Source organism: Nicrophorus vespilloides, unplaced genomic scaffold, assembly GCF_001412225.1.
Source record: "Nicrophorus vespilloides isolate i.1.1-1 unplaced genomic scaffold, Nicve_v1.0, whole genome shotgun sequence".
Taxonomy (NCBI): domain Eukaryota; kingdom Metazoa; phylum Arthropoda; class Insecta; order Coleoptera; family Silphidae; genus Nicrophorus; species Nicrophorus vespilloides.
The window spans coordinates 1-113,823 of record NW_017099615.1 but is presented as its reverse complement, the minus strand read 5'-3'; the positions used below and the strand labels follow the sequence as shown (position 1 = coordinate 113,823).

The 113,823-nt window shown below is 29.4% G+C and overlaps 2 protein-coding genes across 2 annotated transcripts; both read left to right on the top strand.

Annotated features, from left to right (window-relative positions):
- The first annotated feature begins 36,242 nt into the window (after positions 1 to 36,242).
- Positions 36,243 to 102,253, top strand: LOC108564888. Its single transcript, XM_017924087.1, has 9 exons — positions 36,243 to 36,275; positions 53,820 to 53,996; positions 97,222 to 97,545; positions 98,679 to 98,793; positions 98,864 to 99,101; positions 99,170 to 99,556; positions 99,619 to 99,870; positions 100,134 to 100,360; positions 100,427 to 102,253. The coding sequence occupies exons 2-9, from the start codon at positions 53,900 to 53,902 to the stop codon at positions 101,832 to 101,834; spliced, it is 3,048 nt and encodes a 1,015-aa protein (XP_017779576.1). The 5' UTR covers positions 36,243 to 36,275; positions 53,820 to 53,899; the 3' UTR covers positions 101,835 to 102,253.
- A 7,220-nt stretch (positions 102,254 to 109,473) lies between these two features.
- LOC108564887 (cytochrome P450 6k1-like) lies at positions 109,474 to 111,224 on the top strand. Its single transcript, XM_017924086.1, has 5 exons — positions 109,474 to 109,535; positions 109,587 to 110,428; positions 110,482 to 110,694; positions 110,749 to 111,000; positions 111,055 to 111,224. Exons 2-5 carry the CDS (start codon positions 109,588 to 109,590, stop codon positions 111,222 to 111,224), a joined length of 1,476 nt encoding a protein of 491 aa, XP_017779575.1. The 5' UTR covers positions 109,474 to 109,535; position 109,587.
- The last annotated feature ends 2,599 nt before the right edge of the window (positions 111,225 to 113,823 follow it).

Sequence of the window (113,823 nt, the reverse complement as noted above, 5' to 3'; positions counted from 1 at the left end):
AAAAAAATACAGAAATTTTTTATGAAAGTTAATCTTTCTTCACATTTTTTTCTTTTGAATTATCGTCGCTATATGAGAGTGTTCGGCATAATTTGTGATCTGGTTTGAAATCACTTTCATCACTAGAAGAGATAGTCAGCATATCAGATCTATGTCCCGAAGATAATGATTCTTCACAAGTAAAATTAGTCTCAACTTTGCATGTTGATTTTTTCCCTTTGACAATATAATCAGTGATTAAACTTTGCGATGGCTTAGCTATTTTTTTGTACAATTCCTGATATCCAGAAATGCAATTCTGAAGCTCGCGTTGAAAGTTGAATGCTCGTTCAGAATGATCATCTTTTTCGATGAAATGGTTTGCCAATTTGTGTCAAAACGTGTCAAAATGGCCTAAAATAGTTATTTAAAAAAATGCTTCTTGAAATAAAAACCGCATAACTTCAAAACCGCATAAAAAGAGGACCTAGTGTAATTGCATATTAATAATTTGCAACAAAAACAAACTTAAAATATTCTATAAAAAAAATATTTTACATTATTTATTTGTGATCAAACTTATTTTACGTTCAAAAGTAGACAAATACTAGACAATTCTATTTTGTTTATAATTTATTTTAACTTGAAAACTAATATCAATTTGGTAATTGATCATTGTTGAAAACGGTAAATAATTAGGTATTTTATTCTAGAATTTAATGAATTTGTAGAAAGTTTTCAAACATAAATATTATTTATTTGGGAATATTTGTAATGCAGTGGAAACGAGTAAACAGATATATAACTTTAACTGTGGTAATTTCGTATTGATTCAATTATTCATAACCATAATAAATTCATATTAAAACAAATAGTGATTTTGTTTACAGAATAGATATTGGGATTAATTAAACCACTGTTTGCAATTGTATTTACATGCGAATATACGTATTCCTATTGAATATAGATTAAAGTTCTATATTTACAAATATGTGAAAAATCCGTCTTTCTAATAGATTTTTTTTCAATTAATTATATTATCCTTAACATTTTCTTAATAATATTGCACATTTAAATCTTAATGATTTTAGTCTTTATTTCTTGCCAATTAATTTCATTTTCCTTAAATATTTCTGTTGCTAAATGAGTATTAACCATTTGCGGACGAGAGGCACAACGTTTCACGCGGCTTGACGAGTTGCGAGTGAGAGTTGACAGTCGGTGTTTATGTTAGATTTTGTTATCTCCAAATTATTACAATGCAGAAACGAGTAAAGTTGACCGAATACTCCGGCATGGTGTTCAAACCGTTGTTAGAAAACCCAATGCTGTTATAAATTATATCAAATTCATGGGCGGCAGATCAATATTGTTCGACGTACTGCTTTATGCGAAGTCCCTGAAGTGGTGGTGCAAATTATTTTTCTGGGGAATCTGTTAAATTAATTCGTATATTCTCTACAAACATGTAAAAAGGCAGAGAAACGAACAGCCAGATTTGAACTTTCGCAATATTTTGGTCACCAATTTGAGAGGAGATTTTCGTCAAGTACGAGGAAGATCTTCAACTTCGACGTCCAACTCTGAAGAAATTCGTCTAAACGGACAGCTTCATGTAATTGTTACTGACACAATTAAGGATTGCAAACTTTGTGCGAAACTACAGATCTTATTTTTTCTAAAATAAATATTTGCAAAAATCGCCTCGTCCTGCTATCTAACCATGCTTTTAGTATTAATTTTATTTGTCTATGTGATTCTTATTCGTGTGATATTATAAAGTTTATGAATGTATTAAAATCATAAATATAAAACATTTACATTATTTCTTAATAAATAAAGCAAATAGCAATCAAAAAGATATTAATTAACAATAACAAATAAGATATAAGTTTATTATATTAACAAAACTATAAACAATTTTTAATTTTGTTGAGATTAGACAAAATACTTTCTTTTTTGAATATTAAGATCCAGTTTTTTATGAGAATTACAATGTACACTAGACAAATCGAATCTTATAACTCCCGTTTGTTCGAATTCTCGTACATATTTCACCTGCCACGAGACTCGTATGTTTTACTATGAGAAGGTGATCATTTCATTTCATTTGATTTGTCTTTATTTTTATTTAAATTACAAATTAGGGCCGTTTATGAGCACTCTCGATGCTTGCATCAATAGGGCCATCGTTTATCATAAATGAACAGTCAAATGAATGAGCTTCAGCATATGGACTTTCAGCCAAGTCGATGTACAATGACAGTGTTAAGGATAGCAGCAGATTCACAGTGAATGGAAATAGTGGAATCTCAGAGCATCAATACTACTGAAGTATAATGGTAAAAACTTCAAATGGCATGTTTACAAAAAAAACAAGTGTCTACCACCATTAGATTTAATTGCAGGAATAAGATTGTAAACTAAATAGACTATATAATAAAAAAAATACAAATTATTTAAAATTCACCGGTAATGGATTTAGGACAGATTCATGTGATACAAACAATTATAATATTTATTTCATTATTTCAAGTAGTAAACAGTTTGATTACATAAGTATACATTTTCGAAGTTAGCTCAGATTATATTCAATTTGTTGATTTCATAATAAAATTGTTGGTAATACAGTTGAAATGGAAGCATACAAAATTTCAATGAAAAAAAAATTGTATTAAATATTTGCTGAAACCTAATCACGTCGTCATTAATCAGTGACGACATTGTATTGTATTACATGCATGACTAAATGTGAGTTATTGCTGTAATGCAATATTAATAATGCTACTTAAGTAACAAGAAAATAATGGTGAGCATGAAGCAAATCAATGAATAAATTACGTCCACTGTGAAAAAGGACTGCTTGGACAGAGAAGGTCGTCGACCTCCCATGAAACACTTATTAAACTACAAAAGACATTCTGATAATATTCGACATTCGTTATCAGCGGGAAAGGACATATCACTTTGCTTTAATTAATCAATTCCGATTATACATATTAAATATATTACATGTTAACATATTATTATTTCAAGAGTTGCGTCTTATCGTTTAGCTTTTATACACCTAATTACAATACGAACAAAAAAATAATTATAATCTGGATTAATTATAAATGTACGACAAATAAATAAGTAAGGTTTTTGCGGTTCATTAAAATTTACTTTTTGCTGCTACACTTTTGACATTTCGGTTTGCAATTGTTATCTGCGTACGCCGCAGAGTAAGATAAATAAATATGGTATTTCCAGTCGGTCGGACGTTTATTTATTGTAATTATTCTGTAGCTGCTAGTGTTGTTGTTATTATTATGACGATACGTGAGTCCAATATCGGATTTCCAGTAGCGCAGAAAACGGACTCGCAGTTTTATTCACGGTATGAAAATCGTCGATAATTTAATTATTGCCACGTCCATGCACATACATTTCAAAATATTGATACTTAATACGTTGCAATTTGATTCTGATTTGAAACCGTAATATTTCTAATATTTTTTATCAGCCATAAGAAAACTTTTTGTTTATTTTTATTTACAATTTATTTTATAATAAAAACATTCAGTAAATGGTCTGGCGATTGACAAAATGTTAATTGGACATCGCCTGTTGGCGATTATCCTTTACTTATTGACTAATTATTGAATCTCAATAGTAGATCCAGTGGTCATTGTCAAGAAAATTAACAGCTAATAAGTTTGGATGTCTGTCTATTTTGGATCCTGTTTTGAGGATCCTGATGAATTCTCCTGTTAGTAATATACCATGGAGCACCTTCTTGAATCTTTGTATGGTCGCAATATTAGATCTGCTGTTGACTCTCCCCTAATTCTATTTCGTAGATCCAGACAGGTTTTAACATTTCTTTACAAATCAGCAGCTTATTTTCTTCCGAAATTGGCGAGTCTTCACGCAATAGTCGGTAAGAGTTTCCTGAACTTAATTTCGAGTTGTTCTCTTTTTGCTTGGATGTGATCTTTCCAGGTCAATCTAGATGCTACCCAGATATTGAACTTTATTTGTTGCTGGTATTATTTTTCATTGGTGGACAGGAGTCCTTTCTCATTGTGAAGGTGACAAGCAGTGATTTCGATTCATTGACCTTCATTCCCCATTTTTGTATACATTTTCCTGTATTAATTCCAAGTTTGCTTGCAGGTGATGTGATGCACTTGCTGGATCTGCACCAGATAATATAATTGCAGTGTCATCGGCAAACGAATGAATTATTTTATAAATGTTGTATTATTCTACCATACATTTAATTGTCCCACACTTTGTGGACCGTCTTCTCTTCCAGCTGCTGGCTTATTATATCTACCATTTTATTTACTTGCTCGATGGTTCACCACGAAATCCAAATTGCTGATTTTGTATTAACTCGTTATTGTTTATGACTATTTTGAGTCTATTCATTTAATGTTTGAAACACTTTTAATATTATTGACATTATTGGAAGCAGTCTGTAAGACTCCAGAAGACTTTCCTGGTTTGGGTATAAGATAATTTGAGCTAATTTCCATTGAGAGGGAAAGTGTCCACTTCTTAGAATTTCATTAAAGATAATTGTTAAGAATATTATCCCTTTCCTTAGTAATTTAAAATCGCACAAAAAGAGAATGAAATGTCTGAAAATAAAAATATTAACACAATTTACTACAAGAAATGTTAGGTCGGTTGACGATGTTTTCTTAATTTTATAGTTGGCGTAGATTGTATAATTTTATCATAAAAACATCTGTATTTTATCTAAAATTGTATGTATTTTCCAACTTATAAAGAAAATTTAAAATATATTAATTAATTAAGATTTGGAAGACACTTAATTTATTTTAATGCTTAAGTAAATGATATAATTTCTACTCAAAGAAAAAAAAACGCGTTTGTTTAGTAAATATGTGCAATTTATGTAAAGAATGTGTAATTTCAAACATTTTTTTCCTCTTTCAATCCGAATAATTTTATTATTTTCTACTAAAGCAAAATCATTACAAAAATGTCTATATACAAAAAATTTAAAAAAGGAAACATTTAATTACTCAAACTAGAAAAATCTTAATTTCAAATTAATTGGTGTTTAATGGATCGAATGATTTTATTATATAGAAAATTCGATCAAATCTTTATAGGATTTCTTCGCAAAATCCAAGAATCGTGCAGCGTCAGTTAAATACAGCGAACTCGTTAGACTCATTAAAACTGTTTCAATTGCCGGAGACTGCGATTGCCGCTGTTATAGAATCGTGTTAACTGGTTGGAAAATGCTAACAAATTCAAAAAATATATATAATTATTTGATGATGCATAGATCTGCAAGTTTATATTTATTTTACATTAGTTAATGTAATTATTATCATTTTGATTATAATTTTAGCTATATTAGTATAATGATGCAATATATAAGGTAATTTTACTTGTTAGGCATATTTTTAAGATTTTGCTAGAGACAAACATATTAATCATTATTCGATTAGTATTGAGTAAAATCAAATTTCATATATAGATAGAGTTATGAATCATTTATTTTTCAGTTTAAAGGTAATGCTCAACTATATAATATATAATGTTGTTATTGTTAAAGTTATAATAATTTAGTTTTATTCAAGAAATAATTAAATGTGTTGGGTACTGATTATTTTATATCGTCTCGTCTTTATTGGAATATTAAATTAAATGTCATTCTAATAGTAAATCTACATGCATGTAATTATAAATATTAAAAATAACATAAACATTAAATTGTGTAAAGGTTAAACTAAACATAAATATAGAGACAACTATAATAAAAATTATAAATTGATAATGTGTGAAAAGTATATAGATATTTACGATAGAAAGGATATGCATATGCATAGAAAATTTGATTCATCCTCTACGGTTTTACAAAATAGTTATATTTAGGTTAATGTTAATGATAAAATAAAGTCCACAATTTCCAGCCTCATTTAACATAACAAAATATTCCATTTTACTGCCAACTCCCGACATTCATCCGACAAAATGTCTCCAGAGTACAACTTTTTCTTGAAGAAATAACATTTATCAATGAACTTATGACTTAATTAATAGGTGTCGAAAATAACGATGAAGAAGATATTGGAAATTTACGTTGAAAACAAAGAAAATTCAGAATAAATTCCGAAAAATGTTAACAACAAAAGAATTAAAAAGGATCCACTATTTATTTAATAAAACTTTTCATTGCTCGAAAAAGAGGTTTAAATTTTACATCTAAAATTGAAGTTTAGCATAACGAAGTAACTTTGTGGAATGTATCATATTCTTTAATTGTATGAGGTATGACTATGTACACTTGTAACATTATATTGTAAATTTAATTTACAATAAACAAGTTAAATCCAGTTGGATTTGTTAGTGAATTGCATTAGATGAACCCAAAATGTATGTGTGTAAGAATTGAGTGGAGTGAAGATTTCCGGTTTTATTGATCGAAGACGATTTGCGTCCGAAATGATCCACATCCAGATGGATACCCGAGAGTAGTGAGGATGTGTGCAAATGTATGTGAGTGCGAGTGTGTGTGTAAACATTGTGAAAATGGGATTGGACGGATTCGTTTTCAACGAGATTAGACACTTTCAATCAAATCGAACTTCGATTCCTTTTTCCCTTGAAAACAAACCATTGTTTTCCATGTAGCGCGTGTGGCCATCTGCACGCCATTTCCAGTGTAAATACGAAAGGAACCTATGTTTGATACCCTTTTATTTGATCATTAGCATTGAAAACGTAAAAACAAACTTAGAATCATTTTGTTTCTGCAGTCTGTAGTTCTTTTCATTTGAATGTGGACTATGTTTGAGAAAGTTTTCCTTTAAATACATGATAATAATTTTGTTACCCGTGAATTTAGATTGAAATACTGTAAGTTGATTGAATATTGAAGTATTTCTTATCAAATCTATCATTTATTCATTCAATCTTTGTAGCAATAAAATAAGGTAAATTTGAAAATATTACATGTAAAATAATATTATAAATGTAAAGAAAAATGCATAATTATAAAAGAAATGAAAATAGTTTTGTTTTAAACTGGTAAACTAACAAATAGTAGCAAAATAAATAAATAATATTGTGTGCTATGTTTGAGATAGTTTTGCTTTAAGTAAATGAAAATAATTGTAAAGTACGAGTGAATTTAGGTTGAATTGCTGCAAGTTGATTCAAAACTGATTAATTCTTTCATTTCAATTATAATAAATAGATATATTATAAGTTTCTTAGAAAATCTATCATTTTTACATTCGATCTTTGTAGCAATAAAATAAGGTAAATTTAAAAATATTACATGTAAAATAATATTATAAATGTAATGAAACGTGCATAATTATAAAAAAGTAGCAGATGAAAAAAATAATGTTGTAGTTTAATGATACCATAAGTAATGTAAATTTGGTTTAAATGCTACAGATTCATAAAAAAAAACTGATCGTTTCTTTCATTTTGATGAAATGCTAAATGAATGTTACATTTCTCTGCAATATCAAAGTTAACTTACATTAAAATAATCTTATTAAAAGAAGCAAAATCACAAATAGGATATGTAAAAAAAAAATGATATTGGTAGTAGATATGTTGTAGATTTGTTTGAAATTTAACAAATTGGTAGAAATTTTCCATTTGGACGTCGATGTCTGTACGATCCAACCTGCTAAGAAAGACGACACTGTTTACGTGTGTGTTAGTTGCACTCGTGTTGGTATATACTTACTTACATACTCTTAACTACACGTACACGTCCGATGCGAGTGTGTGAGTTATATACATAAGACGGCCTTTACCGTAGGAATGTTCAGGTCTCAAGGTAGTCTGGTGATAAGTCGTTGCCCTGACGACATTACTATTATTATATTACTACTACAAAATAACGATTAGACGACATAATTTGCGATTGCTTCAAACGTATTACGACGGACACCACCACCACGTCCATCCAATCCTTCCATCCATTACGCAGAAGAGCGCTCGTACTCTCTTCTTTTTTCTCCATCCGGAGAACTGGAAAATAATCGAAACCCAGTTCCATTATTGTTATTATGCGAACGAGCACATTGTAATACACACATTGATGCACGGACATGATTTATGGCATTAAGTAATACGCTTTTATGATAATCGTGTCGTAAAATTTATTTACGAACCGTAATTAGTCAAGAACACAGCTACAACAACAACAAAAGTGCATACAACCTGAATAACTATACGATTTACATTGTTTATAAATAATTGTATAAAGTAATACTGTTTTTCGTTCAGTTTCCTCCATTACATCGACGGTCTAAACAAAAGAAAATTAAGAGTTTAGTTTAGTAAAATACATAATTTATACCATAAATTATGTATTTTATGTAGTTGCACTGCGACCCAATTGTTTATAACAAATAATTCTTGACTTTTTTGACATAAGGTGACAGCTGTCAATTTGCAACCTATTGGAAATATAAGGTTGAGAACTGCTTACAAGCAAAATACATTTATCATTAAAATTATTTTAAGTTCTTTAAAGTACAAATAATGAAGAATACATTTTATTAGCAAATATCTGAATTAAATTTTATAAAATATTTATAATATATATATAAAGGACTCAAAGTTAATTAGAAAAAAATATTTACTTCTATGCGTCAATTAACTAAATAATATTAATTTGTAATAAAAAATATTCAAAAAGTATAAAATTATTCAAATTTTATATTATATAGATTAATAATAACTATTATTTTAAAAAAGTTTCAATGATGAAAAAAGGATTAAAATTAAAAATTGGAATGTCGAATTTGAAACTTAAGTTAATTGAAAATCACCAAATATTATAATTTAAAAAAATAATATGAAAGAAATAAATAAAGTTTTTGAGAAATTTTTTTAACATACAAATGAATAATAATAAATTATTAATGATCTAGAATGTAAAGTAATGATTTGACATTTCGACAAGTTACTGTCAAGTTGCTCATCGCGAATTACAATCAATAATCAGTGGAAAACTGGTTACAAGTTTGAGACAAGTTGCGAAAAGTCGACGTCTGCTGATGAAATTGAAAAATTTAACGAAACTGAGATGCGCGACAAATGAGAAATGCAGATAACATCCACGACGGGATATGCAGAAAAGGTAATTTCACCAAATTAAACTTTAAAGAAGTTATCTAAAGATATTTTTTATTCAAGTAGAATATTTGATATATTCATATGAGAAACATCATTATTAGTAATGCAATGAGAAATGCAATGAGAATGAGAAATGCAATGAACATGCACGTATGTAAAGTAATGATTTGACGTTTCGATGAACTACTGTCAAGTTGCTGTGTCGAAACATCTACGTTGTGTGTTGAACGAGTTCGTAAATTTTGTCCGTATCGCGAATTACAATCAATAATCAGTGGAAAAGTGGGTACAAGTTTGAGACAAGTTGCGAAAAGTCGACGTCTGTTGATGAAAGATGAAATTTAAAAATTTAGCGAAATTGAGATGCGCGACAAATGAGAAATGCAGATAACATCCACGACGGGATATGCAGAAAAGGTAATTTCACCAAATTAAACTTTAAAGAAGTTATCTAAAGATATTTTTTATTCAAGTAGAATATTTGATATATTCATATGAGAAACATCATTATTAGTAATATAGATTTTTCTAATATGCTATAAAATTAAAGATTAAATTAGTGTAAGAACTTTGCAGATTTAGGATAAATATAAGATGCAAAAGAAATTTATTAGATAAAAATATATAAGACATTACAATGATATTTTCTACGATCAAAAGTGTCGTAAGGTCCGAAATAATGTAGTTTATAAGTGGTTTTTGACAAAAGATTATTTTAAAAAATATGGTTTTTATAATAATTTATTGATAATTTTGTTTAAATATACAGTGGAACCTCGCTTAACGAGTTTAATCCGTTCCAAAATTTACGGATTTTTACTCGTATAGTGAAACATATTCAAAAATACACATAATATGTGTACACAAGTTTAAAAAAATATGTAGCAGGCGCGCAATTTGGGACTTCTCTTCTCATCGTCACTCGTTATGCGAAACGTCGCTCGTTAAGCGACTGTATATAAAAATTAAGAATTTAAAATACTGAGAATGTGAAATATGTAATGTTTATATTTAATCTTATGAAAGTTAAACAATCTATTGTGATGATAATATTTGGATTAATGATTTTTACTTTTTATACATCACTAATGATTATCATTTGTTAGTGTTTTTCTTAACAATAATTCATTAAGATATATTCGTGTAACAGCGGAAAACTAATTTTATTAAGAATCATGTTGTGTTCCGAAATAAAATTGTTGCGTATATTCAGATGTGTTATTGTGGAAATCTTTACAACGTTACGTTGCTCGCAGTACGTTGGATACAATGCACCATCTTTTAGCATTCATTGGAGATGGAGAATCGGCAACCTTACTTCCATCCGCGACATCATTACTTCAGCATTTTAATTTCCTCCGCTCCCTGCATATTCCCGTATCTTTGAAATTTAAATTAAAACTCGTCTTGCTCCATGCAAATACGCAATCTTATTTTGGATTGCATCGATCGAATCATTCTTTATAACTTTACTAATTTGATTACCAGGAATGATTTGTCATGTTTTTCATCTTTTTATATTTAATTTTTACTTTATATTCAGTCACATCTATATAACATTTATCATAAAGAAATTTAATTTTATAAAATATCTTTAAAAGTTGTGTTTAGAGATACAAAAATATTATAATTTTGTCATCATTAAACTTTACTATTTAATGAAAACTCATGAGTTATTTATGATTATACATATTTAATTTCACTTTATTTCATATTCGTTAATATCAAATCAATATTGAAAATGAATTACGATTTTTTAAGTCAACAATCAAATACGATCATTTAATTTATTTTACTAAAAAAATAGATATTTAAAATTGAATGTACCATTATGTATGAATGTATCATTATGTTGGATATATTCATAAAGATCATACATTCAAATACTATATTTTTCAAGCGTTTCTTTCTATTCTATAAAAAAAACATTCTCATGATAAATTGAAACATGTTCAAAAAACTACAAATTCACATTAAAACATAGAAATGTTTAATGAAATGAAATGTTTAAGAAAAATGACTTGCTTAAGAGAAGTTACATATTATGTGTATTTTTAAATGGTTCATTATATGCGTAAAAATCTGGAGTTTTTGGAACGGATTAAACTCGTTAAGCGAGGTTCCACTTGTTTCTAATATAATGATTTTGTACATTATATTAGAAACGTTTATTGAAATCTTAAAATTGTAATTAATTATTTTTTTCAAATAATAACATTATAGAAAATAACTAGTGGTATTTGATATTAAAGCAGTCATGCATTGCGATTTATATATGCGCTAATCAATCTCTCAGTGTTAGGTTTTACTATTAATTATTCGAATAGTGCTATCTTGGTCGTTCGGCAAATTGATCAATTAATTATGCATTAATTATTATTAATGTTCGTTTTGCAATTAAATTGATGCTGAATAATTACGTAACACTCGTGGGACGTTATTTATTTATTATTCCTCGTGCGGAGTGAATTAAATTTCCTGCTTAATTACATTTCGAGCTAATTGTTATGGATTGCTTTGGCTCTTAAGAAAATTGCAAAAGAAAAATGTAATTAAATATACATATTATTAGAGAAAAAATATTATATTTATTTGAATTTAGAGAATGCATTTAAAGAAGTTTTTGTTATTTGATTAATTACATTTACAAACATATTAATGTACTTTACAAATTTATGTTATTTCTTAGTAAGTTTTGGAGATTTTTACATTTCAAAATGTATTGTACAATAACGCCTCTCATAGTACGACTATATTTTACACTGTTTGAAAATGTACTAATTAAGGCGCTAATCTACTATATTTTTAGAATTTATATTTACTTAGCTTATTTTACATTGTTTTGAAAATTTCAATCTGGTCTGGTCTACAGTGAATCAGGACTGATCGATGTCGGACTATGCGAGGTATTGCTATACATACCGCTCAAGCGACTATATTGACTATGTAAATGAAAAAAAAAACTATCATTTATGTATAAAAAAAATGAAATTTGTAATTATCAAATCGAACTATAGTGAATCCGAACTGATTAAATTGCTGTAATTATTTATTTCAATAGACGTGTCTTTTTTTTTCTTTTTCTTTACAAATGCAATATAAATGCAAACATCCACAAAGAAAAAATACATTAAGTTTAAATGGACGTCTATTTATGAAAATATTAGCTTTTAGTATCGAAGAAATACATTAGTTTTTAATTAATTGCCGTTTTTTTTCTGAATGAAGTTAGTTGTAAATTATATTAATGCATCGAAATGTATATAAATTGCAATAACCTAGCAATAATTCCAAGTGCTTACTTCTTGGAAATTATCTGGTTGCGTGGAAAACGTGTTTTAAGGAATTAAATTTCATACATGACGTGCATCTTAGCAGCGTTTCTATATTTGGTATAATAATTAACTGAAAGTTATGTTAGAAAATTATATGGATATCAATTCCACTGTAATGCTATTTAATTTATAGACATATAAGAACTACGTATTTCATTAATGCGAGTTATTTTCAGATTTTAGTAATTATGAAAAGGTATTTTTATTAAATCCTTATTTAGTTGTCATTTGTCATTAAATTGACATTTACGGTTTGTTTTATTCAAATATATTATTTTATAGTTTTTTTATTGGGTGTGTCTTTAATGTTAATGTTTATAAAAGAGACTTGATTAGTATTTGTTTGCATCGCTTTTCAAATGTTGTTTTTTATTTATGTGGTAGTACATTTGTTTCTATAAGGTTTTGTCAAAATGTAGTAATTGGTACCTTTCAAGTTTGAAAATTTACTCTTAATTAATGTTTTATTTCTAAAATTTTCTTTTGGGTTTTCTGAAACTCTTAAATACAGATTTTGTGTTAATCTTTGGTAAAAGTAATGAGCTTAATTCTTTGCAAATGTAGTCATTTTTATGGCTTGTTTTTGGTGAATTTGACGGGTTTAAAAGTTAAGGAATGTGTCTATATTTTTTTGGAAATTTTTTGAAAATTGGGCTATTTTTTTGTGGGTATAAAATAAATTATAGTATTTATTGGATGAAGTAAAAAGTTCTGAGCGTTTTGTCTTGAGTTTCTTCTTGAGACCAACCTTATCTAAATGTTCCAAACGGTTTTCTGGCTAATCTTCAGTTTCTGGGCAATGGAATAAATGCTATCAACATTTTCAATGATTGACCTACCAGAGAGTGTCTCATCTTCGACGTCCATATTACCAGAACGGAACATTGGAACCAAAGCTTTGTTGTTTAATTCGATACTGTATTGGGTTTATAAATAACACACATTTTATTGGCCGCTTGCTCCGCTTTTCCCCTTGGTCGATGTGATACTAAAGAATGTATCGAATTTTCTCGTTTTTTTTTACTTCCATTTTGGAACGCTATAACACACAACTTCATTCACTAGACACAAAACTGTCAAAGAACTTTTTTTAAGCGTTATGTCGCCTTTAAGTCGCAGTATAGAATGATCAGATATAACGTATACATTGTGTGATATGGCTCATTAAAGCGATCTAACGAAAAACGCTCAAAACTTTTTATTTTGCTTAAATAACTTTGGACAAGAAGATTCGAGTATCAAAGTCTAAAAAGATAAATAACTTTAATTGGAAATAAAACATTGGCAGATGTAAATTTCTGTTGTGAAGTCGACGATTTCAATAAATTTCCCCGATAATTAGCGAACAGATTTATATTCACTCAGTTGAGAAATGTCGCGCGCTCAACGCGCCGCCACGTCACCTTAATTAATTGAGCAAAAAGTAAGTAATAACTTGGAAGGCGTTCCTTGAACTATAAATGCAATAAGCGTTTCGTTATTATTCCGTAATTGCATTTAAACGGTTCCTAATATATTCTCGCGATCGCGTTGCGTTTTGAACCAAAAAGAAAATAAGGAGAGTGAAAGAGAGAAAAAAAAGAGTAATCGTTAGATGAAAAAAAAAATAACAAATTCAACGCGATAGAGATAATAATCGCTTACGTAAGGAAAATTAATTTTAACCGGTTTCCTCCAATGCACGCTATTTACGAACAATAATTACTAACATTTCTGGGTCAGCACGGTGCAAATAACCTTTTATCATATTAAACGTTTTAATATTGGTACAAATTATTATAGTAATTTATTTTATATGAAGGATTTTTTTTTTATTTTAGCTTTATCGAAAGAACAAAAGTTGGAGATACATTTAAAAACAGTAGACAAAGTCTAATAAAAGTGAAAAGTTTTGATTTTGTAACAATATTTCTATTATTAATAAATTCGTTATGTAACTGTAAAGAAAAATGTATTGTGTAATTCTTCTACAAAGGGCTATTATTGATCATTGTCTTTCCGTCCTTTATAATGTATTTTATGAGAATTTCAATATAAATCTTAACCAAAGAAGTAATAAAACAAACGACTAATTAATAGAAATATTGAATAATTTCGAACTTTTAATTTAACAATATACTTATTATAAAATTATTCATTCTATAATCAATTAATTAAAAATATTACCTTTAAGTTTTGAATAAAATTTGAATATACTTAAATAAGGACTGGTAATGAATTGTGTTTTAACATTTTATTGCATAACAATAGTTAAGATCATATTATTCTTAGGTTTTCAGTTTGTTGTATTTGTTAATTTACTCTCAAGGAAATGAATAATTGAACAATTTGTTTTTATAATTTTCCAATAATTATACCAATTGTGTAAGTCTTTGTAATGTGTCTAGTCTAGACATATTAAATGTAGAATAATTAATAATACTTTAATTGTTTTTAGAATAACAAGTCTTCCATTTGCAACATTGTTGTTAATAGAAAATTGCAGTGCAAAATATGGTAAAGCATATGCAAAACATATTTCATTTACATATAGATAAATACACGCCGAAAGATGTAAACATTCATAATTTACAAATATTCTCTTTAGCTTTGAAAATGCTGGTTATAATTACATTTTTGTTAGTATAGAAATTGATATTTTCTTCTCAGAAAGTTTATTTTTTAAGGTCAAAAAGAAAAAAAATAATTACAAATATGTGAATGAGTTTCCTTAAATATGAATGGAATTTTGTAATAACATAGAAATTATTTCTTAGAATTGTAACAATATATATTTATTGAATTTATTATATAATATAATTTATTAATTATCTTATATGCTGGTAAAAATATAATTAAATTGATATTTTCTTCCTAGAAAGCTTATTTTTTTATATACATGAAACGTTTCTTTGAAACGAAATTAATTGCAAATTTATATATTCCTTGCTATCGCGAGTAAGTGGTTATTTAATAGAATTAGCAAGTGTATTACATAAATAATGAAATGATGTTGTATATAAGGATCACGTCTAAAAGACACTGTGTCTAGTGAAGATTCGTTTTTAATACAAAGCGATGATGAAAATTGGGTGGCCATGGACCATTAAGGTCCGAAGCAGCATTCCATCGATATAATATCCATTACCGTTTATTGTGCGGCTAGGGCCATCAGGTCGAGTGATGGAAGGGTGGATACTATGGCACCCCCTCAGAATAATATCTAATTAATATATTACATCATCATCCTGCATATGACGTGATCTGGAGAGCGAGCCGGGTTCGGGGCACTTTTGGGATGCTTTCAATTCTCGGTCGGTCGAGGGTTATTAGTTTGCTGTAACGAACTCCTCCGCTTCCAACGTTCAATACTAGATAATTATTGAAACGAATTTTGGCATTCCGGAGGGTTCGAACATCAAAAGATTCGTGAATGGTGTCTGGTTGCGTGTAGTGTATTTGATGAACGGCGTTTTCTATACAGCCTTAGGACCTTCTTCTTTGCACAGTGTCCATTCATACTTTGATGCGATAAATATTGCTATTCTCCCATCAAATGGGATATTAAAAGGAAGATGTTTGTGTGCGGTGATAGTTCAATAGTCTGTTCGAGAGTTGCGTCTCTCTCAAGCAGAGCGCTTCGTGAATGATGTATATTAAGTAAAAGCGTATAAAGAGTTTAACGAGATAATAAGGGTTTATGGATTAAAATGCAAAATTGCAATTTTGAATGCAAAGAGTCGTGTGTGAAAGACGTTTGTGAATATCGCTCAGCTCTTGTGAATCTAGAATTTTCGTTCTTTTTATTATCTTGATTGTTTCAAGAAGTATTCCCAATTATTTATTGAGGTATGAAAACAATACAAAGTTTTTCAAGAAAGTTAAGTCTGCGGATTAAACCACATTTTCGTACTCATAATTATAGCTTTGTTCGGTGATCATGCTAAAACAAGACTATTTTATATATTTGAAAATTACGATTATTAAGTTCTTATTACGATTATTGTTTATATAAAAAAAAGCATTTTATATATATAAAAATAAACTGTCTAAGAAGAAAATATTATATGATTTGTTGATATAAAATGTAATATCTATAGGTTTTGATATTTCAAGAACTTTAATCGATTTATTTCTTACGTTTTTGTGAATATCTCTTCATTATTACAATTTATCAGATTACCAATACATTTTCTAAAAAATGGCTTTAAAATATTTAAAAATTCATCTTTAAGAAATGCATTATTTACCACTAAAAATGTTTGTCCTAAATATTATTTTTTTCCCTTTTTATGTTGTTGGATTTATAAACATATGGATTTTATAATATTTTCTTTTAGAAAAGATCACAGAAGTAGGAATATTATAAGGATTATTTTTTTCTATACATACATATTTTACGTTTTCCTTTTATGTGAATGGTATTCTTTGACCCGGCAATATGTATAGATCACCTTTAGTACTTTTTATCAAACGATTTTGCGAGGTAAAAGAATTTTTTTTTTGTAATTATATATTTTAAAAGTTATGAATAAATAGAAATAAATGGGCAGAAAGACCTATGACCAATAGCCCTTTGCAGCAGTTTAATTTAATGTTTGTTATTATATTATTGTATTTAGTTTTTTTTAATTTTTGTAATTTATTGTTGAAATAATTATTATTAGAAGTAAACGAACAATCTCACGTTTCTTTTCAATTTTATATATCGATTATCTAATTCTAATTGTAATTTTTTTAGTAATTAATATAGCTGTTCCTCAAGGAAATGTACTTGTTTTTATGTTAAAATATTATAATTTCTAAACTATCACTTGCTAAACTATTTAAACTAAACTATCCTGGAACTCATTTTCTAAGAAGAACTGAAAATAGTAAGTACAGCAATGCTTCGCATAGTGCGGCTTCTATCAGTCCGGTTTGAAAATATGTCTAAATAGTAGAGAAAATTATGTTTTATATTGTATTTTTATATAGTTTTAGTCCTCAATTAGTCCGGGATATTAACAGAACCGCACTATGCCAGGTATTGCTGTAAATAAATGAAATGAATGAATATGTGCACTATTTATATTCAATTGTATATTATAAATTTATTTGTATTAGTATTTGCAATGATGTCTGCAAATATTCTATGAATCAATTTCGATTTGGTCAAGGACTTAACGGCAACAGCAGTATCTCTACATCAAAGCGAAACCTGTTGCCAGGATACGGTCCACCAAAATCCAATGCAATCAGTATCTATGGAAACAAAAAAGAAGCAAATGGATTATCATCATAACACTAGGGGGATAGAATTAAACAGAGATTTGTTCCCATAACCAGGATGTGTGAATTATCGTGCGCTCTCGTATATCGCGACGTCGTTTAATTATTTTTATTCAAATTTTCCCGCTTTAAACTCTAATGAAATGCAAATCCTGCCGTGACACGAACGTGAATAGAAATAGTGCAGACAAGAAGAAGAACCAAAAAAAAAATGAGCGTGCCTAGTGGGAATTCGCAATTCAACCCTTATCAATTCCCCTGTTTGTTCACGAAAATTGGCGGACAAAAAAAGAGTTTGCAAAAGCCCTGACGTTGGCGGAAAAATCTTCCCTTTCCACATCCGCATCCTGATGCGATCGGCATTCCGTACACAACTGCAAAGTTTTTCTGCTTATTTCCGATTCGATTCTGGTTGTCTACAGTTATTTTCGATGGAAGATTCGATGGAACTTTTTTCCCTATTGCAGTTTAAATTACTATAGAAATTGCATTTCTATTCCACAATAGAAGCAGTCCGGCATCAGTTTGTTTTGCTTCTTCTAGTACACTAGAAATGAATATTCAACCATTGGTGTATTTGTAATTAATGAATATATTTATTACCTAGTTTTCAGTTTTGAATTTATTTTGTAATATTGATATTTCGTACAGTTCTTTGACACTGAATAATTTATAGTAATTAGTTTCACTTCAAACTGGATTTGCCCTTTTGGAGTGCTGTAATTTTGCAGCGCATCGGATTGCGTGATGTTTTTGGGATCGATTAAAAGGCATTAACTGTGCAATAATGTTATGGTTTCATGGAATTGGGCATTTGCAAATTGCTTATCACTGGGCAATCGTTTAAAGCTTTGATGTGTCTAATTGTGCTATAAATCCGATCGTTAATCTATTAAGTTAAATAGTTGTCTGATTGATTACTAGTATAATTTTATGTAACAATATTTTACATATTTTTAGATTGATTGTTATGAATCTCAAGAAAAAAAAGGAAGATATATATTTTTTTAGGAATATATGTTAATATATTTTATGATTTTAATATTATATTTTACTGTAGAAATGATTGGAAATGCATATGATGCATGTAATTCGATGATTCATGTAGCAATTAATTTTCCGACTGAAAAAAATGTAATTTCAAACTGTTGTCATCGAAACATGGATATGGACAGCGGTGAAACTGAGATTCGAGTATAAGTTATATCTAAAAATGATTTATACATCCGGATGGTGAGGGAATGAACGAGCGAGAAGACAAGAAAATAGAAGCAGAAGCGGCGCCGAGGAAAAAATCCAATCCATTTTATGACCCAGTTACGTCCATTGTTTTAACTCAATACACTCGGAACGGACAAGCTGCTGCGTGGGTGGTGGAGTCGTCGACGGTGGTTGTGGTGGTATGTTACATCTTCTCTTCACTGCGTTCTCTTGAACACAGCGTGAAAAGCATCTCCTACTAGTCGTTGTCGTCTCTATCTATATCTAGTTTGGAATGGAAGCTCGAAACCACCCTTATTTTCCCCACTGTTATCCAGAACCAATTGTTCCACTTCCGCCGCAGAACGCACCGCGTTTCCGTTTAATTTCAGCTGGAAACAACGGTGGTGCAGGGCGAATGTAAAATTTACAAGCAGGTTAATTGCCAGGGTACTTTATTATTGAAGCTGCTGTACACTAGATTTGTTGCTGTAGTCGTGTTTTGTGGTAGTGGTGGTGGGATGGCGGCATAGTTGTTCTGGAAGAAAATGCCGGAGAGAATAGAAAAAGGAAAGTGGACGCGTGGAAGTACAATGAAAATGCGATTTAAGCGGATTGCATGCCGGGGGATTCCTACTTTGAACGGGATTTGGGTGAGCATGGAAACGTGACCTCATCGCCCCCAGGAATATTATTCGTCTTTATACATCTGAGATGTGAAATATGTTCTTTTCGTTTTGTTTGCGTAGCTTTTTAGTCGAAAAAGAAAATGATGAACTCTCTATTCGTAATGGATAATCTTATAGAATTGTTTATGTTTTTGTGCTTCAGCGAATTTGTTGCATCAACACATTTTGTGGAAAAATGTAAACGAAATACTTAAAATAATCTAAATTTTAAGAAAAAGAGTCATTTTTTGAATATTACTATAAATTTACAGAATGATAAATGAAAAATACACCAACCAAATATTTCATTGTTGTGCTGTAAATAATATACATATTTCTCGTTAATTTTAACAGAAACTGTTGTAGTGATATCTTTTCATTTTACATTTTTAGTACATCAAATATTATAAATAAGCGGCAGAAATAACTCGCACATTTCAAAGGGGGATTGCAAAAAAGAGGTTTGAGGTATTACCAAACACTTTTAATTCCTAAATGGGAAAAACATATATTGTTTTGTTCGTTATTTCAATATTGGACCTACATTTTTTTTTTATTGTTGCAGGGTAAGGACATTTTTCTTTCATTAACAAGTTGCAGTTGGGTTAAACAGGTATTTATTTTATCGATCAATTGGAAAATAAACTGTTAAAATAAATTAATAATAAAGAAAAGTATAACCAAGGAAAAAATATAGAAATGACTTTTGACTTTTAACTTATTTTGTTATATAAATAAAGTTTTGATATTTACCTGGAAATTAATTATTGATTATGATTAGTACAACTGTTTTAATAGTTAAACATATAAAATATATTTTACTATTACTTTTTTTTTTAATTTAAATAATTAATTTGAACAAACGTTTTTCTACATTACTTATTAATTTATTGCGTATTATGTAATGGAAATGAATTAATAAAATGTAATTTACCATCGATTAAAGGTGTTTTAGGTGTAAATGTGAAGAGACAATACGTGAAACTACAAGTTGTCTCAAGTTTATCCATTCTATTTGTTTCGAGTTTGCAAGTGATACTCTACTATCTAGCTATTTCCAGTAAAATTCAAAACAAATGTTGCTTCGTTGCTATACATCAAATAAACGTTTTCAATATTTATGCGTTTGTATATTCAAATGCAATTAGTTCCATACAATTATTGTTCTACCAAAATTAGATTTCTCGTTCGGATTGTGGGTGTGCGGTCATCCCTGTGATTCGATTCTGGCTTTCCACATTCCTTTGGTCCTGTAGGCTGAGGGAGGAAATGAAAGAGATAAAGCTTCTTTTTTTTCGGTGCGAACCCATCAAATAATACATTTGGGAGAAAATAGTGCGGACGATTCGGACGGTGACAGTCGAGATTAGAGTTTAGTGTCACTTGCGGATTTAAGTCCGTAGTGTATGGTTTTTGTCGCATTACACTTCTAAACATCGGCCGCAGCTTGGGACCATTGTGTGTTAAATTCCAATTTTTCTCTAAGTTAAAATAGATGAGCCAACACTTTTGAATCACTATGACCAATAAGATTCAATTAAGATATTCGTATTTAACAACAAGTACTATATTAGATTCTCTATATAATGATTTGCAGTATGTCTACAAAATAAATTTATGTTGGGATATGATTAGTTTTTACTATGCTTAGTTAGTTATCTATTATTAACCCGTAAATATTACGAATGGGTCAGACTGACCCACCTCATATTTGTTTTAATTCGTATTCTATTGCAATTTAATTGTGTAGATATTCTAGTATTTTCTAGTGCAGTTTTCAGTATAAATAAAAAAGACGCGACGACAAGTAATTATTTTATTGTAGAGTGTATTTTGGGTAAAAATTACCCGTCTCTAGCAAATACGTTCTATCATCAATATTTTGATTTCAAAATTGATTAACTTTGTAGTAATTATGATATCTAGTATACACTATTACTGTGAATGAAAATACAAAAGAAAACTGATTTCATACATTTATATAATGAGACAAGAGCAGGTGTGGGTGCACTCGATGAAAAATCTGTCAAAGTATATTGAATATTACTGACGTCAACAGTAGAGTTATATAAGAATTCTCACCATTAGGAAAGAATAATTCTAGGTATTTTTTTGTCCAATCAAGAGCGACACGAAAAGTCGGGATTTTGACATAATCTGGTTTTCTAACGTCGGGATTTCGATACACTCGGGATTTCTAACGTCGAGATTTCAATACACTCGGGATTTCGAACGTCGTTATTTTGAACATCGGGATTTCGATAGACGGGATTTCGGTTGTCGGGCTTGCAATTGCCACCAGATTAGATATATTTAGATTAACTCAATAACTAAAATATTGCTAAAGATAGCTGCTAGTTATATAAGAATTCTCACCATTAGGAAATAATAATTCTAGGTATTATTTTGTCCAATCAAGAGCGATACGAAAAGAACAACATTTGATATCCTTGTTTAAAAATAAATTAGACTGTTTTGAACAATAAAATCAGTCTTAAATCATGTTAAATTCAATAAATAATAGGAAACTGTGTTTGTTGTAAAATTTAATAATTTGTTCTACATTTTTAATTCGTATCCGGTTATTAGGTCATTTTGACCCATAGGTAGTACTTATGTAGTACTTAGTAGTAGTTGCGGATTATAATTGGTTAGGTTAAGTTAGTATGAAAGAAGTTAGATTGTATATTTATTGGTATGGAAAATTAAGTATTAGATTAGAATATTTAGATTAACTCAAAAACTAAAATATTGCTAAAGTTAGCTGCTTTAGTTGGTAGTTTTTCTCCATTATTTTAATTCCAAATTCAAACAATGAGATTTAAATACATAATTTTATATGTGTACATTTTAATTTGTTTTGTAAATTTAATTAACCATAAATAAACAGAAAATCCTGCTGTTAGGTAAATATGATATTAAGAAAAAAAAACAACTTTTTATACTGAAAACACGCTGCATATAAATCATAATTAACGTGAGCTAAATCCAACCTCTTTGCGTGTATATCTTTTTTTTTAACGTCGGTATCGTTAAAAATTGCATGCATATTTATGAACTTCAATTTACCCGGCGCATCAACTTTATTTTCGGTTTAATTGCGAACTTAAATAATTAAAAGAAGAGGAAAAAGTCGACGATTTGAAAACTATTTTTTTTTTCATTTTGTTCATATTTGCTTTAATTTCACGTCCAGTTCACTCCGGAGCTGGATCTAAATTATATTAATGTTTTTGCATGTTGCATAAATAATGGAATTTTTCATTGTTTAAACTGGATTCAAATTAACGTATCTCTCGAACGAGGAGAGTTTATTAAATGTTTCAAACGTGTTTGATAAATATGAATGATGTCAAGCATTACGCGTTTGTTATTTACCGTTGTGTTCAAATTACACTATATTCATTCGAGGATGCAAACAACTCGGATTCAAATTTTATATGAAAATTTATTAAGTTCTTATATATTTTTTTTTATTTGCTCTTCCAACTAATAAATAAATCTTTTTTACTTTAAATATTTATAAGATTTTCTACTATTCTACTATTAATTGAAGAATTCCTGTATTCCTCTCATAGTACGGTTACATAGAAACTGGACTAATCGAGGACTTTAGAACCGCAAAAATAGAAGCGTATACAATTAAGTATAATTATTTATTTTACTCATGTTAATTGAGGAACATAATTTAGTTTGCTTTGAAATTTCTGGATTGCGTATTATAAAATTAGTGATGTAAGTCTAAAGCTACACAGTATTCGTACCATGAAACAAAATGTTTATCAGAAGAACCAACTATGTTAACATGTGTACATAATAGTTTGTACATCTGATTTTATATAATTTCATTTATATTAACTATCTTCATACCAAATTAATGCGTATTATGTATTTTCATTATTTCTTGCTCAATTCAGGAAGTTATTACTGAAATAATACAGTTTTTTTCTGTTTTAATGGTTACATGTGAAATTGTAGATTTATCAATAGGGCAACTAATCTTCCGTGATATAATCGGTAGTAATTTCTTTTCATTTCGTGGAAAAAGATTCCACATTTCACATAAGAGCAGAAAAATTGTAGCATCTAACGATTCCCGTTTGAATCCCAAGGGTGGGTCATTTCGGCGCTTTCTCCGATTCGGTCCCATTGGTCATTAATACGCCCATAGACCAAGCCATTTATATTTGCTGACTCAATTCTATTACCTTATTCTTTTTTTTTTGTATAACTAAAGTTTACTGAAAGATTTTTCCTGGATACAACCATAATCACGTATTTTTTTGACTAACATAAAAATACTTTCATATAGTGATTTTATTTTAATATTAATTAATTTCTATTTTTTTTGTACAACTTGATTATAATCAAGTAAATCAACCAGTAAAATTAATGATTCATTAAACACAAACATTTAATTCTACAAATGTAAATAAATATAAAATATTTAAGTAATCAGATGCAAAGATTTTGAGAGTAAATTTAAAATTCTAAAAAAAATAATTATTTGATTATAATTTTGACTAATAAATATGTTAAATAATTAAAATTTGTTTAAAAAAACATCAAAATTTTGTAAAAAAATTGTTCTATTAAACGAAATAGATGTTCTTTACTTTTTAAGATCAAATTTTCCTAGGAAAAAAATAAGAAATCGAATAATATTTTATTATTTGTTTTTTTATGTTTTTTTTTCGCATTTTTAAGTGATTTTTATAAATATTAAATTGAAAAGAATATCCCATTTCATATTTTAGTATGTGTTAAAACCAATTTGAAAAGATTCGAAAACCGGTTTTTGTATAAACCCTAATAGTCTTGAAACAGGTCGACATTTCTGTTAACAGAGAGTGATTTATTTATTAGATTTTTGAGTTTTGTATTAGTTTATCAACCGTTTTTTTTTTATTGAATTAGTTTCAAAACAGAATTTTTGTTTTAGTTGCAAAATCGGATTTTTCTTAAATATTTGTTCGAGTTTCAATTTTGTCGAACACCAAATTGTTCAAAGTATGTGGACTTTTTTTTAACTTTAGTTATTGTAACATATTAAAATTAATTAAAAGACGCTTAGGAATTGGAAGAAACTAAAATTGGAAATGCGGTAGCAAATATCTCGTTTCAATTATAATGGAGGTGACGTAATTGGATGCGGTTTCGATGTACATCAGCGTGAATCCACGTCGTTAACCGTGTGGGGTGGAGGAAAACATGGGCACGCAATAAATTATTATTCAATTTAATTGTTTCGCCAATACAGCAATGATACCGTGCCGCACTAATTTGATGGCTAAATAAGTTTTAATTGCTGCACCAGACTAGAAACTAACATGCGCATGCATGCATGCATACGCGAATTTAATGGTTTACTAATTCATTACGTGAGTGACAAATTGCATAAAATGTATTCGTCCTTTAAGCTGAGAAAAGAGAGCCCAAGCAATGTGTACAAAGTGAAACCCTTTTTATTTTCCGAGGTAAAAGTTTCCTTGCACGAAAGGAGAGTTTTAGTGGAAGTCGTTCGAAAAGTCAGAAACAAACCGAGGAAGAAGCGCAAAGGAACAAGTTTGTATTGTTAATGTATTTACCTTCAGATGTGCACGAATCCTTTGAGTTCCAAAACAATGTTACAGCATTTGCGTAAGCCGTTTCTGAAAATTGTTCTGCCCCGCAGATTTCCTGCAAACGATGTTAATCATTCTGCTGTATTTTATTTGTCCGTTTCTTTACGGAAGCCAATTACAACTCGAATGCAATGTTGACTAACTAAAATAATTAGTTGAAGTTTCATTGTACTTGAAATTAATAATGTATTATCTTGAAAATACGCATAATAATATTTTATTATTAATGATTAAATTAATAATTATTACAAGAACCATAAGATTACATCAATTACAAAGAAAAATAAAGATGACAGACAAGAATTATTGCAATTCACTTTTTTTGTTTCATTTTTATTCATTGCTTAAGAATCTTCAATATAATGATGCTTTTTTATATAAATTTCTGTCAAAACTATTGATAAACTCAAAATTGTAAAATTTTAATAGTAAAAATTATATAGAATAGTATTACTACTTATTTAAAGTATTATAAAATTTTAATATAAAATAATACGAACCTCTTTGTATTAAATCAACTAATAAAATTCACTAAATTTAATAATTTAATTTATTAATTGTTCGTTGTTTTACACTTATCTTATTGTCTTATTTATTTTGTATTGTATTATAAAATTGTTATTAAATAATAAGTGAATATAAATTTCTACCGAATATACGAATGAATAGATAATTAATAAGCAAACAACGCAAATATTTTTTTGAATTATAGAAGAACCAATTAATACGACAGATTTTGTTTAATTTTATTGAAAATAATCCTAAGTATGAACGAAGAATTCATTCATCTTCAAATGTACATAAAATATGTTTTCCTTCGTTTAGTACAGATCCATCACTACAAAACCTTGCATTGTACCGACAATATCCTGGACTGTTTGAAACTGATGTCTTTACTTGACTGTATAAAGCAAAAAATGACTGATCATTTAAATACTTTTTGAAATTATTTTATAATAAATCAATTAGTAAAATTCACTAAATTTGAAAATTTACTTTATTAATTTTTCCTTGTTTTACACTGATTTATCCTATTTATTTTGTATTATATTTTGTTATTAGATAATAAGTTAATACACATTTCCTTCGGATATACGAATATTAAATGAATAGATAATTAACAAGCAAAGAACTGAAATTAATTATTGATTATTTAAGAACTAATTCATTTGGTACATCTTGTTTAATTTTGTTGATAAGTATTAACGAAGAATTCATACATATCTTGAAAAGTAATATAGAATATATTTTGCTGTATTGAGTATAGTTCTATCACTACAAATTTGAAATTAAATAACATTATAAATACGCAAAAGTGATTGCATTAATATAAAAATTATGATCATTATTTTTAGGAGATTCTTGTAGAATTCTGTAAAGCAAAAAAATGACAAAATTTGAATAAATATAAAATTATAATTGCAGATAGACTTTGGTCGATAAACCAATGAAAATTGTGTAAATAAAAAAAAATATATTAAAAAAATAGAATTATATTTTAAATCTATATTACTAGTAGTCGAATGGTTAAATCGCCCTACCCACGTTCTAGTGGACACAGATTCAAATCCTGGTCAAGCCATGCCCTTTGTGAGCCCTCTATGTGCTTGCAGTAATAGGGCCATCGTTTATTACAGATAGACAGTGAAATGAATGAGCATATGGACCTTCAGCCAAGTCGATGGACAATGACAGTGTTAAGGATAGCAGCAGATTCACAGTGAAAGGAATCACAGAGTATCAATATACTACTGAAGTTTACCTACAAGACGACAGCCAACTAACAAATTAAAAAATCATGGGAAAGATTATCCAATTAATGTCAACCGCAATCTTAAATTCACTCATTCTTCATATTGATGTATCAACTGTATTGACACAAGAAAAATATAGCAAAAAGAACCGATCATTTTCTATTTGTATTAACATTTAGTTTATTTGGAAATTTAATTCGCACTATAGTAAATCCACACTGATGGAATCAGGACTATGTGAGTATTCCTGTACATAAATAATGAAGTCGTATGTATTAATGTGGTTCTTCTATCATAATAGTATTTAATTAAGTACGAATAAAACATTTCATCAACCGCAATATTCTATATGGAATAATATATTTAATAAATATACTGAGTAGTTGTTAATATTATGTGTGGATTTGTAATTTGAAAAGCCTTTATTTGTTTCGATAATTAATAGCAGATGGAAATTCCCAATCAATGGTAAAAAGATATTTACGAAATAAATTCAGCACAAAATAGCGAAAAGCCAGGAAAATAAATATTAATGAATGAAACCATACAACAATAACGTATAATGGATTCATGAAGCGACAGTTCGATACTTTATTAACGTCGAGTTGTATCGATTCGAAAGCTCACATTGTAATAGCATACGCACACATACACAACTCGGCCAAAAAAAAATAATGCTGAAACTGAAAAGTTTTTTTACATTACGTTGACTAAAATGCAATGAACTTTAAATGATGGAAAACAAAAATGATGATATAAAAAGAACGTTGATCGGTGTTAATTGAATTTCGCTAATAATTCATGGGAGAAGCACGAGAGTGTCGGGCGCAATTTCAAATAACTAATTACGTAAATCGAGGTGTTCAAGTAGCTAATTTTGTTTTGACGTTGACTGAGAGCCGGGCCTAAATTGTATAATTATTTAATTATTGTAAGCCGTCTCCTATCTGAAATTGGCCGGGCGCATTTTCGCGCGGCCCCTTTTATAATGGCTTAAAACGAAGATTAAAATTGTAAATTGCGGGATATATACAACGTATAGATTTAAATGAGTATTTTCTGTTCATTTGATTAAGGAAATTTAACTTTGCTTTTAAAGGCTTAATCGTCACATTTTCCCCAATTCTCGGTGGGTTTGTATAAAGGGTGGATGACCCTACCTTCCATTTGCATGCTTGTTAAAATAAAATTATGGTCCTGTTGGAATAATTTCCCTCATCAAAATAAAGGTGTATCATGTTTACTTTATGTATTTTATTGCTGCGCATATTACAAACATGAAATTATTTCATAAACACTTTTGCTTTAAATTTTAGAGTTTAAATAATGCAATTCTTAATACGTACTAATTAATTGACAATGTTTTAAAAAATTTGTTATATAAAAAACTATTCGAAAATATGGAAAATTATGAGGAATGTAAATGATGAAAATACTGGAATATTTAATATAAATCTACATATACACCAATTGCTGAAATTAATGATAATATTTATTTAATAAAAGCCGTGCACGAAATTATGATATAAAATGTATGTAATATAAAGTCAATATAAAGAATAATTCGAAGCAGAGTAAGTTTGTTTTTCAATGTGAAATGATGTAAATTCATGTTATTAATAGACATTAATACAATATCGATTGGTATAATTTGAATTTTTTTATATGAAAATTTGTTTATATTACAGAAATCTGAAAATAAAATCTTTTTGTAATATAAACAAATTTTCATATAAAAAATTCAAATTATAATACATGAATTAAATGCCATATAAGTTTTAATGAACTAATTAACGTTGCCAAAAGTAAAACAGACTGTTTTGAAGTTTCTGAGAGCAAACACTAAACTAGTTATAAGAATATAGAACATTGGAAAAGTTTTGAAAAGCGATTGGTTACCATTTATAACAGCATGTTTAGTGACAGTTAAAAAAATAACTTTAACATCAGATATTATCGATTTGATGAAAATGCTACTAATAATTTTAACTATATAAATTTATTATTTTTCATAGATTCATGGAATCACGTAGATATGTAAATCTATTGTATTTGCATATCGAAAGTATTCAAATCTTTGCACGAGGCACCACTTGAAAAAATATATCTAATCATAACCAATTTGGTCTAGAATCGTGAGAATCACGTGAGCCGTCGTTCTTTATAATACAAAAAAAATGTGTATACTTATTTGGGTGTTTATTTATTTGTTTACTTATTTATCTACTTGTTTATTTATTTGCATTTATTTTGTATCTGTCCGTTCCAATATTAACATGTCTATTTATAAATTTTGTTGTTTATCTATTCTCTAGTTTATTTGGTTTTTAGCTTTACTTTACTTAATCGGAGATTCCCGAAATCGGCGATAATCAATTTGGAAATACTTCAAAATATACAAATTGTAGAAATTTTTATAAAAAAAAATATTATTTATAATGTTTATAGAAATATGTTTTCGTTCAATTCTAATGATGTATTTATGCTATCAAACATAACTTTGTCAAGTTTTATTTGTTTATTAATAATAATAATACATTGGATGTTCATTGGTACTAGTGTTAGAAAATGTCAATGAAACTAGAATTGTTGTCAGGTTTACCAACTTGAATAAGATTTTATCACTATATTAAGTTACTATTAAGTTTGGATCCTATATAAAGTTTGTTACTCTCTGCCAAGTAAGTTCATGTATGACAAATATACATATTTTGCAAACATTAAGTAAAACATGATAAATTAGTTGGAAAGTATCAAGTAATATAAAATACACTCAGTTTATGATAGATAATTTTTTTATTATAAAAAATATGTAATTACATAAGAATACAATAAATTTAACTTAAACAATTGTATTTCATGTACAAATTAATATTATATTTGTGTAGTATTTCCTTTTAGTAAAACCATATTTTCAAAACGCAAATAATTTATTGATATTATGAAAAGAGTAAACTGTGGTAGTCATATCCACTAAGTATAATGCTTTCAACAATACATTGAAATGAAATGTTATGTAATATGTGTAGTATTGAAATATAAAGTCTCTGAAATCTCTCGATTTCGACTTGTCGGAATTGGATTCAGTGGTTTGGAATCGTCATGTTGTTGTGCTGTTACCAAGGTGATTGATTACCGAGACGTTACCATAGAATTCATTCATTAAGTTAATTTTATAGCACCATTGTAACACGAATTGATCCATCTTACGTATGATTACTCCTCGCACAGTACTTGATCATTATTATGTAAATAAATAACATCTCGCTGTGCCTGGACATCTTTAAGTAACGATGCTAATATAAGTTTAGTCTAGGTGCAATAGACGAGAGCGATTTATGGTTGTTGGATATACTTCCCACCTCTGAAAATCGAAAACAACCCAAGTTTTTGTGTAGATGATTACCTCGATGATGCGTCGTCCTAATTACCTCGATTTGCGATAATATTTACAGAGGTATGCCGGACCGGCGCCAATATTATTTTTTCCGTATATTTATATGATTTAATAAACGCGCATGGACCATCTATAACAATGCGTGCAGGAATTCTTCAGTTTATTATTGTATTATATTATTCGTAAACCACGTCATGGAAATATTGCATACGAAAACATGCATCATTCTCAGGGCTCCAAACAAAACACACTCCCATACATGTGATCATTACTCTACGAAATATATATATTTTTTTATATGTACATATAATGTGTGGTTGTGTGTGTGCGCGCGATTTTTTTTATATCGTCGCTCTTCAATTACGAGCATATGTCCGTTATTATGCAGACACTGGCGACGCCGGCGTCACGATGCCCTGACGTCATTCTGCATCACCTAGGTTACCGAGCCCTGTAATCTCTAGCGTCGAAACAGATACTATCATTACTTTCGTGTGCGCCTGTCATTTTTCTTATTTGCTGTCCTTTAATTTCCTACGCAGGCTGCAGCCCCAATTTTAGGCTTTAACACGATTCAAATTATTGATTCGTCCCTCTGCTGTTTCACGTTGCCTTCACTGCCTTCGTAATTACATTTTTTTTACTTTAGTTACACGTAATTCTGTGTAATTCAATGCAATTTATCGTTGATAATGACAAACATTTCTAGCAACGTACCAGATTCTAAAAAAACTGTCATTTCAACTTTTATTACATTAATAATTCTTAAAAGCAAAATATTTAGTTAGCAAACTGTATTAATATCTATAATTAAGAGTAGTCTTAAATAAAATATTGAAAATCATTTTTAATAATATGATTTTGATGAAACCAAATGTATAGTAAGAAATAGAAAATGAATATTGAATACGATGCAAATAGAAATTGTGATTTATGTATATGAAAATGAGGATAGTTTGGAATGTTTCTAGAACAGAAGAGAAAACAATGTATGTTTTGAAACAAACTCAAACCTTACATTGAAATATATCGATTTCAAAGAAAACTTTTCAAGATATTTCATTCCTTAAGTAAATTAAGTTTTTTTGACTCTCTAAAAATAATATATTACCTATAAGAATTGAAATATATGAATGTGCAACATTTAATACGATTAAACGAAATTGTAAATAATAATATTTAGCCTATTTCAATCGAAAATGTTGCGAACATTATGATATTATTATTTACAATGAAAATGGTTTTGAAAAAGTTCCAACAAAACCCAATAAATAATCTGTATACGCTTCAGTTGTGACAAATTCTGCAATTTGGTCTTAATTATTATGGGATGTTATTACAAACTAATTTATTAAAACAAAAAAATTGTATTATAATTAATTTTTTTGCTTGTATATATTTATTAAAAATAAAATGTACTCAGATGAAATTTTCATTTAATTTCTAAAAGTTAATATAGATTATTGATACATTTTTTATTAATCTATACATTTTTACTTATTTTTTCCTATTTTTTTTTCATTTTTCTATGGAAGTTTCATCTGAGAACTGGAAACTTTGATAAAATTGTTTCGTAAACCAAAAAGGAGACAATTAAACTTATTAATTTTTAAAATAATATACTTCTTAATAAAATGTTAATATATGAAGATTTATCAAACAAATTTCGTTGCTATATGATAAATGTTTCTTCTGTATATGAAATATGGTTTTAAAAACTATGTCAAGATACAAGATTATTTATTCAAATTAATGAATCATTTATAGATATGAATATATTTTTTTATGTCTTATAATTTTATTCACAATCTATTCATCAATGTTCATATTGAGTAAATTTAAGTTTGCGGTTGACATTAGGTAGGTAATCCTTCCCGGTGGATAGTTATGTTAACTTCAGTAGTATATTAATGCTCTGCGATTCCACTATTTCCTTTGAATGTGAATCTGCTGCTATCCTTAACACTGTCATTGTCCATCGACTTGGCTGAAAGTCCATATGCTGAACCTCATTCATTTCACTGTTCAGCTGTGATGGACGATGGCCCTATTGCTGCAAGCACCGAGAGGGCTCACAATGAGTCTGGCTTGACCAGGATTCGAACCGGCGCCGGTCCGATCGTGGGTAGGGCGACTTAAACATTCGGCTATTAGTCGCCCTTATATGATTATATGAAGATTTTTATATCAATGATTTATTTCTTTATAAAATGATATATTCTTGGTTGATTCTTAATATTGTTTTTTTCTAAATGTGGCAGCTGAATTACCATACCTAGTTTTACCCTTTTTATTTTGGAACGTAATATATAATTTTAAATCTAGAAGTAAACGTAGCACGCTTTGGTTGTAACCAGACGAACATGACAACAAATAGAATATAATCGGACAGCCTGCAGTGCAGAGATGCTCGTTACATGACACACGTGTCACGCAATAAATATCCACGACACGCGATCTAATATCGATAACCGACAAACGGGGGTCGGCTTTCATGTTTCAGTTTCTCGATTTAAAAACATGGCGGTCTTCCAAAAATATTGACTTTTTTTATAATGGCCGAAGTTCTCAATCAGTTTCAGAATTGTCAATTAATATTGTGAAGCATTAATTAAAAAGTTTCACATAAAATATTTTGTATCCATTTCTCATTTTAAAAAGTAATGTTTTTTTTAATGGTTGAACTTTTCAATTGTAGATTAATATTATGATTACATCATAGAGATTTACTGTTTAATTCTAAAAAAATATTATCTAATTTGTGTCAGTTTTCTCACTTTTTAATTTTCCTTTACTCGCGCGGCGACTGTGAGACGTCAGTCTTTCTTAGGGAGCAAACCCTAATGCTGATGCTGAGATTTTACGAACATTAGTAATGGAATCAAAGACAAACAATCACAAACAAACGATACTAGTGATATGTTTAATTTTTTCCTCAATATAATCAATTATATATTTATATAAATTCATGACTAATGTTTTATTTAACTGATTTTTTCAGACGATGTTATGTAATCAGTTTTATTATGAAATGATAATGTTAATTATTGATTTATGTTTTTTTTTTTAGTTGAGAATAATTAATGATTTCTTTTTGGTGACGTAATTGGCATGCCCTTAGAACATTTGGATGCAAAATAGAAGCTTGACCTTTTTCTTTGGCTCCAACTGATTTGCCACCAATTTGCATACAAGTCATGAACGAAATCTGTATGCATGGAACGAACGTATTTACCAGCGATGAGAAAATAAATTTGACTGAAGAATTTCCATGTGGCAACAATAAACATTTCAATTTTATTGAATTTGGACACTAATTGTCGATTTGTTATATTTATTGTCAGTAAACATTATTATATGAAGTTAAATGTATACCTCATTTAGCGCTTAGAGTGTGGTAAACTAAATTAGATTAACATATAGAAAATCGGAAAATTTGAAGATTTTTAGAGTAGACCGCGTTACTTAAGTATTTAAGTACTAAATTCATTTATTTTACCAAATTCTATATACATCTACATCACATATATTCCAAAATTAGAAGGAAATTATAATAAAAACTTTTTAATAATGAGTATTTTATGAGTATTTTAATAACATGAAGTAACAATATATTTCACAAACTGCAAAAGAGTTTTATTTTGCATTTTGTGAAATATATTGTTGATACATTTACCAACTGTACTTTTTATGTATGTGTTTTAATAAGAACATGTTGATCTCAAATTCACTGAGATATAGTAAGCAGGTAAACAATTATTTCGCTGCGAATGAAACAAGCCTTGACTGTTGTTTTTTTTTTCGCATCATGATTTTGCTGTGTATGTGTTTGTGGATAATACTGATTTCAGATTTTATTGGATCCAGTTTAATAGTGAGATAATGCTGTTATCTAAATGAATTTATGCCGCCACTCGAGCATCGTATTCGATAAAGTTATTTACACACACAAAAAATAAATCTATTAATTATCTAATAATGTAGTGGCCCATATTTGTTCATTATCATCCACATAAACCTTATTAAAATTAATATGCAAACATAATCTTCAGATTGAAATTATATAGATTTACAGATTTTTTCTAAATATATAGATTTTTATACATTATTAAATTATTACATTTGTAGCTTAGATTTGTATTTATTAGTATATCATGATTAAACAATAGGATTCGTTCTACTAAATTACTTTGTTAAGCGAAACTTCGTTTTTCCATAAAGGAAATGAAAAGCTTTTTTTTAGTAATAAAGTTTATTTTATACAAAGTGAAATCACATTTTAAAATATAAATCTGAAGTTGATTGTTTCTACTTTTTTCAATGTATTTAACAATTACACTTTTTAAATTAATAAATTTTACTAAGTTTTCAATATAATTGAAGCATTTATAAATCTTAGATTCAATACATTTATAACATCTATTTCATCGATATTTTAGAAAATTGTTGATTAGTTCTAATTCCTTGGGTATTATATAATTCTTCTAATACAACTATTGGTCCTATTTTGAAGTATGATTGTCGTACATTGGCATTATATTGAAAATTGTGTAATTCGTTATATCGAAGCTTTATTAACAAGGGTAATGTTAACCAAGTTATGTCTATATCATATTTATTTTATTTAATTTGACTTCTTACTATTTTTTAGTGAATCTAATATATATTTTTGTTTAATCTTCAAAACTCTATGATTTTTATATAAATATTTACATTATATTGAATGCAAAATGGGGAAATAATAATAACAAGTCAAAAAGTTTCATTAACAATATTAAAGTTTACTTAAAAAGTTAAATAAGTAGAAACGCAACAGAAGATAAATATTACCTGGAAAGGCAATTTAACTTCGAGAAATGCAAATTATTAAAATAATCAGATTTTCTTTACATTTACGATTTGCATGAAATTTAAACCGAAGTATTTTTCTTATAAATATACATATATAATATACATATATATTTTCTATATATTATATATGTAACGATAAAAACGTATTTCAATATAAATAACGAAAAACACTCTCAAATGGTTGACGATGGTTGTCATCTGAATGGAAAGCAGCGATATTTACTTTTCATATTTCAAAGTGTCTTGAAATGAATGCAAACACCTACTTTTTTCCCGAGCATTATATGTTCCATCAGATCCAGGAATTGCGTCATCAAACACCTTGTCTCGCCGTGAACTGAAATTAATTGGAAAATAAAAAAATTGATCATTAAAATACGATGCTTACGAGGCAATTTGAAGCTTGTTAGCACGGACAATGTAACAGTAAAATTAATGATTAATTACAGAAACAATTATTTAATACGCAAGGTTCATTAAGCATAAATCAATTTACACAGCTTCATTACTTTACAATATGAATATTTTTTCATTATTAACTTAGCTTAAATTTGTTTAAAGATTCGTCTCTACAATGTAAAGTTAAACTCTTTTTAGAGGACAAATGATAACCAAATAGTAACCATACCAAGTAGACGAAAATTGCTAATTACTTTAATTATAATCAATCACAAATATGTGTGTTTGAAATATATTTAATTTTAGTCACTAAAATAACGAAGATTTTGATTAAAGTTATATCAAAGTCTGGATTGGAAGTGTACGGCAAAACCTATAATTGGATCGAAACAATGTTATTAAAAGTAGTGGTTTCGTAATTCCGTTTTTCTTATATGACATGGCGGAACCGAACGAGAGAGGAAAAAAAGCACAACTTTTTCTTCGCGTGGTTTCATGCCAACCCTCAAAGACCCATGGGAGGTTTCTATCCCTCCGTAGTTTTGGGAATTACTAAACTAAACGGAGGTTGCAGTCTAATTATACTAAAACAATTTTGTTCCCACATCAAATAAAGGTTTCGTTCATTTTATTTATTTATATATATTTTATTTTTCTTTTCCAGATCGTATGACCTTATAATGTTGGTAAGTTATATCTAAACCTATTGATTTTAACTGTTAATTCAGGCTTTTTCTGTTATTTGTTAGACCGGATTTAGTAATCTCATCATTAATTTATGTTATGTTTATAATTATTATTGCACACATCAATTGTATCAAAAATAATATTCATCGAATTATCTAATCTGTAATTTCCGATTTCTTTTATTCCAAAATGCTTTATCAATGGATCTTATTTTCTTTTATTTCGTCACACGAATTCCAAAATGCACGAGAAAATCAATAATAACGTGAAACATTGATTTTGAGACTAATCGGCTTTCGGTCGTTCAGCATCTACAAACGAGTGGGTACTCAAACTAGGAAAGGTTGTCAAGTGCCAAAAGATTTTCAAATCGATCAAACTTGAGCGATGAAACAATGCTCGTTGTCTGCAGCATTGTGTTATCTATTATTATGGAATTTCTCTATACGAGGCAGTAAAATTTCAGGGTCGCGTACGGAATTTATAGCATTTTAATGGTTCCTTGTTAAGTTTGGAAAGTAACAAAATAATTTTTTTCAAGAATGGTTGTTTTTTATTGCACTTTTAAGCAATAAATGTTAATGATAAATTGCTGTATAAATTAGACGTGTATATGAAAATCTTTTTCTAAAATAAAAAAAAGTTTTTTATTTTGTTATATGAAAATGTATAGCACTATAGCGGCCAGGTTACATCCCTGAGTTGTTTGTTACTTGAAGTTTTTTTTTTCGTAGCTCCGTTGGGAAATTGTTCATAGAAAATAATGTTTTTCCTAATAAAGTGCACGAAGGAAGCAACAAATCAAACAGTTTTTTGTTTGTTTTCCGAAACATTTATATGATTATTTTCTCATTTTAATTAATTGAAAGCGTTTTAATAACTCGTGCACATTTTGAAAATATCATTAATATATTCAGATAATGTAACCATTAGAAAAAGGGTTTTTTGTGTAAAATTTCATGTATAATAAATATGTATACGTAATTACGCAATAAAACTGCTCAACTGTTTACTTAAAAAAATAAAATAAATATATTTGAAACTAGTTATTATAATTCAATTAATAAAGTTCAGAATATTAGACTTCATAAATCTAAATAGCAACATTTGTCTAAATTTATTTGGAAATAATATTCCTATAAAGAAAATTATTGAAATGTATGAAGTTTCTTTATGTAATTTAATATTACTATTGAATTTATTTGAATGCAAAATATTTATTATTTAAAATAATTTAAACAATTATGAAAATTGAATGACATTTTTTGAGAGCGAGTTTAGAATACACAACTTTAAATGATTCAATTTTAATCAATTAAATCATTTATTCATATATTGTTTACACGAGCGTATTTTTCCTTTGTAATTTTTTATAGTTTAACTCTTGATAATTACTTTATTATGATTATAATGTTAATGTTTGGTATTAATAGGTATTTAAGTTAAGTTCAGTTGTACTTTCTGTGGGAAATTTGCCCAATTTTCATTTGAATGGAACTATTGTGTGTTAACTTTTGATTTAATTGGTAGTAATAATAGTTTATGTTTCAGAGTTTGTATACAAATAATTGAGATTATATTACTTCATCTAAAAATTATCTAAAATTGAAAAAGTTAAATTATATTTATTATCATTTCGATATAATTCGAAGCCTAAATTTTGTAGATATATATTTAACAATATACTAGATAAGTAATTAAGTTTAATTAGTAATTTTGTTTATGAAGAAGATAATGGAATATCTTTTATTATAAAATACATAAGTGACAAAGTCTGCTTTTAGACTTTATAATAGACCCATAATAATATCATAACATCACAGATAAGTGTATTTTACATAAAAGAGTGCAGCATTAAAGTCTTCAAAGAAACTAGCTGCGTTGGAGGAAAATAATAATCCGGGCGGTAGGCAAATTCCAACCGACGGTTAAGAGCAAACCGAACTAATACATAAATTGATTTAAACTGCAAAGTTATATTTAGATAATTGCGAACCGTAATTGAATTTGCATTCAATCGATGCACGAAGTTTTCGAAAGCTTGTAGGGTGGAGCATGCAATCGTGTATGGTATAGGGAAGATGTTGAGGGGCGAGGGTTTAGAGCAGAGAAAGTGGTTGACGGTTTGGCAAAGCGAACATTCGTGTCTAATGAGTTTAAGAGGTGACATTAGTCTTGTATGTTTGCGTACAAATTAATGAACAGAGGTTTCTCTTTGACGGTAGACACGCTCGCCGTTTACTTATCCTCCACCCCCTTTTTCTTCTTCTTAACTATGTGTTTTTCCCTCGAGGAAAGTCTCATCCTTCGCTTCCGAAACACGGAAGAAACTTTACCGAATAATTAAACGGGAAACTCTTAATTGGAACTATCTCATTTTTTTTTGTTGTATGATTATCCGTTCGTTGATGTTCGTCTTTCGTAGGTCCCACTTGACCAATAACTTTATGAGCTTAATTCAATTAAGAAAGCAACTACTTTATGGAACATTAAATTGCCCAATTACGGCCGTACCAATAAATTAACCGACGTTTTGTTTAGCTGCGATGAAAAAGCTCGCTTTTGCACACGAACGTGAAAATTTAATCGAATCGATGTTTTGCGTGCACTTGTTTACGAGTAATTTCGTTCATTGTAGAAACCAAAATTGAAACAATATTGGGATAATTAAATTTATTAAAAACTCACCTGTGTATTCATGCTTTTTTGTAGTTAGTATCGTTTTGTTCCATACAATGTTGTAATATCTTTGTTATACAACAGCTTTTTTAATAATCTTCATTATTTACTACATTGTAAAGTAAAAATTCCATTATTAACAAGATTTAGTTATGTTTTCAGAATGTATCCAATTCATATTCATAATAAATAATTGCATTTTTTCAATAATCATAAATTTTAGTTTTTTTATAAATCAAGTAAAAAAAAAACAATGAAAAGTAAAATTTACTTCATATTTCATTTTGTTTAGAAAGTTAATAAAAATTTTGAAAGGCAAATGAAATAATTTTTTCAAGTTAACATTTTTTACTCCTGGTAACATATAAGATCATAGTCAGTTTTTCGGATTATTGTTTTTTTTTTCTGTAATAAATTAAATTAATTAAATTTATTTATAAATAAAATCAGTTATGTTATGTAAAAATCCACAGTGTTATTATATTCTGACAATATTTCATCGTTGTAATTCAATAAAATATAAAAAAATAGTTTGCTGTTGAACATATAAAATATTTTGATACATTTATGAAATTTATATAATAACATCATTTTATAATACAAGGAAAACATAATCCGAATTTAAAACACATTACGCAACGTGCAAACACACACGTCAGTAATTCTTCGTTAAACAGTTCCGTTCGAGTGAGCAAACTGAAACGAGGTGCACAATTTCATATTTGCTTTTATTTTCTTCGTGTAAAATTCGTTATTTCGTGTTCATTTTTAGTTAATATTTCTGCTGCGATTTCTCCCCCTAAAAACAACGTGATGTTTGGATGTAATAATGGAAATAAAAAAAAAGTTGTGCATGTTTACAGGAAAATAAAGAGAATATAATGGTAAAATTGGAAAATAAATAGAGTTTTCGAGCGGAAAGCCCGACATGTTTTTCCTGCACTCGTAGGGGAAAATATGGCCAAGTCGAATATTGCTTTTCAAATTGCGATTATTTTGTTTCATGCGTGTGTTACCTTTTTTCCTATATCCGTGCTTCCTATACTTTCGAACAGCATGAGAACCCTCCTACTCGCATCTAAATTGAAGTAAATAGGATATACGCAGCATACTTTTTCCTAAATTTTATTTTCGGCACGATAAAAGCCAAGACACAAGGATTCGATATGTCAAATCAGGGCACACTTTCTTGGAGAACGAAATCGAATTTTCTGCGAATTTTACACATTTCCGCTTCCTATCAGAAGTTCATCAATCAAATCCAACATTTTCCTTCAGAAGAATATTAATCATATCTCGACTTATATCCTTTTATTAAGATTTAAAAAACAATTAACTAATCTATAAAAATCATTACTGTTCACAAAGAAATCAATATCTGGGTAAAAGCTCTAATTAATATTAGACATTATCGTCTTTACCCGATTTTCAACAGAAGAACCTCAAGTAATTACTCTAAGAAAATCGAATATCCAATTAATAATTTAGCAGTGATTCCATTAAGGTAAAGAAGTAAAGTACTGAGAAATGAAACAAAAGAATCTCGAATGTTAAGAACGATTGTTGAGATTCTTGGGAGAAAACTTTCGTGAAACCCGACAGATGGAGCGACGGTGTGCAAGACCAAGACGGCCGTCTTGGTTGTTTCCTCGTCGCGAAACTAGTTTCAGATAAAGAGAGATTCTAGACAATGGCGAAGAAAATTAATTTACTGCCGTACAACCAGTCAATCTGATTATTATGAAACGCAATTTGCAGACGCAAACACGACGGAAACGCACACAGCCGGAATAAGGATCTTTCATTATTGTGGATATGCTTCTGAAGAGGTTTGCGATGTAATGCAATTCCCTTATTGTATATAAATTGCAATCCACCAGGACATCGACTTTCAATTGTCAACTCTCAATCTCTGTAAAATAATTTACAGTGTAATTCATATTTCCTAGGAAATTATGTACAGATTGTCATAAAAGAAGTGTTACTTTTTACTTTTTATATATTGAAATAATAAATTCTCTAAATGTTCTGGAAATATATAATGGAAACTTATTTTCTCGATATTTTATATTTTTGGCTTAATATTTTTGTAAAATGTAATAGTGTTTCATTAAACAAATTAGTATATTTTTAATTTTATGTATCTCTTTTTAAATTATAATTATTAATATTTAACAATCCGAGCTTTTTATTCCAATATTGTCATTTTCAAATATTATTTTCACAGATCTTATTCCCCACAAATGTATTTTTTTTTGTCTATAAACATACTTTATCAAGGTAAACATTATTAAAATTATTTTAGGTAAAATCACTATTGCACAAATATATTCTATTTTACAAAGAATCAGTTTCAGTAAAACCTTCAAAGACAGATAGAGTCTAAGTAAAACCTCAATAAGATGATCATAGTCTTATAAGAATCTTAAGATGGTGAGCATAGTCTCAGATATATCTTAAATCGACCAAGTAACGAATACAGTTATGTAAAACCAAACGAATTTCATTAAATTCCCAACTATTGAGACTCCACAACGACAACACCAGACAATATTCCACTGGGATTCCATCCCTGGGATATGATAATATATTAATATATATTTATTATACAGTAGATATTTGGTTAACGAACAGTTCGAACTTCGGACAAATGGGAAAACGGAAACTTTTATGAAAAATCGGATAACAAACAATTTACAGTAGATTTGTTGAATTGTATTTTACTGCCATCAATGAAGGTTAATATATAGTAAGTTAAAAGTTAAACAAGGTTGGACTAGATATTATTGAATTAATAAAATACTCAGTTATGAAGTAATGTCAGTAATGCCTAATGTTTTTTAATAATTATAAATTATTTGAAGTTTTTTAAGTTTATTTGCAGTACATAAGTAAAAGTTAAATAATATATTATTATTATTAGAAAAGTATAAGAAGTTATGATACGTTTAATATTTCATAAACGAGAAGTGAACGTTCCTTTTGCCATTTCAGTATTCCATTTCAATAAGCAACAAGTTGTATTATCGCTGTTTCGTGAGAAACTTGAATTAAACGTAATCAATAATAGCAGTGGTCTTGGAATCGTTTATGGAAATGATTAATCTAGTAAAGATAAATTAAGAATAAGAAAATGAAAATGAAAAAAATAATACAGAAATGTACCTAATTACTGTTTCGCTTAATGCGCTGCAATTAATTTTAAACTCAATTAAGGGAAATGGCTCGTGAGCATAGATAATTAAATAGAAATTCATAAATACGATAAATTACACCTTTCCATTAAAACTAAGTTGAGTCGCAATTTAGTGCACCAATATTTGTCGAACGTTCTTTTTTTTTTCAAATGAACGTTTAGTGTATGTACATAGTGAGTGTGTATTTCGTTGTCCGTGCGGGAATAAAATATTTGCGTTCTTCCCTAATGAAGTTTTCTTTTCGCAAATAGATAAATTGGCTCTGACTCGATCAATTGCCGTTAATCGAACTCGAATTGTAGTTAGGGTTGGATGTGCCTCCTCGGTTCACTATCAATTTCAATTGAGCCAGAGCCAATATTAGAAATGATTGCCAATAAATAGGAGCATTACTCCGTTCCAAATACCAATATAGTCCACATGTGGCGAGGGTTAATTCCTCCGTCTTATCTAAATATTATCATTCCTCAGTACACGAATGTAATTCAATCTTGATATTTTTAGTTATTTGCTTGATTTATTTTAATGTCACGAATTTGATTATTTTGCGTTTATTTTAAATCATATTTAAAATGTTGTTTTTTTTTGTTAACATCCATTAGATTAACGAGGTTAAAAAAAATATTTTTTTTAGTTGTAACATCAAAGCAGCAACTAAAACTAATTTAACCCTCGATGGGAAGGGTTCCCGTGTGTGATGTTCGCTTTAATTTGATATCTCTACGCTTTAATTCTATATAAGTTGTTAATCCAATCAAAAAGTTGTGTATGCAAATCACCGTTTCCTGCACTATTTAGCCATTATTTTGTCATGATGTAATTAAGTTAAAATGTCCGGAACTAAAAGGGTTTATTTAATTTTTCGGTCCGTTCGTTTCATAAGTTTTTTTTTTATAATTTTTAAAGTTCAACAACATTGATTACATATTTGTGTAATTACATAAAATGACCATCCACGTTCAAAATACTCTCATCAGAATCTAATTTAAAAAACTCCAAAATTAGTTTCATAATAATTATTATTAATAATCGATAGTTTCCTAATTTAACACTCGCACTCGAATATATTACGTTGAGTGGGATACATATGTATCCCACATTAATTATTTACTATATTAATGCCTTTACTTTAAAAAATGCATAAATAATGTGGAATGATGTATTCAAGAATTCTTGTCGTTTACACACCTAATACAAATATTTGCAATTTTCTTTTGGTGGTCTTTGTAGACTCATTGCATGCTATACAAAAGTTTATTATTTTTCTGTCATCTTTTCTACAACAAATATCACACCGTCCATTTCCAGTTGTATATTTTCAGTTTTGGAACGTTATTTTCCTTACTTCTACATATTTGATGTCGAGAATGAAAAATCATTTCTTATTTGTTTTGGAATCAATTCAATATCAATTCTCTACCATTGCAACAAACACATTATGAATTAAGATTACATGGAGTCTGGTCCACTGGGATACATTTGTATCACGCGCGTGCAGTTTTAAGGAAATTTCTTAAAGTTCTAATACTGTTATATAATAGTTTTGTAATTTATCAGCAAATCAATATTTATTTTTAGCTTTATTCCAATGCTTTTCAATATTTCATTGCTCCAATAAAAAGTAATTTTCAATGGAATTAGGTGGACAAGTCATTCTTTATTCTATAATCTAAAATAATCCAATCAATAATACTAAAAAAAACATGCTGGGAAATACATATATATATACGGTCTAGGTAACTTAATATTAATTGGAAATCCTAACAAACCACTCAACAAACATTAATAATTCATTTGTAATTTAACTTTTTTAGCGAAATACGTAATTGCAATTTAATGAAAAATAATAATAATAATAATGCAACAAAACCAAAAGATTGTAATTGTATACTGTCTCCGTTCCAAAATAAGTGTACGATTTAGGATATATAACGTGTCTTTTCACAATTAAACATTAGCATATATTTTTTTATGTCGTATAATTTTATTCACAATCTGTTCATCAATATGGACATTGAGTAAATTTAAGACATTTAATGGATAATCTTTCCTATTTCCTTTGACTGCGAATCTGCTGCTATCCTTAACACTGTCATTGTCCATCTACTTGGCTGAAAAGTCAAGTACTCATTCATTTGACTGTCCATCTGTGATGAACTATGATCCTATTGCTGCAAGCACCGAGAGGGCTCACAAAGGGCCTGGTTTGACCAGAAAACGAACCGGCGCGCTTGAAATCGTGGGTAGGGCGACTTAACCATTCAGCTATTAGTCGTCCTATTAGCATAAAATGGAAAACATTTGAAAATTGATAGTTATGAGTAAAATTTAACAAATTTGTAACTATAAACGGTCAATTTCCCTGCAAACTCAGTTTGTCCTTGCTCATGTGAAGAAGCTTGCAATCGTAAAGCATGATCAATTCCGTACACTTCTGAAATATAATGAAAACACTATCCAGTTTTCCGCAGTTATTTCGTAACATGCTGCCGCAGTGATTTTATCAATACTGAACGATGTGTTGTAATGATTGAATGGCTTTAAAGAAACCCAAATCGAGGACATTGAAATCGGGGTTATTTGGTGGTTGACAAATCATTCTTATGTTCCACCCACTTTCAGTACCAGCGCGAACAACTTCCTCATCATCAACATTGCAGTGTAGTTTAGCATTAACTTTCAGAATTTTGATTGACATAGTTCTACTAACCATAGGTCATGTTTCTTTTATCGTGAGAATTAATTTCTTTGTAATTGTACTAAAAAGTTTCTAGGATAGTTTTTTTTTCAATGACACTTAAACAAATTATCAGCAAACTGACAATTGTTACTATTTTGACAAATGTGAAACTTACGGCAGCTACTAGAGTCACTTTTTCCATGCTTAATTTAAATAAATAACTACTGATACATTTAATTTCATTATTTCCATAATCCATTAAATAAAACTAAAATCGGACACTTATTTTCGAACAGAGCGAGTATGATTTTCTGTTGCGATTTTTATATATAAAATAGAAACAATTAAGTTTTACATAATATATCTGAATTGTAATTTAATGAAAAAAGCAAACAAAGCTATTAGAGCAAAAGACTGTATTTTCATTTGATTCTATGCACCGAAAAAATATTGGTATAATCTAAAAGAACCTTTGAACCTTTAGCTGAGGGCAGTTCTGCAATCGTATTTCATCGATTCATCTGCTACCCTCGATGTACGTTGTTGTTTTTTTTTAACTTTTAAATAACGAGCGGATAATAAAATACAGACCGGAGCTCTCGGATCGTCCTCGTGTGACATCATTAAAGTTAGCTCGTTTTTCTTTTATCTATGTTTTTTTTTCTCCGTCCTGGAATGATGACAGTAAATTTTCTTCTCGTTGACTTATTCTGGATGATGGGTTTCTTCCAAATTTATTATCTGACGGTTTTTTTTTAATTCCTTTTTTTAGTACGTTTTTACAACTACATCACCTTAAGCAGAATTTCCGTCCTCTTAAAGTATTACAACTATTATAACCCGATTAGTCTAAAATTTAGACCGAATTATTTAGATCCTAAATAATTCTGTTTGAAATCGAAATAATCAACGAACTAAATACAGGTATCCCACCGATATATGAATTAGTTCCGTTCCAAACTTAAATTTCAATATATACTTATCTTGCCGCACTTTATCATGGTTTTTACTCTTATATATGTTAAATTACTGACTGCATAAATTTGAAAAAATAGATTAAAATAAACAAAATACTTATAATAGAAACGACAAAAGAAACAAATGCAACAAGATTTTATTAAAGAAATTATCATTTTTTGTTTGGACAGTTATTTTTTTTATCACTATATATCTCGTTGTAATAAGTTAGAGCTTTTAGAATATTGCTCTGTAACGTGGTAAAATCGACAACGCTGCAAGTGCGCTCCACGTTGCAACTATGTTTCCAAAATTCGAAGAGACCGCAGCGAACCGCGAAAGAAGACGGTTGAGGTCTCCAGTTTAAGAAGATATTCTGATATATTTGTAATCTCCAAGAGGACGGTGTTGGTGCTCTAGAGGAGCTAAGGCCCACCGTCGGAGAAGAAGTTGCTGATCTGGAAGCAGTTGTTAGAGTTCTTCCTCTCTATAAAAGGAAGTGGCGCCCTGAACCTTCCCACGTCACGGACTCACGCCCTAGCGGGTTGAAGATTGATATATCTTGTGTTTTTTTATGTACATGAGCGTTATCGTGTTACAGCTCGTATGTCCGTGAGTTCGTAAGTCTGGGAATACCGAAAAAATAAACCACACAGTCTTCGATCAGTCCGGCCGAAGTATGTGAGCTATGCTGTATAATATTACATTGTAATAATATTGTATATTTCAATTACAAAATACAATTCTAGAAAAGAATGAAAGAACAATCAAATAATATTTTATGTTTGACTGTAAATATTTGATTGAGTTAGTAAACGGCAACAGATTGTATTTATGAATAATAAAATGCCGTATTACACTGTAATAATTTTATACTATATCGTTATAAAAAAAATATAGATAGAAGAATGAAAAATGAATCCGATAATATTTTTATTTTTAAATGTAAATATAGGATCGAGTTATTAAACGGCTCTTATGTAGTGCATCTCGTGTGCATGATCAAATTCGGAGGATTTTATATGCAAACTGAATTTTATTTTTGCAGAGAGTATGTATTACGTTATTGTAGAGTTTTTTTTTATTCGAATAATATCCGTATGTTGTCGGGGAAAATATTTTCTATGCACGTTTTCAATCTGTTGAATAACATGAATTTGTATAAGAAGGGAGTGATCTCAATAACATTGTTAAGAATCTTTGGATACGTTTCAATAACATAAAAATTCTGTAAAATATTGAAATATCATTGAGTCAAAAAAAGTAACTAATTTTATTTGATGAATATGTGGAGTAATAAAGAGTTTTTTTTTTAATTTCTAATATACATATGTCAAATTACTTGCATTTTAACATTTCACTAACAAGACTAATATTTATACATTGTTACATATGTCATTTATGTTCAATTTATGGCTAGTATTTAGATATAATTAATAAAAAACAATAAAAACATTTTGTAAGTCAAACTGTTGTCGTATATTGTGATTTTATTAATAAATTAGTTGAAATTGTTAATCATACTACTAATTTATTGTATCCCGCGCGTGCATTTTTAAGGAAATTTCTTAAAGTTCTAATACTTTTATGTCATATTTTTGTAATTTATTGTAATTGTAGCAAATCATTATTTATTTTTAGCTTTATTCCATTGCTTTTCAATATTTCATTAAAGTAATTTTCAGTGGAATTAGGTGGACAATTCATTCTTTATTCTATAATCTGAAATAATGCAATCAATAATACCAGAAAAAAACATGCTGGGAACTACATACATGTACGGTCTAGGTAACTTAATATTAATTGGGAATCCTAACAAACCACTCAACAAACATTAATAATTCATTTGTAATTCAACTTTTTTTAGCGAAATACGTAATTGCAATTTAATGCAAAATAATAATAATAAAGCTACAAAAACCAAAAGATTGTAATTTTATACTGTCTTCGTTCCAAAATAAGTGTCCGATTTAGGAATTATATTTTATGTCGTATACTTTAAGATTGCTCTTGACATTTAATAGATAATCTTTCCCGGTGGATAGTTACCATTATGATGATTTGATTTTTTTAATTTGTTGGTTGGCTGTCATCTTCTAGGTTAACTTCAGTTGATGCTCTGCGATTCCACTATTTCCTTTGACTGTGAATCTGATATTCTTAGCATTGTCATTGTCTATCGACTTGGCTGAAAAGGTCCATATGCCTCATTCATTTGACTGTCCATCTGCGATGAACGATGGCCCTATTGCTGCAAGCACCGAGAGGGCTCTCAACGGGCCTGGCTTGACTAGGATTCGAACTGGCGCTCTTGAAATCGTCGTCCTATTAGCATAAAATGGAAACATATGAAAATTGACAGTTATAAGTAACATTTAACAAATTAGTAACTGTAGATGGTCAAGTTCCCTGCAAATTCAGTTTGACCTTGCTCATGTGAGGAAGCTTATTCTTTTATAAATCATGATCAATTCTGTACACTTTTGCATTTTAATGAAAACACTGTCCAGTTTATCCGCAGTTATTTTGTCACATGCTTTATAACCGGCCGCAATGAGTTCATCAAATATTTATAAATTGTTACATATGTCATTTATGTTCAAATTTATGGTTAGTATTTAGATATAATTAATAAAAAAACAATAAAAACATTTTGTAAGTCAAACTATTATCGTATATTGTGATTTTATAAATTAGTTGAAATTGTTAATCATACTACTAATTTATTAGTCAGAAAATTGAATGCTCTCAATAGCTTCAAGCCAATGTAAAATATAACAAATTTAACAATTAATAAAGTGAAATTAAAAACTAAAAAACATCTGACCAAAAAGCTAGTTTGAAAGCTTATCTTTGCGGTTATCGTAGTTGTTTCGCTTTTTAGATCATATGAATGATAATACTTCAAGTTATATACTATTCTTAGTTGACAAGTATATATCTGTTAGTTTGAATTATTTTCTACTTTGGTTACACTCATTTTTAAATAATGATCAACTTTTATTGATTTTTTAGGAAAATGTTGTTTTTTCTTTCCTTCTTTATTGTATAATGTATAATCAAAAACTATTTTGCTTTCTTTATGATGATTATTTAGAACTAAGGAAATAAAAAAACATCGAATCCAAAGAAACATTTTAGCTTATATTATAATCAAATCATAATTATATCATTTCTATTTAATTTTCTTAAAAATCAATTGAAATTCTTTATTAATTTATAATTTTGAGATTTGAACACACAAATTGTGTTTGCTAAATGGCATGTAGTTATAAAGTTAAATTTTGATAATGTAAATGTTAATGGAAGTAATATACACAGTGCATCAGTAAATTACATTGTATGCTGTGTTCGAGGTAACAAACTTAAGGGTGTGAAGAGCAAAGTTGAATGTATATCGAATTAAAATTCAATCAGCTAGACGAAACTACTACGAAAATTGTACGACGATGGGAATGCTGGTCCAATTAAGTGGTCCTATATGAATAAATGTAAATTATGTATGCAGAAACAAATAGAGGTGCATTGACTAGTAATAAATATCCGGTGGTGTAATTACATAGGGACATGGATAAAGAGACAGAGAGAGTTGGTATTATGAAGGTGTATTAGGCGTGGTTGGTTCAATAGAGCAGGTGTCTCGTGTGTATGTGTGTATATATATATACATTTGTAGCTTTTGTGGAAAGGCAAAAAAAAAATAGAAACCGTCTGCAGAGAATGGCAATTACCTGGAGGTACCGACATAAACACGAGCATTAACCACAACGCAAACATTGGACGCTCGGCGTCGAGACGCCCACAACGTGCCCAAGCATATTTCGACATTCATTCCATCCTGCAGATCCATTCGATGGAATCCAATTTAAACTGATTTGCACCGGAGGAATCCATCGAATACCATCTACCTAAGTATACATGTATTCGCTGCAATAAGTCAAAGTATCCATTCGGATCATTTGCTAACAGACCTTCTCTTCTTCTACATTCCTATCTACATACTAATGCCGATGGAATCTCACAACGTGCATTCAGTTTATTTTTATTTAAATTCAATCGAAATATCTACGAGCTACGGGTCGTGGCATCATTGATGTTTAATTAAGCAGCGAGTTGAGGTCATCATCCTACACTTATGCATATGTCGTTAGCAAATAGTTCATTTAGTAAAATATCTGTTTCATAATTGACTAGAATTAACAAGTTTTTAGGCAAATGCTTTACGAAATGAAAATAGAACAATACCTCGCTTAGTGCAGCTTCGAACAGTGCGTATTCACTATAGTACGGTTTGAACATTTCAAAACAAACTAAATTTTAATTCAGCAACATTAAAATAAATCTAAAGAAATGTTTATTTTCATATTCCTCGATTAGTCCGGTTTCAAATAGTCAAAGATATTGGCTGAACGGATTATATTGCTGAAGTGTAAATTCAATGTTTAATTAAATAAGTTTAAATTAATTAATCTAAAATTTACAAAAAAAAATAAGTTTAATCTTTTAAGCGTATTTTTGTTTATTATTCATGATGCGAATATATTCGTCATAAGCGCTACCCAATACAAGAAACCATGACGAATATATACGGCATAACAGGTTTCAAGATAAAACAGCTTGATAACTCTTCTTTAATTTAATGTTCTTTTATCATTTCAATTTTCATTTTTTTTTATGAATAATATGTTGATGCAATGCTTAATTCAATATTTATTATCTATTATTTATTTTTTCAAGTCATAGTCCGCTTTTCTATGTTTATATATTGGGATTATCGTTGTGGGAAAGGAATTCTAGTATTATTGTAAGTGGAAGTGCTTTTCCTGCCAATAATAATAATACGCAAAGCAGTTGGTTGCTAAGGTCACACATTACAATAGCAAATTTTAACTTGTTTGCTCAAATCGTGGTTACCATGGGAATAGTTCGGGTATAAGAGTATATTCAAATCTAGCGCAGAAATTTTTTAGTAGTACTTGATATTCACTATTCACTTCTTTCCAATATGAAATAACTAAAATATATTTTTGGAAACTTGAATTTATGAGTATGTACTAATTTTAGAAGTTTTACACTATGTGATTTAGCATATTACGTTACTTGCATGTCTTTTGACAATTAAAAAAGTAAGGTTAATGCAAATATTTTAAGTATAAAGTAATTCATTAAGATCTAACTAAATTTTATTATAATTAGTATTAAAACTTACATTTATTTATATTTTTATTAAAAAAAAGTTTTATTATGGTTACTTTTATAAATTTAATTTGATGAATTAGTCACAAATCCTACACTCAATTTTTAACTAGTTTTCTGTAATATAGACACTTCCATCCTCATAGTTGCGATCAAACAACCTGATAAGAATATTGTGTTTGTTTCTAAATTGATCTCTTACAGTTTTAATTATAATTTGTAAAATGAAAATATCTATAAATAGATATGTATATAAATGAGATGAATATAATTTTTTCGAATTATTATTTTGTATATTCTACAAATTTTATTGTAATTTAACTATTTATTGAATATTGAAATTATTAACTAATATATTAATTAATTACGCAATAGGAAAAAGGTCCTTACAAATATTGAAAGATAAGATCATTATTGAATGTTTAAATTTAAATTAAATTGATTTAGTAACATTTTCAGTTTATTTAATCCTCCGAATTCAAGTTCTTTTTGTACCTAAAGGCACTGCGTGTTTGTTTAGGATTGACCTGTCTATATTTGTGCGACAAACCTATACAAATACTCTCCAAAATGGTTAACTCGTTTTATATTTATAAGAGATTATTAAAATGTAAATATATCTATAATATGTATATACTCGTTGCAAATATTATATGAGTGAAAGTCTACATAAATTGACATAATTGTTATTAGATTTTGTACTTGTTTCTTTATATATTTTATTTCTGTATGAATTCTTGTCCTTTCATAAATAATAATTTTAATACATATTCGAAAAAAAACAATTGAAATATTAATAATTGTAAATAATCTTTTATTAAGTTTTATAGTAATAATTATATTTTGCTATACTGATTATTTTTATATACCAATTTACCTTTTCATTTATCCATTTGTGTATTTATAGTTATAACATTATCGAATTGTCTATTACATATAGGAGATATAATTTTGTGTAAACGTTTCCACTGACATTTGCACAAATCATAAGGTTATTACAATTATCTTGAAATTTATTTTTACGACGCTGATGCATTTATTTTTCTTTACTTTGTAGAAGGCTGTTAAAAGTTATTACCTATTAGAATCGTTGTTATTTATCGACCAATTATTTGCTATGGACTTCGATCGTGATGGCAATCAATTGGATACAAAACAAATTATAAACTTTCTTGATGATTACATATTTTATTTAAAGTATAACCACAATACAATCATACGTAATTTAGTTATATGCATATTGAATACAACTATTAAATTATTGATAAGTCAATTTTCTTAATAGATATTTCTATGTTTGTTATTTAGTAGTAGTTAAATAGTAGACTATAATTCTTAAAGCGTTTATAGTCTATTAATTCCGAATGAGTGATTCAATTTATTGACTGATTTTTTTGGTTTTTATATCTACATTCTCAAAACATTTTTCTAAAAGCAAACTATTACATTCTAAAGTACAGAAAAGATCTTTGAAGCTATTGAAGTTCCTCATTGACAAATGATAATCAAATGTATCTTCGATCATGATCGCTTCTATAGGAACTAGAATCGTTTCGTATAAAAGTATCCCAAAAACCATTCTTCCTGCTTGCATAATGTGAAAAGAAAACTTTTCTTATATTTGGTGTGTGCAGACTCTTCTCCAAAACTGCTAAGATTGACATAATAAAGAACTCTTCAAGAAATAATATGAGTTTATATGCATATATTTAGTTAATGGAATAATTTTTTTTATAATTTCGTCAATTATTTGAATTGTAATAGTGAAAATTATGTGTAAACAGCAAGTAAATGTGTTGACTTCTCCAAGACAAGATTAAAAGTTTGATTTCAGTTTTAAATGATTTAATCAATCAATACAAAAAGAAGTAATACAAATATGGACAGATATATGCGAAATACATTCGATTTTTAAATAAATCGAATATTAAAAGTTTGATGGCATTCATCGTTAATTTTGAATTGTGCTTTAAATACGAACTGGGGCTGTTTAAATTGATGGATTAAAATCGGATTTGCTAATTCAGGGCTGAAAGGGTTAACGCGGAATAATAGATATCACAGAACAAAACATAATATTCTGATCATTAATTAGTCCGTGATGCAGCTGCAAGAACATTAAGTTTGTTGCAATTGAAACAAATAGTTTTAATATCATGCATCTCCAGCAATCAATTACCGTGATTTATCGTTATTTGTACCACCCACCTGTTCCGCGTTGGCCACGTTTGTAAATATTTTAATTTACAATTGATCCTCGTGTTTGGTGGAAATGATTAATGTCCTTCGAGGCAGGAAAGCATACATTTGCTTTTGCCTTTGAATGCAGGATGAAATGAGCTCGAAATGAAATTCCGTTCATCACTCATTGCTGCATGTTTTATTTACAACAAAACTGTTGTAGTAAACATCCTGTATTTTATTTTTCATGGTAGTAGTAGTAGCGAAAGTGAATTTTTCAGTACAAAATATACGGCTTGGGTCCTGTAATATTTTAAGGTGAAGCTTGTGGGAGTTCTCTGGGGGAATATATGTTATTCCATATGTTTTGTGTGCAAAAGCGAAATGACCAGGAAACAAATAAACGAAAAGGTCGTAAACAGAATATATATTTTTTTTCTGAGAACGACAATTGTTGTATTTATATTTGTTGTATTCTTTGTTCTTTTCGTTCTTTTGTGCTTTGATAATTAATTGAATTGGTTTATTTCCATGGCGCCGTTCGCGTTGTTCTCTCGTGCAATTTAGATAAGTGATTTTTGTCGGCCGGTCTCGGCCGATAGGCAATTACGCATCGATGTTGAGTTATTGATTTGGTGTTAATTCTGTTCCAGTGGAAGGGTTTGATGGGACCAAAGCGTGAGAGAATGATGGGCGACGGGGGGCCTTGAGCGATGAGCTTCTCACCCTGCCCATGGACCTCCCCACGACAGTGCAGATCTTCTTCAGCGTGGGGTCGCGCCACGAAACCGCGCATTTCAGATCCGACACCCCCACAGATCAAATCAAAGGTAACCGAACACTAATTTCTCTTGCATCTTCCATATCCACTTTGATTCCCAAAGTGTCTACTTGCACTTTAATTGCCGCACGATCGATGTCTGTGTATAGTAGCTCCATTCATAGTATACATGGTTTGAAACGTATATGTTATTCAGAAATACCAACCGTTCGCTGTGCGAGGCGTTCGTTATGCGAGGCACCACTGTACTTTGTACACGTGGCAGCTGTGTACAATTGCAGCTGTCAGTTCAGTCTTAGCTCCATGACAACCAATAGTACATCTGAATGACGTTTAGGTGACGCACAATACACATAATCACAAATATAATTGATCTTTGTTGTTTGAAGTATATTAGCATTAGGGTTTGTCGGTTTTTAAAACCCGTTTTTTTTAAGAAGAAATTTATATAATTTGAAAACTGGGTTTTTTCCAATTAAAAAACCGGATTTTGAGTCTAGACTTAAAATATTAATTATTTGATTAAAAACATAAACATTTTGACACAAAATCTTCTTTGACATAGATATTGTTAAATATTAAGTTTTATGAAACAAACGGAAAATCGGGATAGAACAATACCTTTAAAAAATAGTATGGAAAAATCATAAATATCTTCATAAATAAATATTTTCTCTTTATATTTTTTATCAAAATACGAAAACCAGTTTAAATTGGTTTTTTACAAAAGTTGAGATTTGAAAACCGGTTTTTGTATAAACCCTAATTAGCATCAACATACTAACTTCTAAGCATATATAGAGGTATGTAATGACAGCTGTCAAGTCACTCTCAATGATTTTTCAGTCTCCATTACAGTAAATTGTAAAGACTTACAAATCACGTATGTAGATGAAACTTTACATATGAATAATCTCATTCGGTACATATGATGTAGATGTTCTTCTCAACTGTGTTTACATCGAGCATCATTCAGAATTCATAACAACCAATAGCATGAATGACATTTCTGTCACAAATTACGCATATTGAGGACGCAACATTACGTATCATAGCAACATCAATAAATCTAATAATTAATAATTATAAAATGATTAATTTAAAAATTATTTTGAATTAATTGTTATGAAATAGAAATACTTGGGTTGATAAATGCAAATTAGATAACAGGAAGTAGATTTTTTTATTTTTCAAAACACGTTTAATGTACTTTGACTGTGAAATGTGGATATTACACGTGACAGTTAAAGAGTTAAATGACATTCAAACATTCCAAGTATAATGTTTATATAATAGTGTGCAATTGAAGCAGTTAGTTTAGTTTCACTTCACAGAACCACTAGTAGACGAGTGTGGATGCAGGCAGTCCTAACGCCAGTTTACAAATTTAATCCTAGTTCATACATTTCTAAAGCAAATCGTCAAAGGACTCAACCTACGGAGGATGCACTAAATTTTCAGTCACGTGTACGATACACTTGGGTCCACTATAAACCATTTGTAAATTGGTCCTTAATTTAAGAAACATTAATACAATTTCAGTTTACTCACATACGTAATATTTAACAGTTAAATTAATATAAACGATTCATAATAATAACTGATATTATATTTCTATTATATATATATTCATTTGATATAAATAAAAATCCTCATAATTTAAGTCACACAAAAATCTTGATTGTTCACTTCTAATTATCATAAAATATCTTTCAAACTTTACATTATTTCATAATTTCTTATAATAACATTTACAGCTTCCACGATTCATACATATAAACTTTATATGCATTCTCTCGAAATCGATATGCAAATCGTATTATTAATTAGTTAATTAAATTGTGTTTGCTTCGTGTCCTAAATGAAATGTATATAAAATGATGTTCAATCATTCGCTATAATTACTTTATGAAAATAATTTAATTATACAATTTAATTAACTATTATCATTGATAAATTAAAAGAAACCTAAAAATAATACGTTTTTTTTTTACTTTGTGATTACTAATTGAAATTTCGTAATGTACATTTGTTTAATTGGAAACAAACAATTTGCATAGCAAATATATTTTATACAAATTGAATTATGTAATTATTTAATATACATATTTTACTTAAAGACTTTTTTTTTACTTATTCTTATATAATACAAAATAAATATCATAGTTTACTTAAAAAAATTGAAAAATAGAAATATTAGTGTGAAATACTGAATTTTTTTTTGCAATATATTAGTTTTAATAATAATAATAATCTTTAACTTTTCTTAACTAACTAATTTTGAATGAAATAATAATCAAACTAAATAGAGAACATTTATTTTTGGTAATTTAAAAGATATTTGTTAATTTTTATGTCATAATTAACCATTTTATTCCATGATTTTATTAAATCTGGTAATTTAGTGGCATATTTCCACGTATCCATTACGTATCCGTGTTTCCTTTTTGTTTACTTTAAAAACGTCGATAAAGATTTTTCCAGGTAGGCATATTTTTTAGTCCACATTACTCTACGCACTGTCCTTTTTAGGATTCTTTATTTTCCTCATCCACGTTCAACGTTTTTTTCTCACTCTTTTCACTTCCATAGAAATATGCTCTCCGGTCCTTTTATACATGTGTTCACACTCTGCTCCCATTTACGCCCTCTGCAATTCCATCCTCATTGCTCGCATCATTCTTCTGTCATTTCACATGTGCTGCACGATTTCCAAACAAAAAAAATGCTTATCCTTTTAGCTAATTTATCTTAATAATAATGAATCTTTCTATGCTTCGCAATTTAGGAAAATAATGAATCCTTCTATACTTCGCAATTTGTGTCTTATTTTTTTTTTAGTTTACACGTTCAACAACATCTGTGCGTAATTTCATTTTATGCGTTGAATTAGAAATAACGATGACAGGAAAATAACAAACATGACATTGCTGCATTCGTTTTGCATATTCACTATCTCCGTCGAGCTTGAATGACATAATAATCCGCTTTTATAATTAGCAATTTGTCGTTTTTAATAATAATAGTGTTTATTGCATGAAAAGGTTAAATTAGTTTCAATATTCTAGTAACAATCATCGCGCATAACAACATAAAGAGCATATTTTATAATATAACAATTAGGACACTTGCAAAAGTATAATTAGTTTAAATTTGAATTATAATTTCTGAAAAAAAAAATACCAATTTATTATATAATATGCAGTGTACTTTAATTAAATGATTCTTGTAAATTGTTAGAAAAAAATAGCATTTTTTTAAACTCGGAAAAAATATATAAATACGAAATTATCTTCTGCAATATAAACATTTAAATTAGAATTTATGTGTGTATTAATACTAACAATTTTACAACATAGAAATTGATTTTAATTATGAATCATATGGATAATATATTTCTGTAAAAGTTTCAATGTGAAATAATTTTCATCAATGTTTAGATATGCAATAAATGCTAGAAGCTTATAATAAATTTGTCTTGCTAATTAAAAACCGCACGAACTGGTGAAAATGAATACTATTTTTTTAGAATTTGTATTTTTTTTAAACGCGAGTAGTTAATTAATGAATAATATATCGTCCACTAATTAGTTTTTGAAGCAAATTCGTGGAGTTTTCAAATTCCACAACGTTGAATGAGTGTGTATTGAATTGCATTTCGTTAATAACATCACCGCAGCGAGTAAATTCGGTCGCGATTTAATTAAATTTCGCGCAGCCCTGTGCTTCCTGAAAATAAGCTCCATCTGGAATTCTACGTGTCAATAAAACTGATTAATATTAAATTCGCAGCGTACATTAGCCTGACAGTTTGACAAGGAACTGAAATATATATTAATAATAATACGGGTTTACAATGCAGAAGGAAGGAAGACGTTGTCTGCGGAAGACGTTGTCTGAAAATGAGTTGTTCCGTCCGACGCGAAAATAGCTTTCAAGAAATTTCCACTCGCTCCGCTTCTGCGGTGTCGTTTTAAGGACGTTGCGGTTGCTAATTGCACTACTTTGTTGTGAGATTCCCGTCTCTCTATTTATAATCGACCGTGATTTTCGGATGGACGTGGATGAGAATTTGGATCGCATTTGGTGGGACGTCAGATGGAGTGATATTTATTTATCTAGAGATGCTTGTTATCAGTGGCATCAAGCCGAAGAGAGTCTATATTCTCTCTAGTGTTATAAATAGCCCTGGACCATCCTACACGAGCATCGAGCAATAACAAGATCTCAGGATGCTCGAAGATAAATGGCACACTTTCACCCTGTCCATATTATTTACTTCATTCTACCTTCATAAACTGAAATCACGAAAGATTACTTTTTATTAGATATTTATTAAGAACAAAGATAGTTTAAATCATCTTCTATATAATTTAAAATTTAATACTTCAACTTCAAATTATATACCATATTGATCAATCGAAAATTACGAATCAGTCGTACAAAAAAGGAACATATACAGAAATAAAAAGAACAAAATATATATATATACAGTGGAACCTCGCTTAACGTGCATAACGAGCATTTCGCTTAATGAGCAAAATAAATTGTAAGAAAAATGACTCCAAAATAGAACGCATTATCGTATATTACATTAGTTTATATGGGGAAAATTGTTTCACTATACGAGTAAAAATCCGGAAATTTTGGAACGAATTATGTTCGTTAAGCGAGGTTTCACTGTAATTTCAAAAAAGTCAACTGATACAAAGGGCTATTGACCTTAGGGCTTTCTGCCCAATTACGAATATTATTATATAAATTAATTATTATATAAATTTAAGTTAGTGAACAATTCGTGAAAATTAAATATTTTTAAATCGAAAATTTCAGTAAAGGTACTTACACATATAATTAGATTCGTTAACAATATTGAAATAATTAAGTTAGACAACTCATTCAGTTTACACTTAATATGTTTAATACTCGAAGTATTAACCGATTATGACTTAATTTGACACTTAAGAACTAGTTGAAAATGGTATTCTGTTTTTAATACTATTTATTTACAAATTATGAAATTATATTTTTTTTTGCTCAATATACTGGAGAAAGTTTTCAGAATATAATTGAAAAATTATGAAACCAACTACAATTTTCTGATTAATATTTAATTTCCAAATATATTTTTTTTAGATTTTAGTGTTTGAAGTAATTAATATATATTAATGGACTGTTTGAAACCGGACTAATATTTAAATATAAAAACAATATTTTTTTATACTAATAATAATAAATAACATATATTGCATACAAACAAGGGCTCTTGGACGTACTAATTGTTTAGAATTTATTTTTATTTTGCTTAATTCAAATTGATTGAAGCCGGACTATGTGAGGTATTAGCAATGATGGCAAATCAATGACCGCGTGACAAAGTTGACATTTTGGGTGACATGCATCGTTTATCGACGAAAAGTCAATGTATGATAAGCTTATTTCGCACGAAGAAACACGGCAGCCGAGTTAAGCTAGGTTTATTTCCGAATTTTGACACATCGAGCTCAAAAAGTTCGCCATCACTTGTATATAGTAAGAGTTCAATACAAATGAAACTGTTTCAATGATTGAAATATTTACTATATTAATAATTTCAATTGATTTTGATGTGAAATATTGTCGTGTCCTGGGATTAAGAAATCTCTGGACACCGTGGATTATCTAGTAGTTATGTCGTTGTGGAGTCTTAGGATTATTACTAAGAGTTACATTCTCCTCTTAAGTTAGTTTTTAAGAAGTAAGTGCTCTTAATTGGACTCTCCAAGTAACACCATGTTCTTCGTTAGACCCTCTTACTAAGAGATTAAATTATATAATACAAAAATGTGTTCATTTCAAAAAGGGGCTGTGTGGTGTGGTAAGGAAATCAGTTTTGAGCTTGTAGAAAATACAACCGTTTCTTTATCTAAGTTTTATGATCCTACCCAAATATTTAGGGGCTGAAGAAGGCTGTTAAGTGGTGATAAACTTAACGATTTAATGTGTAACAGTTCTCGGAATATTCCACAATTTATTCTAAATAATCACGTACAAGTATCCGTTATCCAATATACGTTAAATATGATTTGTAATAATTAAGAGCAAAGTGGTAGATCTAACAAGTATACATATTAGTTATACAATAGATGATAATAAAATGGTCGGTCACGACAATATAGTTATGAGAAAATTTGCATACTTTTTTAATTATTTCAATAACTTTATTATTTAGAAACGACAATTTCCTTTCGGTGTATATAAAGTGTGGCGATGAAGTCGACATTTTTTTTTCACTTCTAATATAAATTCCGTTCGTAAGTAATCCTATTTATATTCAAATGGACATTTTTTTTGCTCTTTTCAGTCGCTTTCAGCCTTTCGAGTGAAAAGTATATTTATTTTTTTCTTCTCCTCTTTCATTCTTCCTTATGCATGAGATGCTTTATGGTTGGTGGAACGTCTTACTACGTCAACATGCAACAAAGTCGAGCACTTTAATTATTTAAAAATACGTGCTCTTAGCATCGTGTCCTGATAATTCTCTTAATGGATATTACATAAAATAATTGAAAAGAAAGCTTTAAATGTTAATATCACATATATTTAATATGAAAGATTTCAGAATTATTATTTAGAGAAGTCAACATAATTTATGTTATTTTAAAATATTTGATTTGTTTATGAACTTCTATATAAATGAATCTTTGCATGAAGAAACAAGGCTGAAAAATATGCTGCAGCAAAACTTATAATTCCATCCATTAAATGTGCTTAATAAAGTAATTAATTACCTAATCCATCGCAATAAATATTGTCGAGAATACTTAAAGTTAGGTATTAAATGTAAGCTTAAAATATTGTGATTTAAAATGCAAAATAACAACAACAAAAAACTGGAACACACAAATTATTAGCATTTATGCAAATAAAAAAAAACTTGGCTATTGCGTACATGTTTTCGCATTGTTTTTTTTTTAATTTTCTCTCTTTTTTTCCTTCGCTTTTGTTAATCGAGGGAATGAACTCGAAATTTGCATATCATTTTTGCCCCTGCTTCCGTACAAGTATTAAAATGTGCAACTGTGATAATAAAATGAATATTCACGGAGGCGCAAGACGTTCTCGTTCAAAGAAAGGGGGTTGAAGAGAGGAAAGAAAAAATGGGGTAAATAAATAAATATTGTAAGCGAGAAGAAAATGTGTATGTAAATGGGTCTCCTCGACGCGGAATTAAGTCAGAACGGAAGTCGCGGGTCTCTCCCTCCGTTGTGCCTCTTCCGCCCTTCGACGCGAAAAGATTTTCAGCTCAGTGTGCACATTATTCACAGACAGTTAAGAGTAAATATCTACAGATGGCATTTCCCGCTTCGTTACACATGGCGGCTATTGTCGTTTTCATATAAATTGCCATCATCCTGTAGTCGTACAAGAACAAGGTTTTCTTGGATGATTGGACGAAACTGTGCTTCTGTATTTAAAGGTCTACTTTAGCGTATCATTTAAAACAGGGATTCCAAAGCTTTTCCGCTTCATTTTTTTTCATTCGAAACGATTCTAGTTGATGTTGGTAAGGACAATCCATTAACACAAAATCTATCGATCCTTTTCAAAAGTCCATTGACCACAAGGGGTACGGAATCCCTGATTTTGACCGAAGGGGAAACTGACATATTGACATAGACAAATGGCTAGAAAATAAAGATATTTCATTCAAATTCCATGACCATCGTTGTTCCAAAAAACTATTAGTTATATAACAAGGATAGATCCAAATCTCTTTAAAATGTAACAAACTATTACCGGTTTGCCATCGTAGTTACAAACCTTAGAAGGATTTTTCCATTCAAAAATACATGGACAAAAGACGAATACGATAAATATGTCATTATTTTAATAGTTGATGTTAATGTAATAATATTAAAAATATTATTTATTGCAAGTATTATACAATTACGTAAATAATTATATTAAAAAAGTGTAACACGATTTAAACGGGTTTTAGGTACTTTCCGCCAATATCCCGGACTAGTTGAAACCGGACTAATCGAGGAATTAAATACATACACAAATAAATACGAATAGGAAATAAAAACGAACTTTTTTTTTGTTTAAAAACACAATTTAGTGTATTATTTTTTTATTTCTACTTTATTTAATTAGCGTTTCAATTTTCTATAGGATGAAAATTATTTTAAATACATCCTTAATTATTAAATTTCTATTAATTAATTGAAAATAATTACTACTAATTTTATAACATTTTTACTTATTATTATGTTAATGTAATAAAATGGTTTGATAATATTCCTTGAACAAATATATTTTTCTAACAAGCAAAAATACATAAAAATCATGTTTTCTTTCTTATTCATTTATGAAATATTCAACAAAAATTGTTACAAGGTTCGATTCCAGTGCCTTCAAATCATTATTGCGTAAATGAATTGAATTAAAATGAACTATCAATATTCATTAAAGCAATCCCATAAAATGAATTATGCGGTTTGCGTTTTGTGTTATGTAATTGGATGTGTAGTTAGGAATACAGTCAGTCGATCCGGTTGATTGAATTGGATGAAATGTAGAAGTGCCCGCAGTGCTGAAAATCAGTTTGACAAATAGACGGTTAATAAATGTGATGCAAAATTTAAAAAATAAATGCGTTTTGAACCCACACAACAAGTAATGAATTAAAAGTCGATTGAATTTATTTGCATACGTATCCAGTAGATTTCAATAATATTAAAATAAAATTAATATTTACAAAAACAATATTTACGATTGGAAAGTTTACCTTCTATTTTATGTAACATTAATCATTTTTCAAATGAATTATTCAATTTTTTCATTTTTTTTTAATTAAATATTTAATTTTTAATTATAATTCAGTAAAAGAATCGTGAATAGATAATTCAATTATTTACTAGAATTTCTGGCAGTTTACATACAAATCTAAGTATTGAAAATTAAGTAAAAGGAGTTAATTACAATAATTGTATGCAGAACGTTCAATTTCTTAAGTTAATACACAATTTTTGAAGCCAATAGTCTTTTAATACGTACAACTATAAAAATGATATGTGTACATGTTACAAATTGCTATAAAAAAATATGTATTAATAACAATAAAATATCTTAATAATTTACAAATTGTAAGAAGGTGCATGGAAATACTTGTATTGAAGTAAAACTATTAACCTATATGATGTTATATTTGGCCTGCCACACATTTTAAAATAATAGTATAGAAATAATAATAGTTTTTTTTCATATATGAAATTTTTTGTTTTAAAAAAGACTTTGCAGGTGACTGCTTCATAAGCATTATAAAATGCTTGTAAAATAATCTGAAATAAAGTAAAGTATGTCGTTTATTCTTTAAGTGGTAGTTCAGATTACTCTAGTTTCTCGATAAACTTGGTCCATTGTTAAGTTTTTTTAGAATTAACTTCTATAACAAGTATTGATTTACCTTAGTTTGGGAGTTATGTCAAGCTTTCCTTTGTTATAAATTTCTTAAGCAGAAAGAAAAATAAAACAATTTGTATTGTATTCAATGTAATTACAAAGAAGAAAATGTTGTTTGTTTATAGAGAATAAAACTATTTATTAAAAAGTTTCAGAGTGAATTTAATGCTTAGATAATGTATACAAAATTATCACTTAAAGTCGTAGATAATTTTAATTATAAATTATTATCGCTACATTCATTTTTATCTACTATTAAGACATACAAACAGATGATTATTTAATACGTTTATAGTGAAGTTATTAATTATAAATTATCGACCTACAAATGTATGTATGATTTATTTTTGTATTTCTCTCCATTCTATATTAAGATATATAGTTCATATGAGTGAGTAGGAAAGGAAATGCGTTTTCAATACTTTTCTAAATTATTGTATCTGTTTTATGAATCTATAGCTCATAAATGTTGCATTATTCGATTTTAATTTAGATGAAAATATATAGGATATAAGTTGAAATTAATGGTGGAATATGCAGATCCAATAATAAAATATTAGTACACTAATTGGTGTTCATTTTTAAGCAGTTTTTATGTTCTCGGTCTGATTTCAAACAGTGCAGAATATTGGTGGACAATATTATCCGCACTATTTGAATAATAGAATGAAATTGAGTTTTTATTGTAACTTACATGAAAATATTGTGGATTTCACAAGATCTGAATTAATTAATCACTAATAGATATGTATAATTTAATTTAAACAGAACTTTTAATTCAAGTAAAAATATGTTTGAGTTTACGGGTAAAAAATATGTAATTTTGAATGAGAAAGAGTTAAATGCAATTAATAATAAATGAATAAACATATTTATTTGTAATTTAGATCATTTCTTTTCGGATAAAAAAAACCTAGATGATATGAAAATTTAAAGACAAATTTATATGTAACTAAGCTCAAAATTTATGGAATTTTCTATATAAATAATATATATATATAATAATAGAATTGTTTTTATTTAAACATAATTTTGTAAGGTAAATCTATTTATCAAATACATAAAAAGCTCAAATTATGTTAAGTTTTATAAATCAAAATATATGATAAAATATTCTTAATTTACATTTTGATTACTCCAAGAAAATCATGTGAAATATAAAACATTTTAAAATAAATGACGTTGATCTGATTATATAAATATGAGTTTTATTATGTAAAGCATATCGGATAAATTGTAAAATTTGATTTATGGACTATAATGTAGTTCGTAATTAATGTGCGAAAGGAATTACTTGAATTTTAGATGATTTCCTCTCTTCAGACAAATACGTTGCACGAATAGTTGGTATTCCCTTTCTGCATAGCTTATGTTCAATTCTGAATGGTATTATGCAAGCTTCATTAATGCTTTAAAAGATCTTTGTTGTTGGATGTATGAACGAACGCCTCTTGTTCAGAGCTCGCAGCGAACCTTCTCTGCATGTTAAATGAGGATTGTTCTCACCGCCGCCGAAATGCTTATCCTGCGGCGATTCTCTTTGGTAAAAGTATGCAGATTGTTTTGCGATCCAGTTCACGCGATTTATATTCATAGATGATTTACATGCAGCTAGGAGGGAGCAAGATTAAAGTGCTTTTTCGATGTATTACACATCGATGTTGTTCAATAAGTTCTATAAATGTATTATGATCATTTGCAATTTAATAGACTAGAAACTATTTACGAGAGTAACAGGTCACACGACACATACTCACAATCTCTTGCAACAATTATTATAATTTATTTAAATTATTTATGTATTATATTAGTATAATATAATAGTATACTGTAATAACAAAAGACGTATCTGTCAGGCGTACCAACTATTACATAATATGCGATCGTTTTTAACTTCAGTTAACATCTTAACTGATGACAGTAAAATCGATCGACCAACTGTCAATTTCACACTATGCCACCAAAAAAATAAATGTATGTCACTAAATTAATTCTTTTACTATTTTGCAAAAGTATATACGTATTATAGTGGAATATATTATAGTAATCTCAGTAAATACACTTACTAATCATTCACCTATTAACTTGTTAAATGTATATCAATACCTCACATTGTCCGGGTAATCAGATCCGCCAATATCCTGGACTGTTGAAACAGACTAATCGAGGAATTGAATACATACTATTTTTTTAGAATTAATTTATTTATAATTTTTGTGAATCTGTACTTACTATTCAATTCCCTATTCAATTTTTAAGAGTTTTTCACAATTATGTACACAAATCTGATTTGTAAAAGCAAATCAGATTTGACAAATTTTGCAGAAACATTTTAGTAATTTTTTCAGTAATTGTATAAACTGTTTATTCGTATTTAGTTAATATTTTTACTAATATATTGTTGAAAATGCATGTATTAACTAATATTTTGTTATATTTTGAAGAATAATATATAGTGATTTGCTAGTTTAAAAATAATAACTTGACTAGTGAATCCGGACTGATCGAATGCTCTGACTTCTTAGTACTTAATGCACTAGTAACTAGTAGCAAATCAATTTAGTTTTATTTTTCTTATTATGTCGATTTGTTAAGTTTATATTATAGTTGTTGCAATAAATGTTATTATTATCATTATGTTGACAATTGTACAAAAATTGTATTTCTACAAAAATTTGCTTTTACAAATAAAAATGGAGAATTTGTTAACAATAAATTCCATATTCATATTTAGTTAACAATTTTACTAATCATTAGAGGAATACTATGTAATATGTACTGATTTGTACATTTACTACGCTTTAAATTTCCACTGCAACGTATGCAGCAAAATATGATTAAAATCCGTCTAATTAATGTGAGAAAACACTCAATGCAATTAAAACTGAATCAACATTATAATTATAACTGTGCCCGCCACGCGCGCGACCTAAAAGTAATATTCCTTCATCGAACTTCATTAATCCTTTTGTACGAATACACGAGCGCGCAGACATCACTCGAAACTTGCGAAAGTCTTTAATCATCCACAGTAATCTCCGAGCATTCCGACAACAGCACGTAGATAACTATCATCTACTCAAATCTTCGCCGAAGATTAACTCCATGCAACACATAAATGTAACTCGTTTCTTCAGCAAATTATTTCACTTCGTAAAGTTTATTGTTACAATAAACGCGCGTTTATATCATATCCTCGCATTAAAGTTTCCATCGAAATTGGTCATTAAAAATTACTTTTTTTTGCTATTTAAATTGTTGAATTCCATTTTTAATTAATCTGGATGAAACTTTGCAGAAAGTCTTTGATCTTTGATATTGAAATTATCATATTAAACCCGCAGTTTCAGAATTAGGAGGCGCGGATCAATTTAAGACAGATTCAATAAAATATTCGAATTTATGCTGATCTTTGATGTAACCATGAACAATTTTGGTAGTCACCCCACGCTCATCATATTTAACAAATATGAAAAAAAAAATAGAAATTGAAACATTGCAGTTTCTAGAAGCATAAAGTTTGTCAACCACTGTACTAACTAATATTTTCTAAAAGTTCATTTAGAAACGATTTTTTTTATTATACATTGAAACGTAATATTCACGGTGGATGACTTCAAAAGGTTAGAGTATTGTTACATGGTGTTCAATTCGTTTTAAGGTATTCAGGACGTTTGATCGTGTGTCTTTGATGGAGGTGTTTGACCGTTTTCATTCAAAGGGTTTAAGCGCCTCTGTTAGCAATAATTTGGTTTTAAGGACAAAGCGACAGGCCAATACTGGGGTTTAATTAAATTGTCTATCTGTATAATTGAAAACTCATTTGCGTTTCGTGCTTGTTATCTCCTGTTTAATGGCTGCAACGCGATAGAGAACCAATATTACCAATTGAAACTACTCTAATCTATACCTAAAAATATTGCAACCAAATTAATAGTAAAAATATTATTAATAAATATTTAAAATATGGGTTTCTTTGTACAATCGTAGAGAAATCAACTAAAAAAAAATCAATTTCATCACCTTTTTAAATATTATCGGAAGGAATTTTTTAATTTAGTCTTCATTTTATTCGTCTTTGTTGCTCAGAAAGTTTTCTAAATATAAACTGCATTCAATACATTTCTAACATCTTCTTCATCGACATTTTCGAAACCTATTTTCTATTAGTAGTACAAGTTCTAGATTTTGTTGGATACTTGTTTGTGTCTAACCAATAAGACTAACTAAGAACCAGAATGCAGAATAGACATATTCTCCGCAAAGGATCGAAGCTTCTTATAAAAAACGTGTATTACTCCTTGAACTATCCCCCTTAGTTTCTTAACCCTTTGAGGACAGAATTCTTTTTTTTACTTTACACATTTTTATTTCTACAAATTATTAACAAATAAATGTTTAAATAAAAATATGAAAATGTGAATAGGATGTCCTTATTATCCTTCAGGATGTGGGTAGCGCTGGTAACCAGTAGGCACATGTAACACCGAGTTATTTTTTGTGGTAACAATAAAAAACTTGTGTCTTAATAAGCAAGTCAAGCATTTCCAAATAGTTCTATGCACTTCTTTTGAAGTGCTGCAGTGTGCACATCGAAGGGAGCTTACCCGTTCAGGCATATGTGCTGATTTATCATATCTAACTTCTTGTAGAACAAATTTTTTGTATTTATTTTCCTGCAGTTTCCTTTGCTTTCTACCACGTTTTATATTTTCTGGTGCAGCACCAATCAGGTCAATAGCAACTGCTAGACAAAACATCTTTAATGGCATCTCATTAATAAAACATATGCATTCACAGTGGTTGTTACCACCATCTGTAGGAACACTATCTCTGATACATAGACAACATGGTATTTACAATGGTATTTAAAGAAACCGGTAGGAACTTTTAAAATTTGTGGTTAGCAGCAGTAACCAGTTGTCCTGAAAGGGTTAAGATAATTTTATATAAAGAAGAAGTATTTGTAATTAGTTTTAGGAAGTACCTTACATAAACAACTTCATAGTTTTATTCGAAACATTAAATTAACAACTTCATAGTCGGAGTTTTAGGACTATGAAGTTGTTCATTAAATGATTGACACAATTAAAGCAAGGGTACCGACAATCAAAGAAAATATCCAAAAGTGTCCATAAATCAATCCCTGGACACGAAAGTTTGACGGGCGTTGACTTTAAATTGAAATATGTTTTATGTTAAGTAAGGCTTGAAATTTCGGACGTTATTATTTCGAAGCTTCGTTATCAGAGTTAACGTTAACCAAAGTATGAGTGTATTTATTAAGAGTGTCAGAGCTTAACTTTCTTAAAATCTTTTAAAACACAAATAATATTATCTTGAACATAAATTACTTTTAATAACAGAGTGTATTCACCTCAGGTATAATACTTTTTTTATTATTATTTTTTGATCATTTTGTTCACATTAATATTTAATCCAGTTGAGTCGTGAAACGTAATTCAATATCTTCACACAGACGCACCGAAGATAAACCCAAGAAAGTCCCAAGGCTTCGAACCTCTTGGAAATTAATTTAAAATTTTATTACATTAAAACATTCTTTATGATTCTCACAATGAAACCACACATTTTCTAACTTCCATTCATTTCACAGCTCACTCAAGTTTCAAGAATGTATGCATTTTGAAACAATTTTCAAGCAAATAAAGTTTATAAAGAGTATAGATGTGTGTAAATTAATTAATTAATAATTTTGAATTTTTAAACAGAATTTTAACGAAAGTTGTTAAATATTTTGTAGAAAAATATAAAAGAAATTTGAGTGCAAATACAAATTGATTATAATGATTCTGCAAAATTAATAAAACAGACAGAAAAAGCTAAGAAATATATGATTATCAGAATATGTGGGAAAAAATATAAAAATAAATAAATATAAACAAAAAGAAAGTTTAATATGTTTAAATAGAAACAGTGATAATGAAAAGGTTAGCAGTCTTTGTGAATTTTGCGATCGTTATTTGGGAAGACAATAATGAGGTGGTGGACATGTTTAGAGTTACCAAATTATCTCACCCTCGCCCTTATTCATGCTGCATTAATTTACTTACTCATGAAAAATTCATCACGAACTTCCGGACTAATTCAATACGCTGCAAGCCCTAAGTAATATTAATGAGACGCGTTTGCCAGCAAACGTTCAGAAAAATATAAATGATTACTTACTGCATGATTTATCTGAATCACTTTGTATGATGACTTTCATATAAAGTGCACCTCACTTTCCAAATAGTATAAAACACTCGTATGCAATTTTTATAGATCAGATTTATTTTCTTTCCATATTTTGTATTGCATTGCATATGGATTACTTTCAACTATAATAATAGAGAATATTTTGAGTCTCTCAAGATGAAGGCTTTAATCAGTGCAGATTCACTATAGTACGGTTTAAAGAAACAATATTTTAATTGAACAAAATTAACATAAATTCTCAATAAAATAATACACAAAACTATTTTTTATTCATAAATCTTCTTTTGATTCTCTTCAGTCAAGTTTCTGTTTGTGTTGTTTATTTTTATGGGGTTTTAAAGTTTTTGATACAGGTATTCGTATAGATCAATTTAAAGTAATAACGTATAAAGATATAGAGATTAAGTAAGTAAGTATTACGGATGGGTCAGAATGACCCACCTGATATTTGTTTTCATTTGCATTCTATTGTAATTTAATTGATAAAATCAGTTTTAAATGATATTAAATTCATTAAATCTGTTTTTATTGTAAAAATAATAATTTGTTCTATTTTTGGAATATTGAATAATAGGGTCGTTTTGACCCATAGGTAGTCGTCGTGTTTTTTTTATTTGTCCGTAGCAGATGCGGGTTAATAGCCTTTTGTATGTTATACAATAAATTTTGTTTATTGTTAGTTTAGTTTTTGTATTTTGATTTATATCCAACCAGGATGTAAAATAATTTAGTTAGTGAACAATTGTTTATTCTACACAAAACAATGATTAATTGCTTACCAAACATTGACTAGGTAAATTAACATAGTTCTATAAATAGGGTGGAAAAACTGCGGTCAATGATTTGTATGTACGTATTTCTTTTATTTATGTAAACAAAAAAAATATTACAAAGCTAATTTGAAATTCCGAATTATAAACATCCGAAAATAAGATTGAATTGATTAGTTTCATAAAAGTAATTTGCATAGTAGATACGTCTAATTCACGAATTTGTAATATTTGCGTAAACTGCTGTTTATTAATGAATTCTGATTTTGGTAAAATTTATTTGTTGACCAAACAGACGAACCTCGCCTCTGAACAAATTTAACCAGGGCTTAACTGTTAAACAACGTGGAGGTCTGACCTACTTCTACCGTTCACGAACTATAATCTAAAATATTAAGAGTGTGTCCACAACACATACTGTGCAAGAAGCATTAATTTATTTAACAGCTTGTTTTGTTTCAGTATTAACTTCGTGCAGACATTATTTTCCACTTTGATCTAAAGTCATTGTCTTCTCATCTATTTATAAATATGCACAGATCTTATTTGAGTTAATTCATTTTTATATAATTAGTTAATTTTATTATTTAAAGGTTAGATACACTTTTAGTTAGAATTATAAATATAAAATTTATCAAAGAGAAGCAAATCTATTGAAATGATAATTAATAATTTATTATATATTTCTATATATTTTTTATTTCTTATAGCAAAAAAATAAAACTTAAAAAGTCCGAAAGAGTGGCAAAAATACCTCGCATAGTGCGGTTATCATTTCCTCAAAAATCCCGAACTATTTAAAACCGGATTAATCTTTAAAACCGCGTAAAATTAAAAAGAGCAAAAGAGAAGATAATTAAATTGTAATTTGACAATTTAAATTTAGTTTGTTTTGAAATTTTCATAACAGATTTTAGTGAATCCGAACTGATCGAAGCCGCACTTTGTTTGGATTATTAATTTAAGTCTATTAGAAAGAAAAATCAATAATAGAAATTATAAATAATTTAATAGAATTTGATTGGGAAATAATGAAATTGGAAAATTTAATGGTCTATAAAATAACGTGAAATGTTTTCCAACATTTATTTTCTTTCCACATTTGGAATGATTTGTAATAAGTTTGGTAACTTAATATAAAGTAAATTTAAAAAGTATTGAGTATCGCGCGCTACTTTCATAACTTTGAAAAGCTGCCGATTCTAATATTGTCGATAGAGCATTTTCCTCAACTTTCACCTTAATTTTTCATCTATATTTTTTCTTCATAAATATATCATTTATCAATTTATTGAAAGATAGAACAACATTCATTATCAGTTGTAAATATTAATTCTTAGATTTTTTTATATTTATTCTATATAATTTTAAATACAAGAAATTAGTTTATTGTAACATTAATTGATCTACAAATAGAATATTAAACTATTTATTACTGTTTTAGAAGTCCAACACAACTCTAAGGACTAATTAAAAATAAATTTATTTTAATTAATTGTTTGTAACAGTTAAAAATGTTGCTTCAATTTGTTTGGTATAAATTACAAATATAGCAAAAATTCTCTATAAAATATTACATTTTAATTGATGACTGAAATTTTGTATACATGATGAAAAAAACGATCATTTATTCTTGTTTGCTCAATTAAAAATTACTTTGTTTTGAAATTTACGCACTGATCTAAGCCGCACTATAGGAGGTATTGATGTTTTTGCTTTTTATAATAATAGAAACTAAAATGATTGTAATTTTATACAAATAATTGTTTTTTTTTCAATTTTACATATAAATTTTAGCGTTTATTATTATGTTTATTTTATATGATTTCTTAATATACTCAAAATAATTTCACTACAAATAGAGCAACGAAATAATTAAAAAATATGTATCTTTGACTGTTGAACTTATTATGTATTAATATCATATTTAAAAATGATTAAAACACTCTATTTGAAGTAAGATTTCAAATATATATCATATTTATATTTAAGAGATAATTATGGCTAAATCAACATAATTATAAACTTAATTAATTATTTCTTAGACAGCATTTCCTAAAACTATTACATTGCAAATTTACAAATGTAATGAAATTCTATAATATTATTAGATTTTATTATTATATTATTTTATTGACTGGTGGCTAGTAAAGTCGAGTATAATACCTGTAATTGTAAGATTCGTAACATTAAATTTGAAGGACTGCTAATGTATAATAAACACAGAATAGTTCTTGTTCGTGTATTTGTACGTGAATGGTTTGCGTGTGGCATCTGCCTACTCTAAATCTACACTTCCGAGACTAAGCCTATATTCTCTTCAGGATTAAACTATATTCTTATGGTGAAACTCGACCGTTGTATTACGCTAATACCATAAAATAATTACGGTTTATTACCCTCTTCAAAAGCAAATTACTCTTACGTTCTTCCATCTATGAATTCGTAGATGCTGCACGAAAGTAATACCGTAATTAGTCTTTTATAATTTCAACATATTTCTTTTTCATTATTTGTATATTGTATAAAGAAAAAAAAACTTGTCTGGTTCGAAATGTCATTTAGTAATTGGGTATTACACGACATCAAATGAATTCTCACAAATGTTTGAGTTCCCTGAAAAAAAAACGTAATATCATCCATCGTATTCATTAATTTCTATTCTTAGTATTCATTTGAATAATACATATTTATGTGCCGTACATTTTCTGTTATATATTAATTTTATTAAACACAGTTTTTTTTATAATGTTTCAAGAAATTAATGAGTCAACAATTGTTTAATATCTTAGTGAATTTTGTCAATATTACATGATAATGTTTTACTAATTATTAAAAGTTTAAAATAATTATAGTGCGGAAATAATCACGGTCTTTAACTTGATTTATAAATACAGCAATATCTCAAACAGTGCGGATTTGATCAATCCGGATTTGTTAGAAATTAGAAACTAAACATTCTGTGAAGTTTATTTTTATGCAGTTTTAAAGTTCTCGATTAGTCCGGTTTCATAGTTTAAAATATTTGAATCGCTATCAGTTATATAACGATCCTTTACAACTTTATAACTCAATTGAAATACAAAAAATATTTAGAGAGAATATCTAATACGAACCGAACTACATTTACTTTAACGATTATCCATGGAGATCTTCGTATGAAATCCGTACTGATTCGCTTAAACCGGATATCGCCGTAAAATTTAATACGAAAAATCTGGAAGATATTGTATTATTTCCATCCTACGATTTCCGGGGATTCAGCCTCCTTGATCGTTTTTCCTTAATGCCCCTTTTACTAATTTCATTACGTTTTATCGCCTTTACAATTCTTTTATCTCATCGGCATTCGCCAAATTGCTTCTACGCTTCCATTCAAGATCCTTCGTTTCCTCGACAGCATTCATTACCCTGACTTTAATTATGATATATATAAAGCAAGTAATTGCATTAAGTGTTTATGACTTTTAATTGTTTTACTCTTTTATTTATTTGTTTATATGCATTTATATGGGGTATCCAAGTAAAAGCTCAGAATTTAAATTTGGCGCAATTTTATTTGTATAATATAAAGTTGGCAAGTCTACGATCGACATATGTACCTTCTGTAATTATTTCAATTAGTAAATTTAAAAGGTAGTTGGTTTGATTCCAAAAAAATAATAAAAAAATTGTGTTGCCCGATAAACCCGAAAGGGGTTGAAATAGGGCCAAAAGAGATTTATATCAATTTATTATTGATATAATATAAAAAAATGCGTTATTGTTGTTAAAACGCAATTAAAAACAAAACAAAAGTTGCGGTTTGCAAACTACGTGGAAATTTACAGTTGAAATAATGATCCAAATGAGACCTCAATTTGAAGATTAATTTCAAAAAATTAGTTTAATTCTGGACAATAAGTCACCTATCTTAGTGGTGAACATTTGCTCGAAATCGCTCAATCTTTTGAGAAAAATGCCTTTGTCTAAACTGTCGCAAGAACTTAAAGCAACATGTGTACTTTATATTATAATTTTTCGAATAAATAAATAATATATTAGATAATATAATTTATATGATCATAATAAATAAGTAGTAAATACATAAACAATGCAAATTATATAATTTTGTGTTGTAATCGAGGAGAATTGTGTAAGCTGATTGAAATTAGGTTTGCTCGATTGCACATTTTACGGTTATTAGGTATTTGCACGCTTTGGTTTAGAAATTCGCGGATTGTGTTGTGCACGCTTAAATACTTGATATCGCATATGCAAATGGCAATTTGCATCTGCATTTTGATCGCCGGCAATTAGAATCTCGTGGAGCGCTTCGAGGTACAAAGGCAAACAGGCCGAACTAACATACTTCTCTCTCTTGATATTATCGATTTAATCAATTCCAGCAATATTTGAGCTAAAACAAATAAACATAATATCAATTGAATTGCTTAATACCTGGATATTAATGTATTTTTTATTGTTGTTTTTGTGACCAATAAATTAATTTAATGTTTTTAAACATGTATTAATCATTTTTTTATTGAAAGCAATAATTCATTAGTTTTTTTGTACCATTTGTTTATAATATAATATATTTGACAAATTGATGCAAGATGACAGCTGTCATTTTGCGATCCAAATGATTATGTCATATTTTTTGACGGATTAACGCATTGTGACAGCTGTCATTTAACGCAATCCAATATTAAGTCGCAACTCAAAGATTGAGAAACGCTGATATAAACTGGGTCAACTATTTGTTCAACTTTTTTTTTTCAAATAAAATATGGATTTTTATAGCATAAAATATCAGCAGGAGGAAAGTTTTGCATTGAATTACTTCTAAAAAAAACTGAAGCTGCAACTGAAAATGAATGATTTATGGAATGTCCTTCGACACGATCTGAATGGAATATCATTAATATCCTATGGTAGGTGGCACTCAAAGGATGTGTCTCTCTCGGCCTTTGTCCCAGGAAAATTATAGAAGGAAACTTCAACGTAGTTCCAGTTGAAAAAAACAAAATAACAAATCAATTTGAATTACATTATGGAGTGAGGAGAAGGAAAAGAAACAAACAAGTGCATATATGAAAAAGCGATCATTAATAATAATTTTATGAATTAATTGAATAAAAAATTAGCGCATAAATGAATAGTAATTAATGTAGAACGTGTTATTTTCATTCATGATTAAATACTACAAAATTTATTATGCTGTCTCGTGCGAAATGACAAATATGTTTACGATGTTTTATTTTTAATTTATGGTCTGTTTTGTGGTTTCGTGCTTTTCTCGCTATTTATTATAATTATTAAATTTAATTAACAACATTTTAAAACTGAAATTATTTTTCTCATTTGTTTGTATGTTGAGTTAGGACATTTTTACAATTTATAAACTGTATTTTACCAAAATTTATTATATACAGTCATACCTCGGTTAACGTTACCTTTGATAAAGAAGCTTTGATATAACGAAGTTTGCAATTGTCCGATATTGATAGTAAAATATGGCCAGAAGAAAATAACATCCAAGAATTTCAAAATTAAGTTATCCAGATGGTTCAAACAATAGGTTGCAAATAATGTTATAAATGATGTTATAAATTTATTAAATACAGAAGATGATGGTTTTTTAGTGGAAGATTTAGAAAATATTGTTAGCAACAAAGACAAAGATGCAATGTTAACAACTATAGATTGAAAAAGGTGCTTAAATGACAATGATTTATTTTTTTATTTTTTAGTAAAAATGAACTTGATTTAGGAATAAGTGTTATTATTAAGCAATGAGTGTTAAATGCAATAAATCTGTATAGACAATTGTTAAATGAAAGAGAGAAAAGCGCAAACATTTAACTTTACAGCGTTTTTCATAATTTGTATGTAAGTTGACTGTTTGTTTAAGAAAACTTTTTTGTTAGAAAAAAAACTTTTTATTTTCTTTACAAAGAACCACTCTATTTGTTTCCTCTGCGAAGTAATTTACTGAAACACGTCCAGTTCGTTGAAAGTAAACATATTTATTATGATATACTAAAATCCATCAAATTGATGGCTTCTATAAATGTAAAATTTAGTTGATTAATCTTTTATTTACTATATCATAAGTATATTAACAAATAACCAATTACTTGTTGAATATATTTATATTTTTAACTTTATAATTTAATGTCTTAAGTAAATTAAACCAAGAAAACCAGCGAATTATCTATATAATTACATTTAAAATATTGAATTAGGATAAATAGCTTTAATGCATAAATTCTAAGAATACGCGATAAAATTGGAATAATTTTAATTTCAATATTCTAGGAATGATATTGTAAATATTAATTATATTTCCTAGTGTCACGAAGAGGTGTTTTCTGTCGAAAAGAGCGAAGTCGGCCATTTATATATATATATATGTATGTACCGTCTTTATAAAAATATATGTATTAATACTGTATCCGGTAGTATCCTTGTACCTTATGAAGCGCAATCCTCGAGGGACGAACGGCAAGCTTTTTCCCTCACCTCCAGGGAAAATTCTCGTTAATGCCAGGCCAGTTCCTATTTTCGGTCGAACAAAAAGAGCGCACTATTTCAATCCGGGTCGGAGAGTGTAGTTTTAAGGAAATTTCTCTTCAAGAAGATGCAGCATGGAAACACTCTACTATATTGAGTAACGAAGAGGCAAAGAACGCCCACCATCATCCACAAAGTGGTGGATACAGCGAAAGAAAGAAAAAAAAACAAAGTACGAGGAAACAAGGGAAAAAATATATGTAAAGAACGCGAAAACGTTTTATCCATCCCTTTGATGGGCGCCTTTAAATCGTGATCCCGCCCCATCGTAACGAACGCTCAAATTGCCCAGTCCAGATTGCATTTAATTAAATGCATAATTAGATTATTCAATAAGTATGGAGACTTTAATTGAACTTCGATCTGGAGATCAACGAAGTTTTGTAGATTCAATTTATTGTAAATTCTGCTTTATGACGATCAGAGACAAATCCTAAAACGAGCATGTTAATTACGTTTGTTTGTGTGTGCGTGCATTTGATATGTTTCCGAAGCTCGAAGGCATATTTATATAATAATTACAGCAGACTACAATTACTGTATTAGGATTTATTGCGTACGTGATAAGCTGTCGTAATCATACGTCGATCTGGCCACATCGATTATACGCCGAAAGGAGTAGGAAGTGTGGTAGTTTAGAAAGCTAAACAATAAACTGGTAATTGGATTCATACGTCCAATCAAATTTGATGGAAATCAAAAGGAATATATGGGGGGTTATTAATAACGTAAATCCCATCCGATGCTCGGCGTTCATTGTTTCAAAAGCATGAAATTATTATATTTGCTATTTGACCTACATAATTTACCCGAAATAATGATCAAAACCAGACGCACTGTTGTAGAAAACATAGCATTATCTCATCTCATTGAAAATACATTTCAATAGCTAATACGTATATATTTTATGTAAACTTAAAATGAGATAATTGGATTTTGTAGAATTCCATATATGAATAATTTGTAGTTTAGTAAATAATATATAGCAATATAACTCTCATAGTGCGGGTAATCGGTTCCGCAGTTTAAATCCGGTCTAATTGGGGACTTCAAAACCTCATACCAATAAACCATTTGTATTTAAAAACTTAAATTGCAATCATATTATTGAATCATTTTCGTTTCTTCTTTAAATCTAAAACCATCAACAATTTAATTTTACTTTTTCATTCTAAATATGTGAACTTAAATTAATAGATTAACTACTATTAATGGTTATTTTTATTGTAAAATATTGTAACTAAGAGTTATTTTGAAATTATTATTAGTTGCTACAAAATCTGTTTTTTTAAATCAATGGATGTACTTTTAGATATACCATTTTTGGAACGTGGTACAGTTTTTTTAACACTGAATTATTTCTATAAATCTAATATATACATATTTTTTGTACTGTATTTTCATAAAAAAAAAACACAAGTATAAATACTACTAATCAATAGATTTCAAAAGATTTTTTTTAAGTTTTTTAAGTAATTGACACATAATTTCTACTAAATTCGTAAATCGTTTAGATTCTAATTGAGTCTGTGAATTAGTATGTAGTTGCTGTCAAATGGTGTTTACAATCGTATCTTGTGTGCCAAATTGACCACTATTATAATTTCCCAGGACACCAAAAGCATAGCTCATGGTTTACTTGTTGTAACAGGATGTTACATGGAACCGATTTTCATGGACAATGAATTTATGTGTTCAATTGCAATTAAAATACAATGTCCTAAATGCAAAATCAAATTTGATACCAAAATTAGACTATTATGAAGAAATTTCAATTATTCACATATAAATATTGAAAGTAAGTTATAACATAAAAAAAATAGTTTTCATTGATTCTAAGTTGTAATAAATGATTTACCTCCATTATTTACTATTAATGAATAAATTGAAATAAATTAATAAATTGAAGTAATAAATCTCAATAAAAATATTCACACTATGCACATGATACGTTAAAGATTCTCAATTAAGAGATAAACTTGATAAAAATTGCATATACTAATAGAATTTATTAGTTTTCAATTTAAGTAACTGTAATATACTAAAATTGAAATTTATTTATTTATTATCTTTATCACTATCAACAGAAAAATATGTATTTTATAATATAATAACATTTATTGTATTTTCATACATACTTAAAAATAAAAATATATGAAATAAAAATAGACATGAAATGTTGGTAACAGTTGTATTTTTATTTTTGGAAAATATTTTTGAGAAGCTTTTCTCGATGGATCGCAAAATGACAGCTATTACTTTACGTCAAAGCGAGGATCTGGTGGAATAGTTTTAGCTCTCATTGGAAGATTTTATTATTTTTTTAAATTTTATATTATAATCAATTGATTCACATTACAACTACAATTAAATATGTGGCGTCGTGCAAAAATATTTGAGGAATGCTGTAATAGATTATATCGACTTTAACTATATAATACGTTTTTTTTAATTATTTGAGTATTTTTTTATAAATTTTATTATAAAGTAATCTATTAAAATACAAATGAAAATAGTAAGCTTTAATTCTATCAACAAGATGAAGGAAAATAAACAAAATTAAATATTTGTCCAACGGATATACTTCAATGACAAAATGAATAGAATAAATAAAACAAATAATTTACATCCACACCACACAAAAACATCCACTATTCGTCTCATTGCATTGGAATGAGAAACGATTGTTATATTCAATGATATTATTCCTATAATTCTATTAACATGGACAGAATATTGTAATTATGTATTAGAATAGCAAAAATGCGTATATATTAGTAAAATTAAGTAAAAATAAATGAAAATGTAATATCATGTAAGTAAGATACAATGATGAATCGATCCGACGGATTGATGGATGGATTAGATTCTATGATAAATTTCGCGCATATTCTCTACACGAAGCATCGCTTGTTCCTTTGATCTACAAATATTCTTTTGTAGTAAATATCTGCTTTAGCCATGCAGTATTAAATATATATATATATATATTTATTGCGAGAAATGTGCATTTATTTTTATTACATTTCATCCAAACACTTTTATCCTCTGCTCGTACGAAATAGTTTCTTTGATGTATTTGTTATTGTCGATAGATGAATAAAATCGCGAATTTATTTCGTATTGTTTAAATTTAATTTAGTTTTCACATACTTTTAACTTATGCATATAATAAATTGAGTATTCACCAAGTTCTTGTTGTTTTGTGTATTACGTGAAGCAAATTATTGATCCAATTTGTTGATTAAAGTTTATGTTTTGAATAGTTCTTATAATTGTGTATTTTTAATTCATTCAGTATATCCAACTTAATATTCTTATATTCTTTCTTAGTAAAACTATTCCAAAATAATTATAAATAAATAAAAAAAAAAAATTATATTTCCTGCAAATTTCATACAAAAAATTATGAAATTTATGAATCGTTACACAAAGAACCATAGGTTTTCTTCCACATTTCCTATTTATGTATATGTGTATTTAATTATTAATTTAATTTTCTATATAAAAAATATCATAATTATTATGATGTTTTACTGCGAGATTTTGCATTTTATTAGTTTACTTTAGGGTGTATTTCGTATTTTTCATATTATTATTTTTTGTTGGTGGATACGCCGGGTTTTGCATTATCCGCAGGCCACCGGCTGGCTGTAAGTAGCGTGCAACCTTCCCATCTAACTGAATCTCCGTACCGTGAACACCGAATACAGAGATTTCATCCTCTGTCGAATCAACTAAGCACTCTCATAAATATTATTATTTTTTTGAATAAATCAGTACAGCAATACCTCGCATAGTGCGGGTAATCAGTTCCGTCATTATTCCGGACTGTTTGAAACTTAAAGCAACTAAATAAAGGAAAAAAAAAGATCATTTATGAAAAAATATAGTGTATTCTTTTTTCTAATTTATTTTTAATTTGTTTACGTAAATTTTAGTTTGTTTTAAGATTTTCAATAGTGAATCCGGACTGATCGAAACTACGCAAAATATTGCTGTATTACCAAATATTATAAATTTAAAATTATGTAAAATCACGTAACGTACTTTAATTTATTGGTTGTCTGAAAATTATTTTAAAAAAAGCAACAATATTTAATTGCTAATTAAAATTGGAAACATTGATAATTATTACACTAATTATTAATTTATTATTATAGAAATTATTAATTACAGATTACTAATTATTTCTACATAAATAAATTCGGCAAATGTCCAAAAAATAATTGCAACAGTCGTACAATAATAAAAAGTATACAAATATTCCTGAATTTTACAAATTTTGTCAATTAATTTGTAACGTTAAAAACGATGTTATTATTATTTTTTTACTATTTGTAATATTATAATTTGTATTTAATAAGAAATAATTTTTCAAATCATCCATTGAATCGCGAATTTCTGAATCGTATTTTTCATATATATCTTTTCCAGATGGATGTAATTTTCTGTTGCATTATTGTCGCGAAAGGGAGAGTATTGATTGGTGGAAAATTGCGAAACTCATTTTCTGTGTGTCGTGCAACTCCTTTTTTCTCTCTCTCCGGTTTCTTCTCCTCATCCCTCCGTCCTTTTCCCTTGAGCCTCGGAGACTTGAGAACTTTAATCTACCTGCTTTTTTTCTCTGGCGTCTCTCCTCCTACTCATTTTTTTTCCTTTGGACGCTATTATTTACTCGTATCCTCTATATTCCTAATAGTTCCAAAGGAGAGGAGTTGTATTTGATTAGGATTTTCATTTTGTGGCTTGACGGCTACAATAAAGTCATGGGATTTTATGCAGGTGATTGAGACATGATCCCTTTTCACAAAACGCTCAACGACGTCCGCACGCCGGAACGGAATAGTAGTAGAGGAGAACGTAACGGAATTCTGGTGCGTCACATATGTGCAGCACCACTTCAAACGGTGGTAATTCCGCAACGCTCGATTCTATCTGGACATAGGAAACGTCGACCGCCAACGACCGGACACAATCGAAACGACATTTAACGTCGCATTTGATCGGTATTGATTCGAGTGCTAAATCTGAAATTAGATCACATCTCTTGATTCTATTTAATATTCTCATTTACCTAATAGTGCCTTGAATATTATAGTTTTTATCATAATACAGTGAAACCTCGCTTAACGAGCACCTCACATAACGACCACTTCATTTAACGATCAAAATGAATTGTAAGAAAAATGAATCGCATAACGAGTGCGAGTATTTTTGAATATGTTTCACTGTACGAGTATTTCACTATACGAGTAAAAATCCGGAAATTTTGGAACGGATTAAACTCGTTAAGCGAAGTTACACTATACATTATAATGTTCACCTGAAGCTTCAATTTTAGACCAAGTTAATTCATCCAAATCAAAGATTCTACCCCATGATAGCATTTTCCCTTAATTCAATAAAACACATCAGTCATAAAATTTTGGAAACTCTTGTACGATTTTATTAATATTCCACTATTCTGAAAAGCTTCTTAAAGTATACATTTATTATTACACCTTTTTTCACGATTTGTTTTTAATTTTAGTTACAGCATTTTTTAATGCATGTTTATATTATCATTTTTAATAACAATCTGGTGTATAATTTCTAGAATATTACTGAATGGCTTTATTTATATTTATTTATAGACTATAATTTTATGTTTAATAAAAAGCATTCGTTAAATTTAAATGAAATACTTATATTTAGACTTCAATATCACAAATTTGAAGGTTTAAATTATTTATACTTTGTAATAATACTTTGGAAATTTTAGAATTAATGCATTTTTTTCATATAATTTCGATCAATATATATTTTCTTTTAATTTAATATTTTAATACTAAAAATATTGAAATACATAATGTAGAATTAACTACATGTTTTTCTAAAGTCGACTGTTACTTAGAAAGTAAATGATTTAATGTTATGTACGAAAAACTTCTTGTGTTTATGCATATCAAAAGGAACAATTTATATGACGGTTAATACTAATATAGCTATTCTAAAGTACTTGTATAATTTTTTTTCTATATTTATTAACATTATAAATCAATTGCAATTAATAACATTTTATACATTGCTTATATTTGTATAATGAGAAATTGCGACTGTATAATTTAGTAAATAATTTGTAATCATGTAGTCAATCAGAATTACTAATTTCCAAATTATAGAATATACAGTAAACGTTGATTATCTTTGGTAATTAGGGTAATCTGTAATTTTTTATTGTTTTCCTTATAAAACTATTTACTAAACTGCAAATTTGCATAGACAATTTTATTGCAAACCAAATTAAAATTGACATCCGTATAATCGACGTTTTACTGTTTCTCAACCTTTTTGCCGCACAACCCAACATATTTGTTTATAATATAACATTTTTAACTCATAGGTTGAGAATCGCTTCTATAGACTTATATATATCTTATCTTATGCAAAGATAATGTGGATGACTCAATATATAAAAATTGGTAATATTTCATCTTTTTGTAAAAAAAAACTAGTGAGAAATAGATGTTTGAAATTATCTATATCCAGAAAAGTCCGATTCTTATATTTGCTACTACTACTACTACTACTAAAAGAATTTGCGTTAAACAAAGATTGGATTCAATGACTTCCTCGGTTATTTCTTTATACTATTTTCTTATTTTCAATCTTGTGCTGCATTTTTATCCTTTAAATGTAGAAATAAGAAAAATATATGCATTATCCTTCTGTACCTTAAGGCCACGAACGATTTCACCCGCATATTTGAGAATGGAAACACGTGCATTGGAAGAAGCACGGAGGTTATACCTATTGTTACGGCAACTGGGATGTCGGTTCGTGGACTGGGGAAACTTTGGGTTGCCGTATTAAATGGAACGTCTGTTTCGGTTTCCTGTGAGTTAGGTCAAAGTTTGGATTGAAATATATAATTAAAGTTTCAGTGACCGTTATTGCAATTCGATGGAATTAGATTTGCGCGTATTTCATGTTGTTGTACAATTAAAATATTATATTGTATCTTATATTATACAGCAATACCTGACAATCCGGTTTGAAAATATCAAAATATATATTTTCTTAATTATTAAATTAATAAATGTTAATCTATATTAATTTATAATAAAATAATAATATTTATTGAAACAGTAAAATTACAAAATTAAAAAACTCAATACAATAATATAAATATCGTAAATCAGCAAAATTCAACTGCTTCAAAACGCTATTGAGCATAGGTCTATCTGCCCTATTTATTTACATTAAATCACAATTTCAGGAATCAATAGATGAATTTTTGTTTGTGTTTTTTAAGAAAATACTAACAAATTTATTTATTTGATTTCTCTTTGAATTGAATTTTTTTGTAAATAATCTAAACATATGATGACGTCTTTCATTCAAAGTTTGTCATTTGTTGAAGATATCCACGAGATCGCAAACAATAAGTTCAAAAATAACTTTGGATCTTCCGTTTCTCTAAAGTTTCTCCCGAGGCACATCTGGTTGTCTCAGGGGTAAAGTTACCACCCTGTCACATCTTACATCTCTTTCTCCCTAACTCCACGTAACATTTTATTTACTATATTTGTTCACTTTATCTTGAATAATATATCTGTATCAAGTAAAACTTATATTTTAAGTAAGTATTGTCAGAGTGGAACCTCTCTTAACGAGTTTAATCCTTTCCAAAATTTCTGGATTTTTACTCGAATAGTGAAACATATTCAAAAATATACATAATATGTCTACACAAGTTTTAAAAATGATCTAGCAGGCGCGCAATCCGGGACTTTTCTTCTCATCGTCTCATCTTACAATTTAATTTGCTTGTTAATCGAAATGCTTGTTATGCGAGGTTTCACTGTATTGATATATAAATTAAAAAAGACATGTATGTTTTTCCGCCTGTATTAAATTTCTTATCTATATCTTAAAATATGTTTTGCAATTTTTTGAGACTAACATTAAAAATATTAAATATCGTAAATATGTATTAATTGATTTTTGATATTATCAAATCGTAATTAACACTAAATATCATTTATTTCCTTTAAATTATAATTAATATGAAAGAAAGTATACGTTGATTATTCTTGACGATTGTGCATTTATTAAAAGATAACAATTTGATTGAATGAACTGTCGCTTAGTTTAAATTGTAACTTTCCACGCAACGTAATATTTATTTTCAAGGAAGAAAAAAATGGAGAATGAACGTGTTTCAAGGTGTTAATATTCGTTAATAAAAACGTTAACTGCGTTTGCGATAAAACCTTTTTATCATTTGCATATGTTTATTTTGTAGACTTAATTAACATGTCAATGCAAAATAATTTACTTTAAACAAAAAATATTATAAATTATGTTTGCGAATACGTAGATATCGTTACTTGTCAAGTTACAAATAGTACGTTCATTTACTACGTATACCTTCACAAGTAATTAAATTGTAAAGTAATTTAATTATATATTATACATAACAAACAATAATTAAATTTATTAACCATCTTAAATTGATAGATAAATTGATAAACTATAAGATTGAAATAATTTTCATTTCGAGATGATATTCAACGATCTTTTACTAAAAATATAAACCACACGACAGAAAAACAACAAATTAAAAAATCAAAATCATCATAATATGGTACTCAATTATTGATATTTTCTATTAAAATTTAGGATAATTTTGTAAAAATAGATAATATATATTTCTTGTTTATATCATATATTAATACCATAAATATTATATGTTTTACCATCAAAAGGTAATGCTTTATCAACACTCGAAATTCAGAATTTTCCATTGTTTTGAAAATTATAAAAGTAGCGTCACTAAAACCACTGTAACTTGTGAACTAACCGTCAGATTGCCATGATATTTTGACAGACGTCGCCTGAAGGTTGGTACTCCCTAAATAACATATGGATTTGACGATAGAGACCATTTACCTGTCATTATTTGTTGTTGTAACAATGATCAATTTTGTTTATTTCTATTTATTTTATAAAATGGAGCAATAATATTAATAAATGTTTGGTAAATTGAAAATGAATTGAAATATACAATAGTTATTATATATATTTATTTGGTCTATATTTTCATCAAATTTTATCTCACTTTTCATAAATTTTACTAAGCTCTGATCAGGTTTGATCTGATAAACTTTGTTTGTTGTTGTGAACTGGATGTAAATATTTCTCTTTATAATTAATTACTTTCATTCATTTTTTATCTAAATTTTTATTAAAAATGATTTAAATAAATAGTAAATAGTTAAACTTTGACCTTTCATATTAATAAAATATTAGTCCAACCTTCTATAAAAAAAATCAAAACAAAACAAAAATACACGAACAACTTGTCGCCTAGTTGACGTCAAACAAGCATTTGATTTATTTAAGTTAAATTATTTATCCGTGTACGTATAAATACACACGTCCAGTCGGAACGGTCAAAACGGTTATAAAAATATGGGTAATCTAATATTAATGTAACAGTTTACTGCTATCAATTGATGGGAATCTTCGATAGTCTTGTTTGGATCGCTCGGTTTTCCGTTGCCATTGGTAGCTAGCGAGCTCATATTCGTTTACAATATTTTTTTTTAAATTGGTATTCGATGAAAAGCCAGATTTATATCCTTCAACACTTCATTTTTATTCGTTAGTCCTTGTACATCATAGCAAAAAAATAATATTTTATACCCACGTCAATCAATCAACTGGGTTTTGCTAATCATATTTCCACTCAATAAACAAATTCAATTAACAAAATATAGTTTTTTTTTAAATTGGAACTCACAGAGCAATATTTTTTTTTAAATAATTACATTTGACAAATATTTCTTGAAAAAATGGAAATTTTTGAATACAGAAATACCTCATATAGTGATGGTACGATCAATCTGATTTCAGTATAGTTCGAAAATTTCAAAAATTATTTAAAATTTAATTAAAATATACAGATATTTTTTATACTCTTCTTTCCTTTATAGTCAAATCTCACTTTGTGAGGTTTATTTTTGTATATACACATCTTATGCAATTTTTTCATTGTCGATTTACACAGTTTTACATTCGAAAAGTAAGAATTTTGATTTACACGTGTAAATCGGGGAATAGGTTCCTCGATTAGTCCGGTTTTAAATAGTCCAGGATATTAGTCAAGGTTAAGGTATATACTAATATAAATTATGTTCGGGAACCAAGGCATTCAAAAACCGAAATTGTACTATATTAACTTCTACAAAAATCAACCAAATATAAAAATTATTTTTGTAGTCGCAGTAAAAATCCTAGTTTATATCGACAAATGCATTTCTTAACCAAAAAAACGAATATGTAAGTTTTATGAAAGATGTACATCATCTTTTCTCATATTTCCGCTCAATAAGAGCATTTTATTTATATTCAGATAGAAGAAAATTTGCAACAAAGGGCACATGGAGGAACCCAAGAAATTTCCCACGAAGAGCCATGCCACGTCAGCACATCACTATTACATTTTTTCATTCCGTGCGAAAAGCACACATAATAAAATTCCTAGGTTTTTATAGCTGTAAGATATTCTGGTTATACCCTATAAACATTTTATAATGACCTTTTTTATGTACAATAATAATGGACGAAATGAATATTGATTCTCGAGCAACGGGAATGTGCCTATATTAAATTTACGTTGCATGCGGCTTAATGGGACAAAACCATGGAGAACCATCGTAAAAACCAGTTCCTCCTTTCCAAATGTAATCTCGACAATTCTTTCTTTCTTTGCAGAATTTTCTGAACTGAAAATATAAATATATAACAAAGGCGTATTTCGTAAGTGTGCTACGCCTCTCTCTCTCTCTCTGATATAAGCTAATTTATCGTTGGTCCTGGAAACCGGGCCAGGAATATAAAACATTTACGTGACTGTAATATATTAATTATCTGAAGACGCAGTGCTAAAAACACAAGCGACTTGATTTATCCTTAGATAATCTTGTTTTTCCGTTCCACATACCTCGTTCTTTACGGTGTCATTCATCTCTTTAACTTCTGTTGAAACAAATTTCTTCGTAGTATACAGCTATCCTCGATTTTATATTATCAATTTTTTTGAAACAGTACGATTGAATCTGCATTTTTAGTCAAAGAAGCAATTGGTACACCTTGCATAGCGCGGTTAATCGGTTTGAAACCGGACTAATCGAGGACTTTTAAACTACAAAAAGGCTTGACTATATAGAATCATTTATGTATAAGAAATTATTGTGTGTACTATTTTTTAAGACTTTATTTAAATTTTGCTGAATTAAATTTTTTTTTATTTTGAAAACGTCGAACCGTACTATAGTGAATCCGTACAAAAAGGGTATGCCAGGTATTGCTGTATTTCTCATTAACTTGAAATTGGTTGATGCTTTCCATTCCGACATATGTTCTATTAAAGACCATAACTTAATTTAGTATAATAATTGAATGAGTTTAACATAGTTTAAATAAAATAAAAATTGGTTAAAAACAGAATGTTATATGCAAATATTTTAAATTCTGACTATTATTTAAAAATAATTTAAAAAATAAACAAGTAAAGTAAAAACTTTTCTTAATCAGACTTATATTTTCGTGGTTGCAGGAAGAACATTCCAAGTGGAAAGTTATTTAATGATTTTTTTGGTAACAGCTTACGAACTTTCCTACTTGGTTGATCACAAAAGGAAGCACATCCTGTGAAAAGTATAATAGGGGGTGAAAAGTATAAAGAAAAACCTTTTTTTCACCAAATTAGCAAGGAATACAATACAACCTGCTTTCTTATAGAGATATTACACAATTTTATTATTTAGTTTCGTTTTTTTTTTGTAGTTTGTGATAAAGTGTAACTGAAGTGTATTCATTTTGTTACTGATTGTTTCGAGACGCCTCGTTCGAATAATAAATCTCTTTGCAAAGATTTACGGCCAGAAAGTGTATAAATTGATTAAGTCAATTATATTGGATGCAAAGCTATAAACCAAAGTCAATTTAGAGAGATTTAACGTCTGCAAGTCGAGATTTCCTACGGCGGCAACGAAGATGCTAACGAACGCTCAAGATTGAACGAGGATAAAGACGGATACGACACTAATGCTTAAATATTACATGAACTTCCAAAGAAAAGTGAAATTTTAATCCGCACAAAGTGGATTTGCTTTATACAATAATATTTAAATAGATTTTTCATTGTTCATAAATAATAAATAATAGGTTAAATTAACGAATGTTAATTAATATGCCAAATACATAATATCTCGTAAAATGCAAATAATGCACAATATCTGTTTGAAACCGGACTAATTGAGGAACTAAATATATTAAAAAATAAACCGAACAAAAATTGGGTGAAATACGTTTATTTATGTATAAAAAAATATGAAATTTGATAATTATTACTTAAAACATAAATATTTATACATTTACCATAAATTTTACTGTTATTATTTAATAACATAAAGTAGATACATATGTTTCATTTATTACATTTATATATTAGTAATAAATTATTTGAATAAAGTATCGAATTTGATAATAAATACTTAAATGATGTAGTTTTTCTAAAACTCTTACACTAATTCATCATTTTTATTCTTATAACATAACTACACCATAAATAGGATGCGTATGTTTTAATGGCAAAGTTAAATAGATTTATTGATCGAAGATTCTCTGCCAATTATATTATTTACCTTGAACTAATCAAGTCTATTAATAGCGCCTCCCTTGTATCATCATCCAGCACAATTTATTTGCCAACTCTGCGGGATTGCTTGTTCTGAAGTAAATTTGTTGTTTCAGTGTATCCCCAAGAAAACATTCATCTCTTATTTTTCCCTTTCATTTGTCTCCTATTTTATTCCCCTTTTATTTTTTTCCTACATTCTGCACTAATTACTTTTCGCTTTAATTATAGTTTTAATCGAATTTCAAAATACATTAGCATTTGATGTTCAACGTTATTATTTATTATTTGCCGTCATCTGCAATCAAAGTGAATAGCTTATTGCGAAGTTTGGACATTCTCGACTCCAGAGAGTTGTGTGCGAGAAGTGCTAGATCCTGTGATGTAATCATGCAATAATCTATGTTCTATATTATTACTTATTAATTATCTAGGCACTTCATTTCGACCCTGATTGAAACCACACTAATCAATGACTTTATTATTGATATCAGTGTACTTGTTCACTAATACTGTTTAATACATATTTATAAAAAAAGTTACATGAAAATAGTAAGTACGTAATAGACAAACAAAATAAAATTCTAAAATTGGAACAAACAAATATTAATTGAAAACTTTCCCCCTTCAGGTTTTGGAAAAATGATGTTGCTTCATGTTTGATATAATTACTTCAAAATTGGGACTTTTTGATGTAAGAGCAATTTGAATACATCCTTCGGCGTTTAATCGATTTCTGTTTTTCGTTTTTATGTTCATTAGAGTGGAAAAGCCTTGTTCAGAAAGGTAGATTGTTGCAATTTTTTTACCACCTCCTCATGTGCAATTTTGAAAGCCTTTGACAACCAAAAAGACGACAGATTTGCTTTGGTCTCAAATTGAATACGTGCTTCAGTATTTGATCGAAGTTCAAGAATTGCCTCTGCCAAACCTGGAGGTTCTTCTGGTATGTTAGTAATTTCACATTTAAAAGGATCTACAACCCAATTCACAGTTTGTACATCAAGATCTGGAAAGTAGTCAGAGAACAGAGAGCGGTTTTCTGACTACTACTTTGGTAAGATGAAATTAGAAAAATTTCCCTATTACCCAAAAAAAAAATCATTTTTGCCCCATTTGGGGTAATTTACCCCGGTCCCCGACTGCTGACATAAGGGGTCGAGTGTCGGAATCTTAGCAACTCAGCAATAAAATATGTATTCTTGAATTCAAATTTAATTTTAACGTAATAAAAGTGTAATCAAAATGTAGTTGCAGCTGCGAATAATATCGTCACGCGACTCGTTATTAACAATTTTATTGGTTCTATCGTTCAAGTCGGTCCTCAAACCATTGATTTTCGTCTCATCACTAATATTTTTATTAACCAATACTTTTTTTATCCGAATCTAAACCAATCGAAAATGGGCAAGCAATAATTTGCGATTCTTTTCAAATCTGTGGAGAGAAATCTAATTTATGATAGAAGTAATTTAAAATAATACATCATGTGACGTACTGTGAGAAAATCTGCATCTGTTGAAATGTGCTGCAAATTCTCACAATCATTATATTTATAAACCCAAACAAATAATACGTCTATTTCATTCACTTAATATTCCTTGCATATACTATATTTTTGTTAATTCAACTTCTTAAACTTGAAAGTCGCAATTACTTCAATTACATTCATAACACACCTTTCTGCACAATCGGATCGTCATTCTCGTGAATGTGGATGAGAGTAAGACACGAAAGCATTCGTTATAATTGGAGTAGTTTCTCGAGGTTTGCCAGAAATGCTAAAATTATATAATCGCTGCAAAGAGGACTTGAGCCACTTCGAAAAGTAATATCCTCCAATTATGTTAAATGACAAATTTGCGTTGTTGAACGAAGTGATTATTAAACTAGTAATGAAGGCTCGTATATAACAAATACATGTTATGAACGTTGCATTAATTTGTGAAATTATTCCTTTGAAACTTCGAACTTTTGATTTTGGTATTAAAATTATGTACTTTTAAGTCTTTTGTTGAAGAATAATGAACTATGTTCGAAAAATTAAACATCGTTCCAACAGAATGTATTCAATTTTTTATATCTAACAATTCGCATAGTTTATACACACAGTTACGCCACTGTTTGAAACCGGACTAATCGAAGACTTTAAAACAGTATAAAAATAATGAATCCGCAATCATCGAAGGTATTGATTGTTCTTTTATAGAATCAGTTGAAAAAGAAAATTAAGCATAGAAACATTCCATATAATATATAGTTTAGAGAAATGCGTAAATTAATGTTAAAAAGAAATAAATGTTATTTTATTTTTCTACCATCGTTTCATTTTATTTATTTTTTTTATTGTGTACAGCAGGATAATTAGCATGCAGCGAAATTAATGGATATGGAAACAAATGCTAATTACACTTATGTTAATAATGTGTAAACTTTAATGAACCCCTAAATAAATTAAATTGAACTGGAAAATTGGTAAATTCATTAAATTAGAAATGGCATAAAATTTAATTAAAACTCTCGGCGCTCGCTTTTGTTCGACGTAATCCCGCCGCTAAATGTTAGTTGTTTGTGCAAAAAAAAAATATAAGCCGGCTGTATAGGTAGAAGTGGCGAAAATACGCTTCAAAACTATACCGAACTTTTGTACTCGAATTACGACTCTTTTTTTGTGTGCACGTATGTGTTTGTTGGTTTGTTTCTCAAAGCGCGGTTCATTCGAGCACCCTTGATAAGGGTTGTAATTATTATAACAAACTTTTTTGCTATATATAATTGCAATGAAAATTATTACTATGAGAAATATAAGTTTGTGTGTAATTAACAATTTTTTGTTATTAAATCTATTTTTTCTGTTAAAACTGTTTATATTTAGATTTTATCTGAAAAAAAACTAGTTTCATTAAGTGAAAAATATAAATAATATTCTACTCTATTAGTTTATACCGAAGTCTAATTCAATTCATTACAATTATACCAAATTTAATACAGCAATACCTCGGGTCTATTTCAAAATCCCGACAACGGAAATCCCGACAGTATCAAAATCCCGACAACCTTAATGCCGACAATATCTTTTATTATATGATATAGATTTCTTCATAATAAACTTTAACAATTAGAATATTAATTGTCCATATGAAATAATACAAGATAATGTCGGGATTTCGATGCACACCGCAATACCTAGTATAGTACAAGTAATCAGATCTATTAGTATATTTGGAGTTTTTGAAACCGGACTAACCGAGGAGTTTAAACCCGTTTAAAAATAAATTGTCTACTTTTTTCAAGTTTAAATAAAATATATAAAAAAGTGATATATACATTACATAATTATTTAATTTAATAATATTTTTTAAAAAAACGTAATTTAAAAAAATAACATGAAATTTTTAATTATGTGAAATATGATCGTGGATTGATTTTTGTCGAAGATGAAATGCATCTAAAGTAACTGAAGTTGTATTTAATTCGTGCAGATTATTAGTTGAACTTTAACACCCTCCATTCAATTTCAATTGATTGGATGCTAGAGTAAACATAGGCGTATTCATCCGAAACGAGTCCCGAGGGTTTCGCTGCCATCAAAATAGTGAAAACTTTGATTCAGTTTATACTCGATTTATATGCACTCTAGTTATTAAACCCGGAGCCAGTATATTTCGGATCAAACGATACTTGTTTATCCTATTATAACTTTCCAATAATGTTTTAAATCAAGTTTTTATGTATAAACAAAAAGTAACTACGGAAATTATGTAAAAATCAATGGATTAAAATATATAAAGTTTAATTTACTATATAAATAATTAATTGTAACGTTTTTTTTATCTATTTATAAATAACCAATAAAAATAGCTTGTAAAAGTATGGATAAAGAAGTGGGTTTAAACTTAACATTGAAAATAAATAAAGATTAAAGTTAACAATACGAGCATTCTAGAAATAGTAAGTCAGTGTGAACATGAAGTTTATTAGTCTCGAATGCACTGCTGACATCCAATTGGAGCCAAATAGTATTTTCATCTTATCTCTCTCATTCTGTTTCTGTTCTGTTTCTGTTATTTACTTTTTTTTCAGTTTATATTTGTTCTTGTTCGTCGTGCGCAATTATCGTTACGTGCGACCAACATACTAAATGAATACCCTTCTATGCCGCATAATGGCCTATATAGTCATGTTTCTTCTCTTGAATGTAACGCAATTATTCCGTATTAAACGCTTGGTGGAGAGCCAAGTGTGCGAGATTCCTCGACCATTCGAATCTCATTTTTTTTTTTCGCAGTTCGAAATAACCTCTTCCAGACTTGAATAATATAAGTAATTGGGCATGAGAAGAAGTACTTTTTTTATGAGAGGACATTAACAGTATTTTACCTAGAAATTTCACTTGAGTGGTAACAGTACAAACGAGAAATCTTCAATGGTCGAATTAGGTAAATGTTGTTAAATGACAGAAGAAATAAATTATTTAACAAAAGTTAGGGTTAGTCTCATAAAAGAAACTTTACTATTTAAATTTGCCGCCATTTTCTTTTAAGGTTATATTAATTTTTATTTGACAAACTTATAGCCTAGATCAGAGATTCCCAAACCGGGATTGTTTAGGTAGAAAAAATGTATTATTAAAGTTACAAGACGTAAAATTAACATCACAGTTACGTAATAAATTTATTAAAAAAGGGGTACAATCTAAGGAAATGAGGGTTTATTAAAGTTTTATAGTTATACAATTTGCATGAAAAGCAATTGAATTAAAATTTGGTGTTGTTGAAAACTAATGTATTTGCTAACAATACATTGATATTGAAAATATAAGTTTATATTGTTTCAAAAGTTATTTAGTAACGAAATAGTAACGCTTCTTTTATGACACTTCGTAAATTTGGATATGAAACTTGGGGATGGATCATATTTTGTGTGCGAATAATGTATTACGTACCCTACGCTATATACGTTCCAAAATGTTACATATACGATTCTGCAACTGGGTCATCTGTCATATTAATAAACCATGGGTCTGTTTCCCCTGCTGTTATACCAAATGCGGGGTCATTCTTTGGTCCGTCATTATGAAAGCTTCAGTCTCTGATTTTAATCTTGCAACAAAACACCCCACATTTACAATCTCCACGCAATTTCCCCTTCACCTTTATCAAATGAAAGCTTCACGCAACATTGTGACTTCATTCAACTATTAGATTATGTGTGTGAAGAAAATGAGAGGGTTTATTAATAACAGTTGCAGATTAATATCAAATTATTTGATGATTACTATGTCTATATGTTTGGACTTCTTCATAAATTAAATGATTATTGAAATGAGAAATGTTAAATTCTATTTTATTATGAAACATACATTTAATGCACGACTGTTCAATTCCTAACAATAATTTCGTCTATGAAAATCAAAAAATATTCGAATAATTAAATTATAAAACGACAAACTTAACTATTTAAGAATACTACAAGCTATAAATATATCAAAAAAAAAATGGAATTATAGCTTATAAGAACTGAATGCAACAGGTGACATGTTAAAAAAAACAATCAATTTTAATATAAAGTTATATAAAAAATACTATTTTTCACAATTATGGGATAATTGAGATAAATCTTAAAGGTATATCTTAATCAAGAGGAAATCTTGAATTCTAAATTGAGAAATACTGTTATATTTTATAAATGTGTTCCGTCTAATGAATAAAACTTCTGAAATTGATCTATCTTATGACGTTATATAAATTGCAGTTTAAAACTTTCTTATAATTGTCAAATGTTGAGTGCATCGTAAATACGTATAGAAGACAAGCATGAATTTCATCTTCTTTGTGCTAGATGAAAAGATGATTTATATCTTTCAAGTGCACGAAATGTTCTTATGCCGTGCAATTTATAAATAAAACAGCCACAACTACATTCACATCACGGGATGGCATCTGTGGGCAAGAGCAGACAACATTTTCGGACGTTCCAGAATAAATGGTAGTGACCAAAAGCACGAAACGCAATCTATCTAGACTAGAAACTAAGAAAAAAAAAACAGTATAATTGTATCTGCCCCATTTTATTCGGTTCAAATAGAAATAACGGCAATAAATCATATTCATTTTGAAATTGATAATATGCAAAATTTAGTATTGAAGGACGACGATATTTGTCGTCGTTGTTCTTAAAGTAATTTATTGGTGATACAGCACGGACTGCTGTCCATAGATCATTTCTTTTCCAATCGACATCTGAGGATGCAATTAATTTCAATTGAATCGTCGAGGCAATTACTTTCTGTCTCGCTCCTGCGACGTACGAAATTGCTTGAGGGGAATTTAATAAATATTCATATTTAAGCTTCTTATATTTACCGAAGGGATAATCCTCCGAGTCCGTCCCAACCTGTCACGTAATTCCAGTTTCAGCACAAACAATTCCTTCGACAACAATAATACGCTTTATTACAAAGTATTTCTTCCAAGAAAATAAAACATTATAATTACAATTCTTCAAGATATTTATGTAATTTCACGTTGCTTCCAACTTAACTGACTTATTAAGACTAAAGTTCATCTAAATATCATAAATCCTTGACGTTCCTGATGTAATTAATATCAAAAGTCGATCTTTTTTTATATATAAATATTATTTCCATTTCCATATTATTTGCCTCACATTTCTTAATTCTCTAAATCCAATCAAACTTCATATTTTGTTTATATAAATTTAATAGCTGCAAGGATATTATTGTAATTTTCTCATTATTTATATATAAACTGCTCTTTTGTTAACTTTTTCTTTAACTTTCGTCCATTTAATATAAAAATCTTTCTTTATAAAATCAATAAATGCGACGATATTTATTTGAAATCAATTTATAGAAACTATTTGATTTTTCCAATAAATACAGTGATTTAGTGCTCCTGCTGGGATAATAACGATGTACAAATGAGAAAAAAATATGTGCGTTAGTTGAGAGGCAAGTGGTTTTTCCATTTTAAAACGATCATTTTTCCAAAGAAGGGTCTGACAGACCATCGGTCATTAATCACGACCAAATAAAGAGGAACGCAATGCGTCTCGGGAAATTCGAGTATTTGAAGAGTTTGTCATCCTGCACGACAGGAACTTCAATACTCCGGGGACCTGCAAATCCTTCGCATGCTCACGTAGAAAAAGAAGAAAAAATGCTCATCCAAAAACCGAAATCACGAAGCTAAGTATATTTGAAAGATGAACAAATGATAAATATATACAACACATTCTGCTCATAGTATTTTTACATCTGAAAACGAAGTTTTGCTTAACTAATAATAAACAAAATGTATTGATATATAAAACCTAAATGTTGTGCGATTTGAGCTTAAATAAGTTGTTCTTGTTGTTAAGAAATAGAGATGGAAAAAGAAGTTTTTGTAATTTACAATAAATACTATGTTGAATTGAACAGAAATCGATTGAAAATGAAGTGTTGCTGTAATCAAAAAACGTACTTGAAAGAGACTATTGATTTTTATGCAATTAAAAACATTTGTGTGTGTTTAGCGAAACGTGCGATTCGTTAAATAACAATGTGTGTTTTGATTGTGTTCCAGATTTGTTCCGTTCTGCAGCGGAGGCGGGCCCTAGGGATATCTTGAAGTTGTATAACCGCGGAGGACAACTGCTGAACATTAGTCAGGACCTGCCGGTAAATTGTCCCGAAGAGCCGTACTCGCTGCAGGTGGTGGCGGCAAGCGGATGCGCGATGATGGAGGAAACCACCGGCGCCCATCTCCAAGAGCTAGAGGCGCGAATATCGGAAATCGAGAGGCAGCTAAAAGCCGACATTCCGCTGCCTCCGACCGTCAACCAGCTGGAGAGGCAGGTCGACGATTTCAGGCTCAAATTGGAGACAACGGAGAGCCTCAGCTGGTTGGGTAAATATTATTTGTTGTTTGTTGCTCTACGGACATTACGAACCACATCTTATTTAGGTAATGGTAGTGCGGATTAGAATCTCTTCCTCTCTCTCTCTATATATATATTTCTATGGCTATGTGTGATAAGAGAGTACGAATTTTGCGGATCTATAAATACGTCGATTGCTAATTCATGTTCCACGTCACAACCAACCTATAAATACGGAAAGCAAATATTTGCTCTGTGGTTTGGAACGGTTTTTAGTTCTTCGCATCCATCCATCCATCCCCGAACGCTATTAATTCCCCCGCAATACACTTTGCGCCGTGTGTTTACTTAAATAAGGCTCTGCGACGGCGGCGACTTTAATTTGTGATGTCGTTTAGATCAAACGCGAAAATTCGGTAATTACTTCAACACGTTTAAACCAAAATAAACCACGAACAGATCGGAAGATGCTTCAATAATAATCTGCAACGCACATCTTTACCTCCAATCAAACCTCACAACAAACAACCTAATTATCAAATATACCGCTGCAAATAAATACTTCATTAATAGAGAATTTATCATATATTTACAGAATCTTAATTATTATTTAGAAAATATTAATTTCAAATATTGTTTGACCGTAATTCGTTTTTTTCATTTAGTTGAACTGTTTCAAATGTAGGCATAATATGTAATCTGGTGCAAGTAAATCGTAATTATTATAAAAATAATGTATTTTAGGACATCTTTGAAGATTCTCTTTAGATAAAATTTTATACGATTTTCTTTAAAGTCATTGCCTTAAACCGAATGAATGCTATACATTTTTTATCAAAGGTTCCCTTTTGTAGAATGCGGCTCAACTTTCCCATTCCAATGTTCACTTTAATATATCGCATTCTTGAAAATTTTCGCAAATAACTCAGATTTTTTTACATAATATATTTTGTGTAGTCCTATTATTGTATCAAATATTGCTACTAGAGAAAAAATGTTGAAATTTATTATTTCAATCAATCATCATATGCATTTACAATATAATAGTTTGTATTGAAATTGATCTTGTTAATCTTTATCAGTAATTCTTAGCAATTCTTCCTAATTGTTTTTGTTTATTGATATATAAATAATTTTGATGTTTGTTTCGTGTATTTTATAGGATTTTACAAGCAACTGCCAGAACCGTTGTCGACGGAAGAATGCAGGAAGCTGCAGTATAGGAGGAAGAGCGATTCGCTGAAACAGCGAGTGAAGCAAAATTTCCTGAACATTTGGTATACTCTCGATAATAATATATTTGATTATAAAGCGTATGGAACTAAGTTAGGTACGTTGTTGTTCCAGTGATGCCCAAGTTTCTGATTCAGTTAGGCAATGGCTTCGGATGCCGACGTTCGATAGCAGACAATGGGAGGACGAAGAACTGCTCCTTCTTTTGCAGCAAATGTATTTAGACCACGATCTCTGCACGAAATTCGCTATTAACATTAATACGCTGAGGAACTTCCTATACGAGGCTTACAAGAATTATAACGATGTTCCATTTCACAACTTCAGACACTGCTTCTGCGTGGCGCAAATGGTGCTTAATACCAAACAACTATTTCGTCGTACGAATGTTAGTTAATCGTGTGAATATCTTTTCTTCAGATGTACGCGATTTCATGGTGGGTTGATCTACCGTCAAAGATCGGCGATCTGGAGGTGCTCATACTCCTGACCTCTTGCATCTGCCACGATCTCGACCATCCAGGGTACAACAATATCTACCAGATTAACGCAAAGACCGAGCTAGCATTGCGATATAACGACATATCCCCATTGGAAAATCACCATTGTAGCGTGGCGTTTCGGTTATTGGAGAACGAGGATTGCAACATATTCAAGTCGTTTTCGAGTGAAACCTTCAAGCAGATCCGCGAGGGCATGATTAGATGTATACTGGCTACAGACATGGCCAGACACAATGAAATCCTTCAACAATTCAAGGAAGCCATACCGGAATTTGATTATTCCAACAAGACGCACGTTAATTTGGTGAGTTCGCCCTTTCTCGAATGGCCATTAATTGGTTTGCTGATTGATTTTTTTTGTATTAGCTCTGCATGGTCTTAATAAAAGTCTCGGATATATCGAACGAAGCCCGGCCGATGGACGTGGCCGAGCCGTGGCTGGACAGGCTGCTGCAGGAGTTTTTCAAGCAAAGCGATGCGGAAAAACTTGAGGGATTACCTGTGACCCCTTTCATGGACCGTGAAAAGATCACCAAACCCTCATCGCAGTGCTCGTTTATTGGGTTTGTACTGCTCCCACTCTTTGAAACCCTGGGCGAGTTGCTGACTGAATTGCAGGTATTTTTATTTACTATTTATTTATTTATTTATTATTATATTATATTAACTAAGATTACAATATATAAATATTAGGTGAATTTAATTATCGTTTCTCAGATATTTTTAAAGCTATTTAGTTAAAAAAAAAATGAATTAGTATAAATATAATTGGGTAATTTTATGAAAGAATATGCATATAGAAGGTCCTGAAAATCGTTGGGAAAAATCAATAAATAACAAAAGGTTTGACAATTCAAAAAAGTGAATGTTATAAATTTTAGGATCTGATAGTTCAGCCGGTGAGAGACGCGCTCGATTACTACAGGAGGCTCAACGAGGCAACCAAAGAGGAGCGTCTGCACAGGAAGAGTATTGTCGCCGAATTGGCAGAGCAACTACCGTCACCGCAGAACTCAGAGGGCAGCGTCAATTCTGGAGTTTCCAAGTCGGCATCCGCATCGAGCATAAGGCTCCGCAAAAGCCTGAGCTTCCAACAGAATCGATCCAGGTTAAATAATACAAGAGAAATGCAAGATGACGAGTCTTTAAGTGGTCGATTACGATTTCGTTGCAGATCGCGTTCAACCGATGAGGACATGGAAACTGGCGAGGAGGCTGCGATCGTAAACAGCGAGGATCAGAGTCTGGAGGACGTCGCCGAGGACCCGGAGAGCGGCGATTCGGAGACTGCGACGGAGGTGGAGGTGTCTGAGAAGGCGCTCAAGTTCAAGATTTCCACAGAAGGTAACGTGTCGACGGGCCGAAAGAGTTATCCGGGCTCGCGGAAGGGCAGTAGGGAAAGGGTACAACATTTCGAACTTTCTAAGATGGTAGTGCAACGCGGCAAGCTGAGACCAGGCGCGCTAAGCTTCGACCAGAACTCGTTGACCAACAACAAGAAGCTCTCCTTCGACCCGCCCGAATTTCTAGACGAATACGCTATCAATTTTAAACAGAAATTTGATTATGTAGGTGGTGGTGGCGTCTGCGGTGCGGAGCAACCGGACTGCATCCTCTCCAAGGAAACGCTCAACTTGAACAAGAGGAATTCGGAGCATTCGGTGAAGGTGCCGACGGGGTTAGAGGAGAAGCGCAGTATCCTCAAGAACACCGAGAACAAAGCGCTTGGGGAGCCAATTATGAAACCTAACTCGACCGGTGCATTCGGTGAGCACTTCATCGTCGACGAGATTAAAGTGGAGGAGAACAAAATTACCAATGAGAAAAAGAACTTCTTGCTGAAGAACCTGATGAAGCAGAAGAGCGAGGCGAACACCACGATAACCGTCGATAAGCCTGAAGCGAACACAACTTCATCAACCACCAACAGCGACCTGAAGAGCTCTAGATCGATTCTATCGCGCTTCAAGCAGTTCACCGATAAATTGGGCATGTCCTTGGATAAAGATAGTCGAATGAAAGGAAGCTCCAAAAGCTCAGTCCGCAACAACAACAGCGATCGCAACACTCTACCTCATCACGGTCGCAAAAAGGACGACTCATCTCCTTGCTGCCAACTCGTCGATGGAGGAACCGCTTCGGAGGACATACGCAAGGCTAGCACTCTGCCAAAGACCAAGAAGCTCGGCTTCAACAAGAAGAATTGGAAGTCGCTTATAATGGGTAAGGAGAAGGCGGCGTCGAGCAGCCTCGAGGGTTGGAATTCCGATGCAGATGTAGCAAAAGCCGGTCCCGATTCAGATACGCAATCGATTCCTTCCACCTCTCAATCACAAAGCAACTGCACAATAGATGCTCCGAAATGCGGTGATTTCGACGAGGTCAAAAAGAAGGCGACGGATGAAGAAGAATTGGAGCAGCAGCAGGAACAGCAGAAGCAGGAAGAGGAAGAAATTACTTGCTGCCGCCGTCCGAGCAGTTACGCAAAGAAACTGGATCCACCGTCGGAATTGATTGGCAAGCAGCCCACCAAAATGCAGGAAAATCAACTTGCGAACAAAGAAACTGCAGACGTAATATGACATGAAATCAACCCACCGGAACGAGAAGGTTTCACTAGATACATATTTTGTCATTGTTGTAAATATAAAAAAGCCAACTTTAGGGAAAATGTTTAGACTGTTGTATATAAAATTTTAAGTTGTTTTTTTTTTATTATTTATTTATATATTTATTTTATATTTTGTAAATTGTATTTTTATTTTTCCTAATATAGCAGCGAAGTTAGACTTTGGCAATTTTCGTAACGGCGCGTGTTTGTCTCCTCTCTAGACTTACATATTTATTTTATGGACTTATATTACAACGTCAAAGCATTTTTATAAAATTTAACAAAAATTAACATGCGCAACGTAAAAGTGCTTTGTACCTGTAATAATAATTAATATACTGACCATTCGTTACATTCAGTTTTATTGAATATTATTTAGACTTGCAGCTGCGAAACAAAAATTATTCTTAAGATATTTTAAAATAAACAAAATTAAAGACTTCGAAAATATACTAACAAATAATAAAATTGCAACTGAAGTTATAAAAAAAAAACAGTTTTGCAGCGACAAGTATTATTCGCTAAATTTAATAATAAATAATTTCTAATTAAATTGATATTTTTTATGTCTGTTCAAATGATGTCGTCTACGTAGATTTAATGTTGAAATGAATGAACTCTATATAGTTGTTAGCAAGTAACGCGGGATATCTCAAATGTAGGACATGTGAGTGTGACCAAAAACGTAAAAACCAAAAAAAAATAAGAAGAAGAATAAGAAGAAAGGAAGACATGAAGGACTTGTCTCTATCCTACATGTTAGAACAAACCTTTTTTTGCCAGGATAACTAGATCCGTATATCCCGAAGGTCGATAGAAATGTAAGGGTTGTTTTCGTTAACCGTGACGAGTGTAAATGTTTTTTCATTATTAAATTTAGTTCGTAAATTATTTTATTTTACATAAACAAAAATAATTGAATACGCGTACATTACTTTAATTTTATAGTTCCTATTACGTTGTTTCGTGCAATTCCATAAATTAAAATAAATGAAAAGAAAAGGTAACACTGGAAATTTTACGCACCAAAGAACATCAACCGAAAATCGAAAATATTCGTTAACTCCCACTACTTCGACGTGTGTTAAGATATTTTTTCGAGTGAATGATATTATAATTATTATCAATATTATATACAAATATATATATACTACAATTTTGTGATTTCTAGTCTACTGCATTTCGTTATGTTTTAATGTTAAACTAAATCATTTTCTTTCTGTTTTATTTTCTTTCTTTTTGTACGTACCAAATTGGTATTTCCGTTTATATTTTCAGCATCACCTTTTCATGCTAGCCGTGTTATTTTATATATATATATATATTCAGTTGCTGTTGTTTTACGTAATAATTATCTCGTACAAAATCTGTCGCGCATTCGTGGACTATTAATTAACCAAAAATCGATGGAACATAAATTAAATGTAGGATCTTCTTTCACTGGTGCTAGTATCTAAATAGATTTATCTGTATGAACGTCGTCGTTGGAATTGAACGACTATATAATGTATTTATTATTATCTGTATATATATATATATATATATAGATACATAAATATACATATATGATTAAATATATCAAACTATTGCTACTACAACTACTACTGTACTGTACACGTATTTCGATTGTATGCTATGATGGACCACGACATTTCTCATGCCTAAACACGTAACAATGTAAAACAATATTAGCTATCGATATCACCGATCTATATTCTTCCTACATCAATAGAGACTAAGTGATGGTAAATATACATCTGTAGATATAGGTAGAGTTAAATATTTTATTCGTAAAGTTTGTCCTTTATGCCAATGTATTATAATTTTGAATAAATGTGTATGAATATTGAATTTTTATATTTAATTCCTTAAATCACTTAAAAAACAACCATTTGCATTATTGCACAACATGAATTGAAAGAAAATACAGGAGCTTTGAACGTATATAAATTAAGGTCAGTATAAATACTTTAACGTTACTTAAATGCTAACTTATATACAAACAAATCTCGTAAAATTAACTTTGTAAACTTTGTTTCTAAGATATATGTTTTTTACTCGTAACAAAGTCTTGTAAAGCTCATGCGAGGATAATCCTTTACGTGACCTGAATTGCCCTCTGATCCACATTTCTTTTAGTACACTCGACGTTATAGTTTTACCAATATCATTTATCTACAACATATGTGTAATATTTCATTATAATAAATACGTATAGTTTTTTTTTTGATATAACAAAATAAATTTTAAAAATAATAATTCTTAATAACATCTAGACCTTTGCATATATATTCAATTAATTTACATTTGTCAAGAAAATATCGAATAAACATCATGTTATAAATTACCATAGAAATAATTTAGTTTATATTTGCGAAACAACAATTTACATTTTAGTTATTTTTATAAATTTAATTGACGTAATTTATTTCGTAATTATTAACGAAAACATTCTTCATTACAAAATTTTATAGATTTCAATAATATAATTATAATAGGTCAAGTATCTGCATAGATTTGTGTAATAGCATTTATAAATAATACATCTAAAATAACTGTTGAAAAAAAAGAACTTATTTATGCGCATTCTATGGTAAAAATGCTTTTAGGGAAAACGCTAAAAAATTTATTATTAAGATTCAGCTGAGTATGCTTATTTTACTTTCAAAGCATAAATCTTATAAAACGTTCCCCAATTTTACAAGTTTTCTAATATAATTTCTAAATCTACATTTAAGTAGTTTTCAGAAACCTATAATATAAATATTAAATTATGTGCATAAAACATACAATTTTACACCTATGTTCATATGGCTTAAATGTAGTTTATACACATGAAATTTGTTTATCGATATAATAAAGTGTATAATGTAGAAATTTTAGAAACGTAATGTGATCATGCAACGACAATTTATTTAATAATTACTCGTGCTTTATTCTTGAAAACAACAAATTGTTGATAATCAACGAAATTGCATTTGAGAATTTTAGCGTGATCACTGCATTAATTCCGGTTATTTTAATTCCTTTGTCTATTGGTATGTTACGAAACCTTTCGGTTCTGGAAGGACGTTCAGAGTATATCCGGTCAGCGTTTCCGTTCGTAATATTAAAATCTGTCGTGTAAATACTGAACAATACTGTAAAATACTGTACATTTTACGATCAATTCATATGCATTGATCGTAAAAATTTAGTCTGTATCTGTGGTTTTCAACCTATGGACCATGATTCATTATTGGGGGTCGTGAAAAGACAGCTGTCAAAGCATCAAAAAGTTTACTTTATGAAAATTTGGTCGCAGTAAAGAACAAATAAATATGTTAGGATGCGCAACAAAAAAGTTGAGAAACACTGGTCTCCGTTGTGCTATATTATTTGTGCCAAAGCATCAAAAAGTTTACCTAATGACAATTTGATCGCAGTACAAATTACACATAAATATGTTGGGACGCGCGACAAAAAAAGTTGAGAAACACTGGACTCCACTGTGTTAAATTATTTCTGTCAAGACATCAATAAGTTTACTTTATGACAATTTGGTCGTAGTAAAGAATAAATAAATATGTTGGGATGCGCGACAAAAAAGTTGAGAAACACTAGTCTCCATTGTATTTTATTATTTGTGTCAAGGCGTCAAAAAGTTTATCTTATGACAATTTAATCGCAGTACAAATTACACATAAATATGTTGGGATGCACGACAAAAAAAGTTGAGAAACACTGGACTCCACTGTGTTAAATTATTTGTGTCAAGACATCAATAAGTTTACTTTATGACAATTTGGTCGCAGTAAAGAACAAATAAATATGTTGGGATGCGCGACAAAAAAGTTGAGAAACACTGGACTCCATTGTGTTATATTATTTGTGTCAAGCGTCAAAAAGTTTTCCTTGTGACAATTTGATCGCAGTACAAATTACACATAAACATGTTGGGATGCGCGACAAAAAAGTTGAGAAACACTGGACTCCAGTGTGTTAAATTATTTGTGTCAAGACATCAATAAGTTTACTCTATGACAATTTAGTAGCAATAAAGAACAAGTAAATATGTTAGGATGCGCGACAAAAAAGTTGAGAAACACTGGTCTCCATTGTACTATATTATTTGTGCCAAAGCATTAAAAAGTTTACGTTATGACAATTTGATCGCAGTACAAATTACACATAAATATGTTGAGACGTGCGACAAAAAAGTTGAGAAACACTGAACTTCAGTGTGGTAAATTATTTGTGTCAAGACATCAATAAGTTTACTTTATGACAATTTGGTCGCAGTAAAGAACAAATAAATATGTTAGGATGCGCGACAAAAAAGTTGAGAAACACTGGTCTCCATTGTACTATATTATTTGTGAAAAAAGTTTACCATACGACAATATGATCGAAGTACAAATTACAAATAAATATTATACATAAGTTGAGAAACACTGGTCTCTATTATGTTCATTATTTTAAAAGTATTCGGAACGCCGAGTTTTGTCACGAAATTCATGAAGCAAAAACATCTATTCCTCGCATTCTTTCAGCTCCATTCACCCCAGATGAAAATTTCAAAACAAAGAAAATGTTAAATAAACAAAATAAATTTTAATAAAAAATAATACATTATTAATAAATTCTAAAAAGTATATTTTTATGGTATATTCAGTATTTTTTTACTGCCCTTGTCTCGTCCTCATAATTAACTATAATTTTAAATAACAACATGCAGTCATTTATTCGAAATAAGTTAATAAATATTATGTTACATTGTGGACTATGTAAATTACAAATAATTGAAAATACACACACATTGCTATTTGCATTTGCTACATGTCTAGTAAATTGAGTATTCGTCTTTTCCCATCAACTCATTTACTTTCAAATTATTTATCATAAAACCTGTTTATTTTAGATCCACAATTTCCACTCAAATACAATTAACTAGAGTTTTTGTTTTTTTTTAAGTAAGAAATGTAGTTTCCATCGTTCAGTATTTAACATTGAATTCCTTGTAAAAAAAACATATTAAATTTAAAGCTGAATAGGTTTTGTTTTTGCAAATTTAGAGTTACTTGTCTGGGAAAAATATTAAATTATGATTTGTTTAAATTAGTCATTAGATTTTTTTTTAATTGCATCTAGTTTATGAAATTAAGTACAGGTATCGTTTCGTATCGTTTTGCGCCGGTTCGATTTACGTCGATTTACAATAACGCCGCTTCGAAATAACGCTTATTAATTGCTGATTTTACACTTATATAGAGCTAAACCCTATAGTTACCTCACTGTAAATATAGGTTAATTTTACGCCGATTCGATTTGCAAGGCTTTTGTAGTATTCGTCTTTTCTCATCAACTCATTTTCTTTATTTTTCTCATTTTTATAAATTTTAACTGCTTATATAAAAATAAAGCTTCACTTGACAAACTGAATTGTAATTTAACAAGATGTAGATGTAAATTGAGAACAATTCCTATTCAGTTCATGATCATCAATAATTGTTGAATTTCGACATGTTTTTAATTTTTGTTAATTACTTAAATTATGTATGTGAAAATATAGTTTTTTTTATATACTTTTTATAATATTACAAAACATATGTCAGGTACATTACATCAATCTTACATTGATAAGATTAACAAATTGTAATGAGGTAATATTAATGACTATATTCAATCCAAAATTGATTGAGATAATACCAATACATATTTGTTTATTTCATTGCTTGATTATAAATACAAATTCATTTACCATTGTTTTCTTTAAAATTAATTTAATTATAAAATACGAGAGCAACTAGAAAACTATGCGAGAATAATACGAAAACAATTAAAAAGCATTTGGAAAACTATGAGAAAACAACTAGAAAATTGTACAAAAACTATTAGAAAACATCGCTAAAACTATTCGAAAATAATGCGAGAATAACTCTGTCGTGTCCCTGGATTAAGAAATCTCTGGACACTGGATTATCTCGTTGTGAATTTTTAGAAAGGTTAATGAATATATAATGCAATATTCATCAGAGTTTTTATTGAGAAGTCAACTTTACAATATTTGATCTCATGGATTATTAACTAAAAGTTACATTCTCTTCTTAAGTTAATAATTACGATGCAAGTGTTCTTCCCTGGACTCTTCAAGAAAGACCATGTTCACACTTCAACCCAACTAAGACTATCTTCTTCGTTGGACCCTCTAACTAAAAACTACCTTAAAATAACAAAACTGTCGTCTTATATGTAAGAAGACTTACCGAATACAAAAAAATATTATAAGGGCAGGGGCTAATTTATACGTTAAAGGCGCCGGCGGATGTACGTCAGCTGGGGGAGCTTAATTGTAGGTAGTATAGTTTTTATAGTTAACTGCCCGACTTGTAACAAACGAAAACTATTCAATGCGACAACTATTCGAGAAAGAGAAAACTATTCAAGTACAACGTCTTAACTATTAGAAAACAGCGAAAAACTATTCAAAAACTGTGCGTGTACAACGCGAAAACTATTCAAAAACTATACGAGTACAGCGAAATCAATACGAGAACAATGAAATATCAGCCTTATATGAAAAAATATAAAAAAAAATAATTATCAATAATATAATATACATTTCTATATTAATAGAAAATGATTAAAATATATAACTTTTCCAAGTGTGTACTTTAATCATTGCATAATTTATATTTAAATTAATTTGTTTATAAATTTGGTACGACTTGATAATTTTACTTGTATTTTTTTACATATAAATTGAATGGTACTTTTTTTATCGTTCGACAATTAAAAGAACGTAGCGTGTTCAACGGCAATTTTCAAGACGGAACACTTACAAATAATACGTAAGAAGATTAAGAATTAAAGGTTTTCTGCACGCATAGTTTAATCTTAAGTACGTCGAAGTTCATTAATAAAACAATCTTCAAATAATTCCATTGATGAATAAAATGTGATGTTTTCATAGAAGATTTTTTAATTGTCAGATTTTAGTTTCATCAACTCAAATAAGTTAAAAATCGTAAATTACCTCAGCGTAATGGATAAACATTACGAAATTAAATAACAATTTCGTGTTGTTTAACAGGTAATTAAGCAGATAATAAAAAAAAACAAACAATTTAATTTACAATCTTCCATCAATTATTCAGGAGAAAAAAACATAAAACCTGTTTGTTTTAGATCAACAATTTTCACTCAAATACTGGAGTTTATGTATTTTTAATAAAGAGATGGGCCTAGATCGCTTCGACGAGTATTTAACATGGTCAATTTTGATTTTGAAGCATTGCAATCTAAATTTATAATGAAAAATTTCTGTTCAAAAACAACTCGTAAGAAGATTAATTACACCAACAAAAAAACTTGTCTGGAGAAAATATGAATTGATCAACATGTAAATCTGTTGACCTATAACTGAAGATATTGATAATATTAAAATATGTGTTAAATATAAGTGCATCTTGTATGTATATAAATTATTTACGAGAGTGAACATAATTCCTTCACAAAAATAGTATTTTATGCGCATTGCAATAAATGAAACTTTGTTTATTGCATTAGCAAACACAACATTGAATCGGAGAATATAAAGCCAGAGTGAGCATCAAGCGATAGCAGTCGAGGCTTGATATTACTTTGCGATGATCGATTAACAAATTGAAGTGATTGAATACATTGTTTTAAAGTAAGTTGTTTATGATCATTTATTCGTGAATTTATTTATTCGTGATTGCAGGATGATTGCATTATTGATTCCGGTAGTTTTGCTGCTTCTTTATTGGTATTTCGCGAGAATTTTCCGGTATTGGAAAACAAGGAATGTTCCGTATATTGAGCCAGTTTTTCCTTTTGGAAATTTTAAAAATGTCGCATTGATGCGCGAATCCATAGGAGTTTTTGTTGCTAATATGTACAAGAGCAGCAAGGAGGATTTTATTGGGATATGGGTTCTAACGACGCCGAGTTTGATCTTCAGATCACCGGAACTTTTAAAGCATATTCTCGTTAAAGATTTCAATTACTTTTACGATAGGCCTGTTTTAGCCGAAGAAGATGTAGATTTTATTGGAGCCAACATGCTTTTCTTTCAAAAGAACCCCGAGTGGAAAGCGGTTCGTAGCAAGATCGGAGCCGTGTTCAGTTTGAGCAAACTCAGGGGAATGGTAACGATCGTTGATAAGATCGGAGAAGATATGATGAAGTACTTGAAGAAATCTGGAAATGACTTCGAGATGAACTCTAGGGAATTATGCGCCAAGTTGACAACGGATGTTATAGTTTCCTGCGGTTTCGGTATAAACGCGAACTGCTTCGAGGACGAAAAATCACCGTTCCGCGAAGCCGGAAAGAAACTCTTCGATTTAACGCTGTTTAACTGCTTGAGGGTAATTTGCTATTTCCTTGTACCGTCCATTGCGAGGCTCTTCAAAATCTCGTTCTTTGATCCAAAAGGAGTTAACTTTTTGAGACGTGTTTTTTGGCAAGCGATCGACGAACGTGAGGAATCGAAAATCTCGCGACACGACCTTATCGACATCTTGATTAATCTCAGGCAATCCGAATCCATACCAAACTTCGGTAATTACCACAATAAAATAAAGATTTTCTCAGGACTCACTTAACATTTTCAGTTGGAGACAAACTCGCCGCGCAGTCGATACAATTCTACGCAGCAGGATTCGAAACGACGAGCACAGGGTTTTCTTTCAGCCTCTACCAAATCGCCCTTCATCCCGATATCCAAGAAAAGTTAAGAGACGAAATCCATCAATTCTACAACGAACACCATGAATTTACCTACGACAACATCAAATCATTAACTTATTTAGATAAAGTATTTTCAGGTATTTACCATCTCATTTAACAAAATATTTAATTTACAACATGTTTCCAATTAGAAACTTTGAGGATGCATCCGGGGCTTCCGTTCCTCAACAGGATGACCATGAATGATTACACAATTCCCGAGACCAAACACGTTATTGAGAAGGGAACTCCAATATACATATCTGTATTAGGTTTACATTTTGATCCGGAATACTATCCGGATCCGGAAATTTTCGATCCTGAGAGGTTTTCCGAGGAGAACATAAAAAGTCGTCCGGAATATGCATATTTGCCCTTTGGAAATGGTCCAAGAAATTGCATCGGTAATACACAGTTAATGATTGAAAAATAACGGTTCCCAACTTATTTCATTTTAGGTGCAAGATTTGCTGTAATGGTGACCAAAATTTGCGTAGCTAAAATCTTATTACAGTATAAAATCGAAGCTTGCGAAGCAACACCCAAGAAGATCGAATACGATCCAAACTCTTTTCTAGCTGCTCCCAAAGGAGCACTAACTTTGAGATTTATTAAAATAAATAATTAATACATTTTTATTTATTTCCTTTTTACATTATTCCTATGATTACACATGCAAATCTGTAATTTAAATTACGATCGCAATATTTTCTGATCTGATCTTATCAATTGATTATTTTTGAAAAGTAATATATTTTTTGCTCCTGTTTAAATTGCCTGTATTTTCTTTTATTATTTGATAAAATATTTATTAAATCTATAATAAATTACTATTAATTTTCTGAACTGAAAATATAAATATTAGAAACTTTAAAAATAAACAGGATTTGATAGTATTCAAAATATAATAACTGTAAAAGATGAAACCAGTAAAACTAACAGAACATAAAACTACTTAGTAAATGAACTTGTCTTTACTTATTTAATGCATTATAAAATTGTTATAATTATCACATTTTTAAATCTGCAATTCAAATTACTATCACAATCAATCTGCCCTCATAAAGTCGATGAATTTTGGTATTTATTAAAAATAGGGCGACTAATAGCCGAATGGTTAAGTCGCCCACCCTGTGCAGTGGAGCAGAGCGGACGTGTTTATCTCACCCCCGAGCTAAACATACTTAAGTGCCCGGTCTTAACCGAACGCACAATTTAAAATAGGTTATTCGGTGCCAATGGTAGTGAAATAGTTTTTTCTAAGTGACAAACAATTAAACCCTTTCCCAGGTGGATTACCACCTGTGAACATTTCTCTGTGAAATGGATCCACCACCAAGTAAGGTGCAGAAGAGATTAGCGAGCGAAGTTGAGGCTGAAAACCAGTCAATCCCCTTATCAAATAGATTCGAACCACTATTTAATATGAAGGAGGATGAAAAACCAATGGAAAAAATGGAAACGGAACCAACAGTGAAGAACAAAAAACAAGGAAAAGTCCCCCCTATCATCATCGTTGGAGAACATCGCGAAGGATCTCATCAGCAGTTCATTAAGACCTGCAAACAAATTCTAAAAAATGATGTGCTGGTCACATATAACAGACCCCTGAAGAAAACAATTATTAGACCCCAAAGTATGGAAGACCATGAAACTCTTGAAAAAACACTAACAGAAAATGATACAAAATTTTATACATTCTCGAGAGAGAACGAGAAGAATCATGCCTTTGTCATGTGGAACCTCCCAGAGGACAGGTCAGCTAAAGAAGTTGAAAAGGATTTAAAAGAGAGGTACAAGATAAACCCCAAAAAGATCTCGAAGATGAGAACCACACCAGCATTCTTCGTACTCCTGGAGAACACTATCACCCTCAAGGATCTACAAAAGAAAGTCCGGCACATAAACTTCGCAACATCCACATCCGGCCAACAATATGGAATGTCCAAAATACATCGCCAAAATAAAAACCCCTCTGAAAACAACGATTCGTGGAAAAACGTCGGCGACCGAAACAGGACACAAAAGACTGGCATACAAAGAAAGCAGACAGAGTTTTGTGGAAGCACCACCCCCAAAAGTCAACATATGGGATTTAAGGAATAAATCCCGAGCTGAGGCCCAACCGACCCCGACAATGAGACAAGTGCCGTATTCAAAGGAAGGATACGAAAGTGAATTATGTGACTTAAGTGACTTCTGGCAGGAAATACGCGGAATCGATGGGTTTAAGAACGAACAGACATATGTCTCATAAATTAAAGAACTATTGCACTTGTGGGTGTAATGGGGCCTTAAACCCTCGTCATCTGTCAACATAATGCGGATTCTGTACATAAACTCCCATACCGAAAACCTCTCCCCCTTCCACATGTAAATACTCTCTATCACCCTCTCACATCCAACACCATCACTCCTCTCCCACATAAACAATAGATAAGGCCCTAGAGGTCTAATATATTTTTTAAAGCACTTTAGATAAAATAAAGGGTTTTTCCCACGCTTTTCCCTCTAATATAGAAATAGTTGTATATGTAACCATAGTTTAAAATTTTTAATCTTAAGTATCCTAAACACTTCAAATGTAAATAATTGCTTCAGCAATTATCTTTTATGTGACTTCGGTGCCAATGCTATGGACACACAAAGAACTACTGTTCCAAGCAACCGCGCTGCGTGAAATGCGGGCAAAAGCATTTTTCAGCTGAGTGCAGCAAATCACCACAGACACCAGCTAAATGCGTATTGTGCAAAGGCAACCACCCAGCAAACTATAAAGGATGTACGGTCTACAAGGAGATCAAGGAGCGGACATTTCCCTCACCTAGACCCAAAGAACAACAAATTCGGTTAACTCCAGCAACTACACCCGCTAACCCAACGACACCAGGGAAATCATATGCCCAAGCAGCGAAAAACCAAGTCGAAGCGATACCCGTACATGATGTACAGCCATCCGCATTCAACCAAATCGTCGTTAAAATCGTAGCCTGGAATGCAAACGGGTTGGCCCAACACACCCAGGAGGTAATACATTTTATAAAGTCCCTGAAGTGGGACGTGATGCTGGTCACAGAGACCCGATTCACTGTCCAAAGCTACATTAACATCCCAGAGTATACCAACTACGAGACAAACCATCCTGACGGTACAGCACATGCGGGTACTGCTCTGATCATCAAGAACACAATTAAGCACTACGAACTACCAAAGATTCGAAGAGAGCA

Coding starts and splice junctions, on each gene's coding strand:
- LOC108564888 (XM_017924087.1), top strand. CDS start 53,900: ATGGACCTCCCCACGACAGTGCAGATCTTCTTCAGCGTGGGGTCGCGC. Junction 97,546..98,678: donor GGAGAGCCTCAGCTGGTTGG/GTAAATATTATT, acceptor TGTATTTTATAG/GATTTTACAAGCAACTGCCA. Junction 99,102..99,169: donor GCTTCTGCGTGGCGCAAATG/GTGCTTAATACC, acceptor TCTTTTCTTCAG/ATGTACGCGATTTCATGGTG.
- LOC108564887 (XM_017924086.1), top strand. CDS start 109,588: ATGATTGCATTATTGATTCCGGTAGTTTTGCTGCTTCTTTATTGGTAT. Junction 110,429..110,481: donor CGAATCCATACCAAACTTCG/GTAATTACCACA, acceptor TAACATTTTCAG/TTGGAGACAAACTCGCCGCG. Junction 110,695..110,748: donor TTTAGATAAAGTATTTTCAG/GTATTTACCATC, acceptor GTTTCCAATTAG/AAACTTTGAGGATGCATCCG.